The sequence below is a fragment of the Moschus berezovskii genome, chromosome 18 (assembly GCF_049115385.1).
Source record: "Moschus berezovskii isolate FMDL1 chromosome 18, NW_MosBer_1.0, whole genome shotgun sequence".
Lineage (NCBI taxonomy): Eukaryota > Metazoa > Chordata > Mammalia > Artiodactyla > Moschidae > Moschus > Moschus berezovskii.
In genome coordinates this window covers 45,673,826-45,798,292 of record NC_142477.1, presented here as the reverse complement: position 1 = coordinate 45,798,292, position 124,467 = coordinate 45,673,826, and the positions used below count along the sequence as shown (strand labels likewise).

At 41.3% G+C, this 124,467-nt stretch overlaps 4 protein-coding genes across 7 annotated transcripts; 3 read left to right on the top strand and 1 right to left on the bottom strand.

The window, feature by feature from the left end:
* Positions 1 to 4,694: 4,694 nt before the first annotated feature.
* On the top strand, positions 4,695 to 38,473 carry C18H5orf34 (chromosome 18 C5orf34 homolog). 4 transcript variants are annotated; one of them, XM_088827677.1, is made up of 14 exons: positions 4,695 to 5,170; positions 7,906 to 8,032; positions 9,104 to 9,337; positions 9,490 to 9,579; positions 12,476 to 13,119; positions 16,439 to 16,540; positions 19,891 to 20,014; positions 25,879 to 25,970; positions 27,128 to 27,197; positions 27,842 to 28,012; positions 28,445 to 28,539; positions 30,089 to 30,187; positions 33,255 to 33,295; positions 38,049 to 38,473. In XM_088827677.1, the coding sequence occupies exons 3-14, from the start codon at positions 9,143 to 9,145 to the stop codon at positions 38,240 to 38,242; spliced, it is 1,917 nt and encodes a 638-aa protein (XP_088683803.1). In that variant the 5' UTR covers positions 4,695 to 5,170; positions 7,906 to 8,032; positions 9,104 to 9,142; the 3' UTR covers positions 38,243 to 38,473. The 4 variants fall into 4 exon arrangements, with proteins under 4 accessions (XP_088683803.1, XP_088683802.1, XP_088683804.1 ...); XM_088827676.1 differs by having other exon boundaries at positions 4,695 to 5,319; XM_088827678.1 differs by lacking the exons at positions 4,695 to 5,170; positions 7,906 to 8,032 and having other exon boundaries at positions 8,058 to 9,337.
* Positions 38,474 to 40,616: 2,143 nt separating this feature from the next.
* TMEM267 (transmembrane protein 267) lies at positions 40,617 to 56,000 on the top strand. Its single transcript, XM_055422095.2, has 4 exons — positions 40,617 to 40,727; positions 42,255 to 42,379; positions 49,976 to 50,363; positions 53,474 to 56,000. Exons 3-4 carry the CDS (start codon positions 50,052 to 50,054, stop codon positions 53,807 to 53,809), a joined length of 648 nt encoding a protein of 215 aa, XP_055278070.1. The 5' UTR covers positions 40,617 to 40,727; positions 42,255 to 42,379; positions 49,976 to 50,051; the 3' UTR covers positions 53,810 to 56,000.
* Positions 56,001 to 67,356: 11,356 nt separating this feature from the next.
* Positions 67,357 to 70,172, bottom strand: LOC129553281 (centrosomal protein of 57 kDa-like). Its single transcript, XM_088827675.1, is given in 3 exon segments — positions 67,357 to 69,183; positions 69,186 to 69,756; positions 69,795 to 70,172. Coding segments are annotated over 3 exon segments (1,497 nt in total). The 5' UTR covers positions 69,840 to 70,172; the 3' UTR covers positions 67,357 to 68,302.
* A 4,844-nt stretch (positions 70,173 to 75,016) lies between these two features.
* On the top strand, positions 75,017 to 97,726 carry CCL28 (C-C motif chemokine ligand 28). Its single transcript, XM_055422096.2, has 4 exons — positions 75,017 to 75,133; positions 86,421 to 86,547; positions 89,826 to 90,023; positions 97,304 to 97,726. The coding sequence occupies exons 1-3, from the start codon at positions 75,064 to 75,066 to the stop codon at positions 90,016 to 90,018; spliced, it is 390 nt and encodes a 129-aa protein (XP_055278071.1). The 5' UTR covers positions 75,017 to 75,063; the 3' UTR covers positions 90,019 to 90,023; positions 97,304 to 97,726.
* The last annotated feature ends 26,741 nt before the right edge of the window (positions 97,727 to 124,467 follow it).

Sequence of the window (124,467 nt, the reverse complement as noted above, 5' to 3'; positions counted from 1 at the left end):
TAATCTTACTGTGTTTCTTCATTCTCTTGGTTAATTCAAACCCTCTCTACTCTGTCTGCCTCCTTATTCCCTGATGATTTGCTTCACAGGAGAAAAAGGTCACTGGAGAGATGTTCACAAATGCATCTGAATACACTTCATTCCTCCTCTTCCTCTATAGGAAGTATCCCTCCTATTATTAAAGAACAGTTTTTCAACATGTGCTAGAACTCCATGCCCTCTCACTCTCACAAATTCTGTTGTTACTTGGTCTGTATTTTTTAAAAAAAACATTTCTCCGTTGGCCCTTTGCACGAGTTTGAATATGCCATTCCTCTCATCAAAAGAAATCTGGCCCTCACATTTCTCCCCAGCAACAGTTCTGTCTCTGCTTCCTCATCAGACTTCCCAAGTGTTCTCCCTTTTTTTTTTTTTTGCCATTTTCTTACCTATTGGCTCTTCAAACCCACTATATATTCTGCCACTAGTATATACAACAGCCCTTATTACAGTCAACGATGATATCCATACCATTTAATAAACACTTAATTCTTTAGCTTGTTCTCTAGGCAATATCTGACACTGTCAACATCAAAACTGAAAACATCCCAAGTGGCGTTAATGTTAAAGAACCTGCCTGCCAATGCAGGAGACCCAGGAGATGTGAGTTCAATCCCTGGGTCGGGAAGATCCCCTGGATGAGGGCACGGGTAACTCACTCCAGTATTCTTCCCTGGAGAATTCCATGCACAGAGAGTGATGGGCTCTGGTCCATGTGGGTTGCAAAGACAGCTGAGCAACTAATACACACAGGCACCTAGAATATAACATCTTGCTTCCTCCATAGCTTTGTGCTGTTTCTCAGGGTTTGCTACTGGTGTTCCTCAAAACTCAATCCTAAGCATTCTTTTCTCATGTCACAATATCCTTGGACTAACATCTTCTCCCAAAGTTTCAATTAGAGGCTATCCCTTTCAAATAAATATGAAGGTCAATATCACTGCTGACCTCCATATTTATTTCTAATATCCTGATGCTAGACCTTTACTAACTTGTTTGCACTGGGAGGGCTCACAAAATTTATGTCATACTATACCCTGAACTTGAGCATGACTACTAGCGTGTAAGATGAGTGCAATTGTGCAGTAGTTTGAGCATTCTTTGACATTGCCTTTCTTTGGGTTTGGAATGAAGATTCACCTTTTCCAGTCCTGTGGCCACTGCTGAGTTTTCCAAATTTGCTGGCATATTGAGTGTAGCACTTTCACAGCATCATCTTTCAGGATTTGAAATAGCTCAATTGGAATTCCATCACCTCCACTAGCTTTGTTCGTAGTGATGCTCTCAGCAATATGTGAACCGCGAACTTCCAGATGTTCAGGTTTTAGAAAAAGCAGAGGCACCAGAGATCAAATTGCCAACATCCGCTGGATCATGGAGAAAGCAAGAGAGTTCCAGAAAAACATCTATTTCTGCCTCATGGACTATGCCAAAGCCTTTGACTGTGTGGATCACAATCAACTGTGGAACATTCTGAAAGAGATGGGAATACCAGACCACCTGACCTGCCTCTTGAGAAACCTGTATGCAGTTCAGGAAGCAACAGTTAGAACTGGACATGGAACAACAGACTGGTTCCAAATAGGAAAAGGAGTTATGTCAAGGTTGTATCTTGTCACCCTGCTTATTAAACTTATATGCAGAGTACATCATGAGGAACGCTGGGCTGGAAGAAGCACAAGCTGGAATCAAGATTGCTGGGAGAAATATCAATAACCTCAGATATGCAGATGATACCACCTTTATGGCAGAAAGTGAAGAGGAACTAAGAAGCCTCTTGATGAAAGTGAAAGAGGAGAGTGAAAAGGTTGGCTTGAGGCTCAACATTCAGAAAACAAAGATCATGGCATCTGGTCCCATCACTTCATGGGAAATAGATGGAAAAACAGTGGAAACAGTGTCAGACTTTATTTTTTTGGGCTCCAAAATCACTGCGGACGCTGATTGCAGCCATGAAATTAAAAGACGCTTGCTCCTTGGAAGGAAAGTTATGACCAACCTAGATAGCATATTCAAAAGCAGAGACATTACTTTGCCAACAAAGGTCCGTCTAGTCAAGGCTATGGTTTTTCCGGTGGTCATGTATGGATGTGAGAGTTGGACTGTGAAGAAAGCTGATCGCTGAAGAATTGATGCTTTTGAGCTGTGGTGCTGGAGAAGACTCTTGAGAGTCCCTTGGACTGCAAGGAGATCCAACCAGTCCATTCTAAAGGAGATCAATCCTGGGTGTTCATTAGAAGGACTGATGCTAAAGCTGAAACTGCAATACTTTGGCCACCTCATGCAACGAGTTGACTCACTGGAAAAGACTCTGATGCTGGGAGGGATTGGGGGCAGGAGGAGAAGGGGATGAAAGAGAATGAGATGGCTGGATAGCATCACCGACTCGATGGACATGAGTTTGAGTGAACTCTGGGAGTTGGTGATGGACAGGGAGGCCTGGCGTGCTGTGATTCATGGGGTCGCAAAGAGTGGGACATGACTGAGTGACTGAACTGAACTGATACCCTGAACTTATTCTAAACACCCACCTCTCATTGAGGGCACTGACACCTATCCACTTTCCCCAACCAGAAACCCCTGGAATTGTTTTAAGTCATCTCCAAGATTTAAGAGTTGATCTCCTAAATATTGGAACTGTGTTCTCCATTCTCACTGTCTAGTCGAGTCTGAACTGCCCTTGCCTCTGCTGTTGCTCTTTCAAAAGCCTTTTGAAAGAGCCACACATTGTTCTCATATCCTTCAATTCACTCTCCATTCAGCACTTGCAGGAATTTTTCTGAAATATTGAATTGGCAAAAAAAAAAAATTGCATGCAAAAAGCACCACAAAACCCCTCTGTAGTAGACAAAATTTATATATAGGAGGTTCTTACACAGTGGAAGGGGGAAAGATGGGGGTTTGATAGGACCTAAGTTCAGTTCAGTTGCTCAGTCGTGTCCCACTCTTTGCGGCCCCATGAATCACAGCATGCCAGGCCTCCCGGTCCATCACCAACTCCTGGAGTTCACTCAAACTCATGTCCATTGAGTCAGTGATGCCATCCAGCCATCTCATTCTCTGTCGTCCCCTTCTCCTCCCAGCCCCCAATCCTTCCCAGCATCAGAGTCTTTTCCAGTGAGTCAACTCTTCGCATGAGGTGGCCAAAGTATTGGAGTTTCAGCTTTAGCATCAGTCCTTCCAATGAACACCCAGGATTGATCTCCTTTAGAATGGACTGGTTGGATCTCCTTGCAGTCCAAGGGACTCTCAAGAGTCTTCTCCAGCACCACAGTTCAAAAGCATCAATTCTTCGGCGATCAGCTTTCTTCACAGTCCAACTCACATCCATACATTATCCACTGGAAAAACCATAGCCTTGACTAGACAGACCTAAGTTAGCAGTGTGTAATAAAACTGAGGCTACAGATCATGATTATCTGAGGTTATTACACCTGACAAAAGACAAGTCAATTTGCATATAAGACTTTTTAAAACGGAGATGAATTTAAGAAGTTATATTTCTCTCAGTCCCTTAGTGCTGCCACCTTTGTTTAAAGCCCTTGTAGTAGTTTACCACTGCTTTTAAGAGAAAGTCCATAATTCATAAACCCGAACTGTGTATCTCTATAATCCAGTTTCAAGCTTCTCTCCCCCAAGAAGAGTCTCTTTATCTTCTTTTTTTCTTTCCTGGAGAATCCCAGGGATGGGGGAGCCTGGTGGGCTGCCCTCTATGGGGTCGCACACGACTGCAGCGACTTAGCAGCAGCAGCAGCAGCAGCAAGCATCCTTAGAACAAACTGGCTTTCTTTCAACACTTTTAAGGGAGGGGCCAGATTTTTCCTTGGGCCTCAGGGCCTTAACATATGCCATAATCTCACCTTGAAACACTTTCCCCCTCTACTGTATTTAGCTAACACCTACTCTTTGGATTTCAGTGGAAATATTTCCTCAGCCTTGATTAAAGTTAAAGTTGCTCAGTGGTTTCCGACCCTGCGACCTCACAGACTATACATTGCCTGGAATTCTCCAGAATACCTGAGTGGGTAGCCATTCCCTTCTCCAGGGGATCTTCCCAACTCAGGAAGATTCTCGCATTGCAGGCAGATTCTTTACCAGCTGAGCCACCAGGGAACCGCGGTATAGGTCGCACACTATAAACTCTCACCAGGGCTTCCCTGGTGCCTCAGACGGTAAAGAATCCACCGGCAATGAAAGAGACTGGCTCGATCCCTGGGTGGGGAAGATCCTGTGGCGAAGGCAATGGCAACCCACACCAGTATTCTTGCCTGGACAATCTCACTGACAGAGGAGCCTGGAGCCCTACAGTCCATGGGTCGCAAAGAGTCGGACACGACTAAGCGACTCGCACACATAAACCTCTCACAGACCTCCGTATTTTATTTTAGGAACACTTACCAAACTTGTGATTGAGTTATCGTCTAGTTTCTTTCCAGTTAATCTCTAGCCCCCATTCCCGACCCTGGATCTCATTCCCTGCTTTATCCACGGAGCACGCCAAGGACACAGTAGACTCTCCTCAAATGTTTGTTTCAGTTACAATAAATATAGCAGACGCGTTCATTTGCTGCTGTAAACAAAAAATTTAAAGGTGCAAAGAAACAGGTGAACGATATTTTCTGACATCAAACTAGGAAAGCAGAGGTCTCTATCTTCGCTCAATTTTTTTAACCGCTCTATTGACGCATAATTGTTTAGATTATTTAAATAGTATCACTCCACTAAATTCCAAGTCTAGCTATCTCGGCTAGAGCATCAAAACGCTCGTCCTCAGCACCCTTATCACAACCAGGTCTGACCGGTTCCTTGGCGGGTGCCGGAAGTAAAAACCGGAGAGTAGCCGACCAACTTCCGGACTGAGAGCCCCGGCCCCTACTTCCGGTCCCGCCCTTCTGTGAGAGGGGCGGGCTCGGTTAGGCCAGGACTTCCGGTCTTCCTCGGTAAAACGGGCGGGTTTCCTAGGGTGCGGGAAGGTTTGAATTGCGACTGTTTGCCTTCGGGTCGTCTCCGCGGTGGCAGCTGCCGCGGTCCCCGGCTACTCGGACTTGACGAGAGACCGCCAGACCTCCTCCCTGTAGCCTTAACTCCTCTCGGTTATGACTGTTCTTTCATCGAGAAACATTGCTTGCTGGTAACTTGTCAAATTCAAGAAATCCTCCTTGAGAAGCGTCGTAGGCAGGAGCACAAGCTGCTACTCTTGAGTATCTTTTGACAAACCAAAGCACAAGGGCTGTTGATGGGCCTCGTTTCCATGCTTTAAAGCTCAGAACTGCTTGCTGTGTGAGTGGAAGACGTTGGTTGTTTGGATGAGGCTTTTTCTGTAGATACGGGTTTGATGCAGTTCCCATTAAGGTCGAGAACAAAATTTTTGGTCAAAGTAGACATGACGCTGGAAATGTAGATTGGAGCCAGATTATTATTATTAATGATGGCAGGAACTTAAGATATTCTCACTGTTTCTTGTATCTGCTTGATAATTTAAATAATCTAAGCAACAATTATACCAGAATAAGCTGTTGGAAAAAAAAATCTTGGCTTAAGATAGAAGCCTTTTTCCAGTTGGTATGAGAAAATATATTTTTTGACTGTGTATCTGCACCTGTTTTTTCTGAAATAGCAAGTGGACCTCGTTCGTATATAGGATACATATAACCTCAATTTAAATGTATTTAATGCTGTGAGTATTTATTGCCTGTTAACAAGTATGTAAACAAATGATGTCAAGTGGTTAGTGTGGTCTGGGTTGTGGAAAATTACCAATGAGGGGAATACTGGAAATGGATTGGAGAGGGGGAAAACTGGGAAAAGGTCCCAGACAGTTTACAGGACTGGAGGGAAAAGTTGACCAGAAATAGAAAAGAGCCAGATTTATGGAGAGACAAACAGAATCAACAGGACTTGTCACAAGGGTGTGAAGGGAAACATTAAGAAGTCAAATTGAGATACCATTGACTCAAATTGCAAATTCAGGAGGAGCAAGAATTTTAAAATTCACATATATTCTTATATATTACTTATGTATTTATGATTAAATAGTTATTGCTCCCTTATTACTATTGGCCAAGTATTGTTTTAGATGCCAGGGATACAAATGTGAATAAGAAAGATGAAGTCTCTGCTCTCCTTGAGTTTTTGTCCATGACCCTGGGATCAAACCCCGGGTCTCCTAAATTGCAGGCAGATTCTTTATCATATGAGCCACCAGGGAAGTCCCATGAAAAAAGACAAAAAGCAAGTACACAAATAGAACCCATTTTGATAGTAATAGATGTTACGAAGAAAAACGATGAAATGGATAAAAAGTCATGGTTGGGAACAACTTTTAACTGGTCAGTTTAGGCCTTTGAGGAAGTTAGATATTTGTGCTGAGATATTAACGGTGCCAAAGAGCCAGTCATGTAGAGTCAGGGAAAGGGCATACTAGGCAAAAGAATAGCGCAAAGGTTCTGAGATGCGTTGCTGCTGCTGCTAAGTCACTTCAGTCGTGTCCGACTCTGTGCGACCCCATAGACGGAAGCCCACCAGGCTCCCCCATCCCTGGGATTCTCCAGGCAAGAACACTGGAGTGGGCTGCCATTTCCTTCTCCATCTGAGATGCGTTACAGCTTCTTAAAAAAACATTTAAAAAGCCAATGTAGCTAAAGTGTCCTGAATAAGGAGAAAGTTAGGAGAAGACATTGAAGAAGTAGATAGGTGCAGATTGATGGCTTTTATAGGCTGTGGTTAAGAATCCGGATTTTATTCTAAGTGCAAATGTTGGGTTTAAGTCAGAAGGGGTTAAATCTCATTTTTATGTTACAGGGTCCTTCTAGCTACTGTTTGTAGGTTGGCCTTGAGGGAGTTAAGAATGAAAGTGAATTCGAGGGTATTAACAGAAGTCTTCCTTGAGTGGAAGTGATGTTGAGTTTGATTTATCTGTGGAACCAGGACATGGAGAGAGCTCCTTCAGGCTGCTGGATGCTCTGGACAGAGCTCAGGTAGATTTGGAAGTTCTCTAGAGAAAGAGAATGAATAAAGTTGTGTGAATTTCCTCAGGAGAGATCATGTTGTTTAATATTTATATATTGACATACTCTGCCAAAGATTGTAGGCTATATCATATGTAGCTAATTACATACAATGAAATGGGTAAGATTTTTTTTAAAAGCATAAAAGCCTTTTAAGGGTGGCCATAAGAGCAACATAAGTGTATCTAGTAAGAAGAGATAAAATGGGGACTAAGGTCAGGTGGAGTATCAGCTTTAGCATCTGAAACTCCAATACTTTGGCCACCTCATGCAAAGAGTTGACTCACTGGAAAAGACTCTGATGCTGGGAAGGATTGGGGGCGGGAGGAGAAGGGGACGACAGAGAATGAGATGGCTGGATGGCATCACCGACTCGATGGACATGAGTTTGAGTGAACTCCAGGAGTTGGTGATGGACAGGGAGGCCTGGCATGCTGTGATTCATGGGGTCGCAAAGAGTGGGACACGACTGAGCGACTGAACTGAACTGAACTGAAGGTCAGGTGGTGATGAATCCCTTGATTTAAGAGAATGGTGAAGAAGAGCAACGGTTAAACTATTAAGAAGAACAGACATAGAGGGGGTGGGGGGATCAAGGCACCACCACCCCTTTTACATAAAAGGCAGAAGAAGAGAGTTTGGTGCAAAGAAAGACAACACCGTCACATATTGGCTAATTTAGCAGGATGAAGACTGAAGTCATTGGGTGTAGGGAGATACTGGTGACCATTGTGAAACAATTTCAATAGTGAGGTGACAGAGAAAGCTGGATTGCAAGCACTGAAGATTGTTGGGAGAGAAAGTGGATGCTGGGACTTGCCTGGCAGTCCAGTGATTAAGACTCATGTTCCCAATGCAGGGGGCTTAGGTTGGATCCCTCGTCAGTGTACTGAGATCTCGCATGCCTCGAAGCTCGGCCAAAAAAAAAGACAAAGTTGACACTGAGTGAATACTTCACCTGAGAAGTTTATTGGTAGGAAACAGAGGTAAGCTGGGAAAGTGGTATCCATGGAAAGTTACTATTATTTTATTTTTTTTGGTCAGGTGAAACTTGATCACCTGGGTAACAGAAGGAGATAATGTCCTAGTAATAGGGGCTGTGGTTAGTTCTAGAAAGAATTGGGAAATCTGTTGAGCTCCTGCAAAGCAGCATTCACACTACTGGCACTGCTGCGTATGTTGTCTCATTTAATCCTCACAGCAATCCTGTTACTACCCCCATTTTACCAATAAGGAACCAACCAACCTGAGGTTTATAGCTGGGGACTGGTCGAGTGTGAATGGAACCCAACCCTTCCATTCCCCTTCCATCATACCTGTGTGGAAAGCATAGGTGAAAATACAGAGACATTTTAGAGGTGAAGAAGAGGAAATCGAATTCAGTGAACAAGACGAATCTAATTCACTAGCTGGTTAGTTAGCTTTCTGAGTTGTGACATGGAGCTACTTCCATAATGCCAGGCTAGTGGCAGGAATCCAGGTGTTACTTTCAACTATTTTATCGTTACTTTTGACCTGCCTTTTACATGTACTACAAATGATTTGCTACATTTTTCTTCTTTTTTTTTTTAAATATTTATTTATTTATTTGACTGCCCCAGGTCTTATTTGCAACATGTGGGATCTAGTTTCCTGACCAGGGATCAAACCTGGGACCCCTACATTGAGAGCATGGAGTCTTAACCACTGGAGCACCAGGAAGTCTCTGATTTGCTGTATTCTTTTTGCAAAGATGGAATTTGCTTGTTATTTGAAGTGAGATCCTGAGCATCCAATTTTCAGAAGTTAAACTTCAGAAGTAAAGCTACTAAAATGATAAGGGCAGTTATAACTTGGTAGGCTGTCTTCTCCCTCCCGATTATCTTCCCACACTACTGAGGTAAAGCCCTCAGGATTAATCAAGGCATTCAGGTCAGATCAGGGTAAGATCATCACTTTTTATCCAAAAAAGTAAGCTCAGTGGCAGTGTGTTTTGCTTATGTTCATCCGTTTATTTTGATAGAACTTTTGTATGTGAAGAGAATTATTGGTGCGACTGTATTTGCTATTTCCTTCAGCCTTTGCCTTGGAAGGACATTTTATCCACAGTCACAGGAATGGCGGCTGAAGTGCAAATGGTACTTTATGAAGATGATTTAGTGCAAGTGCAGTATATTGATGGTTCCAGATTGCAGCTTTCTCCCTGTGGCTCTGAATTTTTATTTGAAAAGGCACCTCCTGTTTCAGCACATCCTTTACAACAGCCAGAAAGAATTCGCCAAAGGACACACTTTGTTATTAGCGCTTACCGAGTAAGTAAAGATGACACAAAAACTACTCCTTTTCATACTAAAATATTGTTGAGGTGTCCAGAATATAGAAAATGGCTAATATTCTGGATTACTGTCATTCTAAATTGATTTTCAAATCATTTTAAAAAATTACTTTGTGTTTTTTTTTGTAGGAGCGGTTACAACGAGCCCTCGATTTTCGTAACTCTTTTGCTACCTATCCTTTTTTATCTGAAAGCATCATACCTTCTGAAATGAAAACGGTAACATTTTTTAAACCTCATTTTTAAAACAAATATTTGAGGACAAGTGATTACAAACAGGTAGTTTAATATTTAGGTTTTTTTCTTCATGACACCGAGCATAGACATGTTGCTATACAATGCATAGGCCTGTACATTTCAACAGACTGATATTTTCAACTGATATTTTGTTCCTGGAGACACAGAAGTTACATAGTGTATCTCTGTGCCTTTTTTTCCCTTTTCTCATTTTTGTATCAGAGGATTATACTCAGAACTTTATAGATTGGTGATTTCCTGATTCTCAAAGGTATCAAAATTAAGAAATTATGTGGCCATTTTCAGTAGCTTATGTGGAGATGATGTGTAGGAGAGATGTGTAATTACTTATGGGTATACACGTTTTATTCTTTTATTCTATTTTCAACTTTTAGGAGTAACAATAACCATCATTTCTTGAGGGGTTACTATGTGCCAAGTTCTAGGAATGATATAGAAAAATTTTAATAGCTTCAGTATGGCATGAGTATCTGCTAATCAAAATGGATGTTCAAACAATCAGAACAGGTATATTGACTACTACCAGCCCCTTTTTACAGATGAGAGAACTAAATCTCAGACTGTTTACCTAATTTGTCCATGAAATTTTTCTAAATGGCAAAGTCAGGATCTGAACCCAGTCAATCTGACTCTGAAGACTATGGCTCTTAGCCACTTTCTGCTGTAGACATGATGCTTGCCTGCCTGCTGAGTAATTTTCTATTACATTGTCTCATGGCAAAGGAGTCAAAAATTGTAAGCCAGTAACTTTGTTTACTCGGAGAAGGCAGTGGCAAGCCACTCCAGTACTCTTGCCTAGAAAACCCCATGGATGGAGCAGCCTGGTAGGCTGCAGTCCGTGGGGTCGCTAAGGGTCGGACACGACTGAGCGACTTCACTTTCACTTTTCACTTTCACACATTGGAGAAGGAAATGGCAACCAAGTCCAGTGTTCTTGCTTGGAGAATCCCAGGGACGGGGGAGCCTGGTGGGCTTCCATCTATGGGGTCACACAGAGTCGGACACGACTGAAGTGACTTAGCAGTAGCAGCAGCAACTTTGTTTACAGGGCCATTTTCCCACTGTATCTTTTGAGTAACAATTCACTGAAACTACATAGCTTGCTGCTGTTGCTGCATTAGATAGTCTAATTCTAGAAAAAACAATTGTCTTAACTGATCATCCTTATAAAGCAGCTTTGCCATCAATGAATACTGGCCTTACTTTTTTTTATATTTCTTTTAATTGAAGTATAGTTGATTTACAATATTGTGTTAGTCTCTGCTGTCTCTGCTGTACAGCAAAATAACTCAGTTTTACACATATGTACATTTTTTAAAATATTCTATTCCATTATGGTTTATCTCAGCAGATTGGCTATGGTTCCCTGTGCTATGCAGTATCCATTGTTTATCCATTCTAATGTAATACTTTGCATCTGCTGCTGCTGCTGCTGCTGCTAAGTCACTTCAGTCGTGTCCGACTCTGTGCGACCCCATAGACGGCAGCCCACCAGGCTCCCCCGTCCCTGGGATTCTCCAGGCAAGAACACTGGAGTGGGTTGCCATTTCCTTCTCCATATGTGAAAGTGAAAAGTGAAAGTGAAGTCGCTCAGTCATGTCTGACTTGTAGCGACCCCATGGACTTCAGCCTACCAGGCTCCTCCGTCCACGGGATTTTCTAGGCAAGAGTACCAACCTCAAATTACCAGTCAGTCCATCCCTCTCCACTCCCTCTCCAAGGCTGATCTCTGTGTCTGTGAGTCTGTTCTGTTTTGTAAGTAGGTTCATTTGTGCCACAGTTTAGATTCCACATGTAAGTGCTGTCATATGGTATTTGTCTTTCTGTGTCTGGCTTACTTCACTTAGTACGACAATCTCTAGTTGCATCCGTGTTGCTGCAAATGACGTGACTGCTACCCTTCATTTTAGCACACTAACATCTGTACACACAGACAGCATTGTAAATTTACAAGGCTTTCTTGACAATAGTTTTTGTAAGTTTTAAGGTTTTATATAAATGGAAGATGAAATATGTGATTTGGCAAGCATAAGTGATTAAAAGACTTATATGACACTCACTGTGTTTATCTTATATGAAAAGATGCAGCAGGCTCTGTTACCCATTACAAATCTGTTTGCTGTTGGTTTAGATCAGTTTACCTTTGAGCAATTTGATTTTTTTTTTAATGTTACCTTTTAAGGCACCTGGAATTTATTTTAGTGTGTGATGTACCTCTATAGGACAAGTACCTTGTACATGTATCCTATTTAGTCCATGTGATAATCGTTTGACATAGCATTTCCCAATGCTATTGAATAATTTCAGTACCATCTGTTAAATACTTAATTCTCCCTTTACCCCCTTGTTCTGAAAACATTGTGTTACCATATGCAACATTTTATGATATGGTTGAGTCTGTTTCTGTATTCTCTAAATTGTTCTGTTGATTTTTATGCTAGTTCCATACCATTTATGGTATGATTGCTTTTTCATACAGTTGTGCTGGTCTTCTCTCATTTATATTCTTTTTTCAGAATAGACTTTTTGGGAGGGGCTGCAAATCTATTTATCTCTGATGCATTGTACACTTTAAATCGGAATATGTTTGACATTAAAAATAATCAAGATGATTTTTCTTTTTCTTTTCTGTCCTGTTTGTCAGTGTGTGTGTGTGTGTTTTGTCTACTTTTCTGAGAGAGATAATAATATCAAATGTTCTCTGGAAAACCATATATAGACTGACATTTTTCATTATTTCTAAATGGTAAAGGACAAAACTTTTAAGAGCTTTCTTCTATAATATGTTAAGTATCAATTGATGGAAAACGTGAACTGTTAACAGAAAATACCGTTCCTTTTCTTCCCCTCGTCTCAGCGTATCTTGATTGATATCTCAGAAGTGAGATGGCCTGATCTTGACACTGGTGATGGCATGACGTGTATGCAGAATGGCACTGTGAGGATATCATCTTCAGATGGTCACGCATACCTTTGCCTGCCCAAATCCCAGCATGAATTTACAGTACATTTTTTGTGTAAAGTAAGCCAGAAGCCATACTCATCTATAGAAGTGTCCGAAAAAAATAATAAAGGCAAAAAGGACAAACAGGTTGAAAAAGCTGGCAAAATCTATACACATGGAAGTTTATCAGGACAGAGACTGAAGAATAAAGAAAATGAACTTTATCATCAGATCATGAAATCCAAGGAACCTTCAGAGAAGAGTTGTGTGAATGGAGCCCAAGGGAGGGAGGTGCCGTCTTCACCTCATACGAAAGACACATGTGTATACACATGGGTAAAGCAGTGCTGGTCTGTGGCCTCCTGTCCGGAGGAATGGAAATACCCTTTGTCTTTAGCACTTCATTTTCACAATAAAATCAGCAGTATGTCTGGAATGGATGCAGATATCACCCAGAAGAGAATGTTAACTTCTGATGTTTCTGAGGAAAGAGGAAAAGAAGTTTCTATTCTTCCCAGGGCCCTGTTACTGAGCTGTCCTGCCCCACACTTGCACAGGTAATGGAAGAATGACTTATTTATCCTAACACTTTTGTCAAAACCAGACCTCACCTAAGGATCATTTATCTATCTGAATCATCTGATAGATACCATGCATAAGGAAAGTTCAGTTGATCTTAAACTTTGCTTATAACAGATAGGAAATAATGTCCCTAGCTAATGTGCTACTTATATTTCTTCCTTTATATACTACACTAGGTACTTTGCTAAGCACGGAGACTGTGGAGGTGACTGAGGCCGAGTCTGTGCTCTCTAGGAGCTTAGAGTCTAGTAAGGACCCCTGTCACTGGGAATTTTGATAAAGTGCAGTAAGTGGTGGCACAGAATTCTGTGGCACCAGCTCTAAGACATGTCAGCTGCTGCTCAGTGGAACCTGTTACTTCTGTTGCTATAGCATGGACCTGACAAGTTTGTGATCATGGGTTCCTTGTTCATACATAGCCTCGGAGAATACCCTTGTCTTTGGTTAACTCAGTGTAAGTGTGTCTGGGCTTCCCAGGCAGCACTAATGGTAAAAATCCTGCCTACCAGTGAAGGTGACGTAAGAGATGTGGGGTCAATTCCTGGGTCAGGGAGATGCCCTGCAGGAGAGCATGGCAGCCTACTCCAGCATTCTTGCCTGGAGAATCCCGTGGACAGAGGAGCCTGGCAGGCTATGGTCCATAGGGTTACACAGAGTCGGACACACTGAAGTGACATAGCACATGTGCAACATGCGTGAATATGTCCATTTCAAAAGGGATAAACATGGAGAGACCTCTGGATGGCTAGGTACAAACCTTTTACCATCATTAAGAGATGAATAACCTAATGGTTACAGATTTTTAACATGAACTCTGTATAAGTAGTGTAGTAATAATGATAATAGCACAAACCACTACTTTGTGTGAGGTGCAGTTATACTTTACCTATTTCATCCTCATAGTCAACCCTTGAGGTAAGTACTATTATCACCCCCCACACTGTAGAGGAACTTGAGACATGGAAATGTTAACCCAACCAAAGTCTCACAGCTGGTGCTTGTAGAATTGGGATGTGATCTCAGGTCCTTTTCTGAGTACTTATTTGTTACTGAAAAACAAAATGCAGGACTTATTTTTAGGCTTGTCATGATTATCTAGTTAGAATTGGGAATTCCAGTGTTGTTAGTATACATGAAAAGAGATTAACGCTTCTAAATGAATAATTTCTCAATAACTTGATTATCCTTAAACACGACTGAATGGGCCTTCCATTATCTGGTCCATTCCTGGATCTGTAATCCTCACCACTCTTGCCCTTGCCCTCTCTATACTAAACTGAACTTTAATGTGTGTGTATGTTTGGCTGTGCTGGGTCTTAGCTGTGGCATGCTGAATCTTTTTAGTTGCAGCATATGAGATCTAGTTCCCTTACCAGGGATCGAACCCAGGTCCCTGAATTGGCAGCATGATGTCTTAGCCACTGCACTACCGGGGAAATCCCTAAACTGAACTTCTTGCCTTCCCTCAAATGCTTGCCCAAGCTTTCTTTTACCACTTTATTTTACTACCTGCTCTTTCCTGTGCCTGGAACACTCCCTTTCTCTCTCTAAGCTCACTAACTTATGCTCATTTCCAGGTCTTAGCATAAGCCTTATTTCTTAGACAGGACTAGACTGTATACAATACATGGTGGTGGTTTAGCCGCTAGGTCCTGTCTGACTCTTGTGACCCCATGGACTGTAGCCCGCCAGGCTCCTCTGCCCATGGGATTTCCCAGGCAGGAATACTGGAGCGGGTTTCCATTTCCTTCTCCAGGGGATCTTCCTGACCCAGGATTGAACCCACATCTCCTGTATAGCAGGCAGATTCTTTACCACTGAGTCACCAAAGAAGCCCAGAGTGTGTGTGTGCGCTCAGTTGTGTCTGACTCTTGGGACCATTTGTAGCCCACCAGGTTCCTTTGTCCATGGGATTTTCCAGGCAAGAATACTGGAGCAGGTTGCCATTTCCTCCTTCAGAGGATCTTCTCAACCCACGGATCAAACCCACGTCTCCTGGGTCTCTTGGATTGGAGGCAGATTCTTTACTGCTCAGCCATCAGGGAAGCCCATACAATCCACAGCATCCGGTGGTTCTCCTTTCTTGATGTTCAGTATCTACTGTTTAATATCTGTTCTGGATAAAATTCTCCACTGAGGGCAGGGACCATGTCTGCTCTCTTGAGTGTAATATCCAGTGTGTGTAGCACAGTATCTGGCCCACCATCAGTATTTCAGTAAATATTGTTTGAATCCTAAATTTTTAAGGTTAGTAAAACTTAACATATATTTATGCTGAGATTCAACAATGAGATTATTAAAAATACTAAGAAAATATGTGGAAAATAAGATTACAGTTGACTCTTGGACAACACAGATTTGAACTATGTTAGTCCACTTGTATGCAGATTTTTTTCAATAAATATAGTACCTGCATTTTAACTTTTTACATCTTTAAATTTCTAAATGTGGGGGAGAGTTTGTGTTTGATTAGAGATCACAGTTTGTGGAATCAGCAGAACTAGGGTTTGAGTCCTGATTTTAGCCAAAGTGTTTCAGCTTCCTGCCTGTGGGTGAGTCATTTATCAGCGCCTTTGTTTTTGAAACAGAGATAATAGTACTTGGTTTTCTACTGCACTGGTGTATTGCTGATCCCATTCACAGCACCAGTTGTCTTGCCGTTCACACTGTTTGCTGAACCCAGAGTGGGCAAGGCATGAGCTAAGAGGCTGTAGGAATGAACTGCAGACACGTTATTCTCCTGGCTGGCATAACACAGCGTCTCTCCTGGCTGATGCAGCAGCTGGAGTAGCAGCCATAACATAACCATAGTGTAGCCATAACGCAGGCATAACATAACCTCATATAAGATGACCATGATGCCACTCCAATGTAACCCTGATGCAGCAGCAGCCAGGGCTTTCATGGTGGAGCTCATACAGGCATACAGCACAGAGTAACCCGTGACCAAGCAAGTACCTCCTTATGTGCAGCATTATAAATGATCTCAGCTGTTACATAATCATTATTTACAAAACAGCACAAGAGCAAGAGGCCATGGAGCGAGAGAGCCTGACCACACCATCTTGGCTAATTTGCTCTTTCCCTACAACTGGGGTCAGTGCCCCCACCCCCATGTTATTCAAGGGTCAACTGTAGTTTTAAATTTCATTAATGTACTTTTGTATTTTTACTTTTTTTAAATCTAATATAAGCAAGATGTAAGTCTTACTACAGTAGCACTGTTTTGTTGACTTCTAAAGGTAATTCTATCAAGCAGCCAGAGTTAATAGTTTGGATTTTTGTCCTTCACAGGTGGAACTTTTCTGATTCACTTTCACAGAAACAGTTTGGTAAAGAAGAATATTCCTACCATGAACTAGTCAAAGTGGTTTGGTACAAGGGTGTTACCTATAGGTAAGCCTCTTCTGTTATATTTGGAACTATTTAGTGATATCACAGAGGGTATAGAGCTAGCCTCAGGGATGGACTCCCCCAAGAGGATACAGTTTTGCCAGGACCACCATTTTCCTGTGTTGGCCTTATGTTTTACAGGTCTCATAGTGCACCTAGGTATTTTGTGACTGACTCACACTAACCATAATCACAAGATTTTTGTGACAGCACCAAAGCCAGTGAGGGATTAGTTTTGCTTGAGAATGAAATGTTTTGCCAGTTATTTAAGATACCCCTTCTAAGAAAAGGGGACCTTGTCATCTTAGACATATCAGAGGGTTGCCTGTTGAGCATGGAACTAGGGAAGAAGTTCACTAGCCCAGGAGAGATTTTGGACATCATTCATGCAGCAAATATTCACTGACTGTCTCCTCTATATCTAAACTATTCTATAGAATTATCCCTGTTCTACCCCAAAGTATACCTCTAGTGACTGGAGTACTTAGTGTTGGCTAGATTCAGAGTTTCACTTCTGTAAATAATGCTAGAAGAAATTTGTGAAATATTTTCTCTTTTGGATTCTCCTTTTCCTGCATGAAAACCCACCCCCTTCTCTCTTTAAGAAAAAAAAAATTATTAAAATAATTTTATTGAAGTACAGTTGGTTTACAGTGTTATGTTAGTTGCAGGTGTACTGTAAAGTGATTCAGTATACATATGTATATATTCTTTTTTTCTTTTTCAGATTCTTTTCCCTTATAGTTTATTACAAAATATTGGGTGTAGTTCCCTGTGCTATACAGTAGGTCCCTGTTGGTCATCTAGTTTATTACAGTTCAGTTCAGTTCAGTTTAGTCCTAAACTCCTAATTTATCCACCCCCTTGATTCTTTCCCCTTTGGTAACCATAAATTTGTTTTCTATGTCTGTGGGTCTATTTCTGTTTCATAAATAAGTCCTTTTGTATCTTTTTTATCTTTTTTTTTCAGATTTCACATACAAGTGAAAAAAAATATGGTATTTGTCTTTCTCTGTCTGACTTATGTCACTTAGTATGATAATCTCTAGGTCCATCCATGTTGCTGCAAATGGCAGTATTTCATTCTTTTTTATGCCTGAGTAACATTCCATTTTATATACATAGATAGATAGGTAGATGGCATCTTTATCCATTCATCTGTAGATTGACTTTTAGGTTGCTTCCATGTTTTGGCTATGGCAATAATGTTGCACTGAACACTGGGGTGTGTTTATCTTTTTTCCTGGGACATGTGCCCAGGAGTGGGATTGTTGTATCATGGTAACTCTCCTTTTAGTTTCTGAAGAAACCACTATACTGTTCTCCATAATGGCTGCACCAATTTACATTTCCACCAACATTGTATAAGGGTTCCTTTTCTCCACATCCTTGCCAACATTTGTTATTTGTGGTCATTTTATAATGACCATTCTGACTGCTGTGAGGTAATACCTCGTTATAGTTTTGCATTTCTCTAATAATTAGCAATCTTGAGCATTTTTTCATGTGCCTCTTGGCCATCTGTATGTCTTCTTTGGAGAATGTCTACTTCGATCTTCTGCCCATTTTTGATTGAGTTATTTATTTTTTTGATATTGAGCTGCATGAACTGTTAGTATATTTTAGAAATTAATCCCTTGTCAGTAGCATCATTTTCAAATATTTTCTCCCAGTCCATAGGTTGTCTTTTCATTTTGTTTATGATTTCCTTTGCTCTGCAAAACCTTTTATGTTTAATTAGGTTTAGATAAATTTCATTTAGAGAAGTTAAGGAAACAATCCCATTTACCATCACATCAAAAAGAATAAACCTAGGAATAAACCTACCTAAAGAGACAAAAGACCTGTACTCTGAAAACTATAAGACACTGAATGAAAGAATTTGAAGATGACACAAACAGATGGGAAGATATACCATGTTCTTGGATTTAAAAAATCAATATTGTTAAAATGTCTATACTACCCAAGACAATCTACAGATTCATTGTAATCCCTATCAAATTAACACTGGCATTTTTTGTAGAACTAGAACAAATAATTTTAAAATTTGTATGGAAACACAAAAGACTCAAAATAGCCAAAACAATCTTGAGAAAGAAAAACAGAACTGGAGGAATCAGGTTTCCTGACTTCAGACTATACCACAAAGCTACAATAATCAAAGCAGTATGGTACTAACAAAAACAGACACATAGATCACTAGAACACATAGAAAGCCCAGAAATGAACTTAAGCATCTATGGTGAATTAATCTAATACAAAGAAGGCAAGACTATGCAATGGAAGAGACAGTCTCTTCAAGAAGTGGTGCTAGAAAACATGTAAAAGAATGAAATTAGAACGTTCTCTAACACCGTATACAAAATAACTCAAAATGGATTGAAAGACCTAAATGTAAGACCATATACTATAAAACTCCTAGAGGAAAATATAGGCAGAACATTCTTGATGTAAATCACAACAATATATTTTTGGATCCACCTGCTAGAGTAATGGAAATAAAAATAAACAAATGGGACCTCAACCCACCCACTTCTGATAATATATTCTTTATACATGTTTCAATAAATTGATTGAGTTTTTATACATTATATACCCAATACCTTTATTGTACCTGGCTGCTCCAGGTACAGTCAGTCACCTTCTTTTAGGGTGGCTGCATCTACACATAGCTAATCTCATTCCCGTGGTCATGTATGGATGTGAGAGTTGGACTGTGAAGAAAGCTGATCGCCAGAGAATTGATGCTTTTGAACTGTGGTGCTGGAGAAGACTCTTGAGAGTCCCTTGGACTGCAAGGAGATCCAACCAGTCCATTCTAAAGGAGATCAATCCTGGGTGTTCATTGGAAGGACTGATGCTAAAGCTGAAACTCCAATACTTCGGCCACCTCATGCGATGAGTTGACTCACTGGAAAAGAGTGATGCTGGGAGGAATTGGGGGCGGGAGGAGACGGGGACGACAGAGAATGAGATGGCTGGATGGCATCACCGACTCGATGGACATGAGTTTGAGTGAGCTCCGGGAGTTGGTGATGGACAGGGAGGCCTGGCGTGCTTTGATTCATGGGGTCGCAAAGAGTCGGACATGACTGAGCGACTGAACTGAACTGAACTGAATCTCATTCATCAGGTATTGATTCTACTAGTTTCATTATTACAGAATAATATTATTTTTAGGTTCTAGAGTTGTCATATGCAGTAGGCATTGCTTTGGTGACTTTACTGTGCCAGCCACTATGACTGTCAGTGGGATACCAGGATGATAAGACAAGATGCCTGACTTCTATAAATTGCCTTCATGTATGTTTTAATCTCAATAAAAAAAATTAATGATTATTTCTTTTCCCTAGACTTACCCATAAACATATGAACTCAGTAGAGATTTATCCTGGAGATGGATCTGTTTTCAAATCAGAAGGAGCTTATTTGGGGAACTATTTTACATATTATTCCATTCGAGAAGAATCAGAAGAGGTATGTTGACAATAAGATCAAGAAGATTTTTTTTTTCTCTTTTTGGCCACAGTGTGTGCATGGGAACTTCTGCAAACAGGGATTGAACCCATGCCCCCTGCAGTGGAAACAAGGGGTCTTAATCACTGGATCACCAAGGAGGTCCAAGAAGATTTTTGATAGATAGCTGTTTCCAAATAATCTGAATATATATATGGGAACTTCTTGCTACTACTTCTTAGTCTAGAGAATTAATATAATTTTACTACCAGTAATTCTTCTATCATAGACCTCATCAAATGGAAACACTGAAACTAGTGATATTTGAATCAGTATATTTCTTTGAGGGCTCCCCAGATGGCGCTAGTGGTAAAGAACCCATCTGCCAGTGCAAGAGACATAAGAGACACAGGTTCGATCCCTGGGTCAGGAAGATCCCCTGGAGAAAGAAATGGTAACCCACTCCATTATTCTTGCCTGGAGAATCCCATGGACAGAAGAGCCTGGTGGGCTGCAGTCCATGGGGTTGCAAAGAGTTGAACACAACTTAGGACAGACGGACAGATACTTCTTTGAATTAATATTTGCACATTAAGAAGCACATTGTTTTTTTCCCCCACCACAGGTATTTAAAACACTTCTTAACTCTTAAATCTTTATATACAATTAGAAAGTTGAACTGAATTGTTCTGTCATTGAAAACACAACATGATATATTTAATATATCAGGCCAAAATATAATCATGTGGAAATTTTGTTAGTAATCTAAATTTACTTGTTCCCAGTCTGACACTTGAAATCCACCCTTTTATAAGGGTCAACGTAGTATCACACAGCTTTGCTTTGCAGGATGGAATATATGTTTTCTGTCTCTTTTACAGAGTGGAATATTTGAGTGGTTAGATTGCTAGGGAGAAGACTTAAAACTTAAGCAGATTTTTTTTTTAACTGTGGAAAATTTCAAATATATACAAAAGTAGAAACACAAGTGTAACTGACTTTCATGACCCATTACCCGGTGTGTTCCATCTGTACTTCCCGCTGCCCCTTCTTCTCCCTGTTTATTTTTAAGTAAATACCTCAAATCATTTCATTCATAAATATTTTACTATATATTAGAGCAGATTCCCTCCTGAAGTCTATTTATAGGGAAGTATTTATTTATTCAGTAAATACTAATTGAATTTTCGAAGGCAGGATACTTCCAAGTACTGGGTAGAGACAAAAAGCTCCTGTCCTCAGTCAGTAGGCAGACGGGCAGGTGAGATGAAAGCATGACACACGAGATAATCAACAGGCAAATAGAATGGTACACATAAATATCTACCCTGCTGACTTCCATCTATTGGAGTTCAAAACACACAAGATAGATACAGAATATCTTCCTGGAGCTTCAGTTTTACTCAAAGGTATCATAGAGAAGGGGTGATAATTTTTATAATGAAGCAAATGTATCATGGAATAGCAGCATGTGTTTGGGGGATAAAACAGAACTTCCAGACAAGTCGTGCCTTTGTGGTGGACTGCTTTGGGTTCACATCTCAGACCCCCTGTGTACAACGCATTCACTCTTTCTCTGTCTACTTGAGTGAAAAGATCTAGAAACAGCTGGCTTTCCTTTTGGAGTAAAATTGTTTGTTCCTTACTTGAACACACACTCCAAAATAAATTCCAGATGGGTTAAAAGGCTAAGTGTAAGACCAAAAAAACCTAATAGAAAATGAGTAAAGGATAAGAAGGGCTTCCCCGGTGGCTCAGAGGTTAAAGCGTCTGCCTCCAATGCGGGAGACCCGGGTTCGATCCCTGGGTCGGGAAGATCCCCTGGAGAAGGAAACGGTAACCCACTCCAGTATTCTTGCCTGGAGAATCCCATGGACGGAGAAGCCTGGTAGGCTACAGTCCACGGGGTCGCATAGAGTCGGACACGACTGAGCGACGGAACGGAACGGAAAGGATAAGAATGGTTGTGCTGTGTAACCCATAGTATTTGAAAACATGTTCAACTTTACTACTTGCATCAAAGTAATGCAAATTAAGATAACAATGATATAGCATTTTTCACTCATCAAATTGTCAAAAGGTTGATAATACCTACTGCCAGCAAGGGTGTGTGGAAAGGGGTGCTCTCATCAATCAGTTTACAGCCTTCATGAGGGCCAACTTGATAATATTAAGTGAAATTGGCTAGAAATTCTTCTTAGACATCTATCCTAGAAAAATATTAGCACATATATACGGAGAAGCATGGCCAAAGATGTGAACTGTGGTCTTGTGTGTAGTAGCGGAACACTGGAAGCAATCTAAATGTTCATCAGTAGAAAAATAGTAAACTAAGCTATGGTTGGCAGATCGTGGGAATGCCACAAGGCAGTTTAAAGGAATGAGGAAGATGTAGATGCATAGAGAGACAGAAATTGAAAGATCTCCAAGATGCGGCTGAGTGAAAAAAAAGTTACATAAGGACATGTACAGGGAATTCCCTGGTGGTCCAGGGGTTAAGATTGTGCTTTCACTGCTGTGGACCAGGGTTTAATCCCTGGTGATCAGGGAACTAAGATCCCACAAGCCACGTAGAGTGACCAAAAAGAAAAAAAAAAGCATGTACAATAATATCTCTTGCATAAAGAACAAAAACCAAACTCTAAACCCAATTATATTACTGTGTATATAACACCTGTGTAAGTGCACAGATTAAGGTCTGGGCAGATAAAAACACCTGAAGTGGTTACTTTTGGTGAGGAGTCTGGGATTTGGTGAGGGAGAAGTCAGGAGGGACTTAAATTTTATATTTTTTAACTCTTTCCCTCTCCTCCTCCCAAAATATAGTAATGTATCATTGCTTATATAATTAAAAAATTAAAGAGGAAAGATTGACAGGGACTCACAATGTAAGTACTTCCATAGAGATAAAACCTTGGTGCTTTGTGACCACATAAGGAGGGGTACCTGACCAGTTTCCAAGGCTCCAGAAAAGCGTTCTGGAGGAAGTCTCTGCTAAGCTCGGGTTTATCATTCTAAAGGAGGAGTTATGCAGAAGAGGGCAGAGTTTAGGAGCATATAGCTAAGGGAACACTGTCTTTGCTTAGTTCTGGCTGGCTGGCTTCCTGTCATTAGAATTTCTATAAGTGTCACCTTAAGGAGGCTTTTCCTGACTGTCCAAATTAAAGAAGCTACTCCTAACACTCCCTATCAGGGTACCTTCCTCTTTTTTCTTCTTGGGGCATTTTGTACTTTGTGACCTTTTCATATTGATTGATACCCACCTAGAGGTAACCCTTGTCTTGTTCAATACACTATTTTGCTAGTGCATAGAACGGTAGATAAATGTCATTTGAGTGGAGGCTAGAGTCTGGGGGTGAGTATTGAGTATTGAAAGAAATGAAATGCTGTGGTAGGTTGTAGCAGACGAAAACAGAGGTAGGCTAGTAGGGGAAATGTCCAGAGAAGAGATTAGACCCTAAGGTGGGCCAGTTCATAAATGGGGCATTGCTTTCAGAGAGCCTCTGAAGGATTTAAGTAGGGAAGTGACATCCTGTTTTTGTTAGATGTTTTCAGAGGAAGATGAACTGAGGTGAGGAAGAGGTGGTGCACTTCAAGATATAGAACCAGTTAGAAGACATTTGTAGTAGTGCAGACAAGAAAGTGTGAGGGCCAGACAGTGGTCATGAGAAGGGAAAGATAAGAATGGACCCAAGAAATGTTAAGGACTGATGGGATATTGGGGACGAGGAGGGAGTTGAAAATAATGCCAAGTTATTGAATTAATCAATGAGTATGGGTACCAGGAACTAGATTAAATCAAAAACTTGTTAAACCTAAAGTGTATTGATGATGGCACTTTTTGGTCTTACCAAGAGATGTCCATAAAATATTTACATTCTATTATATCTCGTTCCCAACTTCATGATAGCAGTTGGAAGAAACTCATAATTATAAGATGTGTCTTTATTTCCGAGACGTTAAATTGTGAAAAATAAGCATTTTAGAATTGATGAAATAGAGCAGTGGGAAAGATAAGCACCTTCAAAGGACTCAGTATCCAACAGAGAAAAACATAAATAATTGAAGGGCGATAGATACCGTGCCTACCGTGTGACTTAGCACACTGTGTTAGTAGATACTGAGGTTGGGAAGATCCCTTGGAGGAGGGCATGGAAACCCACTCCAGTATTCTTTCCTGGAGAATCCCCATGGACAGAGGAGCCTGGCGGGCTGCAATCCAGGGGGTCACAAAGAGTCAGACATGGCTGAGCGACTAAGCACAGCACATACTGAAGTCAGCAAACAGATAAAGCCCCTGGCTTCACGGAGCTCCATTCTAGCCGGGCAGACCAACATTAAGTATAACACTATTGAAATTATTAATGAAAACCAAGAAGCAGGGGGAGAAAATGCAGATTTTGAAGTGAAGGTAATTTCACTTTTGACATGTTGAAGCTGAAATGTCTTTGTGATATCCAGTAGAGACTTAGATACTTGAGTCTATAGTCCAGGATAAACGAGGAGAGACTTTTTTGACTACCTACTATAGACTAAATTCTGTCCCAGGTGCTTTGTAAATGCATTATTTCATTAATTCTTGGGACAATCTGGATCATAGGTAGTATTCTGTTTCATAGGTTGTGGGCACTGAGGCTTACAAAAGTTTGTCTAACCTGCCCAGCACTGTAGTTTAGTGAGTGGCACACCTGTGAAATGAATCCAGCTCTGTCTGACTTCAAAGCCTATCTTCTCTCACTGGTAGTAAAGTATGAGCTACATTCTCCTGTGGTTTAGTTCAGATCTCTACTGCTACTTCGCCCTCCAGCATTAGGTTCATATCTCTCTCATGATTTTTTTGAGGAGTAAATGAGATAATCCTTTGCAAACTACATAGCATAGCACCCAGCACCTAGTATCTGTTTAATAAATGCTACTTGTTGCTGTTGTGATATTTATTTATTCAAAGGAATAACAAAAAACATTATTTTTCTAATTCAAGAAGTTGAGCCTGTAAATAATAATATTATCTTATTATCTTACCCAAACTAGCAATTGTTCTTCCATTAATAAAATACAACAAAATGGGAATGTCTCTGGTGGTCCAGTAGCTAAGACTCCGGTGCTCCCAGTGCAGTTTGATCCCTGGTCAGGGAACTAGATCACACATGCTGCAACTAAAGATCTGCCTGCAGCGACAAAGGCCTGGTTCAACCAAATAAATAATTTTTTTTAATGACAAAATGATATATTCATTCAATTAAAATAGTTCTGTAAGCTTATACAATAGCCTTTTGGGTATATCTAAAGAGAAAAGGGCACTTATATAGTAAGTGCCACCAGGGTGGCTCAGAGGTTAAAGCGTCTGCCTCCAATGCGGGAGACCCGGGTTTGATCCCTGGGTCGGGAAGATCCCCTGGAGAAGGAAACGGTAACCCACTCCAGTATTCTTGCCTGGAGAATCCCATGGACGGAGAAGCCTGGTAGGCTACAGTCCACGGGGTCGCAAAGAGTCGGACACGACTGAGCGACGGAACAGAACAAAAAGAGAAAAGGGCACTTATATAGTAGGTTTCCTATTAATGCACAGAGAAATTAGTTTGTTAATTTGAGTATAGCCAAGATTTAAATTGAGCAGTAAGTTATAGGCTATTAGACTGTAATTTTTATATAGGATGAGTTTTGATAGGAGGAATTTTAGACTTTAAAAAATTGGGAAAGTAGAAAAGCATCATAAAATACCTTTAAAATTTACCTTTTATGGGCTTTTGATTAAGTTAAAATAACTGCTTGCCTTGTCACTATGTAGATAAATATTTCAAGAAAAAAACAGCTAAGTAATAATGGCCAAATTTTATTATTGAGGTTTTTGGGTTTTTTTTTTTAAATCTTAAACTAATTTTCAGAGAGAAGAGAAAACTTATGCAGTAAATAACCTTCCTCCAGATCATCCAGGAAGTCCATTTTCTGTGAGTTCTCTAATTAAACAGGCAACCAGGTAAGTGCTTTCTATTCAACTGAATTCAGCATTGTATGTCTGAGAAACATGATGCATTTTCTAGTGCTTAGGATAAGGTTAAGAATTGATAGGTATAGGAGAAATGTCTAGTAAAATCTGTCAGCTTTTCTGGTCTCATCATTTATAAAATAAAGTGTTTGCAATGTCATTATAAGAGTGCTTCTGGCTTTGAATATGGAGAAACATCCATATGTGGTGAGCAACTGCTAGTAGGAAACATGTGCCTTTTCTCTGGGTCCTTGTGGCGTCATTATTGTTCCTTGGTATCAAGCTGAAGGTGTGAGGATACTGTTAAATTGTCATACTTCCTTATTGTCCTAGAAGTGATCTTGATTTCTGAGAGTGAACAGAAGACGAACTGTAGCTTGGTTCTCTGGCTTATGTGTTTTTTAATTAATTAATCAGTCTGTGGTGCCTAGAGGGATGAAAGTGGATTGTTCAACTAAATTGTTTTTATAGACTTATGTGTAAGCAACTTCCAAAGTAGATTTGAAGGAGCAGAATTGGTCATTTGATTTTCAGGGACAGTTGATTCACATCCCCACCACCCTTGCTGCTGCTGCTAAGTCACTTCAGTCGTGTCCGACTCTGTGTGACCCCATAGACGGAAGCCCACCAGGCTCCCCTGTCCCTGGGATTCTCCAGGCAAGAACACTGGAGTGGGTTGCCATTTCCTTCTCCAATGTGTGAAAGTGGAAAGTGAAAAGTGAAAGCGAAGTCGCTCAGTCCTGTCTGACCCTTAGCGACTCCATGGACTGCAGCCTACCAGGCTCTTCCATCCATGGGATTTTCTAGGCAAGAGTACTGGAGTGGCTTGCCATTGCCTTCTAGTCTATACCAAACTTTTCATGTGCTGTGCGTCTGTCATTCCTTAAAAAGAGCAAATTTTGAAAATTCTCACCATTTGAATTCTTTTCATTGCCAAAAATTAGAGGAATAACCTTAACTGTGTAAGATTAGCACAAAGAGAAGCAACAATAGTAGTTCCCTTTTAGGGGCTTAAGGAAGAAAAGAGGTCCAAACATATTTTTGTAGAAATGAGTTATTTGCCTCAAGTTGTATAGCAGTGAGAATGGGTTGCTAGAATTGGAAAACGACAATATTTGCAAATGTCTAAGTATTTTTCTTGTTCACAGAATTCTTCAGCACTGTGCCAAGATGAGGCTCTCTTTAAGCCATAACTATCGTATATGCTGCTGGAAAATGGTATCTTATTTTAAAAGCAAGATGTTTTTAATCATTTTGTTATTTGTGTATATACTTATAAGTTCAAATTACTTTCATCCAAGTCACGTGAGAAATTTGTTGTCACATTAATACTGGTTTATTAAAAAATCCACTTAATAAGCACTACAAAATTGGTCTGTTGTATTATGCTTTTACTGTATATAGTTTGTTTTTGTTTCTTCTTAGTAGAGGGGGAAGGGCGGGGGACTTGATTGGATTTGAAGTATGTAAAAACAGTTCTTTTAAAACATGTTACACTACTCTCATGTTCATAACTGTAAAAATAAGTTTTTTTTAATGGTGACTTGGAGAAAGTGATTCTCAGACCTTGATTTCTGTATTTATACTACTTTGATTATAAATTTCTATGTTGCTGTAGTTCCTATTCTTTGTCTATTTTCTATGTAAACTTTAGCAGAATGGTGACTTTCCAAAGGTACTAGAACTTAATCTGCTTATATGGACTCTTGGATAGCCACTTCCGGAAAAGTCAGAACATGCCTAAGGATTCTGCAATATTCAACTTCTGAATGAGAATCTGAAGTTGCCTCAGAGTTCATTTATCATCTCAGTCTTGTTAGTGCATAACTCTATTTCCTGCTGTTTTTATTTTCTGGTTTTAGGTACCTGGGATAAATGACAGCAGTGTACTGCCTTTGCTTTTGAGAGAATCGTTCATGCCCGGCGTGGGAAGATTTCTTGCATACTCAGATGACAAAGTACATGCTATCTTTTTAGATGGCATTACTTTAACCCTGAATTGGAATTTTGGCTCTTTTATTGAAAATAGACAGGTAATTATACTTCAGGCTGAAATTTCTTTTATCGTTTTTTTTTTTAATCTGTGGAAATAGTACAAAGAAAACATGATGTACTCTACACTATCTCAGTTTATTTTTTGAAGTATAAAATCTGTCAAGAGGCTTTACTAAGCTCATTGGATTTCCTGTCAAAAATCAAAGGTATGACAAATCTTCATTTTTATAAAGGTAACTTCATTATAGAGAAAAGGATTAGTATTTTTGTTCTTTTGATAATTACCTGTATAAGAGGGGTAGTTAAATAATATCCATATCCCTTGTAAAATATAACTTTTAAGTTAGTCAAAATAAAGTTTTAATGATTCATCTACTTCTTAATTGAAAATTAAGTAAGAAGGAGGTTTTGTTTTGCTTTTCAGTTCTAGAATAATAAATAATAATAATAATTCCTCCTTGTTTCTTCAGGTAAATCGAGGTCTCACCTTAGGCTGGTGTAAGTTAACTTTTCCTGATGGACAAAAGCAATTAATTCAAATTCAACATCCCAGACCATATGAAAGGTACTGAAAAGCAATTAAAAAGAATAACTTTGTGTTAGTAAATAACTTCCTTTTAGATGGAGGAGGCATTTATATTATTTAACTTAGTTTTAGACCAAGAGGAAGCATATAAACATTTAAATATTATATATATACTTTTAGTTTTTCCATGTGGCTTGAAGTGATTTCAGCAGGTTTCACAGTTTACAATTATATTGTCCTCTAGCATAACTAAATAGATCAGGTCAGCTTTAATCATTTCCATTTGTATTCTAGTGATTTTTCAAAATAAATATGTTATAACTGGCTTGCTATGGAGGTTGGACTGTGGTCAGCTGTGTTAATGAATTAACTAATTAATCCCCTAGTGTGTGCATGCTCAGTCGTGTCCGACTCTTTGCAACCCCATGGACTGTAACCCTCCAGACTCCTCTGTCCGTGGAATTTTCAAGACAAGAATACTGAAGTGGGTTGCTATATCCTACTCCTGAGGCTCTTCCCAACCCAGGGATCTAACCCATGTCTCCTGCATCTCCTGCATAGGCAGGTGGATTCTTAACCGCTGCGCCACCTGGGAAGCCCATTAATCCCCTAACCGATTTGAAATAAGGTTTACAGTCACAAATAGCAAAACTTACATATATTTTTATAAAGAGAAATAAACTAGCTGATGATTATTCTTAAAATGGAGAAGATTAGGGGTTCCATGGTGGTCCAGTGGCTAAGGCTCTGTGCTTCCAACACAGGGGACCTGGGTTTGTCAGGGAACTAGAACCCACATGCTGCAAACTAAGAGCAGATAAATAAATTAATTTTTTTTTAATGGAGAAGATTATTGAAATCAGCTTTTTCATGAGCGTGCTTTTTCTTTTTTGGCTTATGAAATTTGTTATAATAATCATTCTTCTTGTGATGTTCTTGACATGTTAGCAATTCTACTTGAAGATCCTCACAAAACAACTGCTGTTTTACCTCTTAATTTATTTTCCTGTTGGGATTTATTGCATTTTAATTTAAATGCTCCAACATTTATTGGTAGTTTGAATAATTTGCCTCAAAAGAGAAGCAAATTTGTATTTAGCAGGTATACTGTTTATTTCAGCCAATCGTTCCAGGTCATTCATTTTATTGAACTTGATACTTACTTTGTATATTCAGTGAGTTATATATAATTATGAATGTGCGTGTGTGTTAATAGGTGTGTTCTGGTTTAAATTTTAGAAAGAAAATGCTCACTTAGTCATATATGTAGAGATATTTTTGTGATAAAATTTAATGAAACTCATTTTATTTTAGAAACTAAAAGGAGAATTTAGGCATTTGAACTTTGAATTAAATCTAAGTGTTACCTTTGTTCTGATTCTTAAATCTCATTTTTATTAATCATGAATGTAAGTTATTTCTGATGAATGAGAAAAACTGGTCTTTTTCTTTTACCAATGAAAAAAAATTTTCAAATAGCCCTACTTTAGAATTTTTTCCCCAAATTAATAATTTTTATAATTTTTTGAAGATTTTTATAAACTACATTTTCATTTTTCAAACATCTCTCTTAATGTGTTCAATCTAGATATGTGACAACAGTAATATCATGGTGCAGAAGGCTGACCCAGATTAGTCAGCAAGAAACACCCATACATCCTTCATCTTCTGTTCCTGAAGAAAGCTGGTATTTATATTTATTTTAAACTTAATCTATGTATAAGAGCCAACTAATCCTCAGTAATTAAAATGTTAAATGGTAAACTGACTCTTCTTCCCAAGAAAACTTTCTCTTAGTTAAATATATTTAATCAGTATGATTTTTTTTTGATAGCTTAAATCTTGACAATAATTTATCTTTAATTGGATATCTCATTTATTACATTTCATCATAGTATGTTTCATCTAAAGATCAGAAAACTGCATTGAAAACTTCATATCAAAACAGGTGACTCTTTTAGTGTAAAAAATTCATCCTGGATACTTTATAGAAAACTTTAGAGGAGTTTTTTTTTTATATTTTAGTAATATTAAAGGAAATAAAATGTTGACTAACAAGCTTTCAGAAAAACTTGATTTTTAAATAATTTCTATTATATTAATGGTCTCCCTCAAATTAATTGACAAATCAACAAATAAAGCAAGATTTCAGTCCCTCCTGTGTGCCTTTCTGTGTGCAGAGGACTGGAACTGGGCTTTGAAGGAGTTAAGACATTTAGAGAGGAAGCAAGTGTAGAAATAAAAAAGGATATTTTGGCTTGTAGAGACAGTAAGAAGTTTTTGTGGAGCAGACACTTGTCTTTTGGGTGTAGTGTGACCTTGATGGATAGGAATAGATCTTATAAGGGGAATTCAGACTTCACAGAATTATAAGTTCCTACATGGGAAAAAAATGACAAGAAGAAAGAAACTGGGGAAAGTTAGTGTCACTGTGTGTATATTACAAAAGAAGGATACCAGGAAAAATTTAGGAAGCTTTAAATTTAAATAAGTTGTGGACTTGCCTGGCCATCCAGTAGTGGAAGACACCATGCTTCCCACTGCAGGGTGTGTGGGTTCAATCCCTGGTTGAAGAGGATCCCACATGCCATGTGGTATGGCCAAAAAATAAACTTAAGTTGTAAGGTACTTAGCGTAGTGTGGTGAAAAATATAAACATTAAGGTGATAACATTTTCCTGAGTTACTTGGAGAAAGAGCTACAATCAAATCAGTGGGTGTTATTTGAATATCCAGGTATCTTAAGGATTCAGCTTTGGTTCATCTCTTCAGCTATGTAGGAACAGAAAAGTTTCCTCAGTAGCTAGCAAAAAATATGGTTGGGAAGAAAGGGAAATTGTGCATGGCTATAAAATTGGTTACTTCATTATTGCTTAGCTGTCAAAATTTGTAAAATGTTAGCCTTTTTGTATGAAAGCTTAGAAGAGGGTAGCTGTCAAGACAAACAGAATTGAGCGGTTGAGAGAAGTACAGATTGGTGAAAGCAGCTATGGGTAGAAGCAGCGCAGAGCGGAGGGGAGACAAGAAATTGAGGACTGGGGAAGGGAAATACAGTGTGTGCAACAGCTCCATTCCCCTCGCAAAGCCTAAGACGACTGCACTGTGATTCTTGTTTTCTTATAAAAGTGAAAGGGTTGAAGGAAGAGAAGAGGTCACATAATAAACAACTACCTAAATTGTATTTCAGTATTTTTTTTCCAACTCAACTTCTATTATTAGCTTACTGGTTTCAACTTTTTAATAAGGATACTTGTCAAAAAATAGGAGATATCTCATAAGAAATTGGCTTATCGTATGACCAACAGCATTAAAGGTAGTTTGTGTTCTTGCTTACACCCAGAAAATGTTTCTCGTGTGTGAAAGGGTGGAGGGAGTGTGTGTTTTGCAATGAAGAGCCAGCAGGTTTTAGAGTAAGTCACATCCAAGTCTTTACTACAGATCCTTAAAATGATGATAGATCTCTCTTATTCTCCATCCATAGGCTGGAGTACAAAGAAAGAGTGCAGGTTGATAAGGTGCATGTGGTCCATTGTATATAATAAAGTCAGTAGAGCAGACAAGTCTTTATACCCTTTTGTGAACTGTGAAAAGACTTTTCTAGTGACTTGAATAGAGATGCTTTAGATGTGAATGTCCTCATTAATTTTGCAGAGAGCTCGTACAGTTACACTATTTTCTAGTTGTGTGCCAGTGCTCATGTTTCATCTAGCGATGAGGGAAAAGGCCACATACACATAAAAGGTTCTCCTGGATTTGTATGCATTCAGCCCTCTACCCAATACTGGTTGCCAGTGTCTGTTTCTATGGAACATGGTAAGAGTCAGTATTCATATGTTAACCCTTCAAGCCAAAGAGAAAAGAATGTTTAGTATACTTCATTTAAGAAAACGATGAAATGATTAGTCTATTCCAGAATAAATTTAATAGAAAATAATTATGTTTGGACACCTAATTCAATTGTATAAAAAGTTAGCTCTAGAGACCATCCATTCCCTAAAAGTTCCATATAAATGAGGTCTTACTATATATGTAAGATCCTTTCTCCAAAGAAACTATCTTGGTATGAAGATTAAAAAGTTAAATTGTTCAAGAAAAGGCATTACAAAGAAGTTTATGATTAATTAACATAATGGTATAGGAATTCAAAGGAGAGAGCATTTTTTTTCATAAAAGTGATGAGATTTTAGTAGGTTTTTAAAGTTTGAGTAAACCTTGTGGAAGAAAGTAGAAGGTATGCCAGATCAGTACTGAGTTATACCAGGAAGGCTCATTACCTTCCAACCTCTATACTGAATTCAGAAGTCCTCGGGATGGAGGATTTCTATTCACTTGCCTTACTCATGCTTGGGTGCATCCTCAGTCGCTCAGTTGTGTCTGACTCATTGCAACCCTATGGACTATAGCCCGCCAGGCTCCTTTGTCCATGGAATTTTCCAGGCAAGAATACTGGAGTGGGTTGCCATTTCCTCCTCCAGGGGATCTTCATGACCCAAGGATCGAATCCACAGCTTCTGCATTGGCAACCAGATTCTTTACCACTGCACTATCTGGGAAGCCCCCCTAACTCGTGAAAGACTATCCGTTGAGTCAGGGTGATCTGTGGCTAAATAAAGTCAATGTAAAGAGAATTCTTAATTTATAGGTTAAAAATTGTAATCTTTATGAAAAAAATTAACTATGCTTATTTGAAATATTGTGAATATAAGAGAATCAGACAACTGGCATTAACCTTTTTTTTTTTTTTTTTTGGCACAGGTCTGTGACTTCTGAACTTGAAAAGATACAGAAGTTTAATTGTATCCTTTGAGCATAATGTAATGCCCTGCGTAAGTTCTCTCTTTCCCTTGTAGGCTTAAGCTAGCCTATGGAGACTTTCACACTTATATAATTATGTTCTAACATTATAACTGAGAACTGTCTCTGACTTCTTTCTTTTGTAAAATCTGTATGATTTTTATTTACTATTATTTTTTTTTTAAATTTCAGCTTCTTTGAGGTATAATTGAAAAAACTGTAAGGTATTTAAATAGTACATCACAGTGACCTGACACACATACACACTGTGAAAGGATTACACTATCTTTTTAATTAACCCAAGCATCACTTATCTTCCACCTCTCTTTTTCATGGGGACAAAAGGGATGAGAACATATGATTTCCACCCTCTCAGCAAACTTCAGTCATACAGCACAATATTATCAACTACAGTCATCATGTTATACATTAGATCCTCAGACTTTATTCATCTTATAGCTGAAAGTTTATATGCTTTTACTAACTTCTCCCTCTTTCCCAACCACCCAGCCCCTGGCAACTACTACTCTGCATTCTGTTTCTATGAGTTTGACTTTTTAAAAAATTCTACATATGAGTGACACCATATAGTACTGATATTTGTCTTTCTCTACTTATTTCACTTAGCAAAATGCCTTCAAGGCCCATCCATGTTGTTGCAAATGTCAGGATTTCCTTCTTTCTCATGGCTGAATAGTATTCTATTGTGTATATATATGTGGGAATCATCTTTATCCATTCATCCAACAATGGACAACAATAGGTTGTTTCCATATTTTAACTACTATGAATAATGCTAAAGTGAACATAGGAGTGCAGATAGATCTCTCTTCAGTAGACTGTTTTCATTTCTTTTGGATATATATACCCAGAAGTGGGATTGCTAGATCATATGGTAGTTCTCTATAATTTTCTGAGGAAACTTCCATACTGTTTTCCACAGTAGCTGTACCAATTTATATTTCTACCAAAGTACACAATGGTTCTCTTTTCTCCACATCCTTACCAACACTCGTTATGTCTTTTATATATATATAAAAATATTATTTTTATTTTCTTTTTAAAAATGTCTATGTACTTGGCTGCATCTGGCCTTAGCTGCAGCATGTGGGATCTTCATTGCATCATGAGGATCTTTTGTTGTGGTATACTTTTCACTGTTGACTATATTCAGTTCAGTTCAGTCGCTCTTTGTCCGACTCTTTGCGACCCCATGAATCACAGCACACCAGGCCTCTGTTCATCACCAACTCCTGGAGTTCACTCAAACTCATGTCCATCGAGTAGGTGATGCCATCCAGCCACTCTGTCGTCCCCTTCTCCTCCTGCCTCCAATCCCTCCCAGCATCAGAGTCTTTTCCAGTGAGTCAACTCTTCGCATGAGGTGGCCAAAGTATTGCAGTTTCAGCTTTAGCATCAGTCCTTCCAATGAACACCCAGGACTGATCTCCTTTAGAATGGACTGGTTGAATCTCCTTGCAGTCCAAGGGTCTCTCAAGAGTCTTCTCCAGCACCACAGTTCAAAAGCATCAATTCTTTGGTGATCAGCTTTCTTAGTCCAACTATCACATCCATACATGACCACTGGAAAAACCATAACCTTGACTAGATGGACCTTGGTTAGCAAAGTAATGTCTCTGCTTTTTAATATGCTATCTAGGTTGGTCATAACTTTTCTTCCAAGGAGTAAGCGTCTTTAAATCTCATGGCTGCAATTAGCATCCCCAGTGATTTTGGAGCCCCCCAAAAATAAAGTCTGACACCGTTTCCACTGTTTCCCCATCTATTTCCCATGAAGTGATGGGACCAGATGCCATGATCTTAGTTTTCTGAATGTTGAGCTTTAAGCCAACTTTTTCACTCTCCCCTTTCACTTTTATCAAGAGGCTTTTTAGTTCCTCTTCACTTTCTGCCATAAGGGTGGTGTCATCTGCATATCTGAGGTTATTGGTATTTCTCCCGGCAATCTTGATTCTAGCTTGTGCTTCTTCCAGCCCAGCGTTCCTCATGATGTACTTTGCATATAAGTTAAATAAGCAGGGCGACAATATACAGCCTTGACGTACTCCTTTTCCTATTTGGAACCAGTCTGTTGTTCCATGTCCAGTTCTAACTGTTGTTTCCTGACCTGCATACAGGTTTCTCAAGAGGTAGGTCAGGTGGTCTGGTATTCCCATCTCTTGAAGAATTTTCCACAGTTTATTTTGATTCACACAGTCAAAGGCTTTGGCGTAGTCAATAAAGCAGAAATAGATGTTTTTCTGAAACTCTCTTGCTTTTTCCATGATCCAGCGGATGTTGGGCTAATCATATATGAGCTTTATTATGTTGAAGTATGTTGCCTCTATATCCAGTTTGTTGAGTGTTTTTCTGCATCTATTGAGATTATATGTCTTCTATCCTTCATTTTTCATGTGGTGTATTGTATTTTCATATGTTGAACCATCCCTGTATCCCTGGAAAAAATCCTGCCTGATCATGTGTATGACCATTTTAATATATTGTATTCAATTTGCTAATGTTTTGTTGAGGACTTTTGCATCTGTGTTCATCAGGGATATTGGCCTGTAATTTTCTTTTCTTGTAGTGTCTTTATCTGTTTCTGGTTATCAGTGTAATCCTGGCCTCATAAAATCAGTTTTGAAGTATTTTCTCCTCTTCTATTTTTTGGAAATGATTGGTATTCCTGTTTAAATAGTTAGTAGAATTCACCAATGAAAGCATCTGTGTTGGGAGGTGTTTGATTATTGACTCAGTTTCCTTACTAGCAGTTGGTCTGGATTCATTCTTGGTGGGTTGTATGTTTCTAGGAATCCATCCACTTATTTGAAGTTGTCCAATATGTTGGTCTATAATTGTTCATAGTATATTATGATCCTTTGTATTATATGGTATTGGTTGTAATTTTGAGTTCTCTTTTTTTCTTGATAAGTCTAGCTAAAGTTTTGTTCATTTTGTTTATCTTTGCAAAAAAAAAAAAAAGCCAGCTTTTTTCATTGATCTTCTGTTGTGTATAAGCTCCTTCCACGGAGACAGAAACAACCTAGAGTAGGCCAGAGAAGGAATATGGAGATATCGCCTGCCAGCCTTCCTCTTGGGGGGATCATACTCTGCCCCTAGGTGTGTGCTAAATTAGAAACTTATTAAAAATACATTTATTTGTATAAATTAATATAAAAATAAATAAATATAAATAAAAAAATATATTTGTTTATCTGTCTGGGTCTTAGTTGCAGCATGCAGAATCTTTGATCTTTTTTGCAGCATGTAGGATATTTAGCTGTGGCATGTGGGATCCTGTCAGTTCCTGACAAGGGATGGAACCCGGGCCCTCTGCATTGGGAGAGTGGTGTTTTAGCCACTGGACCACCAGGGAAGTCCTAGAAGCTTCTAAAGTAGCAGATAGGCTGCTTTTAGGGAAAGATTGGGAGATGAGTGTTTGTCTGCTCAGAGCTAGGAGTTTTAGGGGCCTGTCCCACACTTGGAAGTCTTAAAAAATTGAAGCATTAGATCTTGGGTCCAAATCCTTTACTCCTCAGGGTGAAGCTGGCAATTGTGAATCCCCCCTGTTGTGCTGAGGGTGGGGTTTATAGTGAAAGCCTGTCTCATTCTTACCCATTTCTTTCATTGTGGATGTTTTGTTCATTCAGTGTATAGCAGTCACTTGGGTAGTTCCTGCATTTCTGACAGTGAGAATTGCTCTGTATGTAGAGTAGATTCAGTGTTTGTGGGAGGAGGTGAGCTCAGGAACGTCCTGTTACCAGCTTAGACTGGATTCCTACTTCTTTTTCTTGTTAAACCTTTTGTTCTGTGCATTCCTACCCCACTCATCTAAATTTCTTTTATCCTCTTATTTTTCCATAATCCTCAGTCAGTCAGTTCAATTGCTCAGTCGTGTCCGATTCTTTGCGACCCCATGAGGCACGCCAGGCCTCCCTGTCCATCACCAACTCCCGAAGTTTACCCAAACTCATGTCAATCAAGTTGGTGATGCCATCCAGCCATCTCATCCTCTGTCATCCCCTTCTCCTCCTGCCCCCAATCCCTCCCAGCATCAGGGTCTTCGCAACTCTTCGCATGAGGTGGCCAAAGTATTGGAGTTTCAGCTTTAGCATCAGTCCTTCCAATGAACACCGTAATCCTATTCAAATAATAAAGTAGCTCTGAAATAGACACATTTATTTTCATCCTAGATGTTTTAAGCTATTTAAAAATACCCAGGAGATTGTTCATATTCCTCTCACCCCTACTTTGTTCCCTTTCATTCCCAAATCACTTCATCACTTAAAGAAATGTTGTTTAGTCACTAAGTCATGCTCAACTCTTTTATGACCCCATGAAATGTAGCCCCCTAGGCTCCTCTGTCCATGGGATTTCCCAGGCAAGAATACTGGAGTGGGTTGCCATTTCCTTCAGGGGATCTGCCCTACCCAGGGATCGAACCTTGGTCTCCTGCATTGCAGGCAGATTGTTAGCTACCTGGAAGCCCTTAAAGAAATGTTACTGAGATTTTAGGTCTTTTATTTCCTCCCTGTCACCAAACTTCCATCCAAATACAGACATACATACTGTCTTTTCCTTTCCCCTTATATTCTAACTAGTTTCTTCATCTATATAAGGGATAGACTTGATAAATTCTGAAGTCCCAACTCTATTATGAATCCAAGAGATCTTCCTCCCAATAGAAAAATAGTATTTTAATATGAAGGCTAGGTTTTCTGTATAGGGGGAAAGCTCCTTAACTAAGCAACTTAGTGTTATTGGAGAATAGTGGTGTCCTAAACCAGATTTCTAACAAGAAAAATGAACAGTCTTCGGAACGTTGTAAACCAAAATCTTCAGAAACCTTGCTAAAAGAAGTTAATGAAAAGAGTGTATCAGTGGCATTGAAAAAAACCTCTGAAATCCTTCAGGATATTGACAGTCTTCTATCAAACTCTAAATGGTGAAAAATGGAATTAGTACAATATATTATTAAACCTTGAGGATATTATTTCAAGTGACTGGTAGAATATTACTAGAAAGCTAAGAAATTATATATATATATACACATGACTTGTGTACCATGATTATATGAGAAATGATATCTAACTTTGAAGGTGTTTTATCTAACTTGTAAATTTTAAAATATATATTTGTATATTATTAATAAATAACCATTTAAAAAATTTGAACAATTTCTTATCTCAGATTTGAGAAGAAAATTTTATAAAACTGTAAAGTTGTTGCTGTTTTGTCTTGTGGAACATTCACTATTAAGACTTTTTAAAATTTTAATATGCAGAATTGTGTGCATTGGTCATTTGCTATTTAGTCTCTCTACTCCAAGTATTTTTCAGCAGATCTATGAAAAGAGAATCAGCTTTCAAAAAAAAACCTTAATGTGGGCAATTACTGCAAGCTAAGAATGGAGCACTTCAGCTAAGACTAAATTTTATCTGAATTTGTCTCATGTTTCCAAATATTTTCATTTATTTTGAACATCTCAAAAGATTTATGCTACAAAGTACATGAAACCAAAAGAGAAAAAAGGTCACCTGTCTATTGGGAAAGAACAAAACCATACTTCCAAAAAGACTTCAGGATTATACCAAATATAACAAGAAGTGTTCAAATTAACTTATGATTTTTTGAGAAGACCAGCCTCTTCACATAAAAGGGAAGAAGCAAGAGAGGAAACAAGAAAAACAGAGCGAAAAAAGCAGAGTGTAATAGGTGAGGAGATATAATGTCAGCAATGTGAGCCCAGTGCTTTCTTCAGTTTCTCTCAGACTGGGCTCCCTGCCACCTTCAAGTATCAGCACAAATATCCCTCAGAGGGGCTTCCCTCGTTTACTATTACATCACCATATTTATTCTTTGTGGTCTGTATCTTCCACTAGAATTTGAGCCCCAGAAAGTTACTTTATAGTCTTAACAAGCATAGTGCCCGGCATGTTGCAAACACTCGGTATATGTAAATGAATAGCCCCTTTGGGCAGTAGACTGACTACAGAAATAACTAAGCTCTGTTTTGGTCGCAGGAAACCATCTATGTCGTCTCCAGAAAGCCTCCACAATAGTAAGACACGTACCCATGCTGCCATCAGGGTAATGCCAAATTGTTATTGCATTCAGACAGAAAAAAACTGTCCTTAACATGACTAAAAGCACTGTGGTTAATCTATTCAGCGATAAATATGTTTAATAAGCTTTTAAGCTGTGCAGGTAAAATATGTATAATTTCCTCCCTCAGTTGAGACATTCCCATTAGCTCAGAACCTACAGTGTGTCAAACAATGAAAACTTCTATAGCAAAAACTGAGCCACACCTTAAGGTTCTGTGAGAGACCTAGAAGTTTGCTTGAGATGGAAGATTCCAATTTTCTACCATCTCCTTCAACTATATATTAGTATTGATACAATCCCACTGGTGCCCCTGCATTACATCCAACACTTGTTTTGAGAAAGTAGGTAAGAAGGAGAAAGAAATTTTCCTCTTTGAGTCCCCTCTTTTGGGCCAGTACTTCCTAGGGTCAAATGTCAAGCTAGATGTCTCCTTGGTGCTTGGAGCGCACCCACCACTCCCAAGGCAGGAAGTCGGGATGGGAGCTGGTCAGACCTACTAAACACCTGCACCTTGTCAGACCAGTTAATCAGGGTCAAGCTACCCTTTATGTTGTCTGTTTTTCGACTCGGGGGAATCAGCAGTCACGATTAAGCCTTCTAGCCTTGTCACTGACCACAAGGAGCGGCCCCCAAAGTCCACTGCACAAACGCAGAGTAATTATCAAGAACTCCCCAAGGGGGCGGTGGAGCGCCACAAAAGAGCTTCAGGCCTGCGAAGTCGCGCGGTCTCGCAGGAGTGAAAAGCTACGCTCGCCGTGAAGGATCCCTTGCAGGAAGTCGGAAACATCTCAATACATCCGGGACAGCCGGTGTCTCCCGGCTCAAGCGCCTAAGGCCACGCTGCCCACATTTGGTGAGGTTTAACTGTGTCCCCGCTTCCCGCCGCAGCTTGGGTGCGCTGTGGACAGCGCCGGCTAAGCCGGAAACGAATCCTCAGGTTCAAGATGGAAACCAACAAGGCACTTTTCACTTCCCACCCCACTGTCCCAAATGTCTCCTTTTGGGGAGCACGACTTTCGGGGTAACACGAGCTACCCACCCTCTCGGCTAACGAACACTCAAGAAGCGTTCCGGTTGGCGGGAAACGGACCCAGTATCCCGGCGTCCTCTCGGCTTCCTACCGGCGTAGGCGGGAGTGGGGCGCTGAGGCGGCCGCTCTGGCCTGCGACCGGCATGTCTATGGTACCGACGGGGGGTGGAGCGGGAACGGGGGGCGGGGCTGCCGCTCGCGTCGCAGGCTTGCTTCAGCAGGCGGAGCAGATGGTGGTTGCCTCTGGTCCTCCGCGAGGAGCAGACTGTATGGACGCCACGAAACTGCGTCCCGAGGTGGGAGGCCGGAAGCGGGGGCCACTTGAACCTGAAAGTCTAGAAGATCCAGGTTCCTGGTGGGGAAGGCGTGCCGGGGCGGTCAGGCGCATGGGAGCCGGGAGCAGGTGGAGTGTGCTCGACCGGCAGCGGCCGGGAGCCCTTCTTTGTCGCGCCTTCTAGGTCCCATAGGCGTCCAGCCCTCACCTAAGCTGCGCGCCCCTTGCGTTTCCTTGGGTCTGGGCGGGGTGCCGGCGCTCTTGCCTGAGTTGCCCATTGCCATCCTTACCGGGCTCGAGGGCCCTTAATGCGCCCCCAGCTCAAGTGCTTAGTCGCTCAGTCGTGTCCAGGCCTGTGCGACCCCACGGACGGTAGCCTGCCAGGCTCCTCTGTCCGTGGGATTCTCCAGACAGGAATACTGGAGTGTGTTGCCGTGTCCTTAAGAGCATCTTCCTGACCCAGAGACTGAACCTGGGTCTCGTGTCTCTTGCTTTAGCAGGCGAGTTCTTTACTGCCAGCGCCACCTGGGAAGCCCTGAAGGCCCCATAGTTGATGGTATTATACTGTAATGGAGATGGTGTGTGGTAGAGTTTGGCTGTTGCAGAAAGTGTCTCCTGCAAGCCATACAAATTTATGATCTGGGTAACTGGCTATTATGGCAGATACCATTACAAATAATATCACAGGCTGAGGATTGCTAACTTGCTTTCCCCTTATATTAGTATAATGAGATATTAAACACCTTGAGCCCATTAGCTTCATGCATGACAAGTTTAAAAGAAAATTACAATTTTCATAATGAACTTGCCCAATAAAACTGAATATGTAAAATAAGCATAAAGCTATTTTACAGTTTAAGAGGTTCTAGAGCCCATTCTATTTATGGGGGAGGAGCAGGAAGTGGGGAAACAGGAAGAAGGGAAATGAAAAATGGGACACTTGGGTGTTCTCAGTTCAGTCGTTTAATTGTGTCAGGCTCTGCGACCCCTTGGACCGCATCAGTCTTTGCGGCCCCATGATCTGAGCGTTCTAATCAGAGATAATACGAGGAAGTACACCTATTAAATTTCTCATACCCAGAATCTATTCTACGCATCTGCACCAATAGTTGCGGTGGAATAGATGTTCGAGTTGTGTGTTTCTGGGGCCATAATTATACCTTTCTTGAAAAGAGAAACTACTGTTTTAGCTATCTATGCTGCAAAACAAATTACCCCAAAGCTTAGAGGCTTAAAAGAGTAAACAGTTACTACCTCACTGTATCTTTGGGCCAGGACTTTTGGAAGAGACTTAGCTGGATGGTTCTGCTCAGGGTCTCAAAGTTGTAGTTCTAGATGTTGGCAGGGCTGCAGGCATCTGAAGGCTTGACGGGCTGAAGGATCTGCTTCTGAGTTTATTCAAGTGTGCTTTTTGTTCCTCTCTCATCAAGCAAGCTGTTTACACCTTCCATTTAAAATGCGATTTGCGCTACCCTATTATGTGTATCCGTTCCGTTCCTATTCATAAACTACTATATAGTTATTTTGTAAACAATTTTTTCTTTTTCAGAGCACTTTAAATTTGGATCATCATTTAAATACTTTTAAGTGATCTTTTTTTGTTTCATTTTGCTCATGACACTTCGTTAGCTACCTGATCATTTTAATATCTGAACTCATCAAGTAAAATAAATGGTGAGTAACATTTAAATATATTTATTGATGGTTGAAAATTGTTTAGTGAGTAAAAAAAGATGGATGTAATGAAATGGCCTTACAGAGACATCATGCAATTTGCAGTTAGGTGGATGATGACCTTTTATTTCTGTGTGCTTTCTGGAATGAGATTTGACAGTGAATCTGTAATTAAGTGCATATAGAAGCAAAGTTTGAGTGGCAGAAGAGCTGTTCTGTTAGGCCTCTGTGTATACTGGGCCCAGCCTACTTTTTCCTCGCACTCATCCACCTGACTGGCCTCCTTTGTCCTTAGGGCTAATTTACAGGCCACAACTTACTGAAGGAGGGGGATATTGTTTGATGCTGTGGCACCTCTCTGGCTTGGTCATTAATTCAAGCTTTGTGTGTCCCAGTTTCCATCCAGCTAAGTGGATAATGATGTTATCTTTGGTTCAAGGAATATTTTATAAACTTTATATATACTGAGCCTTTAAACACATTGACTTCTTTATCCATTCAGGTGTCAAATGCTTACTTTACAAAGTAGAAACAAATGATTCATGACTTACGGAGCTATAAATCTTAAGGTATATAGAAAGGATTCATGACCTTGGAGGTCTCTTTTGCATTTTGGTTGTATCTCTTGGTTGAAAATACCTTGAAATCACTATTTCCTAATCCTGGAAGAATTTGTAGACTATAACTCAGTATTTGTGCTTTGGAAAACAATTTTCATTTTTTAATTTTTGCAAATGACTAAGAATTTGAGGGGGTTTCCCTGGTGACTCAGTGGTAAAGAATCTGCTTGCCAATGCAGGAGACAAGAGTTCAATCACTGGATTGGGAAGATCCCCTGAAGAAGGAAATGGCAACCTACTCCAATATTCTTGCCCGGGAAATCCCATGGACAGAGGAGCCTGGTGGGCTATAGTCTGTGAGGGGGTCACAAAAGAGTCAGACACGACTAAGGGACTAAACAACAAAAGAATTTGAGGATTGTTTTAGGGTCCAATATCATTAACAAAATAGCTGTTCTCTACAAAGCAAGTATTCTTCACACTATTATTTAAATTAATTAAATAATTTGAATTAATTAAAATATTAATGGAACCTTCATAAATTTATTTCATCTTGAGATATAGAAATCTTTCATATAGACTTTTCATGTGCCAACCAATACATAAATGTGAATACATTATATTATACTATAAATTGGACTTATGAGATTTACATACCACTTCCAGGTGGCACTAGTGGTAAAGAACTTGCCTGCCATTTCAGGAGATGTAAGAGACACAGGTTCAGTCCGTGGGTTGGGAAGATACTCTGGAAAAGGGCATGGCAGTCCACTCCAGTATTCTCACCTAGAGAATCCCGTGGACAGAGGGGCCTGGCAGGCTACAGTCCGTAGGGTCACACAGAGTCGGACACGACTAAAGTGACAGCATGCATGCACGCATACAACTTTATTAATGTTTATTAATGTTGTATAGTCTAATATTTTTATTAACATTTATAATGCTATATATGTATTTCTACATTTTAAAAAATTACACTTTTATGAAGCTGAGTTTAGCATCGTGGTCTGAGTTTAATTAATTCTAACTATTCAGAGGAGTTTTATTGGTTTTATGTTCATGATAGATATTGAAAATTTGGGGGAACTCAAAGAAAGGAAAAAAATAATGATCACATATAAGCCCACCAGTTGAATGAACAGTCTCCCAGATTTTTTACACGTATGTACATATTTTTAACAAAAATGTAATATTTTATGTATTATTTTAGAGGATACCTTTAAAATTTTAGTATCTAATATGTCAATAAATTGGGAATAAGTATTTTTTTAATGACTGCGTAATAATATGGAATTTATTTCAGTAGTCCTGTATTTTGCACACCTAGTTTCTAACTTTTCCTTATAAACAATGCCATACTGAACATCCATGTGTAACTCTTTGTATATATCTAATTAGTTTCTTAGGATAATTTTGTAGAAATGGAAATGCTGAGTCAAAAGTGTTTGCTCATTTATTAATCATTTTTGGTACATATTGTCAAATTGTTTGAGAAAAGTTATGAGAATTTATACAACTGCTGACACTCTACTATAATAAAGTGATCATTTCCCTACCACCAACAGATCATTAGCAATCTTTTGTCAATCTTAGATTGAAATCTCATTGTTTTAAATTAAATTCAATTGATTACCAATAAAGTTGAAATATTTTAATACTTTTCTTGATATTTGTATTTCTTCCTTTTCCAAATTGCCTTTTCTTAGACATAGCCATGTTATTATTGAGATACTTATTTTTTTCTTTTAATCTTTTTTTCTTTTTTATTTGGCTACATCAGGTCTTAGTTGCACTCAGGGTCTTCATTGTGTCTTGTGGGGTCTTTCGTTGTGGCTCACAAACTCTAGTTGTGTGTGGTATGCGGGCTCCAAAGCACATGGGCTCAGTAGTTGTGGCACGTGTGCTTGGTTTCTCGGTGGCATATGGGATCTTAGTTCTCCTTGACCAGGGACTGCACCTGCATCCCATGCATTGCAAGGCGGATTCTTAACCCCTGGACCATCCCATCTTCTCATTAATCTTAAAAACTCTTTGTAAAGTAAGGCTTCTTATCTTTCTCCATCATAAATTTTCAAAATTTCCTTCATATATTAGTCTTTAACTGTACCATGCAGAAGTTTACATTTTTATAATAATCGTGTCTATCAGTATTTTTAAAATATTTTTGAGCTCCTCTCTAAAAGTCTAGCCAGCTGGATTATGTAGAAGTCTGTTTACAAATTCATGTAAATATCCCAAATTTGGTACCGAAAAGCTCTCTTGACCGTGGAAAATTTCCAGGCAGCTAGTCAGTCAAACTGATTCCCTTTCTTAATTTAACCAGAGAAATGGTCTGTATTATTAAATAACACTATAATCCATGTGAATGTGACATTTTGAAATCTAAAGTTGTTTAAACAACTCTGCCATATAAAACTGAGCATTGTACAGATGATCCAATCTCAGGTTTCACCCGATGGTTGACTTTTCAGTATTACTTAGCAATTAAAACCTTTTGTAACAGAACCCATTACCATTGCAGACTGGTCATTATCCTGCTCAGTATAGTATATTTTTGAGATTCCTCTTCTAACACATGTAGAAGGAGAAAAGAACCACTTTCTACTAGTTATGCTGAAAATGCCAAATACTATCTTTTCCAACCTCCCTTGCAGCTCGGGAATGGGCATGTGATGTAGGCCCAGCCAGTGCCCAACTCTGAATTTTGTATTGAGAGCAAAAAAACAGAACCCCAAGAATTTTTTTATAACGGCAGCAGATGAGGCAGAATTAGCAGCAATGCCAGTGATAATATCTGGTGATGGGTTAAGCCGTGTAAGCTGGGTTCAGGGACAGGGAGGTCTTCACTGCAGGTGTCTGGTGTCATGTGCACTGAGGTGCTTGAGCCATAGTTTGAAACTTGTTTCTTGAAACCTGGCAAGTCCAATATCCTTTCAATAAATGCTTTTTGCTTTTGTTGCCAGAGTGCTTTCTGTTCCATGTACTTCAGAAACCTAACTGACACAGGATCTGAGTTAAATAATAATTGTTCCTTACCAATTTGGAATGGTACATACATTTCCCCCTTCTGCAAACACACAGTTGATCTGTCTCAGATTTTGTGTTCACTTTTCAGTGTTCACTTTTCAGTGTTCACATCACTCTTCTTTTGCAAGTTTGCTTGCTAAGTCTATTCAGTCATGTCCTTGCAATCCAGTAGACTGCAGCCCGCCAGGCTCCTCTGTCCATGGAATTCTCCAGGCAGGAATACTGGAGTGGGTTGCCATTTCCTTCTCCAGGGGTACTTCCCAACCTAGGGATCAAACCTGCTTCTCTTATGTCTCCTGCATTGGCAGGTAGGTTCTTTACTACTAGCGCCACCTGGGATTGAATGCCAGTCTGAAAACAGTCTGTGAAGCTGCTCAAAGAAAATCCCTGTTATGATTTTGATTAGAGGTATGTTAAATTTATAGATTAATTTGAGGACAGTAATACCATCCATGTTGTCTTCTTACTCAGTAAAATGGTCTGGCTCTTGATATCAGTGAAGTTCCATCAAAGAAGCAAAACTACTTTGAATGCTAACGAATAAGAAAGACCCTCTGTAACTGTAGGGACTCGGAGAGCAGGCAGTTGCCTCTGAGTCTGTTTTTGGGCCTGAAGCATGTCAGCTAGACAGTTGGGAAAGGAAGGTGGATGTGGGTGAGAACAGGGACATTGCAATCTGCATTGGCCTCTCACTAGCTTTAGTTTTGATGCTGTGGGTGACCTGCAGGAGAGGCCCAGGACTTGGAGAATGTGAAGGAAGATACGGTGGGAGTTGAAGGAACTGCAGGCCTAGCCTGCCCACGCCAGCAAGGTGAGCTGACAGATCAGCAACAACACATGCAACCTCCACAGTGTGTCTAGCACCAACCTTCAGAGTTAAAAAATATGGCTGCTGCTTCACTTCTGCTTTCCAAGTTCCACGTACAGTCTCCTGTAACCGGCACGTACGAGGAAGGAGATTCTGGGAAGTGTACTTCCAGCTTAGCTGGAACATAGCACAAAGCCACAGAGCTCTACATAGCTGACTGACATAATACAGTTCTGTCATTTTCTTCACACGTGGTGCATTATCTGTTTAGTTTATCCTTGATATTTGAGTTTTTATTGCTGTTATGAATGTTCATTTTCCTGTACTTTCCCCTTAAGATTATTGCTGGTATATTAATAATTTATCTTGAATTAGCCACCTTTTGCAACTTAAATTCTAGGGTCTGAAATGGCCTGTGAGTCCCCCAGTGCTGGAACGAGAGAGGACCCCACTGACCCCCCCAGACACAGACAGCAGCAGGGCTGTTCATGGCCATAGTGGCCTCAAGAGGCACCAAATCAAATTGGAAGACACAGATTCGGAGAATTCCTCCTCAGAGAAGAAATTAAAAACATGATAAATACAAAGGAAAAACAAAAAGCTATGAAAAGTAGCTTTACAAAAATTTTAAATCCTGTTTAGTGAACACAGAGGAAAGGAAAAATAGTATTAAAGGCACGTAAAACCAGGGCCTGAAATTTTGTGTCTGATGCTGCTCCCTTCTATTCAACAACGGGTCTGATGTTTAGCTGGCCATTGGTCGTGCTGCGTTAAGAAAGGGAAAAAATGCAAGTGAGTCCTTTCTAGTAAGACTTAAGCATAGTGTACCTGTGCAGATTCTATTACAGTAAATCCTTATTGAGATGTTTGACTTGTTCTCGTGTGCGCACTGGCACGCGTGAGCTCAGTCTCAGACTTTCTTTCCATTCTCCATCAGAAAGGCTCTATGGGTCTGTGTGTTTTTGCCATCTCACCTCGTTTACATGCCATGGATGTTCTGGTTTTAATGATGAGTTGCTGCTAAATCAGACTGTGTTGCCAGTGAGTAGTGGATTTATGCTGAAAGAATGGAGACGAGTGGAAACAAGCCTTCAGCCCTCTGGCTGTGCTGGAAAGGAAAGCATGGTTCCTTTCTTAAAGAAATCTTGCATGTTTTCTCAGCAGCACTTCATTGAGCATTAAAGTAGATATACTAAAAGTGGAGCATTTTTCATGCTAATGAGAGGTTAGCACTTAAGATCAGATTCGAGAGAACATAGATCCCTGATCAAGTTCACTGGTTGCAAATTGAGCAATGGTGCAACACCATACTGTAGGGGGGCCGTAAAATATAACTAGTTGTGGGTAACACTTTAACAAGTTCCTAAGAGGAACTCAGAAGGCCAGCAGGCACTTCCTTGGCCCCACATGGTGGCGTCTCGGCCTGTGGAAAGAAAGGGAAAAGACAGCTCTCAAGAGCTTTGTGCTCAGACTACTAAAGTGGATGTTATAGGTGTGTTAATGAAGAAGTGTAGGGAAGAGCAGAGTGTGGTGCTGCATTCATTTAATTTAATCCGAAATGATCGATCAGAATTGGTGGGCCTGGGATCTTCCCTCCAGCCTGCAGTCCACAGAGGCTGTGGTGTTGTGACTGGATCTTGCAGAGTAGGCATCTCAGAGTAACAGATTCTTAATGAGTAGATCTCTCAAGAGGCAGAGAGTGTGGAGAGAGGAGTCACTGGCTTCTAGAGGAGACTTTGTTCATGAAGGTAGATAAAGATTGAGAGAGGAAAAGACAAGGATCTTTTCAGCATTTCCATAGTAGTTACAGTCACTTGGTTATTAATGAAGGCTTGTACAAGACAGGGGAACCTAGAATGACAGATAGCTTGTTGGCATGGATGTCATGAGAGGGCAGGAGAATACGGGGAAGAAATGAGGGAGAGAGAACTCTACAGCTTTCTTGAGCACAAAGGTGCTGGACAACTAGGAGCCCAGCACCATTGGCCTAGAGAGGTCCTAGCTTGTGACTGGTGTGGCCTCATGAATCCAGCATTCTTTTTAGGGATGGACATGTCCTACTGGAACTGGGACTAAGGGGAGGGAGCCTGTGGAGGATGAAGACGTGGACAAATTTAGTGACCAGGGGAAGGGGGGTTATTTATAAAGGAAGGTTGTTGATCTAAGCCGGAAGGAGGGATCATCTTGCTAAGCTTTGTGGAAAGAAAGATGTACCTGGTGTGTGTGCCATGACTTGGGTGTGAAAACACTGAGGAGGAGACAAAGGAGTGTGAATAGCAGTGGAGATGCTTACAATTGAACAACTGTAATCTCACCGGGGAGTGGGTCAGTGATTCTGTAACCAGTAGAATTACTTTAATCTGTAATCAGAACGGTTCTATGATTTGTCTTTGACAATACACAGATAATTGTAAATTCTTGTTTTATAAGCCCAAGTCATTTTACATTTGCTTTTCCAAAATTTATTATTAAATTGGAATTTTTTAATCCTTTATATACAAAATAAATAAATAAATAAACAGTTGTTCCTACAAGGCTAATCTGTTCTCTTTGGGCCATGTGGCTTATTATATATAAACTTAAGAAATACTATTTCTTTCAATACTGGAAAGTTTCTAAGACAGTATATCATAAAATGTTCTCACTGTACACACTCAAAGGTAACCATGTGAAGTAATGGATATGCTAACTGTATTATGACCATTTCACAATATATATGTATATTAATCATCACATTCTTCAGCTTAAACTTACACAGTGCTGTGTATCAGTTATATCTTAATAAAGCTGGGGGGGATGAAATTACAGATAACAGTTAAAGAAAAAAGGACTTTCCTGGTGGTACAGTGGATAAGAATCCACCTGCCAATGCAGGGGACTCTTCTGATCCCTGGTCCGGGAAGATTCTACATGCTGCAGAGCAACTAAGCCCAGGTGCCTAGAGCCTGAGTTCCACAAGAGTAGCCACCACAATGAGACACCCCTGCACCACATCTAGAGAGTAGCCCCCACTCACCACAACTAGAGAAAAGCCTGAGCACCAATGAAGACCCAGCACAGCCAAAAACAAGCAAACAGTTAAATGCCAATTTTGACAACTTGATTTTATACTTCTAGAATTATTGCTGGTATTTTTAAATTTATATATCATATGGCATCCCGTAGTCTTCATTAATATTTTTCTCTCCTTTCTATTTTTAGGATGACTGGGAATGTAAACAAGAACAAGCTATTTGTTTTGTGATGGCTTTTAGCATGTACTGACATACTGTTTGCAATGGCATCAGAGACTGAGAAGACGCATGCTTTACTCCAGTCGTGCAGCACTGAATCTCTTCTTTCCAGCCTTGGTCTGGGCTTATTCTGCACAGTAGCTGACAGACTTCTTCAGTTTCCCATAATTCAACAAAATGCCTGGCTTCGTGCACTTTCAGATAATTCAGTACACTGTGTGATTGGCATGTGGTCATGGGCAATAGTCATTGGAATCAGGAAGAAGACTGACTTTGGAGAAATCATTTTAGCTGGATTTTTAGCCTCTGTTATTGATGTAGACCACTTTTTGCTATCTGGATCCATGTCTTTAAAGGTAAGAAGAGAGGAGAGGCTTTTCTGGTCTTTGATTTCTTTGACGCCATGATATTGATATGTATATTATCAGTTTAGCTAGAGCTAGAGATTAACCTTATTTTAAAACAAGAAAGCCTATTCATCCAACTTTTTTGAATACCAAACACTTTCCTGAGGGTTCAGATATGTTACTGAACACATTATATCACATCACAAAGTGCCGTGGATGTGCCCAGAGCAAAGGTTCACTAATTGTAACTGAGGGGTTCCATTCTGACTTTATAGGAGAGGTTTTTAGCCAAGTCTTTTTTTTTTAATTGAAGTATAATTGATTTAGAATGTTGTGTTAATTTCTTCTGTACAACAAAGTGGTTCAGTTAAACATATATATACATTCTTTTTTAAAAAAATATTCTTTTCCATTATGGTTTATTGCAGAATACTGAATAGAGTTCCTTGTGCTATACAGTAGGACACTGTTGGTTATCCATTAGCCAAGTCTTGAAGGAGAGATTAGATTCTGTGCTGTGCTGTGCTCAGTTGCTTCAGTCGTGTCTGACTCTTTGCGACCTATGGACTATAGCCCGCCAGGCTCCTCTGTCCATGGGATTCTCCAGGCAAGAATACTGGAGTGGGTTGCCATGCCCTCCTCCAGGGGATCTTCCCAACCCAGGAGTCAAACCCATATCTCCGGCATCTTCTGCACTGCAGGCAATTTCTTTACCTGCTGAGCCACCTGGAAAGCCCATTAGCACACTAAGACCCCCTAAACCTTGTTCCCATGAGTTCATGGTATCAGAATGCAGAGAAGCAAACCTACAGATTTGTCTCCTGACTACCTTCATAAGGTATGTATCTGGTGTTATCAACTGCACACGGGCCTCCTGAATGCATGGTTTCTCCAGCCCTGCAGAGCCTCTCAAACTGCTTCTGTAAGTGACATATGCAGTAAGCAAGGGCACCAGTATAAAGACAAATGCTAATTGAATAATATCAGAGCAGCATTTCACATACTCCTGACAAGCACAGGATATGAAGTAAGTGAAGAACAGAACCAGGAAAAATCATGTCCTAGAGCAGGACTGGTCGGAATTTACCTATTTTTGCGTGCGAGCTAAGTCACTTCAGTCATATCCGACTCTGTGTGACCCTATGGACTGTGGCCCACCAGACTCCTCTGTCCATGGGGTTCTCCAGATAAGAATACTGGAGTGGGTTTAGCCATGCCCTCCTCCAGGGGATCTTCCCCACCCAGGGATGGAACCTGGATCTCTTAAGTCTCCTGTATTGTAGGTGGATCTCTTAAGTCTCCTGTATTGTAGGTGGGTTCTTTACCACTGGTGCAACCTGGGAAGCCCTATCGATTTTTACTTCTATGATTTTATGATACATCCTTCTTTTATTATTAATCTATGAGTAAAGGTTCTGCGTGAATATTTTAGAAATCAGGCAAGCAACAGAAATATCTTGTTTCCTCCTTGTGAGTGTGTGTTAGTCGCTCGGTTGTGTCCAACTATTTGCTACCCCATGGACTGTAGCCTTCCAGGCTCCTCTGTCCATAGGATTTTCCAGGCAGGAATACTGGAGTGGGTTGCCATTTCCTTCTCCAGGGGATCTTCCCAACCCAGGGATTGAACCTGGGTTTCCCGCCTTGCAGGCAGACTCTTTACCATCTGAACCACCAGGGAAGTTTCTTCCTTAGAAACTATTAATATAAATAGTTAATATCTGTCCACACATCCAGAGCATAACTACTGATCATCTCAACAGGAGGCTGTTGCTCTCCTCCAAGCAGTGACTACCATAGGCGCCCCCATCCCACCCTGTTATTGGGGAGCATGTTATGCTGTGGGTATAGAACTTAAAACCCTGGTTTGATTCCTGGGTCAAGAAGATCCCCTGGAGAAGGGATAGGCTACTCACTCCAGTAGCTCCCTGATAGCTCAGATGGTAAAGAATCCACCTGCAGTGCAGGAGACCTGGGTTCATTCCCTAGGTTGGGAAGATTCCCCTGGAGGAGGGCATGGCAACCCACTCCAATATTCTTGCCTGGAGAATCCCCATGGACAGAGGAGCCTGGCAGGCTGCAGTCCATGGTGTCACAGAGTTGGTCACGACTGAGCTGCTAAGCACAGCACAGCATAGAACTTAAAGGTGGAGACTAAAACGGCACAATGCAGAAATGTTTTATGTTTTAACAAAATAGAAATAGGCAACTAAAAGTATGGAGCAGGGAGAGGGAATAAGAATACAGAATAAATAAACTCTTTGATGTTTAGCAAGTTGTTATTGTTCAGTTGCTAAGTCATGTCTGACCCTGCGACACCATGGACTGCAGCATGCCAGGCCTCCCTGTCCTTCATCATCTCCAAGAGTTTCCCATGGATCATTCACGAATTAAGCCTGAAAAACTTGCAGTTGTTTAGATATTGATTACATTTTTACAATGGTTTAGAAATTCTATTGGTTTATACTCTTTCTAATGCTTTGTAAATAAATTTGAAAGTATTCAAGGCTAATATAAAATAGTTACAACAAAAATACTCCCCTTTTATGCATTTATTAATTGAAAAATGGGGTGGGGGAGAGGCAGGATAGGAGAAAGGGATTAAGAGGTACAAACTACTAAATATAAAATAATTAAATAACGTACAGAGCAGGAAATATAACCAATATTTTATAACAATGTTAAATGGAATATAACCAATAAAAATATTGTATAGCTATGTTGTATACCTGAAATTAATATAACATTGTAAATCAACTATATCTCACAGTTTTTTATGTATAATTGAAGAGTATTTTATTCAATTGTGAGACTTTCTCATTGCTCTTAGAGGCCCCAAGCAATTCTTTAAAACTCCAAATTTACTCTAAACATATATTTAGGATATAAATTGTATTATGACTTTCTGAGCACATAGTAGGAAACTTTAAAAAGTTAGTCACGTGTTCTTGAGATCTTGATTTCATTTTTAGTGCTAAGTGTATTTGGAAGTGACACAGAAAATGTTCCCTTTGCATTTCCAGTCGCCTGCAGGAAAACACATACTTATGATGTTAGGCAGCATCTATAAAGTGTTGTTTGCCAAGAAGCAGATGATACTAGCCACCGCTTTCTCCCCGCAGGCTGCTCTGAGTCTTCCACGGCGCCCTTTCCTTCACTGTTCTACTGTGATTCCCACTGTGGTTCTGACCCTAAAGTTTACAATGCACTTTTTCAAGCTCAAAGACTCATGGTGCTTTCTTCCCTGGATGTTATTTATATCCTGGACTTCCCACCACGTCCGAGATGGAATTCGCCATGGCTTGTGGATATGCCCATTTGGAAAAACTTCTCCTTTGCCATTTTGGCTTTATGTAATAATCACATCATCTCTCCCTCACCTCTGTTCATTCGTTATGTATTTCACAGGGACCAGACAAATGATGTCTTCAAAACATGGAATTCATATTGATGTGTGAGATAACCACATGGCAGTCTTTGAGAACCACTGGTTGAGACAATGACAACCAACATTAAAGTGAATTTAAAACACATATTAGGTACTTATATTAATTATTATAATTCCTAAATCCTCTTGCTCAGGAGGCATGTACATTCCTTAAAAAAAAAAGTATCTGTATTAGTTGTATTCCTTTCTTCTATAACACTGTAGTGCAATATCAGAGTTTCATTCACTCTGTGGTATATTTTATTATTTCTTTTCTTTATCTGGCTTTACTAATATTATTAGATTAACATCCAATTAAGTTTTCTGGAAATATGCCTTTAAGGTAATTCATTTCCTGATGAAAAACAGCTCAAATTTTATGATGGTTAATTTGTGGGATGTTAGCATTTTATTTGGATCCAAGTTTTCCTGAGATATTGAAACAGTAAAACGGGGAAAGTACATGAGATTATGAATAAGATGCATAATGAGTTTCAACGTTTCTTCATTTCATATATTTTGATCCTGACTCATTTGCCAAGTGCTTCAGTGAGTTGTGATTACTGGCAGAGACTGCTTTAGTGCACTTACAATATTCTTAAAAGACAATAGCATTAGACCTAGGTTATTGTTTCAGAAATAACTTTGGGAAAGTATTATAATGTGTTGGCTGTAGTAACATTCTACCAAAGTATTATTTTTCAGTATCTTTGCCCTCAAATCTCATTGTTGGAGTTTTAACTGTTTTGAAAAACATAACTAAATTTAACAAAATATTTGTTTAAAGTTAACATTAACAAAATATTGATACTTGACCCATCACCATAGAATTCACTAAAAAGGACCTAACCAATAATGTCATTTCAAATGTAAGCTCCTGAATGTGCCATTAAAATTGCTTCAGTTGCTATCAGTTTGTTTATATGCTATTCTAAAATACTATACCAGCTAAATCATTTTTTAAAAATTTGCCTGATACTGACAGACAATTTTTTTTTTTCCAAAAAAATAGTATTAAGAGATTGGCTTTTTCCTCTGTTCTTTAAGTTGATCTTCTGTTAAAAAAGATTAACCTTCATTGGAGAATGAAAATTGAATTGCTGTAAGTTTTACATTTGCAGTTCAATGTTACTTTGATGTAAGTCAGTGCCCCCAAAGCACCTGTTTTTGTTTTTGTAGCAGCTGGCACAGATGCTGTCTTCAGATTTTCTTACACGTTTGAGTTTGTAATGCTGGTGATTTTGTGCCTTAATCTCTGAGAAGTGATGAAGCAATGCCTTATCCAAAGCAGATTTTTCTTATTAAGTTAAACAGAGTTCTGCAAATTGTTATAAAGGGTCATGCTCTTTAGTTTTTCTTCTTGTTAACTGATTGGTTGCAATCTGTTATACTTTATAAAATAATTCACCCTTACAATCCGTTTTTGTCTTTCCAGAGCAATTACTGTGTCAATTTTGTTGGTTTAATAGTATGCATTATATAGTGGGGATAAATTGATTAAGGTAAAGATTTTTTTAAAAGCATATGATTTTAGAAATCCATGGAAATAAAGTTATCTTGTGTAATTTTTCTGACTGAATTACACAACTCTCCCTTTTTTCCCTTCTCTGTATTAAACAGATTAATATCATAAAAATATAGGGCCTTAAATAAGAATGTCACATGGGCATTTTGGGGGTTGTCCTAACTTCATTAGAGTGGGAACTCACTTTGACCATGTCTCCTTGCTTAAACAGTAACTTTAAATTTTAAGTGTGGGTTTATCTTTGTTCTTACCTCTACCATCAGAAACTTTTATTGTCCTGTAAGTGGTCTCTGAAAGCAGTGGTTGTAACCTGTAGAGAAATAGTGACCGAGTTCCCATGCCACCGTTTTGTTCCTTCTCTTAGTGGAAGAGCTTGTGTCAATACAGCTTATGGTGTATCTTCCTTGTACGTGTGTGTTTTCTCTATTCTCTGGACATTCTCCTTTCTTGTAATGTTTCTCTCTTGGCTGTATCACTGATCTGACCTCCCAGCCTACTGTTTTCTTGAGCCACTTCCGTTATACTGGCTACTCAGGAGAACTTCTACCAATAAACTGTTTTTTACTCATCCCAAGCCTACTTTCTTTTAGCAGTAGACTAAGAACTCCTGTCGGAGAAGGCAATGGCACCCCACTCCAGTACTCTTGCCTGGACAATCCCATGGACGGAGGAGCCTGGTAGGCTGCAGTCCATGGGGTCGTGAAGAGTCGGACATGACTGAGCGACTTCACTTTCACTTTTCACTTTCACACATTGGAGAAGGAAATGGCAACCCACTCCAGTGTTCTTGCCTGGAGAATCCCAGGGACAGGGGAGCCTGGTGGGCTGCCGCCTATGGGGTCGCACAGAATCGGACACGACTGAAGCGACTTAGCAGCAGCAGCAAGAGCCCCTGTAGTGTACGGGTTAAAACTCCCATTTATCCTCACTTCCCTTCTTTAACTTAGACCTCTCTTCTCCCAGGCAGCCTCTTCCCAATCAGGCACGTACTTCTTGGCTCTTTCTCTGCTGGCTGGTGGAACAATTACTTAGTTTTTTCCCGTTTTCCCAACTGAAGAGGAGAGGAATGGGGGCCGTTCTGGTACACGCTCACTAGTCACAGCTAAGCTTTATCCATCACAATTCTCAGTCTGCTTCATTTGATACCTCATTATGTCATTTGCTCCAAATCCTCCTCACCCACTCAAACTGCCTTCTTAAGACTCAGGCTTCACCTTCTTGGATGATATGAGCAACTGGATCACTGTTTTCCTTTTGTTTTAACCGTGATTTTATCCTCAGTCTTCAGATGACCCAGAAAGCTAGACTTCAGTGTCTCCTCTTCTGTGCCACTGACGCTCATCACCACATCACATCAGCCGTCCGCCAGGACAACAGGCCTCCGTGCCTCTTTTTCAGGGACACTGTGCATCTCTGAGATCTCCAACTTTGTTTCCTTTTTCTAGACCAGTTGTTCTCTAACATACAACAGGATCACCTATGACGCTTATTAAAACAGGGACTGCTTGAGACCCACCCCAGAATTTGCATTTCCAGAAAGTTCCCAGCAGCTCTTGCTGTTCAGGAACCATCCTTTAAGAGCCACTACTCCAGACCCATCCTGTTTCTTTAACTTCATTTTCCTCCCCTCCCTTCTCTTTAGTGATACCTTTAATTTTTTCTTAACTTTCCTTTATCAGCAGGTCCACTAGCCTGCTGCTGAAAGTGAAGTGAAAGTCACTCAGTCATGTCCGACTCTTTGTGACCCCCATGGACTGTACAGTCCATGAATTCTCCAGGCCAGAATACTCTGGAGCATGTAGCTGCTGGGTACATTTAATTCTGTCCTGGCTCCTACCTGTGCAATGCTGTAAGTTACTATTTCAACACCCTAATACTCCAGACTTCCTTGTATACTATCCAGTTAGTCAACCCAGAATAATCCTTAGTCTGCTTTCCCCAGTTCTTTCTCCTTAAGATCAAACATCTTTAAAGTATGGAACCATGCTGACTTGGCCTACTACAGTTCATGCCCGCTAACTTCCACTGGGTACTTAGTACTTTTCTCACTGCCGAACAATTTTTTTCCCAAAATATTGTACTGGACAAACCAAGGCTCAGAATATCTGTCCGTGTTAGATGCAACCACAAGTCAGGCTCAAAGCATTCCACTGATCTGAGAAACTCTTGTTAATAATCAGTCTCCACAGTTACTTTGCACTTTGCGTAAATCCAAGGTATTTACGACTCCCTTGGCATTTTTTTACTTCCCAGGAATCATGATAATAACCAAAGGGTTTCTGAAGCATTTTACCCTTTTGACTGACCTTTCAAGGAGTTATTTAGTTTACATACCCAGCAGCACCAATTAATGCTGCTTCAAGGTCTGGATAGCATTCAAATCCCAGCAGCTCCAAGGCTGAATAGGCGAGAAATGTCAGATAAGGGCCCTAACACTGCAGTCTTCTTCAGACATCTGTGTGAGCTCACCAAGAAGGCGCCCATCTGAATTCACATGTCCCTACTCATTCAGTAGTCATGTGACTTAATTTAAGCACTGTCCAGGTTCTCAGATCAGCAGTATTGACACCATGCTCGTGAAGTGGAAGTCAGAGGAAATTTCCATAAATATCTAGGTGATGATAAAGTGTAAAGTGTGGTATAAGGGTTATGTAACAGACCATACACAGGGGTGATATAAAGCATTCATAAGAAGTCCTATCAGGACCACAATGCATGCTGCAGACGCCCTGCTTTTGGAAAGCCATGTGCAAATACCATAGTTCCCTCTTCCTGGACCTCCATGGCTGTTTGCCCAGTTGATAACAATAGTCTCTCAGTGTTAGGCCTGTCCCATGGCCAGCAAATACTGTGTCGTTTCTCTAGATTCTAAACAGATTGGCACAGGGCTGCTCTTGGTCAATATGGCCTCACAAAGTGTTGCATAAGTCCCAGGCCAATCCTTCTGGGAAGGGCTCTGCCACATTTCTTTTTTAAAATGTATTTTAATTAATTAATTCAGCTATGCCATGTCTTTTTTTTTAAGTTGTGGCATGCAAACTCTTAGTTGTAGCATGTGGAATCTAGTTCCCTGACCAGGGATTGAACCCAGGCCCCTTTCATTGGGAGTTCAGAGTCTTAACCACTTATGGATCCCCAGGTGAGTTATGGCTCTGCCATTTCTAGCGTGTGAAACAGAGCAAACCACTCTGCAAACCGTATGTTCCTATCTTGACAGATCAACCCTAGTGATATGGGATTAAATAACCCCAAAGATCTCTGAAAGGGTAATATATTACAGAAGAGTGAGAAGAAAGTAGAGATGGAAAGCTTGCCTGTCTGGCCTGCTTATGATATGTGTAGCCTGTATTACTTTTCTCTTGCTGCTATAACAAATTACCGTTAACTCAGTGGCTTAAAACAGACAAATGTATTACTTTACAATTGTGTATGTCAGAAACCCCATATGGTCTCACTGGGCTGCAACCCAGACATTGGCTTGGATGCCTTCCACCTGGAGGCTCCAAGGGAGGAGCAGCTCGCTTGCCTCCTTCAGCTTCTAGACGCCACCTGCACTCCTTGGCTCGTGGCGCCACCTGTCTTCAAAGCCAGCAATGACAGGTCAGGTTCCTTTACACGTTGCACCTCTCTGCTCCTCCGTCCATGGTCATGTCTCCCTCTGACCACAGCTGCGGAAGATTCTCCGATCTAAGGGCCCAAGGGATTAGATTGCATCTATCTAAATAATCCAGGCTAAGCTCCTCACCAAGGTTCTTCATCACATTATGAAGTCTCTTTTGCTGCCTAAGGTAACACTCACAGGTTCCAGGGATTAGGACGTAGAGATCTTCGGGGCCATTATTCTGCTTGCCCTTTGAACCGAGCCATGGTGTCTTTGAACAAGTCATTTGTCCTTTTAAAAAATCAGCGACAGGCCAGGTGTTTTCCAAGACCCCCTTTCTGCTCTTTTTTTTTTTTTTAATTCCGCATCTCATTATTTATTATGTTTTGGCTGTGCTGGGTCTTCCTTGCTGTGTGGGCTTTTCTCTAGTTGCAGCGATCAGGGGGCTACTCTCTAGTTGCAGTACGCAGGCTTCTCATTGCAGTGGCTTCTCTTGTGGAGCACAGGCTGTAGGCACTAAGGCTTTAGTAGTTGTGGCTCCTGGGCTCTAGAGCACAGGCTTGAGAGTTGTGGCCCATAAGCTTAGCTGCTCCATGGCATTTGGGATCTTCCTGGACCAGGGATCACATCTGTGTCTCCTGCACTGGCAGGTAGATTCTTTACCCTGAGCCACCAGGGAAACCCTGCTCTTACTTTCCATACTCCTCATCTCCTGTCCTAGTCATGGGTATCCTCAGTTTCTGGGGGAAATGACCTCCAACTTGCCTTGTCTGAGTTAAATTTAACCTAGGGATAATAATGTCCTTTTTCCCCCCAGCTAGTAACACCTCTGATTGTTATTTCTCTTTATTTTTTCCATGTAGAACTACCAAATCTTCATACAAACGCTTTCTCTATTCTCTGTGAAAAAAAAACTGTTTAATTCATAAAAGTCTTGGCCAGTTAAACATTCATCATTCTTCTGGGTGAAAATGAACACTGTACCAGCCCTCACATAACACTGGTTCAGTCAGCCGTGGAACAAATGTTTAATGTGTCCCTGCTGTATTGCAGGCCTTGCATTAAAAGCTAATCTTCTAATGGTGAAAATGACACTATCTCTATATTAAAAGAACAGCAAGGCTAGTAGCGGGGGATGCAGGAGACAGGACATTTCGGTGCAGCATGGTAAGTGCTGCTGTGAGCAAGCTCAGGGCCTCTTTTGTCCCACTAGGGAAGAAAGGGGAGTTCCCTGAAACTAAAAAAAAGCAGGAAGGCCCCAGTGAAGGTGAGAGTGAGGTGATGAGAGAGGGGTGGAAGATCCCCAAAGCCCGAGGAAACAGTGTTCACAAAAGCCTGGAGAGACTGCAGATTGTAGATAATTTCAGCATTGCTGGAGCAGGGTGTTTGAGGTGGGAGGGTGGTGAGGGTTGATGGCAGTCAGCTGAAAACCTTGTTTACCTGTTAAGGAGCTGGAATTTATCCTGAGGGCAACGTGGAAGCATTGAAATGTTTAAGCCTGAAGTTGGCATAATCAGCTTTGCCTTTTTCTCTTGGAGTCTCTTAACTAGGAGCTCGATCCAAGAGCACCTATGTTTTAACAGCTGTCACATAATCACGTGGCCTTTCCATGAAGAACTTCGGAGGTAGAGGCATTGCAGCAGGAAGAAGCCTATGTACTCAGTGCCACTTGCCTCTGAATCTGGCTACTCATAATCTAAGAATAAAACACTAGAAATACTATGTAAGCAAAATGACCCCTACCTTAAGCAGACCAGGGATGTGGTCCCTCCCCAGTTGATTGCAGCCCTGTGGTTCAGGTCTGAGCTCTCTGCATGGACCACTGGATTCTCTGCAGTGCCTAGAATGAACCGTGCTCCAGTCACCTTTGTGCACTTTTTCTTCCTTTTCCTTCCCCACTTAAGTGTCAGAGTAACTCTTACTCTCCCTTCAAGACTCACCTCAATTGTGTCCTGTAGGTGCGAGTAGGTGCCTGCGTGTGTATGCTTAGTTGTGTCCAACTCTGTGCCACCCCTTGGACTGTAGCCCACCAGGCTCCTCTGTCCATGGGATTCTCCAAGCAAGAATACTGGAGTGGGTTGCCATGCCCTCCTCCAGGGGACCTTCCGGACCCAGGGATCAGAACCCATATTATCTTGCGTCATCCTGCATGGGCAGGCAAATTCTTTACCACTGTGTCACCTGGGAAGCCCTATGTCCTGTCGGTAAATCATTTTAAGTCCTCTCAACCCAGCCTCCAAGGTCGAGCAAGGCCTCCACTTCAGTGAAGCGTTCTGCCTTCTTCTGTTTCGTGGTTATTACACTATGCTCTCCTATCCTTATTCAGCTGCTTAAGCCCTCCCCCACCCACCACCACTACAAAGGCTAGACGAGAAGCCTTGTAATTACACAGATCTGGGGACTTCCTGGTGGTGCAGTGGTTAAGACTCTGCCTTGCACACTGAACCAACGCAGGGAGTGCGGGTTCAATCCCTGGTGGGGGAACTAAGATCCCACATGCCACAGGGTGTGGCCAAAAAGAACAAAAGATAATCTAGATCTGGATACGCACCATTTATAATCAATGCAGGATACTGGGCAAGGCGACCACTACCTTTTAGTATAGTGAAAATGAAAAGAAAGTGAATTGGTTCAGTCGTGTCCGACTCTGTGTGTCCCCATGCTTCTCTGTCCATGGGATTCTCCAGGCAAGTATACTGGAGTGGATTGCCATTTCATTTTCCAGGGGATCTTCCTGACCCAAGGATCCAACCCAGCTCTCCCACAATGCAGGCGGCTGCTTTACCGTCTGAACCACCAGGGAAGCCCTTAGTATAGTAGTCCCCGGATATTAATTAACAAGAAACCAGTTCAAAGATATGTCGGTGAAAGGGATAGGATTTTCTCGTCTCACCAGAAGTTCACATGGGAATTAATGGTTCTGAACCTACCATAACCCTGCACAGTTTCTCCCTCACACTTACCTTTCGCTGGGCAACAGTAACTGGACAGAGAGGGAAACGATAGGCATGCAGACTCTGCAAGTCGCAAGGCACTGGTGAGAGAGTTGATTATTTCCATCCGGAGATGACATCACCTGGGTGGAGGACACTGAAATGGCAGAGCTGAGGGGAGAAGGCTGCTGGGGTGGGAAACGATGCCCACCTGAGGATGCCCTCCCAAGGTCCAGGGAAAAGTCCTTGCTTGCCCCTGAAAAAGAATGGCTCAAAGGATATGTGTTCACTGTGCACAAAAATATCAGGAAGTCTCAGAAAAATTGACAGATGAGGTACTCAAGGTCCCCAGACTTTCTTGGCTTACAGTTGATGTTCTTAATGTTGCAGTAATTTTTTAAACATACCGCTAGGCCAAAAGAAACACCAAACAGTTCCTGTTATTTGGTTAGATCCAAATGACTTAATAGTAGTAGTTGTGTCATGGCTGAGAGTTGTCCTTGAGTGTCTCTTGGTGATTCAACATATCCCACACCATCCCATAGAGTTAGTTTCAGCATCTGGCTGGGCCTTGCACGCACTTTGGGGACTACATTACCAAGGCAACAGCCTCCTTTTTGAGGACCTGGGTCCTCTGAAGCATCCATTCCGGACAGGACAAAGATCATCAAGCCCTGAAAGGCTGGTGGTTTTGATTTTCCCCACTTCAGAGTAACCAAGGTCTTGCCCCAAGGAACAGAATAGGATGGAGCCTATCCTGGGAATTAACATTGAAACTGTTGGTTTTCTTTCTCTCTCCCTCTACCATCAAGGACTCCTTGAGGGCAAAGACACGGTCTGCATCTCTCCCTTTTTCCCTAGAGCCGTGACCAACTTAGCGTTGGGACTCAGTACAGATTGTGTATTTTTACAAATGGAAGGTTCATGGCAGCCCTGCATTGAGCAGGTCACTTGGTGACATTTTCCCACCAGCATTTGCTCACTCTGTGTCTCCATGTCACATTTTGGTAATTTTTGCAATATTTCAAACTTTTTCATCATTATATGTTATGGTGGCCTGTGATCAGTGATCTTTGTTGTTACTACAACTCCCTGAATGCTCCGATGATGGTTAGCATTTTTTAGCAACAAAGTATTTCAAAATTAAGGTATGCACATTGTTTTTCTAGATATAATGCTATTGCACACTTAGCAGACTATAGTATAGTTTAAACATAACTTTTATATGCACCAGGAAACCAAAGAATTGGCTTGACTCACTCTATTGTTATATTTGCTCTATTGTAGAGTCTGGAACCAAACCCTCAGTATCTCCAAGGCATGCCTGTACATTTTTGTTGATTGAATGGTTTTATCTGTTTCACCTTCCACTGTTTTCTTAGTAGATAAGCATTGACATGTCTTGGCTGTAACTCAAGGTTCCTTCCTGAAATGTCAACCCAAAAAGAAGGAAAATGTAATTAAAAGTTTCAAAGTCAGCACCAAAGACCTGATGGGAGCTTAAAATTTCTTCTGTTCTCCACCCTAAGGAAGACGTAAGGGGAAAGATGATTGAGGAGTCCAAACACAGGAAAAAGAAAGATGGACATTACTTTGATGTTTTTATTATTTAAAATTGTGGGGTCTTTTTGATGCTTTTAAAGAATTACTAAATTATTGGGATGGTTTGGGTACAAGCTAGCTATGAGACAGAGGAATACATTAATCTCCCTGTTAGAGGCAGTTGACAGCAATATCTCAGGTTTTCATGCTCTTCCGGAACCTTCCCACTTTCCATTGAGAGGGACAGTCTGTTTCTGCTTCTTTCATCCTGTGTAGAACTTCGTGGCTGCCCCAGCTAATGGAATGCAGTGAAAACGAACCTGCAGACAAGTCGTAAAAGGCTATACAGCTTCCATCCGGTTCAGTCTCTCACTCGTGGGATACTTGCCTTGGAAGCCAGCCTCCAGGCTGTGGGAAAGACAAGACAGTCACGTGGAGAGGCCCATGCAGACAGCAGCCAGGTCCCCAGCTGACAGCCAGCCTCAGCTGCCACGTAACAGGAGCGAGCCCTCTGGAGCACTCAGGCTCCCAGCCTCCAAATTTCTCCAGACTATGCCGAGTGGAGCAGATATCAGCCATCCTTTTCCTGAAATGCAGATTAAGGAACAAACAAAATGCTGGGGTGGGCTTTTGTTTATTTGTTTTGCAGCTCCATACTACCTATAGGAATCTTAGTACCCCAGCCAGGAATCCGACCTGTGCCCCTTGCAGCTGGAAGCATGAATTCCACCAGGGAGTTCCCCAATACTGTGGTTGTTTAAGCCACCAGCGTTGGCATATTTGTTATGCAGCCTCAACCCAAAAATATTTTTTACCATTGTATTTGAAAAATGTGGGACTTCCCGGGTAGCTCAGTGGTAAAGAATCTGTCTGCCAGTGCAGGAGACTCAGGTTCGATCCCTGAGTTGAAAATGGCAGCTCACTCCAGTATTCTTGCCTGGAACATCCCATGGATAGAAGAGCCTGGTGGGCTACAGTTGATGGGGTCGCAAAGTGTTGGACACGATTGAGTGACTAAATAACGACATTTGAAAAAATGTATACATGGTGTAGTAAGGAACACAGAACTCTAAACATTGAATGCCTGGGTTCCAATGCTAGCTCCAATATTTACTACTCTCAACCTTGGGTAAATTACTTAACCTCATGCCTGTTTCCTTATCTGTAAAGTGGAGGTAATAAGAGTCCCTGCTTCATAGGGATGACGCTAATTATTTAGGGGACCTAGTATGTGCAAAGTGTTTGGAACTGTGCCCACTGTGAAATAAGCTCTAAATGAGGATTAGATTAGCAGTGGCCACAGGACTAGAAAATGTCAGTTTTCATTCCAATTCCAAAGAAAAGCAATGCCAAAGAATGTTCAAACTACTGCACAATTTCACTCATTTCACATGCTAGCAAGATAAGGCTCCAAATTTTTCAAGCTAAGCTTCAGCAGTACATGAACTGAGAACTTCCAGATGTACAAGCTGGATTCAGAAAAGGCAGAGGAACCAGAGAGCAAATTGCCAACACCTGTTCCTTCACAGAAAAGGCAAGGGAATTCCAGAAAAACGTCTATTTCTGCTTCACTGACTATGCTAAAGCCTTTGACTGTTTGGATCACAACAAACTATAGAAAATTCTTAAACAGATGGGAATACTAGACTACCTTACCTGCTTCCTGAGAAACCTGTATTCAGGTCAAGAAACAATAATTAGAACGGATATGGAAGAACAAACTGGTTCAAAATTGGGAAAGGAGTATGTCAAGTCTGTATATTGTCATTCTGCTTATTTAACGTATATGCAGAGTACATCATGCAAAATGCCAGACTGCATGAATCCCAAGCTGGTATTGTGACTGTCAGGAGAAATAGCAACAACTTCAGATACACAGATGCTACCACTCTAACGGTAGAAAGTGAAGAGAAAATAAAGGGCCTCTTGATGAAAGTGAGAGGAGAGTGCAGAAGCTGACTTAAAACTCAACATTCATGAAACTAAGATCATGGCATCCAGTCCCATCACTTCATGGCAAATAGATGGGCAAAAAGTGGAAACAGCAGCAGATTTTATTTTCTTGGGCTCCAAAATCACTGCAAACAGTGACTGCAGCCACGAAATTAAAAGACACTTGCTCCTTGGAAGGAAAGCTATGACAAACTTAGACAGAATAATAAAAAGCAGAGATACCACTTTGCCAACAAAGATTCGTATAGTCAAAGCTATGATTTTTTTCCAGTAGTTACGTACGAATGTGAGAGTTGGACCATAAAGAGGGCTGAGCACCGAAAAATTGATGCTTTCGATTTGTGGTGCTGGAGAAGACTCTTCAGAGTCCCTTGGACAGCAAAGAGATCCAACCAGTCAATCTTAAAGGAAGTCAACCCTGAATGTTCATTGAAAGGACTGATGCTGAAGCTGAAGCTCCAATTCTTTGGCCACCTGATGCGAAGAGCCAGCTCATTGGAAAAGACCCTGATTCTGGGAAAGGCAAAAGGAGAAGAATTACAGAGGATAAGATGGTTGGATGGCATCACCAGCTTGATGGACATGAGTTTGAGCAAGCTCTGGGAGATAATAAAGGACTGGGAAGCCTGGAGTCCTGCAGTCCATGGGGTCATAAAGAGACAGACATGACTTAGCAACTGAACAAGGATTAGATATTGCTGTGGTGGTGATAATGGTTTTATAGTTGGTAATCTTGGTGTGTTCGACAGAATTCTAAGACTCCAGTGACTCTGGCTTTCTGGAATCCTGTCATTTGCTTCTAGTCAACTATGGCAAAGACAAAGAAACTTTGCAGATGTGCAGTCCCTAAAACTAACTTTAAGTGAATCAAAAGGGAGATTCTTCTAGATGGACCTCACCTAATGAGGTGAGCTCTTTAAAAGAGAATCTAGAGATCAGACCCTCTTATTGGCCTTGAAGAAGCCAGCCACAAGGAGTGTAACAACCATGAGGAAATGAGCCAACTACCACGTGAATGTGGAAAGGAAGTGCAGCCTCAGGAGGAAGTACGGCCCCTGCTCACATATTGATGGGAGGCAGAAGCTGAGCAGAAGATCCAGGTAGGAAGTCATACCTGACTCCTGACCCATGGAAACTGTGAGCCAATAAACAGATGTTGTCTTCAGCAAACTAAGTTTGTGCTAATGTTGCTCAGCAATTTAAAAAATATATATATTATATATATATATAATATATAACCACTGGTCCAGTAGTTAAGACTCCTTGCTTCAACAGCAGAGGGTATGGGTTCAACCCCTGGTTGGGAAGCTAAGATCCCACATGCTGTGCAGCACAGCCAAAAATAAGTAAGATTTAAAATAAACTAAAAAAAAAAAAAACAAATATAATTAGTAAAAACTCAAACCATAAAAAAGTACATACAATGAAAAGTAGATTTCTCTACCATCGTAGACATTCACCTTCCTCAGAAGCAACCACTAGGAAGAACTTGGCCCTCCTCATTCCAGAAATTTTCTATGCATGTGAAAATGTCTGCATGCATCTGTATTTCATTCATACACATACTAGATATTATAGATGTAGATATATAATATTCTTGAAGCCTAGGCCAAGGGCATATGTGTTATCACAGAAATCTGCATTCTTTAGAAACAGTATAAAACATCTTGCAGTTTAAATGGCTTTTAGGAGCACCAGGCTAAGTCCTCTTAAGTGTTAGGTGGCTTCATGATTTACACTCTGTAATTAAATGTGCGATGGGGTTGAGCATCAGTTTGCCAAAGCAAACAGGAAAGACTATTTTCCACTGCTTTGCAGGGTTTTTTCCTTTCACTTACAGACCCGAAGTCTTTTCTTACAATACGTTATCTTTACTGTTGCAGTAGTCCATTGTGTGGTGTGCCATAATTTATTTTTCTAATACCCTATTGATATGACTGATAGGCGTGCAGGTTGTCTTTAATATTTTGCTATTAAAAATGCTACGATGAGATTCTTTTTTTTTTTTCCTTAAAAAAGCTGCTTTATTGATTTCAGTGGCAAATTTATAAAGTTAACATGTCTTGAACTATTCAAAACTATGATTCACATTATTAACGACGACAGTCACATGTGTACAGTTAATACTGCACTCATACTGTACACAAAATTAAATCAAGGGATTTTAAGATTAAAAACCATAATGCCTCGAAATGAATAGCATGATTACAAACAAGTATTATCTAAAAATACATATGTATATACTTTACAACACCTCCCTTTCTCTCTTCATTCCAAAACCTCATTTACGTCATTAACAATTTGTTTATAGTTTTAAAAATGCTTTTGTGATTTTCACATTTAACTGATTTAAAATGAATGCATCTTTAAAAATTGTAATGGTGAATTAACATCAATGCAAGTGTATTTAATAGTGACCAATGTCTGTAATGTCAAAAAGCAAAATAAAGCAATCCTCTTAAATATGTATAAATATTTAAATATAGAAAATCTCCATCAGTAGTCGAAATGGAGCATATTTAATGGTTGTATTGAAAAGCAAAAGCAGGTGATTCATGCCAGGGAACATTTAAAAATGAGACTTTTCAAATACACCCTGCCTATGGGATAGCCTCATACTTCGATAATTTAAACCTAATTTTACTTATATAACTATTAAAAAAAATCACACCCACAAGTAAAAAATTGGTAATTTGTTTACAAAGTGCAATATCTCAGTACAGCAAATTCATCTCAAACAAAGAAACAGAGTATGTGTGGCTTCTTGGCCTTTAAAAACTACCCCCAGTTTCTGTTTAGATGGCTTAACATTTAGTTGTGATATGTGGCACAAGAAGCCTGTGTAATGAAGCTTGGGTCCCTAAATGCCTGCTATTAATTAATTCCAACATAAGAGTATGAGACCTGGAAAGTCAATATCTGATTGATGAGGTACAAATTATGTGAATAAAATTTATGACCTGGTACCAGTCAGTAATCCCAACACAAACTATTGCTTTGTAATGAATTCTGTATGGATTGCATATCTTTCAATAACTGAAGATTTTTCCTGCTTTTTTCTCCAGGTCTCGGTTTGGCAAAGTCCTTCTTATTTGTGGTCCCCGTGGTTGTAGAACGGCTGCTGCTGTTTCCTTCCTCATCAAGAGTCTTTTTGGTGGCTTTTAATTCCTTCTTCTGCTTCTCCAACTTTTGTTTCTCCAACTGGGCTTGATATTTTCGAACTTTAGTTATTTGATTGGCCTTTGCCTCCATCCTTCCCACTAATGCCTCCAGTTCACACTCTAGGTTGTCTTTCAGTTCAACAGTTGGTGATTCTTGGATAAGTTTTGCAAGCTGCTGGTGATCAAAGCTCATTTGCCCAAATTCATCTTGTAAAGTCTGCAGGACTTCAGACAGCTCTTCATTAACACTGCTAGAGGAGGGAGGTGTTGCTGACTTCTTGCTCTTCCCATTTCGTGAAGACGCTTGTTTTGCCAAAGGAATACTGCTGACTACTCGATCGTTGCACAAGACTTTACTGTGCTGCTTCATTAGATGCAAGACATGCTGAACGTTGGCTACCACCGCGTGGCTGGGGCTGGTGGACTTTCCAGCTACAAATGGCATATCACCCAAGCATAATCGATAATGCGGCTGTACAGCAAAATAGTTCCTAGAACCCTTCTTTTCTGGTGGTTTTGACTTCTTTTTTTTAGTTCTTTTTGTACTAGGAACACATGAAGTTGCCTTATCTTCACAGATAAGTCTATTTACTTCTAGACCAGTCTGCAACTGGGCTGCCTTAGCTTGCATTCGTTTCCTTTCTTGTTCTTCCTGACGGAGTTTTGCTTCCAACTCTTGCATTTTTTTTCTGCAAGGGCCTGCATTGTGGTAAGCTTGTTATACTCCTGTTCAAGAAGGTCCAATTTTTCAAGTTGGTTTTGAACATGCGTTTGATCATGTTGTCGTTCTCTTTCCAGGGATACCTGTTTCTCTAATACAGATGTCCTCTCCATTTCTGCATGCTTTATCATGTTCCGCATGTATTCCAATTGTTTTTCTAAAAGATTACATTTATTTTCTGCAGCTAACAACTGAGATGTCAGTTCTTGATTGTGCTTTGATTCCTCATTCTTTGAATTCTCCCTTTCTTGTATCTGTTCATCCAATACTTTCTTATATTCAATTGTTTCTTTAGACAAGGTTTTCACACTTTCTTCTGCCTGAATCCTTTCAAGTTCTAAACGTCGAATTTTATCTTGAAGATTCTTCAGAGCAGAAAATATAGCTCTGCTGTTGCTTTCTGGATAGGCAAATGTAGGCTTATTTGGGGAGCGTCGCATATCACTGTTAAGGAAAGGCTTATCGGGTGGATATACTACATATGGAGATGAGGAATGGCGAACCATACTTCCGTTAGACTTTGATGGTTCTGCTAAGATGTTCTATAGCCAGACATTCTGGAATGTGAAGTCAAGTGGGCCGAGAACTGAGAAGCCGAAGTCTCAGAGACCGATGCTGCCGCCATCTTCCAGCCCGCCCAGGGGACCTCCGCAGCCCCGGCACGCTCCGGGTTCGCGTGGCTGTTCTTCAAGATTCGAGGGCCGCCCGCCAGCGGCGACCCTGAGCCGAACCCCTGGTGGAAGGGGCTAGGGTGCTGGTGCCGGGTCTGGAAACCCTGCCACACTACGATGAGATTCTTATGCGTCCATCTTTGCGTACTTGTGGTCTGTATCGTAGAATAAACTCTGATAGTGTAAATCTTATGTCAAAGAATATCTTCATATTAAATTGATAAGTATTACCAAATTAATGTCCTAAGACTTTGCACCAAATTACACTCCTAACCACTGGTGATAAATACTAGCTAACACACTTTGATCTTTGCCACTTTCATAGGTGAAAAAACGTATCTCACTTTACTTTCTTTTTGCTTAAGTAGTTTTAAATGTTGAATAATGCTGAGTAATGTTTATAAGCCTTATTTCTATCAACTACCTGTTCATATCCACAGCCAAATTTTCCATTAAGTCACTGGCCTCTTCCTTATTGATACTCAAGATCTCTTTACATAATAGCCCTTTGTCTGTTGTCTTACAAATGTCACAACCCCCACCCCCGCCACATGCACCTTTATGCCACTTGTCTTTTACAGAGTTTTATTTTTCTGTGAAAGAAATTTCACTCTTTATACAGTAAAATTTTTCATTCTTCTTATTTTTGAGTCTTATTTTATGAGTCATGCTTAGAAAGTCATTTGCTGCTCCATTTTTTTTAAAGTTCGTATTTCCATTGGATATCTTTATGTTTTAACTATTTACATTAAATACATAGTACATCTGGAATCTAAAGCTTTGGCTTTATCTTTTCCACATGGAGATGTCTGGATGGCATCACCGACTCGATGGACATGAGTTTGAGTGAACTCCGGGAGTTGGTGATGGACAGGGAGGCCTGGCGTGCTGTGATTCATGGGGTCGCAGAGTGGGACACGACTGAGCAACTGAACTGAACTGAACCAGTTACTGCAAACATTTCATTGAATAATTCAGTTTTTCCTGAAGTAAAATGCTATCTTTACTAGGTATTAAATTCATACAACATTATATTTTCTGGATTTATGCACTGGTGTCTTGTGTCTTTACAATCTCTTTTGTTTTATTTACTTTTGGTTGTGCTGGGTCTTCGTTGCTGCATGGACTTTTCTCTATGCAGAAAAGAGAGTGGGGGCCACTCTCTAGCTGTGGTGCCTTCTCCTGTGGAGCACAGGCTCTAGGCAGGTGTGTTTCAGTAGCTGTGGCACATGGGCTCAGGAGTTTTGGCTCCCGGGCTCTAGAACACAGGCTCAGGAGTTGTGGTACACGGGCTTAGTTGCCACACAGCATGTGGGATTGTCCTGAACCAGGGATGGAACCTGAGTCTTCTGCATTGGCAGGCAGATTCTTTACCGCTGAGCCATAAGGGAAGCCCTTACTATAACTCTTTTAATGATAGTCGATTTACGATATATTTCAATACCCAGAAAGACTAGTCATCACTCACAGTTCTTTTTCAGGTTTTCTGGAGGACATTCTGTTTTTATTAGAGTTACTATTCTGCTCTGATTCCCAATTTATTGACTGATCTTAGGCAAGTGATTATATTTCTATATGTCAACATCATAAAAAACTGATGATATTGGACTGAATCTGGATTATTTATGTATATGGAAAGCATGAATGTTAAAAAAGAAAAGTTATAAGTTTAAGTCCGGAACAGAAACTACAGTGTTAACCAGGAATAAGGATTCAGTGAGAGGGAAATTCCCTCCTGAGGCTCTCGGGTCATATAGTTTCCACTTACTCCTGCATTCGCATTCTCTGCTCTGTTTACTTTGGCATACCTGACGCCCAACGCTGGCACACTTTTAGTTAGAGCACAAGTCAGAAACTGCAGCACTGAAAGAGACCCAGCCCGGCACTCCTAAAAGCCGTCTCAGCTGAAAGATGTTCTGTCTGATTTCTAAAGAACACAGATTTCTGAAATATCTCATACTCACTCTCTCAGTCACCCATCCTTGACCCTTGTTGAAGTCTACAAATTCCCTGGTGGGTGAAATAAATAAATATATATATAGGCTTCCCTTGTGGCTCAGACAGTAAAGAATCTGTCTGCAGTGTGGGAGACACATTCAATCCCTGGGTCAGGAAGATCTCCTGGAGACAGGAAGGCTACCCACTCCAGTATTCTTGCCTGGAGAATTCCATGGACAGAGGAGCCTGGTAGGCTACAGTCCATTGGGTTACAAAGAGTCAGATACAACTGAGTGACACACACACACACATATAGATTTATTTGTTTATTTTTGACTAAGTTCCTGTGGGGGGGGCTTTCTCCAGTTGCAGTGCAAGGCTTCACACTGCGGTGGCTTCTCGCATTGGGGACGTGGCTCTAGGCATGCAGGCTTCTGTAGTTGTGGCACATGGGCCCGGTAATTGTGGTGCATTAGGCTGAGTTGCCCTGAGGCACGTGGAAACTTCTTGGATCAGGGATTGATCCCATGTCTCCTTCACTGGCAGGTGGATTCCTAACCACTGGACCACCAGAGAAGTCCTCAAATATATTTTAAGAACTAACCATCCTCCATGCTTTAAGGAAAACTCAATGCATAATTTTTCTTTTCTGTATGGTATAGAAAAACAATTCCTTCTGAGAAATGACCATTTGAAATATTGTTACTAGTTGGACTACAGATACTCAGAAGAGGCCACAAGTACTAACTGTGGACTTCTGTGACTGCATTGGCAAGATTTTGCCCATGTAATGAAGGCTTATTCAAATAATCCAATTTCTTATTCATTCAACACAAAGCCTCTAGTATTTGCTGCGCACTGAGTGAGGCTCTGGGGGTGTAATGACGACAGGATACGGGCCGGGTCCTCACTGAGTCCCAGTCAGTGGAGGACAGAGGCACACACGTCTCTACAACAGTGTGAGAACTGCCGTGCTGGAGAAGACTCTTGAGAGCCCCTTGGACTGCAAGCAGATCCCACCAGTCCATCCTAAAGGAGATCAGTCCTGGGTGTTCATTGGAAGGACTGATGCTGAGGCTGAAACTCCAATACTTTGGCCACTTCATGCAAAGAGTTGACTCACTGGAAAAGACTCTGATGCTGGGAGGGATTGGGGGCGGGAGGAGACAGGGATGACAGAGGATGAGATGGCTGGATGGCATCACCGACTCTGTGGACATGAATTTGAGTGAACTCCGGGAGTTGGTGTTGGACAGGGAGGCCTGGCACGCTGTGATTCATGGGGTCGCAAAGAGTCAGACACGACTGAGTGACTGAACTGAACTGAAACGAAAAGTGAAAGTGAAGTCGCTCAGTCGTGTCCAACTCTTTGCGACCCCATGGACTGTAGCCTACCAGGCTCCTCCGTCTGTGGGATTCTCCAGGCAAGAGTACTGGAGTGGGTTGCCGTTTCCTTCTCCAAAGCTGGCAATATATTTTAAAAATGTGCATACTCTTTGAGAAGTTCTGTTTCTAAGAATTTAAGAAAATTTTGAGATGAGTGAACCAAGTACATAGAACTGATTATCGCAGCATTTCCATAACAGGAATAAACACCAGAAAATGACCACAACCGTAAGATTGTTGCTTAAATGTGTGTCTGAACCCGCTCTTGAAGCTCCTTCCCAATGGGTTCTGGCCCATGTCTGCCTGGTAAATACCCTTTGACACAGAGACACAGGCACCCAATAATCACAGCTTGTACCGTGTTCTCTCCAGACAGAAATTCCATCATTCAGTTTTGCCCTTACTCCAGTCAAACTGATCTGCTGATAGATGTCAGGTTTGCTTTATAACACCAGGTTTAATATATCCAAATACCATTTTGGCATGTAATCAACGCAAAGTTATTGACAACATATTTTATGTTTCTTTGTACCAAATCTTTGAACTCGAGTGTGTATTTTATGGGAGTTCCCTGGTGGCTCAGATGGCAAAGAATCTGCCTAGAATGCAAAAGACCTGGTTTGATCCCTGGGTCTGGAAGATCCCCTGGAGAAGGGAATGGCAACCCACTCCAGCAATCTTACCTGGAGAATCCCATGGACAGAGGAGCCTGGTGGGCTGTAGTCCATACGGTCACCAAAAGTCGGACACAACTGAGCCACTAACACTTTGTGTGTATTTTTTACAGTTGTAGCCTGTGTGAATTTGGACTAGCGTATTTCAAATTCAGGGGGCCCAGGTTCGATCCCTAGTCAGGGATCTAGATTTCATTTGCCACAACTAAAAGTTTGTATGCTGCAACTAAAAGATCCTGCAACAACTGAGACCCAGCACAGCCAAATAAATAAATTTTTTTAATTAAAAAAGGGGGCCTACTGCATGACACAGTGCAGTCAGAGGAAGCACAGCAGGACTTCAGAGATCATCCAGTGGATTTCTTATTTACACAAAGGTTAAGAACATTTGCTGAATTTATACAACCAGTTAGTAGAAAAGGTGGGAGTAGAACCCAACACTCTCGGTTTACCCTATAGTGTTATTCACAAAGCTGATTAGTGACAAAGCTGGACTAAACCTCCCCCCCATACCTCCTCCTGGCTGCTCTCACCTGTGCTGGGGCTCTTTTTATTTTTAACCAAGCATAGCCCCCCTACCTGTCATATTACCTTTCTCCTAAATAAGCTAACAGCCTCACTGGAAATACGTTGGCTGCCAACCAAGAGCAAAGTGGAGTTGAATTTTCCCATCTTTCCACCAGATAATGCTTTTTATGACTTGCCACCTTTGTCCCCAGAAGCTCAGTTTCAACAAGCGACTTAAAATCCCTGATTCCTTTATGCAGCGGTTCTCAATAGAAGTGTTCTTCAGAATCACCTATGGAGCTTTTCTTAAGACTCAAATTACTGGGCCTCTGCTCCAAAATCCTGATTTATAACTCTGTGCAGGAATTCATGTAGGCAGGTATTTTTTAATTGTCCCCCAATTCTGGTGCACACCTCCAAACTCACAAGAACCTCACCAGATGGCAGATCACCACTGACATCGCCTGACCCCCAGGTGGTGGAAAACAGCTCTGGTCCTGAGAAAGAGCCCAGTTTCAAGGAAAGAAACATGAGAAAGGGTACCCTGGCACCTCCCAGGGCGGGGCTTTCTGGCTTGCTTTCCTCCACGTTCTTTCTCTGCACCCAAGGGCACTTTTAGCCTCATTTCCTGATCTTACAGTCTCGCCTCTGCTGTGGTTGCGCTCTGGGGCAGATGGGAATGCAGCAGACAGGACTCGCCCTCCTGGCTTTGGCTGCCTGTGTGGCTTTTCGCCCCTCGGAAGGTGAGTGGGGGGTCCGGCTATCTCAGCCTCCAATGGAAGGAGGGGGGCTGCCTTCCAAGATGGAGCTGGAAGGAGTGAGGTACCCCCAGCAGTTAGGGCAGGAATTTCCAGTTATCTACATGAGAATGGCATGCATTTCAATCCGTCATCTCCAAGAGGCAATTTCAGAAAGGAACCTCATTTGAACAGGAATATCAGTAATTTGCCACCTGTGCAATTTTGAGCAGTGCTTCCTTTTTTTGGTGGTACTATCTTAGAAAATCCCCCAACAGAGGCTGAAGGAGAGCCTATTAAAGGCTGTCTTCAGCTATCTCCCCCTCACTCTACCTGCTAAACTGAATACAAGTCTGCACATTCCTGGAAGAAAGATAGACTTGACCTCTGGCTTAGGGTTTGTCAAGTTGCAAGCTTTCAGACCAAAGTCAGCCCCGTGGATACTGAAAACCAGAACTTCAGTCTGATCTTACAAAAGGGACTGAGGATAAAGGAGATTGAACCATACAAATTACATCAGAGAGAACTTCTATTTTGAGTTGCTGGCATCTATATGAAGATTATAACTGAGTTTGGACTGGAGGCAATCTTTTACTGTATTTCAATTCAGTTCAGTTCAGTCGCTCAGTAGTGTCTCTTTGCGACCCCATGAATCACAGCACGCCAGTCCTCCCTGTCCATCACCAACTCCCGGAGTTCATTCAAACTCATGTTCATCGAGTGAGTGATGCCATCCAGCCATCTCATTCTCTGTCCTCCCCTTCTCCTCCCACCCCCAATCCTTCCTAGCATCAGAGTCTTTTCCAGGAAACCCTAAATATAGGTATTTAATACTTGATGATTTGACTCTTTTCCACTGTCTTCTTTTCTGAAACTTTACCCTGAATAGATTCTCTAAATTCAGAACAGAGGTAAAATGTAAATCTAATTGACAGGTTTCACATACACATAGTTGTGTGTACACACATACAAACTGAATTTTAGGGCTTCTCCTGAAAAATCAGGTCTGGCAACACTGGTTCCACTTTCTCTGTCAAGAATGAATAGAGCATACTATCCCTTTGCCATTCACCGGAAACTATCACAACATTGCTTGTTAACTGGCTATACCCCAATACAATATAAAAAGCTAAAAAAAAAAAACCAAAAACAAAAAACTGCTAAAGCAGACTAGCCTCTGCCCTTCTCTGGACAGAGAGAAGGACATCCTATTAACTGCTTGGCTATTAACATCCTATTAACTGCTTGGCTCCTGTAGGCATTTGCTTAGGGACTCCCAATATAGTACCCCAATGTGCAGAGCTTTACTAATGAGCACAGTTCTTCATCTCTATCCTTCTATTTTATCAAGGCAAAAAGTTTTTCATTTTATGTTTCTGTAAATTTTTCAAAAAATTTCACCATTGAGATTTTAGGACTCAGATCTATAACAACAGTCTACCAGCTAAGGCTTCATTCCTAGTATTGGCAATGTGATTTTTTTTCACATGAAGCTTTGAAATAAAAGTGTGTATGTCTCCCCCATCAGCTTCTTGGCCTGTTTCTAGCCTTTCCTGTGACAGAGGCAGCAGCAGCACTCCTCCAGGAGCGGAGGGAGGGAAGGGCAGGCGGAGGGGGCAGAGTGATGAGGAAAGCCCTGCCAGACCCAAGGCCAAGGTCTGTTTGGGAATTAGTTCTGGCAAAGAGGGTGGGACAACAAAACACCGAGGTGTTTGAAAAGGAACAGTTGATAATGATAAGAAAGAGCTGAGGAGATGTGACTGTAATGTTCTGAGTTAGTCTCGAGGCTTCTCCTAAGTGTGAGTGTGTTAGTCACTCAGTTATGTCCGACTCTTTGCAACCCCGTGGACAGTAGCCCACCAGGTTTCTCCATCCATGTGATTTTCCAGGCAAGAATACTGGAGTTTGTTGCCATTTCCCTTCTCCAGGGGATCTTCCATCTGACCCAGGGATTGAACCTGGGTCTCCCGCGTTGCAGGCAGGCTCTTTACCATCTGAGCCACCAGGGAAGCCCACGGGAGTTTGGGTCAAAGGAAAATCACATTGTCTGAGAAGCTTCAAGTTTCTGCCATTTAGGAATAAGTGATGTACCTTCCTTTTTTTGGTGGGACATGTATTAATATTGTTAACCTTAAAAATGCATCCCAATATATATTGTTGTTCAGTTGCTAACTAGTGTCCAACTCTGCAACCTCATGAACTGTAGCATGCCAGCTTTCCCTGTCCTTCACCATCTCCTGGAGCTTGCTCAAACTCATGTCCATTGAGTCGGTGATGCCATTCAACCATCTCATCCTCTGTTGTCCCCTTCTCCTCCCACCTTCAATCTTTCCCAGCATCAGGGTCTCTTCCAATGACTCAGTTCATTGCATCAAATGGCCAAAGTATTGGCGCTTCAGTTTCAGCATCAGTCCTTCTGGTGAATATTCAGGATTGATTTTCTTTAGGACTGACTGGTTGGATCTCCTTGCAGTCCAAAGGATTCTCAAAAGTCTTCTCCAACACCACAGTTCAAAAGCATCAATTCTTAGGCACTCACCTTCTTTGTGGTCCAACTCTCACATCCATACATGACCACTAGAAAAATCACAGCTTTGACTAGACATACCTTTGTTGACAAAATGATGTCTCTGCTTTTTAATACGCTGTCTAGTTTTTTCATAGCTTTTCTTCCAAGGAGCAAGCATCTTTTAATTTCATGACTGCAGTCACTGTCCAGTGCTTTCTGTAGGAAGCTTCCATTCAAGGGTCTGTGTGTCTCAAGTGCCCTGTGGAGGTTATAAGGAATGCAGGCTAGGAGGAAGGTCAGGATGGGAGGGAGGGAGGTGAACACTGACTATGGCTATTGTCTCGGGCTTGGGTAAATAAGGAAGTGGCCTGTGCCAGTCTGAGACTTGGAAAATATGTTTTGTTTTGTAAGACATTAAATGTTCCATTATCTTAATGGTGCCTACAGTGGCCATCTTGATGTGATGGCTTAGTAACTGGCATTCCCCAAATGTTCTGTATAAATCAGGAAGCGGTTGACTTACCCATAATTAAAAGCCTTGGATTCTACCCAAATATAGGGCAATACTCCACCCCCAATGACGTGACTGCCAATTCCCAGAAATCAATTCTGACTCCATAAAAATGTCTATTATTCATGGCCAAAAGCCAGATTCTTAAAAGCCACAATTCAGGTTTTGTGGGTCTTACTGTTTTTATTTTACATTAAAGACTAAATGTCCACTTTGTCCAGCAGATACAAGTTGGGGATTTTGCTTCATTGAGTCCCAAATTGGCTTTTTTCAAGTTTCTTCTGATAATCAGCCTTCTCAGAGTAGGATGACTTCTGATTAGAGATACTTGCTAGGGACTTGCTGCTTAAATCCTGAAAGAAAACTTTATCTTTTGTTTGTTTCAGTTATAGCAGATTCACTACAGAAGGTTGCCAAGAATATACATCTATGCTTGTAAACTGGGACTCTCCATTTCACCAGGAGTGGTCCCCAAGAGGCCAGACATGACATGCCCAGTAAATCTGCCCTTTGGTTTCTCTTCAAGTTTGCCCTTCAGTGTGTTTTGTTCTGTTTTTAATTTTATTTTATTTTAATTGGAGGATAATTGCTTTATAATATTGTGATGGTTTCTGCCATACAACAGCATAAATCAACCATAGGCATACATATGTCTCCTCCCTCTTAAACTTCCCTCATATTTGTTTTTTTTTTTAATGTTCTTTTCTATGTCTAGAGAAGCAGAGTGACTTCTTCTAATACAGTAGCAACTGTCTCAAATTTCAGCCATATATGGACTTGTTTAAAGAAAAAAATTCTCTTTATTCTTAATGATGACATTTAAATTATTTTACTACATCACTTGATGTATAAACATAAACCAGGCATAGACCCCATATACATATGTGTATATATATATATATATTTATATGATATATTTGTTGTTGTTCAGTCACCAAGTTGTGTCCGACTTTCATTCATTCCCTGTTACACAAACGTTATCTCAGGGCTCCCAGAAGTATCTGGGAGGACTTTATTTGGACACAACAGTTTCATGCATCATGGCTTAGTGAGTCCTTCTTGCCTATGTGGTGCAGCAGTGGACACCTTTGTTTGTAGGTATTCGAAGTATGATATGGCTCCATTAAAGTATGAAATTCACTAGAAGGGGAAGTGTGTCCCCAACCAACTATAATTGGAACATTTAACTGCTGTCATTCTGTGTTTTTTTTTTCACTTTAAAAAATTTTATACCTATTGCCATTTTAAAATTGTACTTGTAGACTTGAGACACTGACAGAAGCCAAGTGAATCTTTCTTGTCATTTTCAGCTATGTCCTGGGAATATTTCTCTACCAATGGCATGTACCTTTGCTCTGTTTCCATTCTACTGTGTTCTCTAAAGTGTTATTTGTATTGGTGTTTTCCAAACTGCATTTCTAATAAGCTCCCAAGGGACACCATACCATAGCTCTGAGAACCACACTTTGAGTAGCCACACATCTAAGTAAGAGAGCAAGCTGGGCCACCTCTCTACAGCAACAGAATCCTTAAAGCTCAGAATCGAATTGTTATATCACGAATTTTCAGTGTTTTACTGTTGGTCTTAAAAAGTCTTGAGTGAGGAAATGTTTAAAGCCTTCTCTTATGACCAAAATTGGATCACAGACATAAAGTCAAATCAGAGACAGACATTTGTAGCAAATTAACCATTCAACTCTCTGACACTTAATCCTGGAAACAATGATGACAGTCCCAAACCAACAGGAACATTGGCAGTAACACTATAATAAAAGATAATGCTTTTAATGAGATACTAATAACATCATCTTTAAAATATTAAATATAATACAAATGATTTATCATATTGAATTAACCCCTAATTACTTGAGGGTGGGAGGATGGTATGTTTTTAAAAAAGCACTGTGCAGTTTTAGGACACTTGGGACATAAGACCTTGACCAAAAACTTATTTTTTAAAAAAGGAAAAGCACTAATGCCAGGCACTGTGCTATGTGGTGTGGGCATGAAGATATGCTAAGGGAGTTCACAGTCAAAAGGCGTAGTCATATAAACCCTAAATTTTACACATATATAAACTATATGAAGCCAGAAAAGCACATGGTACCATAAGACCTCAGATCCATGGGGGGAAAGGGCAAGACTGGGAGTAAGGAGGCAACTGGGATGCTCAGTAGTTCAAACTGATGAGGTCTGGAACTTGGGCAGTGATAACAGGGACGAAAAGGAGGGAGACAAATCTGAGAAATGTCCAGGGAGTAAAATTTACAGGTGTTTGTGACTGGCTGTGGATTGCAGGAAGAGGGAATGACACACAAGTTTCTGGCTTTGGTAACGGTAAATGATGGTTAAATGAGATGCGGAGCCCGACGAGGAGAGTATTCGTTTGCATTTGAACCCAAGCGATGTCCTGTAAAAGGAGACTGTCAAAACAAACAAAAAACCCCAAACCTGACACAATCTCAACAACAGTGGAAGATTTTTTTTAACCTACGTGCATCAGAAACGGGTATATCGAGCAACCAAAAAAACTAACGGAGGTGGGAAAGAGACGCCCGACACATCTGCCTTCCCCTTCAGCTCCAGGCAGGGCTGCCCGGGACGCGAAAACGCGTCCCCCGGAGCTGCGGGCAGAGGCGGCGAAGTCCCGGCGGAGGGCGCGGGTGCTTGCGGTTCCCGGCGATCGCGGCGGAGGGCCAGGCTCGCGCTGCCGGGCGTCCGTGGGCCTGTGAGTAGCCTCGCCCGGCGCAGGACGCCTTCTCCTCCAGGCGCAGTCCTTGTTATCCTTGACCGGGGCTCCGCTCCGAGTGCGCTCCCTGTGCCCGGGCACCAAACGCGGGCTGAGACGGAAAGCCGCCCAGCAGGTTGCGCAGGCGCAGAGGCCAGAAGAGCGGCCAAACGTGGCCCAGACAAGCTGCAAGCGCCTCCCGCTGCCCGGGGCTGTCGCTCCGCACTCCTTCTCCCCTTCCCTGCGCTGGGGCCTCCGCTCCAGCACCGAGCCTCCCGACCCGTGGCGCCCTCGCCTACAGATGCGTGTGCTGGGACAGCCGTCAAGGCTGGGACACCGTTCTGCTTGTGTCTTTTTCCCATTTTTTGTTTTAGTTTTTCCTCTGATTTTCCTTTTCTAGGGACATGAGTGGAACACTTGTCAACTAAAGAAAATGCACAACGTGAGAGTTCCCAGTTAAGTTTAATGTGGGACAATATGAGGATTGTACCCTGGGAGACAGCACCTCAGATGGCTCTGAGAAACTGTTCAAAGAGGTAGGGGGAAAGAGAGTATGTATGTGGGTTTGGTAAAGGCGGACTACATGCAATCAAGTACATAGTTTTTGTAGAAAGTTTCTGCTGGGCTCCTGCAACTTCTGCTAGACATGAGAAACAATCATCACCATGAAAAATTTTAGTGCTTTTCTAGACCCAAGGATCTACAAGAAATGCACTCATAAAACAGCTCCTGAGAATATCTATCTGAAGACCTGTGCTGCCAGTTTCCTTGAACAGAGTGCCTCATTTCTGCTCTCCACCCTGAACTCCTTCAGGGGGTGTTGGAGGTCAGCAGCTGCAGCCCAACAGGATTTAATCCTTGTAGAGGTAGATGGCAACCCATGGCAGGTGCCAATTTGTGGTTGACATTCAATTATTTTATCCTGTTTGTGTTTTAAATAAATGCACTTATGTTAGACTTAGCTCTGTCCCACCCATTATAATAAATGCCATTTCCATTATTTTCCAGAATTCATATTTTGTGATTCGCATTTAGCCTATGAGTTGAATGTATTTTTTTTAGTTTCTAAGCAAATGGTATTTGTAAATTTATAAATAAATTATCTTTATTATTTAGATCAAAGTTTTTAAACAGTTACTTTAAACAGGAGCTGCCTATTCAAAACACTGTATAGTGGAAAGAGAACACTTAACTACAGATAATGGTGTAATGTTGGGGAGAGGAAAAAACAGCTTTCCTTCTATCCTTTCTAGGACCCCTATAACAAAAGACAGATTAATAAGAAAAAAGCATACAAGTTTATTTAATGGGTGCCTTCACAAGGAAATGAAGACTCAGAGAAGCAGTTTGAGTTATGGCTTTTATATAAAGTTGGACAAAGTGGTAATTTGTGAAAATGTGAGAAAACAGAGGAACTTGAACTAAGGCAGTTAAGCATTGGAAAGCGACGAGGAAGATAAGGGTTAGTTTAACAAAGCTTGTACAGATTTTCCTTGGCTGCAACTTCATGTCTCATGGAGAGACCGTCTCATTTCACCCAGAAGGTTGGAAAATGCTAAAAATTTCTTTCTTCCCCAGGTGCAGGAAGAGTCCCTTTCACTTGCAAGTTTTGTATCTTGCTTTTAGGAAGGTCAGAGTGCCCTTTTTGCATCTGCTGTTTTTCTGACTTTAACTTAAAATAATCAACTTGCCAGAATGGAATACTTTGGGGTCACATGTTCTGAATTCTTTCAGGGACAAAATATTAAAAATCGTAGATGAAATGGACAATTTCTTAGAAAGCTATCAAAATTTATTGAAGTTATAGAAAATCTTTTACCAAACAGTGAAAGAATAGGCAATTCTTGTCTTACACAAACTTTTCCAAGTAATAGAAAAATAGAGAAAGCTAACTGATGCATTGTTGGTGATTAATGTAATGTTAACACTCAAAACATTCAAGGATGACTTCAGGGGATTAAAATATAGACTAATCTTGTTTATGAGCATAGATGCAAAAGTATAAAAATGCAAAGATAAAAATGTTTTTAGAGTTATATTAATTATTGAAGTCAGAGGACATTCCTGACGGTTCTTTTTTGGGGGCTGCGCAGGGTCTTCATTTCTGTGTGCAGGCAGCTCTGATGAGCCCGGGCTGCTCTCTAGTTGCAGAGTGCTGGCCTCTCGTGTGGAGCATGGCTCCAAGGTTCTGGAGTACTGACTCAGTAGTTGTGGCGCCTGGGCTTCGATGCTCTATGGCAACATGGGATTTTCCCATAACCAGGGATCGAACCAAACCGGTGTCCCCTGCATTGCAAGACAGATTCTTAATCACCGGACCATTAGGGAAGCACAGATTGTTCTTTAGAAATGGAAATATTTTGACAGGAAGCTGCATGAGAAAACCTCTGAAGGGGTGATGTTATCTACAAGAGTCTTACCTTCTCCCTAGTCCTAAACCATCCCACAAGCTTCACTGCCTAACTTGTGTACTCTTCAAAGGATTCTGTCTTTCTTGGCTTATTGTATTTCCAGGTGCCTCACAAGGGCACCAGTCACATCTATGAACACCAAATATGCTTGCCTGCCTCTCGTCTTTTGATAGTTAATCTGATAGGTTAAGTGATCTCCAGGTGAGCCCATCCTACCTTTATATCTGAGAAATGTCATCCAGTTTATTAAGTACATATAGGTCCCGGGTGCTTTTCTGGGTTAAAACTGTGCTTTTAATTGATGTCAGCATTCAGATAACTTGAATTCTTAAACACATAAGTTCACCTATGATTCTTAATTCCCACATAGCTTTTGAAAGTCCATTTCAGATTTTATAGTTGCCTGGGTCCAACTGGGGCTGCCCTGGTGGCTCAATGCTAAAGAATCTGCCTACAATGTGGGAGGCCCACGTTCAATCCCTGGGTTAGGCAGACTCCCTGGAGAAGGGAATGGCTATCCACTCCAGTATTCTTGCCTGGAGAATCCCATGGATAGAGGAGCCTGGTGGGCTATATCCATCGGGTCACAAAGAGTCAGTGACAACTAATAGAGAGTTCTGTGTAATAGTAACTCTTCATTTTTCTACTCCCAGGGTCTAACGTAGTGATTCAATATAAAAGAACTTGTAGACATAGCTATAGATAGTATTTCGTTTATAAGAATTCACATAATAATTCTTATGTAGTAAGATGGGTGAATGAATGGATAGTTACATGAATAAGCCCAAAACCTTGTTTGGGGGTTTAAAACAACTTTACTTGGAGAATAGCAGCACAGTGTTGCTAAAGAAAGGAACTATTACTTTCAGGAAATCAATGCATTAATAAATGTGAAGAGAACCAGTGTTCTGTTCTCCCATTGCCCTTTAAAAAAAAAAAATTGAAATAGGGAATTCCTTGGCAGTCCAGTGGTTAGGATTAAGTGCTTTACTGTCATGGGCCTTGCTTCACAGTTCAGAGTGGCCAAGAAAAAATGGCATTTAATGTAGAGAGTTCACCAGTGGCCTAGTGGTTAGGATTCAGGGTTTTCACTGCCTTGGTCGGGGTTCAGTTCCTGGTGGGAGAACTGAGATCCTGAAAGCTATAAGGCACAGCCCAAACAAAAACAAAATGAACAAAGAAAGTGTACAATTCAGTGATTTTTAGTATATTCACAGAATTGTACAACTATTACTGCTATCTGATTTCAGCCTGTTTCATCACCCCTTAAAGAGACTTTGCATCTGTTAGCAGTCATTCCCAATTCCCTCTTACCCCGACCTGTGGCAAACACTAATCTGCTTTATGTCTTTTTGGATTTGTCTATGGACATTTCATATACATGGGATCATACCACATATTACTTTTTAAACCTGGTTTCTTTCACTAATAATTTCTTCTTATCCCAAGATCAGAGACCTCTGTGGCTTAGAGCTGACGCCACTGAGGGGTTTTAATCATTTCTTTTAATCCTAATTTAGGTGCTAACTTCTGTCTGTTACTATAAGACTGCCACCTGCAGCCACTGTTGACCGTAATTTCTAACTTTAAAAAATGTATTACCCACTTGGAGGAATGGGGAGCATAGAATACTGTGTGCAGGTAGCATGGAGGAATTTGCAGATACACATTTTAGTAGGGGACTAGGTTTCCTTTCATATTTGTGTTGCCGTTTTCTCCTTTTACCTGGGTCACATAGGCTTCTCCTAACTTGACTTCCTGCTCTAATCACACCCCACTTATCCCTGCTTGCTCATCACTGCAAGACAAATTTTTCTAAAACCCTTCTCTTTTCTTGATCTTTCGTGGACTCCATTTCAAAAAAGATAAACCTCCTTAGACTAACATTCAAGGCGTCAATGGTGTGATGTCAGTCTATCTTTTGAACCATATCCCTCATCAATCAGCTTCCCAGTAGCTTAGTTCAGACAAAGAGGTCTATTTTTCTGTATTCCTTAAGTGTGCCCTATGCTTTCCTGTCTCAGAACTCTTAACCATGTACTTCATTTAGCCTGGACAAGTCTTTTCCATTTTTTGGCCATCCCTCCAAATCCTCAAAGATTCAGTTAAGTCCTTCCTGGGCAGTTAATTTCAAACCTGCTCCAGGGGCCCATGTGGTTGGTCCCCTCTGAGTTTTGGGGACACTCTATCAATCTTGCTTCTTTAAGCAAGTCTGGTTGCAACCCCACTGCCCTCATCTTCCCTTGCCTTATGTCTTTGCTTGTGCTTAGTTTTTTCTCCCCCAAATACAGTGTGAGTTCTGGAAAGCAGAGGCGTGTCCTGCTCTGTGGTCTGCATACACAAAGCCCCCAGTAAGTGATTGCCCCTCGTTCAAGCAGATTAACATTCTGTTTCTCTGGAGTCTCCGAGATAAAGCCAGGCCAGTGTTCTGTAGATGGGGGAAAAGTGGAAACAGTGGCAGATTTTATTTTCTTAGGCTCCCAAATCACTGCAGATGGTTACTGCAGCCACAAAATTAAAAGATGCTTGCTCCTTAGAAGAAGAGCTATGACAAACCTAGACAGCATATGAAAAAGTAGAGACACTGCTTTGCCAACAAAGGTCCATATAGTCAAAACTATAGTTTTTCCTATGGTAAAACCATAGGAAAAGCTATGGTAGTGATGAATAGATGTGAGAGTTGGACCATAAAGAAGGCTGAGCACTGAAGAACAGATGCTTTCAAATTGTGGTGCTGGAGAAGACTCTTGAGAGTCCCTTGGACCGCAAGGAGATCCAACCAGTCAATCCTAAAGGAAATCAGTCCTGACTATTCATTGGAAGGACTGATGCTGAAGCTGAAACTCCAATACTTTGGCCACCTGATGCTAAGAACTAACTTATTGGAAAAGACCCTGATGCTGGGAAAGATTGAAGGTGGGAGGAGAAGGGGACAACAGAGGATGAGGTGGCTGGATGACATCACTGACTCAATGGATGTGAGTTTGAACAAACTCTGAGAGATGGTGAAGGATAGGGAAGCCTGGCATGCTGCAGTCAATGGTGGTCACAAAGAGTTGGACCTGAGTTAGCGACTGAACACCATGTATTCTATAAACCATACGATTTCACATTTCTTTCTTTTCTTCTTTTAGCCATACTTCCCATTGCCTCCAGCTGCTGCACCGAGGTTTCACATCATATTTCCAGAAGGCTTCTGGAAAGAGTGACGACGTGTCGCATCCAAAGAGCTGACGGGGATTGTGACTTGGCTGCTGTCATGTGAGTGCTCTTTGGCAGGAGGGATAAACCTGCAGAATGACCATTTCTCCACCAGTGAACCATGGGTTGGGGAGACTCTGCCTGCTACCCAACATGCAGATCATTATTTGAACAAGAGAGGGGAGGGAGGTGTGAATGCACACTCTCTCACTACCAGGTTGTCCAGAGCCCCACATTAGCCCTCTGCACCCTGCACTGCAGTGATGCAGTGAAGGTGAAATGCTTTTAGTCACCAGACAATGTGCATGACTTTCCTCAGCCAAACGAGGGCCATTCCAAGTGGAAAAAGATTAAAATGAATAAAACAAATGAAAACAGAAGGTGATTCTCTATAGGAACAGAAATGTTACAGGTCTTCACTTCAACAGTAGAAAATATGATCAAAAACATTTTAAAAAGGACTCAATTTCAATTAAAGGGAAACTATGAAGCCAATCATTTGAATCTAAAAATACTTCATTCAAGTACAGTTTTATAAATTGACACCTCTCTGCTGACAAGACAGCTGAAAGATATAGAGTGGTTACGACTTGGTCTCAAGTAAGATGAAATTGGACTATGTCTTATTTTGTAATCATAAGTTACATGATTACATGATAAGTCATCTCTCTTGTGTTTCCTTACATTCGACATAAAAAGTTAAATGTTCTCTATTTCCAAATTGTTTTACTACAGAACATGTTTTTACTTATCCAAAATGTAGTCCCTTAACTATGTGGTTTTTTAAAACGTTTTCCAATTTTTAGTGCCCCAAGTCTTTCTAATTTTAGTTTAGTGTGTTTAGTGGTATCTCATCTCAGTTTTAATTTGCTCTTCTTGAACATTAGTTCCCTTGACTTTGAATATGTATAAAGTCTTTAAGGTTTGAGATAAGTGTTTTAGATGCAGAAATCATTGCAAGCATTGAAATTGCAATTCCAAAATAGTATGCATTGTTAATCTCAGTTAACTAATACAACTTAACTCACAGTGAACACACTAAATTTATTTCATTGTCCTTTTCTGTCTAGAAATAGGTCCTTTCTTTTCACACCCTTTACACAATCACTGTAATATCTGATGTCTGAGACAGCAGTTTGTTTGTCTAAAATTTTTCTACAGTGACTTCATTAAAGAGTTTCTAGTTCTTTTTACACATAAACAAAACACAAAGCTGTGTATCTTGGGAAGAGGGCTGAGTTTTCTTGAATCATATAGACATTATCCATTAGGAAGAAAACTTAGGATTACTGAATAAAGTTGTTTGGGAGGCTTGAGTATTTTTGCAAATATGGTTGTTGAAAGGCTGTTGTGCTTAGAGAAATGGGCAAAGAAATAAATTTTAGGGATAAATTATAGTTATAATCTATGGCAGGGCCTTCCTTCAAAATCCACTGGACCATCACTAGCTTCTCTTATGTGTAAAAAAAAAAAAAAAAAAATCAAGAGCTCAGCCCAGTGGTTTCTCAGCATCAAACTCTTCACCTAGAAATTCACAACTGAGTGGCTCAGTGCCCACCAGAATATTATGGAGGTGGAGGAGGGCAGGGAGTGTGAAAAAGGCTACCGCCTTATCCTGATGGAGACACATGTGATGCAAGTGTAGGTTTAAGCAGTCTTTAAACTTAAGGGTTTTAAAACATCAGCACATCTTGGGTTGGGGCACTATGTTCTGGCAGCTGATTTTTCTGCTTGTTTTACATTGAGGGTTTGAGGCCCCACTGAGCAGGCCTTTGAAATCCCACATGGCAGGTGTTGCTTGTGTTCCTGTGCTTTTCTCCTCCCTGGACCCTCTGTCTGCATTCCCCCATCCAGGTCTCTCCTGTAGCCCCAGAGCCAATGCCCCTGCCTGGGGCTCCTCACTCCCCATGCAATGCTGGCTTTGAGTCCTAGTTCTCTCCCTTGAAGTCGATGGGCTTATCTGGCTGTCAGTGGGGGTCCTTCTCCCCTGAGTGTCTGCTCGGATTCTTGCTGACACCACAAGGTAAGGAGAGAATTTAGTCCTTTGGAAAGGGTAGGAACTTCGGCTCTTTCTTGTTTGTTGTTTTGTTCATTCTCCATATTGGTACTATAGTCAAGTTTTCTTCTGTAGTAGCTTAAGGCAAGCCAATGGGTCATAGGGAGAATTAGCTTTTCTTTTGAAGACCTCTCAATCTAATACACTTAGAGAATGTGTTATCCTCCTATTAAGATGCCTCACTTCTTTTAAGTTAATAAGCACACATGCTGACTTTATTATGCTCAAGTGCATTCAAGCCTTTCCCAACTTTTCCTCCCATTTCAGAAGTCCCCACATTAGCTGATGCTTCCTCTTGGGTCATCCGGAGAAACGGCAGCCTTGTCTCTATCCCCACCTGTTTTTTTTCCCCAAGACAAGTGTGAGGGGTTTCCATTTATCCAGATACAGAAATATTGTATATGTATAGCCAGCAGGATTTGCAACAATTCATAAAAGCTGGATGGCATCTGATGGGGAATTAAAAGCCATGTCTTTTGTAACAAGAAATTATTCGAGTTACCAGAAATTGTGAATGGTGTTCTAGGATTCTCCTACGCCATTGTCAACATTTCATAATAGAAAAATTAAAACGAGAACAAATTCTGAGACATGGTATAAATCTATATTATAGTAAGATTGTTTTGTTGAAACAAAACCAGATTGTCCTTATTTTGAACAATTTTCACTTCATATCTATGCTGCGAACAAGGCCTTTTCAAGATACTTCCAGACTATTCTTCCTTCGAGGAACATAACACCACAGAAAAAGAACAGAGTCTGAAACAACTACTCAGGTAAAAGATGGAGAAAACTAAGTGCCAGAAGACAGGTAACTGGGGGCCTCAGAGACTGAAAGAAAAGAAGAGGCATTTAGCTGAGAGGAGCTAGGAAAACCTCATGGTGGAGGATGTGTTTAAGGTGGGCGATGAGGAAGCCGTTGGTTTTTTTGTTGGGTGCTTGGAGTCAGACAGAGAATCGTCTTCACATGGTTTATCTCCCTCCATCTCTCCCTTCTTCCACTTTCCTCCTCTTCTTTCCCCCTCCTCCAACCTCTCCCCATCTCCCTTTCTCCTCCCCCTCCAATTCCTTCTCCTGCTCCTTTTAATGTTTTCTTTGGATGTCTGAGGAACCACAGGCAGTGCTGTAGTAAAGATTCATCCTTGTGGTCCTCAGCTTTAGGATTCAGTCTGTGTCCAGACATACACTGTCCCAAAGCGGGAACTGCCTACAAGTTCACTAAGTTTTTACTTACTTGTACCGTCTATCAGTGATTTTTATTTTTTCCTTCCCTTCTTGGCAGCCTTCATGTCAAGCGCAGAAGAGTCTGTGTCAGCCCGCACAATCACGTTATTAAGCAGTGGATGAAAGAACAAGCAGCCAAGAAAGAGGCTAAAGGCAACATTTGCCATAAGAAGAGACACCACGGGAGGAGGAACAGTAAAGGGGAACATCAGGAAAGGCAGGAAACACATGGCCATAAAACGCCCTATTAGAGAAGGTACAGATGAAGCTACACAGATGAGTCCTGAGAAAACTTGGCCGTGGCTGGTTATAGAAATATCATGTGAATGTTCCTTATTGGGAGCCAACAGGGCAAAACAAAATATATTTTTCAAGGGGATAATTATATAGATGCAAATATAGCCAATAATATACTCAACTGAAAAAATGAAGGGAAAAGAGAATACTTATCTTCACACAATATTTGAGGAGCAGCATACAGATCTAATTTCTCCAACTTTTTTACTATGACGTTTTCCAAATCTGCAAAGAAGTTGAAAGAGTGGTCCTGCGAACATCTGCATGCCTTTACCTAGATTAATCCTTGTTGATATTCTGCCATATTTGTTTTTTCTCTCTCTTCTCTCCTTGTACATGTATATATAAAACGTTGTATATACAAAGTTATAAATTTTTTCCTGAACCATTTTGAAAACAAGTTACAAACATCATGACACTTCACTCCTAAATTTTTTTTACTGTTTCAACTTGACATCCGTCAAGAATAAAGACATTTTCTATAAAATTGTGCCATCAGCTTTATACCTAAAAAGGCAACAGTTTAATCATCTATATGATATAATATATATGTTCATATTCCACAATCATATATATGTTTACATTCTAATATATGAATGTATATATGAAATATGAACATATATATTCGACCCAGGGATTGAACCCAGGTTTCCTGCATTGCAGACAGATTCTTTACCATCTTGGGAAGATCCCCTAGAGGAGGCCATGACAATCCACTCCAGTATTGTTGCCTGGAGAATCCCATGGACAGAGAAGCCTGGCGGGTTACAGTCCATGGGGTCACAAAGATTCTACTGAGTAACTAACAACTTTACTTTTCAGGATCACATTCAGATTTAGCATTTTTGGTAAGAATTCTTCCTATGTGACTTTGCATATTTCCTTTTTTTTTTTTTTTTGCATATTTCCTAGTGCACTATTTAGAGTTTGTGAACAGTGAAGTTCATTTTTTACACCTAAGACTTTGGATTGACCAATTCTGACGCTAAAAAAAAAAGAAAAGCCTGGTTTGCTCTGGGAGCCACCTGCCTCCTACAGTCAATTGTTGGAGCAGACTAGTCAGGGGTCCAGAGATGGGTCCTGTGTGAGATGATTTCACAGTTTCCTAAACAAGGAGTCTACATCCTTTCATTCCTAACACACCTTTACCATGCCTTGTGGGTCGATCCCCAAGGCTCTGCTGATCTTTTGGCTTCCTTGCTCACAGAGGCTGTAGAATAAGAGGTAGTTTTCGTAAACAGCCACCAGATGGCAGGAGCAGAGCGTGCACTCAGCCAAGTGTCAGGAGTCTGGCTCTCCCTGGGGGCCACCCCTAGGTAGTGGCGCTGCCAGGGTGACACGGAGGTGCTGAACGTGACGTAGCCTAAAACTATCACCAAACGACAGTCCGTCTAATATTCCTCATGAGCACTAACTTATCATCGGTGAGCTTTGTATTGATATTTCTAATTTTTGAATGAGGAAACCAGAGGCCTATGGGGTAAAATGACTTCCCCTAGGGCACATGGTAAGTGGCAGGGACAAGCCTTGTCCCCAGGTCTCCAGGTCTCCTGTCCTCCCATCAGTCCCTGCAATGGACCCTAGAAAGTGTGCACCTACCTGAGGTGGGCATAGGGGGAGGAATGCAGGTACAGGTCTGTGCATCCGGTGCTCCAAAAGGGCCAGGCATGCCTGCGGACAGTTTCACCTGGCTCTAGAATGAAGACATGTTGCCCTGGCCTTGGTGGTCCTGATCCAAAAACCATCTTCATAAATTAGAAAGTGCCCCAACCCGATTTATTGAGTTAAGCACAGTGAAGAAATTTTACTGAGTTAAGGCAGTGAAGGAAATTGCACACTGTTCATGGCCTTTGTTTTGCGAAATCTCCCTCACTAGTGTCTTCTTTTCAACTTAAAGACAGATTTTGTCCAAAAATACAGGCTTTTTTCCCACTCAATTCCATCATGATTTTTAATATGATAATACGATAAAACGGGTAATCCTGAGGAAAATGATTCCTAAATAGCTTAGTCTGTTCCACCTGCTTTAATAAAATACCACAGACTAAGGGACTTGTAGGCAGCAAACATTCATTTCTCACAGTTCTGGAGGTGGGGAAGTCCAGGATGGTAGTGTGGCAGACTCCTGACTCCTCCCTCTCCGTGTCCACACGTGGTGGAGAGGACTGGGAGCTCTCTGGACCCTCTGTTACAGGGCAGGAATCCCAAAGACACCACCTACTAATACCATCCTCTTTGGGGATTAAGATTTCAACATAGGAGGTTTTTTTTATTTAAGTCTCTCAGTCGTGTCTGTCTCGTTGTGACCCCATGGACTACAGCATGACAGGCCTCCCTGTCCATCACCATCTCCCAGAGTTTATTCAAACTCATGTCCGTCGAGTCGGCGATGCCATCCAACCATCTCATTCTCTGTCGTCCCCTTCTCCTCCCGTCTTCAATCTTTCCCGACATCAGATCTTTTCCAGTGAGTCAGTTCTTCGCATCAGGTGGCCAGAGTAGTGGGGTTTCAGCTTTAGCATCAATCCTTCCAATGAATATTCAGAACTGATTTCCTTTAGGATTAACTGGTTTGATCTCCTTGCAGTCCAAGGGACTCCCAAGAGTCTTCTCCAACACCACAGTTCAAAAGCATCAATTCTTTGGCACTCAGCTTTCTTTTTAGTCCCACTCTCACATCCATACGTGACCACTGGAAAAACCATAGCTTTGACTAGATGGACCTTTGTTGGCAAAGTAATGTCTCTGCTTTTTAATATGCTATCTAGGTTACATTAAATTTAAAATAATAATTTGAGAGTAACTTAAAAGTCAATTAATTGATCTAATTAATTAATCATAACATAGGGAATAATACTATTAATAAATAATGAACATTAATGAAAAGCTAAGATGAAAACATTGGTGTCTAATCCTCTCAATCAACTTGAACTATTTTAAGTTTTGTTTCCCTTCCAGTCCAGGTCCAGAATTCTACATACTTTTTTGTAGCTATAAGGACAGTAAGTTTTATGCTATATTTTAAAATTTTGATTTTACTGCAATGCAAATAAATGAAACTTTCTATAAGGAAGAATAGCTTCTTAAAGAAATTCCATTTGACAGGGTATCATATGGGCTTATTAAAATATTACTGTGTCACCGATACTGCACTATGAGTAGATCACCTAGGTTAACCCTCTAAGGTTTCTTTAGATTACATTTCTATTAAAGCAATGCAAGTGTGTAGTAAAAAATTTTAAAAGTGCAGCAGAATTTATCATGAACAATAACATCCTCTTTCTCTGTCCTCCCTCTTCCCAGATCTGCTTCTTTGATGCGACTTCTTTTAAACTTTTTAAGTTTTGTTCTTCTGGTGGTGTGCAGGAGGAAAACCTTTTCTTCCACCTTCTTATTTTTCCTGACTGTGTCTGAAAATTCAACTGACAAACACAGATTAATGGGAGAAAAGTCTATACCTTTATTTAGTATACATTTTGTGTGACATGGGAACCTTCAAAAGGAAATAAAAACCCAAAAAAGCAAGCCCGAGTAGTTTTATGCTGAGTTTGATGGCAAATGGGTGGTCATTCATTGGAATAAATGTGATAGATTAAAGAACATGAATGCCGTGTAGCCAGCTTGGGGAAAGTTAGCAAGACCTGTTTGTTGAGAGTGTCGCTCAGTGGTGTCCGATTCCGACCCTTTGTGACCACATGGACTGTAGCCTACCAGGCTCCTCCATCCATGGGATTTTCCAGATAAGAGAACTGGAGTGAGTTGTCATTTCCTTCTCCAGGGGATCTTCCCAACCCAGGAGTCAAGCCCGGGTCTCCCGCATTGCAGGCAGACGCTGTACCATCTGAGCTACCAGGAAGACCTGTTTGTTAGGATTCTTCTTTATGTCCTTTTATCTTCAGAGATAAGGCTGCTCATCTCTTGCACGTATAGGGAGGATAACTGTCACCTGAGGGTTTTATGATCTGTTTCAGGGAGGAAAGATGGAGGAAGGTCAGAAAGATCATGCTTCTGCTATTTTCTTGAACTCCTTCAGCTTAAAATATTTAATATTTAAGGTGCCATGTTTTGGGATAGTGTGTTCTGAACCCCATCAGTGCATCCTATTTCCCTTTCTTTCTCCCTCCTCATCTTGATAGTTTTATCACTGTTATTTTTCCTTATCTTTATAGTTTGAGTAGTATACCCACCTTCCTTCATTAGTCCATTAATTCTAGAATTTCAGTCTCCTCTTTATATAAAATGTAAATACCCTATTTTCCTTTTCTTTTTCTCCTATCCTTCCATCTTGTGTCACATCACCTAAATTTTTACATTTAATGTAACTATAATTCTGTACTAAAATAATAATCACCTTTCATCTTTCTTGCTTTCAGAAAGAGTCTCTCTTGAGAGCTTGTTTGGAGGTTCTAGCAGGGGAGCGCAGCTACTCGTATACCCTTGACCTTAGACCGGTCCTCCTCTAGCGGGGATGGTCGTCCTCTTCGACCGAGCGCGCAGCTTCGGGAGGGACGCACATGGAGCGGTGAGGGAGAAAGGGGACACCCGCCTAGCCAGCCAGATCAGCCGAATCAACCCTGGCGATCAATGGGGTGACAGATTTGCCTGTCTTTTGTACAGTGATCATTTACTGCTGCTGCTGCTAAGTCACTTCAGTCGTGTCCGACTCTCTGTGACCCCATAGACGGCAGCCCACCAGGCTCCCCCGTCCCTGGGATTCTCCACTAGTGTATTAAAATTTTATGTAAAATACAAAAAAAAAAAAAAAAGAAAGAGTCTCTCAACTCTAGCACTACTGACATCTTTGGCTGCTAATTCTTTACTATGGTGACTGTCCCATACTCTATAGGTGAATTAGCAGTATCTCTGACCTCTGTCCACTACATGGCATTCAAAGCTGTCTCCAGATTTTGCCAAATACGTCCTAGGAGGGGGGAGTAAATTTACTCTCAACTCCAGTTGGGAATCACTAACCTAGAATCTAAGATAGGTTCTAAAATTGAAAACTCTGTAGCTGGAGATTTTCTAAAATGACCCCCATAATTCCCTGCCCTGGTATACACACACCTTCCAAACACTAACCTAGGCATTGCACTTTTTAAGGTAACAAATCAGTTGATTGGAAGATAGGGAGATTATCTGGTGGGAATGACTTAATCACAGGAGCCCTATAAGACTGAGTCTAGAGGTTTGAGACAGGGTAGTCAGTTTCAAAACATGAGAAGGATTCAATATGCCGTGATTGGCTTTAAAGACAGGAGAAAGGCCAAGTCCCAGGGAATGTGGGTGGCCTGCAGTTACTAAAAGGGGGCCCAAGCTGACAGCAAAGAAATAGAGACCTCAGTCCTATAACTACAGAAACTTCCCCTGGTGACTACTCAGATGGTAAAGAATCCTCCTGCACTGCAGGAGATCTGGGTTTAATCCCAGGGTTGAGAAGATCCCCTGGAGAAGGGAATGGCAACCCATTCCAGAATCCTTGCCTGGGAAATCCCATGGAGAGGAGCCTTACTGACCCCATGTAACAGTCCATGGGGTTACAAGAGCCGGACATGACTTGGTGACTAAACCGTCACCACCACCACCTACAAGGAGCCTCATTCAGCCAGGAACAAGAATGAGGTTGCAGCAGATCCTCCCACAGAGCCTCCAGAGGGAATGCAATTCAGTCAGTATCTTGATTTCAGCCTTCTGCGACCCTAAGCAGAGAATCCAGCCACACCACCCGTCTGGACTTCTGGCATACAGACTCTGAGCTACTAAATGCGTGTGGTTTCACATATGATAATATACATGTTTCGATGTGAAACGAATCGCCTGTCCAGGTTTGATGCATGATACAGGATGCTCGGGGCTGGTGCACTGGGATGACCCAAAGGGATGATATGGGGAGGGAAGTGGGGGGAGGTTCAAAGTGGGGAACACATGTTCACCCGGGGCGGATTCATGTCAATGTATGGCAAAACCACTACAATACTGTAAAGTAAATAGCCTCCAATTAAATTTTTTAAAAAATAAAATAAATAATAATAATAAATGGGTGTGGTTTAAGTGGGCTTCCCTGGTAACTCAGCTGGTAAAGAATCCACCTGCAATGCAGGAGACCCCGGTTCAATTCCTGGATTGGAAGACACTCTGGAGAAGGGATAGTCGACTCGCTCCAGTATTCTTGCTTGGAGAATCCCATGAACAGAGGAGCCCGGCAGGCTACAGTCTGTAGTGTCACAAAGAGTCTGACACGACTGAGCTACTTTCACTTCACTTCTTTTAAGTGGTTAAGTTCATAGAACTTTCTTAATGCAACAATAAGAAGCTAGCACAACCAATGAGTGGCTCTTTTACCCTCCTGCCTACGTAAGTATTGTTTGCTTGCCAGGTCAAGTTGTGTGCTAGAGTTTAATATCCTTCTCAAAAAATGAACCCTGCATAATTCACTATTCAGGCAACTTGAGCCTGATAAAACACAACTTTCTACATTATTTGTGTGCTTTAGATATTTGATTTCTTTCTCAGGTTTGGCCAGGCCTCCCTATGAGCTCTGGATTTTTACAATATCCATGAACAAATAGAACTCTGACACATTTCATAATCTATATAACCGATCTGATGCTCTTTTGACAATTGTAGCAATTTTCTTCTTTTTTTATTTTTGTAAAAGCAGGTTTTCCCTGTAGTAAATGTAAGAGAGGAGAAGGCAATGGCACCCCACTCCAGTACTCTTGCCTGGAAAATCCCATGGATGGATTCCAAGTTCATCGTATTCTCTCCCCAGTACTATGACTATGCTCTGTCTTTTAATTCACTGACAGGTAATTGGATCAATTGACATACTGTAGTCTCTCCATCTTGTTGCTATTCTATTGCTGCAGAAACTACCGAAACAATAAACATCCCCTTCCTTCATCCAGGGATTAGCACATAGTAGGCACTCAATAAATATGTACTCAAAAAACATATGTAGGCAACTGACCTCTTGTTTGGCCAATTACAGTGAAAATAAGACACCACGAGAGTCCTGCATTCCTGTAATGACCAGCCTCTACTGAAGAGTGAGAGGGATACTAAGGGTTAAATGCTGCAAGGTCCTGGCCTGGGAGATGACAATAACTCGACCCAGTGTGACTGGGCTCCATTGTTTTCAAGATTTCTACATGTCAGAATTTGTTTGTCTTCTCTATAGCTCTGACATCAGCCTGTCCATAAAATGAACTTTATCTCCATTTCTGTTTATCTTTCTCCCAGGTCATAATTATCTGCATCAGTGAAGTACAGAACCTTCTCTGCAGGAGGAAGTACGGCAGAAGAAACGGTTCTGACAGGTTGACTTTGCTGAACCCAGACCACACTGAAGTCAAACTGTACAATCCACAAGAAAAGCTAGGTTTAGGAGGAAGTGGGGGTCTTGGGGATTATAAAAGGTGAAGAAAAGAGGTGACTTCCTATTTGAGTCTCAGCTTTCAGAGTTACCCTGGACTCACCAAAATGGCTAAAATTAAAATGAAGAAGATGCCAAATGTTGGGACTCATGAGTGCTGGTGGGGATATAAATTAATAACATCACTTTGGAAAACTGTCTAGTAATATCCACTAAAGCTAGATACCTACCCTATGACCCAGAAATTCTATGCTTAAGCAATATCCAGTAAAATAAATATGTTCACCAAAACCCAGACGTAAGAATATTCATAGCAACAAATGAGAACTAAGTGCTCATCCGCAATAGAATGTAACATTAATGAACGTTACATTCATTAATGGAAAGGATGTGGAGAAAAAGGAACCCCCTACACTGTTGTTGAAAATGTAAATTGGTGCAGTCATTGTGGAAAACAGAATGGAGGTTCCTTAAAAAATTAAAAGAGAGAAGGAAATAGGAACCCACTCCAGTATTCTTGCTTGGAAAATTCCATAGATAGAGGAGTCTGGCCAGCTACAGGCCATGGGTTTGCAAGAGCTGGACATGACTCAGCGATTAAACAACTATGGAGTTTCCTTTAAAAATTAAAATTAAATATCCCAAGAGTTACTAAACGATCTAACATTGGACTTCCAAGGTAGCACAATGTAAAGAATCTGCCTGCCAATGGAGGAGTTGCAGGAGATACCGGTTCGACCTCTGGGTTGGGAAGATCCCCTGGAGGAAGAACTGGCAACCCACTCCAGTATTCTTCCCTGGAAGATTCCATGGATAGAGAGACACACTCCCCAGACAGAGTGTAGGCCATCTCAGAACACCCTTGACTGAGCCTGTTGAGAGAGTCTGAAGCACAAGACTGAGCTCAGCTGTATCTGGATTACTGACCCACAGATACTGTCAGATAATAGAGGTGTCAAGCAATATATGTCAAGCCATAAATTCTGAGGCAATTGGTTATGCAGCAGTAGATAATGAATATAAAAGAGATAATGTAATCAGAGAAAATGGTAACAAATCCTAAAGTATTTTTAAAATGTTTATTCTTTTACCTATTTGGTTGCATCCTGGGTCTTAGTTGCAGCACGCAGGATCTTTAGTTGCAGCTATCAGATTCTCAGATGCAGCATGTGGGATCTAGTTCTCTGACCAGGGATCAAACCCAGGCCCCCTGCATTGCGAGCATGGAATCTTAGCCACTGGACCACCAGGGAAGTCTCATTCTTCTTCTTTTTTGTTTTTTCTTTAATTTTTGGCTGCACCCTGATGCATGTGGCACCTTAGTTCCTCAACCAGGCATCAAACCTGGACTGCCAGGGAAGTCCAACAAATTCTACAATTAAAGAACACACACTGAGGATTAGGAATCAGGTGAGGTAGTTTCTTTTAAACACTTTAATAGAAAATATGGTCGAAAGCTACAGTGAGAGAAATTGATATAAAGGGCCGAGAGAAACTGAGGAAAAGGGAATTGCTTAACTTCCTGGCAGAAACCTAAGTGACAGGATATCTGAAGCCAAATGGACTGAAGATTATGGAATGTTTAGATTTGAAAAACTGCTATTATCTTGAGACGTCAGGAAAGACACTGAGGAATAAGAGGAATTGTTTCTTATTTAATAATTTGAGAAGATCTCATTTCTGACTATATAAAAGCCAAATACTCAAATCAAATATCTTTTATTGATATTGACATGGTGTCATACATCTGAACATAAAAATCCCAATAATTACTTAATTTTTTTTTTTTAATCAGATTCAGCCTAAATTCTGCTGATTTAGGATTCTGATCAAGAAGCCTTATCCATGGCAGTTCCCCAGGAAGTTCAAAGCCCAAATCAGAGAGTAAAATGTTTTTTTCAAAAAAATACACTTACAAGAAAGAAAGGTCTAATGGGGAGGGGGATAATAGTTAGTATACACAATAATAATAGTAATTAGTACAGGAATTCGAGTGGCCTGAGAACTAGTTATTTGAAGAAAACTTCTAGACAAGACCATTTTGTTCAACCACGAAATGCCATGAGACCAGTTCACAGAATTTTGACTTTGTGCCTTTAAGTAGTTGTTTTGTTGTTGTTTGGTTTTGGCCCATGTGGGATCTTAGCTTCTCCACCAGGGATTGAAGCCACATCCCCTTCACTGTAAGCACAGTGTCTTAACCACTAGATGCCCGGGGAAGTCCCTGGATGGCTGTATTTAGTTCACAGGAGTGAGTGTGCCCATTTTCTCCCCTCCTCCAACCCCAAATTATAAATATCTTCCATCCAAAATAGAACATTCCCCTTAGCTAAGGGTGACAGTAAATAGGCTGTTTAGGAATCATTGTTAGTTGGCATTCTGGTTCAGACGCTGAAACAAAAGTAGTCCAAACTAGACAGAAGTTTACTTCTCTCTCCTTGCTTAGCACTCCAGGGGTAAAAAAGCCTTCATTCTGAGGTTGAAACGGTGGCTCCACGGTGTCATTTGCCTTGTTTCTCTGTTGTCCTCTCGTCCACGGGTGAGCCTGTCCCCTGGTTCACCACCATGAGTTGGGGCCACCCCCAGGCTGCAGTAATTTTGCTAGGTCTGTCATAAGAAAGTAGTGTAAACGGGATGACCTAAATAACAGGAATTGATTTTCTCACTGTTCTGGAGATTAGAAGTCTGAAATCAAGGTGTCGGTATTCTTGGGTGTTTCTGAGGTCTGTGAGGGCAGGGAGCGGCTCCTGGCAACTCCCTTGGCTGCAGACGGTCCTCTCCTCCCTGTGTCTTTTCCCGTCATCTTTACTCTGCGTGTGCCTATCTCTGTGCCCAAACTCCCCGTTTATAAGGACACCAGTTATATTGCATTAGGGCCCACCCCAGTGACCTTAATTAATTACATCTACAACAACCCTATTTCTAAATAAGGTCACATTCTGGAGTACTGAGGAAGAGGGGCTAGGACTTTAGCTAAGAATTTGGCAGGGGGAAAACAATCAACCCAGAAGAGTGAGGATGAGTGAGCTGGGAGTGAGGGGGGAAATGCTCTTTTCTCTTAAGGGCATGACCTAGAGGTTAAATACCATACTCCCTGGAATCCATTGCCGGGAGTTCACTACACAAACACCCAACTTAAAAAAAAAAAAAAAAGGAAGGGCTTCCCTGGTGGTTTAGTGGTAAAGAATCCACCTGCCAATGCAAGAGACACAGGTTTGATCCCTGAGCTGGGAAGAAGCCCCATGCTATGGAGCAGCAAAGCCTGTGCCCCACAACCACCAAGCCTGAGCTCTAAAACCTGGAAGCCACGGCTACCGAGCCCGTGCCCTATAGCTTGTGCTCCACAGCAAGAGGAGCTACCGCAGTGAGAAACCTGTGTACCACAATTAGAGAGTAGCCCCTGCTCGCCTCAACTAGAGAAAAGCCTGCATTAGCAGCAAAGACCCAGCACAGCCAAAAATAAATAAATACAATTATTTTTTTAAAAAGAAAAAGGACATACGTTCCTCGCTGGTGCCCCACTAAAACTATTATTAGGGGAAGAGTGGGAAGATGGATGTTAGGGTGACCAGTAGCTTTAAACACATTATAGTTTGCAAAAATCTTAGGAAGCAGAGAGCTAACTTATGCCTCCAAACTGCACTGATAATTAGTCTTTATTTTGAATACTACCTATCATACCAAAAATGATATATTTAGTTCTCACAATAACTCTGAAAATTTTATATTTCCCCCCTCCCCCGTGTATTTCAAAAGAGGAAATCCAGGCTCAGAGAGATTAAGCAACTTGCCCAAAGCTGAACCTATTAAATACTGAAGCCGGGAATTTAGTTGAGGATTCTGTCTAGTGCTGGAGCCTGATACATTTCACCACACCCGCCGTATCCCGAACCCTGGCCAGCAGATCTCAGCATGCTGGTCTCACTGATAACAACTCAACTTCTGCTCATTTCAGCCTTGGTTCTGAATGGGGACTTGAAGATTTGTATGGAAGACATCAGAAATGCCCATTTCTAAACTTTATGAGTTAGCAAAGTGATGGGCAACCAAAATTTCATATAGAGAACACAATGCCAAAAATATATATTACATATATTTATAATCATAAATATATTATATATATATATATGAAACACCCTACACAATACACGTGCATGATAGGCATACACACACACACACACACTTTGTTTTTGTGGAAAACTACTGCTGAGACAGGAAGCGGGCAGGGCACAACCTTTAGAAGAATGACAGCTGTTGAGGATGTGACATAAACTCGTTAAACCAACTAGGTCCAAGGTAGTGAATGAACTGACTTTCACTAGACTTCGAGCCTCAGTATATGCCCATCATAATAGCTAAAGAGCATACCCACAGGGTGCCGTGACAGTTCCAAGGTTGACCATAAAATGCCAAAAAGTGGACTGGGCCCATTTCTCAGAAATCCCCATCCCCTTCCTCAAAATAGCTTGAATACTCCTCCAACTCATTAGCCTATGAAATTATCCAGCCCTATCAAAACTGACAACCCTATACCTGGAGTCTCTTACTTTCCGAGATGGCCCACACCCTGTCTATGGAGTGTGTATCTCCCTGAATAAACATTATTTCTCTTTACTATGGCTCAATCTTGAGTTCTCTCCTGCATGAAATCAAGAAGCCACACTTGGCGGCCGTCCCAGGGACTCACCTGAGACGTGGGACGTGAGCCTCCTCTGGTGCCCCACTTTCTTTCCTGCAATACCATGCTTTCTTTCTTGACTCCTTACCTCTACCCGCAAGGCATCACTTTGCTCAGTTGTTGCCCGAGTTAAAAAATAATCAAATATGATCTCTTAGATATGGAACCTAAAAAAATCTGAACTTGTAGAAACAGAGCAAATTGCTGGTTGCCAGAGGCAGAAGAGGGGCAGTGGGCAAAATGGGTGAAGGTGAGCAAAAGCTACAAGCTTCCAATTATAAGATAAATAAGTCCTGGGGATGTAATACATAGCAAGGTGAATATAGTGAACAATACTTTATTGTCTATTTGAAATTTGCTGAGAAAGTATATCCTGAAAGTTCTCCTCACAAGATAAAAGAAATTGTAACTATGTGTAATGATGCCTGTTAATCATTTGCAGCATATATGTGGGTCAAACCGTCATCTTTGTACACCTAAAACTAATATAACATTTTTTGTTGATTATATCATAGTAAACAAAACCCACAATGTTTATTTAAAAAATGAAGCCTATAAGTAAGAATTCTCTGGAGTTGAGCAAAGATGAAGACAGATAAAACAGTGCTGTTTTGGTTTCAGTGATCTCAGCCCATTTCTTTTTAGGCAGACAGAAACTCACCTTGGGATAATGATATGCTAGTCTCAATGGTTCTGCAGAGGGTTTCCTGAGTGGCTTTCATTTGCTGCGTGAATGTAAGATCAGTGGGCGTAGGCAAAGGTCACAATAAGGGCTCTCTCTCCCCTTTATTGGATTTCCCAGATGGCCCTAGTGGTAAAGAACCTGCCTGCCAATGCAGGAGACATAAAAGACACAGGTTCGATTCCTGGGTGGGGAAGATCCCCTGGAGGAGGGCACTGCAACCCACTCCAGTCTTCTTGCCTGGAGAATCCCATGGACAGAGGAGTCTGGTGGGTTACAGTACATGGGGTCGCACAGAATGGGACATGACTGAAGGGACTTAGTAGGCGTGCACTTCCCTTTATGGCTTAGCAGCAGTTTCTTCCACTGATCCGTGTAAAATTCTGGGGAATGAGTATACAATTTGCAGAAGGAGACCAGAGGAAACCTACACTCTTAATAAATGCTGGAATGGGAGTTAATGTCAAGGTAATTTCTCAAGGTCTGCTGGCAGACAAATCACCAGTTGCCACTAAGGGATCATCTGAGCCACAGGATTCTTCTCCGCTGATGACTCAGGCTTGATACCAAGGGCTCCATGTTTGGGTACAAAGTATATCCTTTTTATTTCAGTGTGTAGTTGACAATCAAAGCTCTCAGGGCCTGGCCACTTTGGCATAGTATTTGTGCCCATGTGTGACCCAGGAGAGTCGCAACTGTGGAGCCAAGCATACAGTATCTCCCTACGCTGGTCTGTGGTTTAGTTCAGTAAGGCCATCATCCTCTGGACCATAGTATTGAGAATACTATTCCAGTCTCATGAGACTGGAAGCCTGGTCTAGCGTGTTCCCAGTTAAGTCCTTGGTGTCTGGTGCAGTGACTGGTACATAGCAGATGCTTGGTGAGTAGTTGAGCGTAAAATATACTAATAAAGGACCCAGAATCCATTGACAACACCCTAGCAGCCACACCAACTGTAGATGCTAGTCTCTCTCCCTGGTGTTTGGAAAGCAGGCATGCCTTGTTTGAATTGAATTCTCAGACTATTCAAATAGAAGAGACGAGAAGGAATAAAGGTAAACTGATTTGCAATCAGTTGATTGGAAGCATAAAAGAAATGTGACTGCATTTACATTCCAATCCAGTGGAGCAAGTTTTGCTGGCTGCATAAGATATTATTTCAGATATCTAAATCTTATAGATCACAGGTGACCAATTGCAAGGCTCTGATTCCCTTAAGGACAGATATGAACAAGGTTTATTTCAACAGGGTGCAACCTATCATATTAAATAAATGAGACAAGTAGGGAGCAGGACATAACCTTTAAAGGAATGACTTAGCCTAAGAACACAACATCAACTCATTAGAACAAACTAGATGGTGGACAAGTCAACTTCCACTAGATCTTGAGCCTCATATATCCTCACTGTAACACCTCAACACACTATGACAGCTCTGAGGCCACCATAAAGGGCCAAAAATGTGTGGGGACCAATTCCCAGAAATCCCCATTCCTTCTCCAAAGTGAAAAGTGAAAGTTTTAGTTGCTCAGTGGTGTCCGACTCTTTGTGACTCCATGAACTGTAGCCCACCAGTCTCCTCTTCCATGGGATTCTCCAGGTAAGAATACTGGAGTGGAGAGCCATTACCTTCTCCAGGGGATCTTCCTGACCCAAGGACTGAACCTGGGTCTCCCGCATTGCAGGCAGATTCTTTACCATCTGAGCCACCTTAGCCATAATAATCCTCTTGCCTGAATAATTGTCCCACTTATAAGCCTATGAAATTACCTAGATCTATAAAAATTGACAGCCCCCTACCCTGGGGTCTCTTGCCTTCTGAGATGGCGCACACTCTCTGAAGTGCATATCTCCCTGAATAAGCCTTCTTTCCCTTTACTATGGCTCAGTCTTGAGTTCTTTTCTGCATGAAGCCAAGAACCCACACTTGGTGGAAGTCCCAGGGACTCACCTGAGACCTGGGACACAACCATCCTCTACAGCCACACTCTCTTTCCTGCAACATAAATGCATCAATTTTTGTTGTTATTGTTAGAAACAGCTCCATGATCCAAATGGGCTCAAGTTACTTTCCAGCGGTTAAAGTGGAAACTTGACATTTCTAGTTCCCCAAACCCAATCTCAAAATCAGGACAATTCCCCCATCTTTCAGACTGAGAAATCAGAGAGATTGAAGGTAGAGCAGATATTATGTTATTTGGAGCTAGTATACTCATGATGAGAGCTATGTAAATAATTCAAATAGATATTAGTTTTAATAATCATACATGAGTTTTGTGGTGTTAGTAATTGCTCTTTTAAAAACATACAGGACCACCAGGGAAGTCTCCAGGACAGTTTTTTTTTACCTAAAGAAACTTATACAGAAAAACCTGGATAAAATGAATATAATTTTTTTAAAAGCTAAGGCTGACATTTGTTTTTGCTTGTTTGTCTGTATAGAATTATGTAGTAGAAAAAGCACTGGGTTGTTTCGGTCAGACACACCTGAATAGTCACTGGAAGGACTGATGCTGAAGCTGAAGCTCCAATACGTTGGCCACCTGATGTGAAGAGATGACTCATTGGAAAAGACCCTGATGTTGGAGAAGATTGAAGGCATGAGGAGAAGGGGTCAACAGTATATGAGATGGTTGGATGGCATCCCTGACTCAATGGACACGAGTTTGAGCAAATTCCAGGAGCTAGTGAAGGACAGGGAAGTCTGGCTTATTGCAGTTCATGGGGTTGCAAATAATCGGACATGTGACTGAACAACAACAACACAGAATGTTGGTTTGTTTATTTACAAATGGAGATGGTAAAACTAGCCTCTAAACATTGCTGTTGTGGAGTCACAGAAGGCGATGTGATAACAGAAGAATAATCTATCTCTGAGAAGGATTGTATGTTGTGAGAAATTCTAAGCCACCATGGCTGCCTTAGAAGATGGAGAGGACCACCATCCATGAGCAGCCTCTAGAAGCTGGAAAGGCAAGAAAGGAAATGAATATTTCTCTGGAGTCTCCAGAAGAAATGTGGACCTGCAGACACCTGGAATTTTGCCTAGTGAGACTGACTTCAGACTTCGGTTTGATAATAAATTTCTGTTAACAATTGGTATGAGGGTTTATTTTATTTATTTATTTTTTTACAGTTCATAACTTTTATAAATAAAATAAATTAAATGTACAGTGAATAAGTTCTCTAAAATATTTCAATATTTCTGCAGGTTTAGTAACATCGTAAAATACATTTCAACTAAAATTCACGAATCTAAAAAGTTGTTAGGCATTTTTAGGCGTTTTAAGATGGAAATGAAGACCAATGTTACATCGTAATATGCCAATTACAAATAGTACTTCAAATAGCAAATACTACAGTTTGTCCCAAACTTTAAAAACTATTCATGAACTCAACACTGAACTATTGATGGCTATGAGAATTGTTTCCTAGCCTTTTTGAAAATTTCAACCCATTTATGTTTAAGGTAATTATTGATAAGTACGATCCCGTAGCCATTTTCTTTATTGCTTTGTGTTCAAGTTTATACACTCTTTCTGTGTATCCTGTCTATAGAAGATCCTTTAGCATTTGTTGGAGAGCTGGTTTTGTGATGCTGAATTCCCTCAGCTTTTGCTTGTCTGTAAAGCTTTTGATTTCTCCTTCATATTTGAATGAGATCCTTGCTGGGTATAGTAATCTGGGCTGTAGGGTATTTTCTTTCATCACTTTAAGTATGTCTTGCCACTCCCTTCTGGCCTGAAGAGTTTCTGTTGAAAGATCAGCTGTTATCCTTAGGGGAATCCCCTTATGTGTTATTTGCTGCTTTTCCCTTGCTGCTTTTAATATTTGTTCTTTGTGTTTGATCTTTGTTAATTTGATTAATATGTGTCTTGGAGTATTTCGCCTTGGGTTTATCCTGTTGGGGACTCTCTGGGTTTCTTGGACTTGGGTGATTATTTCTTTCCCCATTTTAGGGAAGTTTTCAACTATTATCTCCTCAAGTATTCTCTCATGGTCTTTCTTTTTGTCTTCTTCTTCTGGGACTCCTATGATTTGAATGTTGGAGCGTTTAACATTGTCCCAGAGGTCTCTAATATTGTCCTCATTTCTTTTAATTCGTTTTTCTTTTTTCCTCTCTGTTTCATTTATTTCTACAGTTCTATCTTCTATCTTGCTTATCCTGTCTTCTGCCTCTGTTATTCTACTGTTTGTTCTCTCCAGAGTGTTTTTGATCTCATCTATTGCATTATTCATTGTATATTGACTCTTTTTTATTTCCTCTAAGTCCTTATTAAACCTTTCTTCCATCTTCTCAATCCTTTTCTCCAGGTTATTTATCTGTAACTCCATTTTGCTTTCAAGATTTTGAATCATTTTCACCATCAAAATTTGAAATTCTTTATCAGGTAAATTCCCTATATCTTCTTCTTTTGTTTGTGTTGGTGGGCAATTATCTTGTTCCTTTACTTGCTGGGTATTTCTCTGCCTCTTTATCTTGCTTATATTGCTTTGCTTGGGGTGGCCTTTCCCTCTTCTTGCAGTTTGTGGAGTTCTCTTTATTACGTAGTTTCTTCGCTGTGTGTGGGGTTGGACGGGTGGCTTGTCTGGGTTCCCTGGTTAGGGAAGCATGTGTCGGTGTTCTGGTGGGTGGAGCTGGATTTCTTCTCTCTCCTTTAGAAGACAATGGGCTGCTTTTCTGGGAGCCTGATGTCCTCTGCCAGTATTCAGAAGTTGTTTTGTGGACTTTACTCCGCATTCAAATGTTCTTTTGATGAATTTGTGGGGGAGAAAGTGGTCTTGCCATCTTATCCCTCCGCCATCTTGTTCCTTCCTCCCCAGAACACTGGATTCTTATATTCCACTTGGTCGTGGAGTATCTCTTCCCAGCTGCTCCAGCAAGGCGCAGCCGCTGTACCTTACCTTGGACGAGGGGTATCTCCTTAAGGCCGCGCCTCCTGCTTTAAATGTAGATCAGCTCCTCTCGGCCCTCCGGTGCCCAAGCAGCCACCGCCTCCTGAACGTGGTACAGCTCCTCTCGGCCACCGCCCTAACCCTGGGTGCGGGGTAGCTCATCTCAGCCACGATTCTGCACGTGGTCGGTTCCGCCGGAGCCGGGCGTCTCCCGCGCCTGCGCCGCTGGAGCCGGGCGTCTCCCCGGTATGAGGGTTTAATGTAAAGCACTGTGCTGGCTACATAAGAGGCACTCAGGAACTATTTGTTCATTTCTTTTTTGAAATTAATTAATGAATGAATTTGGCTGCCTCTGGTCTGGTCTTAGTTGCAGCATGAGGGATCTTTCCAGGATCTTTTGTTGTGGGCCGCACGTTCCCCAGTTGCGGCTCATGGGCTCAGTTGACCTGAGGCTGTGAGATCTTATTTCCCTCAGCAGGGTGTCGAACCCACGTTCCCTGTATTGCAAGGCAGATTCTTAACCACTGAACCACCAGGGAAGCCCCTATTTGTTCTTTTTTGAGAAGACAGCATTCTGGTTAAAGTGAGAAAAACCTTTGAGGGTGAAGGCATTCTCTCCAACTTGACTTTCATTTTCTGACCCCTAGCACTTGAGCATTATAACCTGACCTCAATCATGACATGAAGAATTGCAGAAAAATCTGTCATGTGCAGGCTTCCCTGGTGGCTCAGTGGTAAACAATCCACCTGCCAAGCAGGAGACTTGGGTTTGATCCCTGTGTGGGGAAGATCCCCTGAAGGAGGGCATGGTAACCCAGTCCGGTATTCTTGCCTGGAGAATCCCACGGACAGAGGAGCCTGGCGGGCTACAGTACATAGGGTCGCAAAGACTCAGATACGACTTGGCGACTAAACAGCAACAGTCTTGTGCTTTAGCAAAAATAAATAAAGGGAGAACAGTGTCTTCATAAGGCCTGAGTGGTGATGTGGGAGCTGTTACTAATAGAACAGAGAATGTGCCTCTTAGGGCAGCAACCTCACATGCGTCATTGTAGCGAGGCAGGAACAAGGCAGCAGAAACAAGGTCAGAGCAAAAGTGCACAAGTCGCCTGTCCCTGAGCACAGGTGAGAAATACCTTTATGCTCTGAGGATCACACTGAAGATAGGTCAAATCTGACCATCTTGTTGGTGGGATTACAAAATATTCTAATTGGGCATCAGAATAATGTGTCCTGGCCTTTTAGTCACATGCATTGTTTGTTTTATACCAAGGAAATTAGCTTCTGTTTCATTTATTTGAATTGGACTGGGCAGATCCGAAAATGTCATAGCTTACTTCCCCCAACCTTGTCTTCCCCACCTCTGCCCCTTGGCCCTTTCTTTATCTGGATCTGAGACCTGAGTGGAAGCAAGTTGGAGCACACAAGAGAAAAGGATAGTATAGTGGTCTCCTGTATCCTTTTGCCTGGGAGTGGGACTGAGGGGTGTGGATTGGGTCCAAGACTCCTATGAGTACCAAAATTCATGGGTTCTCAAGTCCTTTATATAAAATGCTGTAGTATTTGCATATGACCTACACACATCCTCCCATAGACATTAAATAATACATAGATTACTTATGCTGCTGCTGTTGCTGCTGCTGCTAAGTCACTTCAGTCGTGTCCGACTCTGTGCGACCCTATAGACAGCAGCCCACCAGGCTCCACCATCCCTGGGATTCTCCAGGCAAGAACACTGGAGTGGGTTGCCATTTCCTTCTCCAATGCATGGAAGTGAAAAGTGAAAGTGAAGTCGCTCAGTCATTTCCGACTCTTAGCGACCCCATGGACTGCAGCCTACCAGGCTCCTCCGTCCATGGGATTTTCCAGGCAAGAGTACTGGAGTGGGGTGCCATTGCCTTCTCCTATTATGTAAATGCTATTAAATAGTTGCCAGTGTATGGCAAATTCAAGTTTTGCTCTTTAAACTTTCTGGAATTATTTTTGCAAATATTTCTGATCCTCAAAATATTGGTTGAATCTTCAGGTACAGAAATTATGGAGACAAAAGGCCAACTCTAGCTATAGCTCTTTGAGATAAGGACAAGATTTTGGGATGTTCACAGTGTTCTTGTCTTTGTTTTTGGTTTCCATCTGTTTCTATTTGCCACCGAGACTATTTCCTCAAGGCCAGAGATGGAGATCAGCGACAGTGACTCTTAACCCCTTTCCTGTATCCACATAAGATGTGATGTGGAAGAAATGGTGCCAGAACTGGAGTCCACGTGGATCATCCATGGAATATTGAATTACTAGTCCCAATTCTTACTCTTTCCTGCAGACATGACCTTTGCCTGGTGATGTTGCAACTCATCTCACAAAAGCAGAGTGTGTTCCCTTCCCCTTGACCTTGGACTTGATTCCATGATTTACCTTGGTAGGTTAGCAAATGTACTCAATGTACATGGGTTTGGGTAAATTATGGGAGTTGGTGATGGACAGGGAGGCCTGGTGTGCTGCGATTCATGGGGTCGCAAAGAGTCAGACACGACTGAGCGACTGAAATGAACTGAACTGAACTGAGAAGCTTAAAAAGTGCTTTGAGGGCAGGGCCAGCCCTCTGTCACTGAATAAGAATCCTCCACTTTGGATAGCTTTTCCCTCGATTCTAGGTCCCAGGCTAAAAACACATAGAGAAAAGATATGAGCTGGCCAGACCCAGAGTTGAGCAGAGCTGTTCTGCTGAACCCAGCCTGAATCAGTTAATCATTGACTAACACTGAGACATTTGAGTAAATAGATTATTGCTGTTTGAGATGATTTCTTTTCAGTGCTAGTTGACTTATCAGTTCAGTTCAGTTCAGTCGCTCAGCCATGTCCAACTCTTTGTGACCCCATGAATTGCAGCACACCAGGCCTCCCTGTTCATCACCAACTCCCAGAGTCCACGCAAATCCATGTCCATGTCCATCTCATCCTCTGTCATCCGCCTCAATCTTTCTCAGCATCAGGGTCTTCTCCAATTAGTCAGCTCTTTGCAGCAGGTGGCCAAAGTATTGGAGCCTCAGCTTCAACATCAGTCCTTCCAATGAATATTCAGGACTGATCTCCTTTAGGATGGACTGGTTGGTTTTCCTTGTAGTCCAAGGGACTCTCAAGAGTCTTCTCCAACACCACAGTTCAAAAGCATCAATTCTTCGGTGATCAGCTTTCTTTATAGTCCAACTCTCACATCCATACATGACCACTGGAAAAACCATAGCCTTGACTAGACGGACCTTTGTTGGCAAAGTAATGTCTCTGCTCTTTAATATGCTGTCTAGGTTGGTCATAACTTTCCTTCCAAGGAGTAAGCGTCTTTTAATTTCATGGCTGCAGTTACCATATGCAGTGATTTTGGAGCCCAGAAAAATAGTTAGCTACCGTTTCCACTGTTTCCCCATCTATTTGCCATGAAGTGATGGGACCAGATGCCATGATCTTAGTTTCCTGAATGTTGAGCTTCAAGCCAATCTTTTCACTCTCCTCTTTCACTTTCATCAAGAGGCTCTTTAGTTCTTCTTCACTTTGTACCATTGTTATTGTTCAGTCCCTCAGTCATGTCTGACTCTTTGTGACCCCATGGACTGCAGCACACCAGGCTTCCCTGTCCTTCACTATCTCCCAGAGTTTGCTCAGATTTATGTTTGGTAATGCCATCCAACAATCTCATCCTCGGTCACCACCTTCTCCTCCTGCCTTCAATCTTTCCCAGCATCGGGGTCTTTTCCAGTGAGTCAGCCCTTTACATCAAAATGGCCAAAAGATTGGAACTTCAGTTCCAGCATCAATCCATCCAATGAATATTCAGGGTTAATTTCCTTTAGGATTGACTGGTTTGATCTCATATTTCCGTGGAAAGGAGGTAGAGAGCAAGGGGTACTCTTTTCATGGAGATTCATAGGAATATGTCACAGGGAAAATGCTGCTACATCAAAGAATGGAGTAGAAGAAAATGTGTGATGGGGCAAGAGTGACAAAGAGGTTATGAGAATAACAAGATTAATCTGGTGGATAAGAGAAAATAAAACCAGAAGAGTATTATTATGAAACCAAAGCTGGTACTAATGCATATATATGGAATTTAGAAAGATGGAAATGATAACCCTGTATACGAGACAGCAAAAGAGACACAGATGTATAGAACAGTCTTTGGGACTCTGAGGGAGAGGGGGAGGGTGGGATGATTTGGGAGAATGGCATTGAAACATGTATGTTGTCATATGTGAAACGAATCACCAGTTCAGGGTCGATGCTGATACAGGATGCTTGGGGCTGGTGCACGGGGATGACCCAGAGGGAGGATAAAGGGAGGAGGGAGGTGGGAGAGGGGTTCAGGAAGGGGAACTCATGTACACCTGGGGAGGATTCATGTCAATGTATGGCAAAACCAACCAATATAATATTGTAAAATAATTAGCCTCCAATAAAAAATAAATAAATAATAATAATAAAAAGAAACCAAATCTGGATCTTCTCACCAGCAGAACAGGAGAATGGCTCTCAAGTGGCCTTGGCATGTAGCGAGTTGAAACAGATTGTGGTTGGGTTGTAGTGGTTAGCACACCATATCCTAGCCTCTATACCAGTGGTCAGTGACAAGCCCTGGCTCTCTGGCTTTGCAGAAAAGAATTCCCACAAAGACTGAAAGGAGTGAAACAAATAAAGTGCTTATTAGGAGGGAAAAGAGTATGGTACGTGTGAAAAGACACATGGATGGACTCAGAGAGAGGGTCTGCACTCTGGTGGCAGTTTCAAACACTTACAAGGGGCATTTCTCTGGTCAATCATTCTTATTTATCTGATTCAGAGTCCATATTTGTTGTATCACAGGATCCTTCCATGTATGCCCACACTTTTCTTAGCCAAGATGAATTCTACTGAAGAGGCCTAAGAGTGGTTATCATCACTTAGCATCATTCCCCTTTTGACCTCCAAGGAGCTTTTCTGCACATGTGTAGTTGGGGTGATCTCCTGACTTCAAGAATGAGAAATATGTTGAGATATTTCAAAAATGAGAACTATCTATTGATGCTTTCAAATTGTGGTGTTGGAGAAAACTCTTGAGAGTCCCCTGGACTACAAGGAGATCAAGCCAGTCAATCCTAAAGGAAATCAACCCTGAAATATTCATTGAAAGGACTGTCGCTGAAGCTGAAACTCCCATACTTTGGCCACCTGATGAGAAGAGCCAACTCATTGGAAAAGACCCTGGAGAAGATTGAGGGCAGGAGGAGAAATGGTTGACAGAGGATGAGATTACTAGATAGCATCACTGACTCAATGGACATGAATTTAAGCAAACTCTGGGAGATAGTGGAGGACAGAGGAGGCCAGCATGCTATAGTCCGTAGGGTCGCAAGGAGTCGGACATGACTTAGTGATTGAACAACAACACAACAATCTTCTATCTGGGCCAGACTCAGCCTCTTCCCTCGATCATCTTGCTATTTTCATCTTTGAGTATCAGTCCACAGAGAATGAACTCCAACTGTTTGCCCTGGGGCTCATCTATCTCCTGCCTCAACTTCATGGTTGGAGATAGAAATGGCAACCCTTTTCAGTGTTCTTGCCTGGAGAATCCCAGGGATGGCGGAGCCTGGTGGGCTGCCGTCTATGGGGTCACACAGAATCGGACATGACTGAAGTGACTTTGCAGCAGCAGCAGCAACTACATGGTGGAGTAACTTGACAAAAATGAGCCAGGTGATCAAGGTCAACATCAACAGAGATAAGTCATGGAGAATTAATTCTCTGGGGGTCAGGTCTCTGTGCTTCCACTGTAGGGGGCATGGATTTAATTTCTGGTCAGGGGACTAAGATCCTCCATGAAGTGCCAAAATAAAAACAAAAACAGTGGTCAGTCATGTTGATATTAAGAAACCTTGATATGATCTGATGAGAATAGCACCTTGATCTCTGGTCTTCTTCCAAAATATCCCATAACCCTAGTCTAACCTTGGGAAAAAACATCAGACAAATCCCAGTTGAGGAACATTCTACAAAATAATTGACTAGCCTTCCCAAACCTATCGAAAACAGGGAAAGTCTGAGGAGTAAGAGAGCTGAATGAAGGTGGTCAAAAGGTACAAACTCCTAGTTTTAAGATAAGTTCTGAGGATGAAATGCACAACATGGTGATTCTAGTTAGTGCTGCTGTTTTATATGTTAGAAATTTTCAAGGAAAGTAAATCCCAAAAATTCTCATGATGAGGAAAAAAACACTTTCTTCTTTTTTGGTGTCTGTATGAGATGATGGATGTTAACTAACTTATTGTGATAACCATTTCATAATAAATATACATATGTATATGTAAGTCAAGTCATTATATTGTACACCTTAAACTATACAGTGCTATATCTCAATTATATCTCAATAAAAGTGAAAGAAAAAAAATACTCAAGGGCATCCCCAGTGGCTCAGTGGCAAAGAATCTGCCTGTCAATGCAGGAGACATGGGTTTGATCCCTGATCTGGGAAGATCCCACATGCTGAGGAGAAACTAAGCCCGTGAACCACAACCACTGAGCCCATGTTCTAGAGCCCAGGAGCCACAACTACTGAACCCACATGCCACAACTACTGAAGCCAGCGCGCCCTAGAGCGCTGTGCTCTGCAGCAAGAGAAGCGAGAGCCCAGGAGCCACAACTACTGAACCCACTTGCCCCAACTACTGAAGCCAGCGCGCCCTAGAGCGCTGTGCTCTGCAGCAAGAGAAGCTAGAGCACGAGAAAAAGAGAGCATCCCCTGCTTGTCGAAACTAGAGAAAAGCCCAAGCAGCAACAAAGACCCAACACAGACATAAATAAATACAATTTTAAAAAATTCTTGAAAGCGAAGCAACAACAGCAAAACTATAACAGAGAAAGTCTGAGAAACTGTCGCAGCCCAAACTGTCACAACCACTTAATATAATGTGGTATCCCGGTTAGGATCAAAAACAGAAAAGGATCATTAAATAAAAGCTAAAGAATATAAATTAATTAATGATAATGTATTGGTATTGGTTCATTAGTTGTGATAAATGTATCATATGTAGAACATTAACAATAGGGAACTCTGAATGTGGAGTACAGGGGAGCTTTTTTGTATGACGTTTACAACTTTTCAATAAATGTAAAATTAATCTAAAAAATATATTTTAAAAATTAGAAAAGTAGATCTTCTTAACCAAATTCTCACTTTCTCCAAAAGTCTCTTTAGCTTTGATTTCACTTATTCATGTCTCTTCCCTCTCATTCCTCAAGTCCTGGAAATTCTAGTTTGCCTGCCTGTCTTTCAAATGGTGCCCTCAATTTCTCTTCTCGCCCTGCATTTGTTCCCATGTCACCTGCTGTCATCCTAACACCTGACCAGGTTTCTAGTTCCCAGACTGGTGGGTGTGAGTGGCATGATGCCCCAGGCTTGACAAGACATGGCAGGTCAAACTGCCAACTTACAATCACGTCAACAACTCAAATTTTGTCACCTCAAATAGCTTATCTTTCTTCTCGGACCAAAAACATCTGCTTTAAGGAGTTGTGAAAACAAGAAAGCATCCTAATTTTAGGCATTTAAAAAATTTTAGAATTTAAGAACATGGCAGGAACTCTGAATATCATCTGGCCCCAAACTCTCATTTTAAAGATGAAGAGAGTGAGGGCCAGAAAAAATAAGGTTGACAAGGGTAAGCACAAAGATGGGTTTCCAGATTCAGATATCATATGTGCAGTTCATGACACAAAACTCATAGAAAAATAATGACCCAGATCAACTACATTCATATCAGAATATAGTTATCAAGGATCTGCTTTGGACAAAGAGGTAATAGAAACATAAGCTAGAGCAGAAGGTATCCTCAAGGAGCTTCCAATATAGGGATGGGTGGGAAAGAACAGTAGCATGGGGGTAACTGTAATGTAAGCAAGAGTATACACATGAAGTAAGAGGTATAAGGTAGTAAGGAGGGAGGAATGGCATCCAGTTAAGCATATCAAGAAAGGATTCATGGAGGCGATATCATTCATGGTGGACTTTGAAGGATGGCTGAGATTCTGATGGGTGGACATGGTGGTGGGGGAGACATTCTAGGCAGAAGAAGGGTACAAGCCAAGTCAGAAATGTAGGATAGTACAGTCTGCATTGGTGGTATAGATGCTAAGTTGTGTCCGACTCCTGCGACACCATGAACTGTAGCCTGCCATGCTCCTCTGTCCATGGAATTTCCCAGGCAAGAATACTGGAACGGGTTGCCATTTCCTTCTCCAGATTCTTTGATCTCAACCAGGGATCGAACCCGGGTCTCCTGCATTGCAGGCAGATTCTTTACTAACTTAGCTGTGAGGGAAGCAGGAGAAAATCCACTGGCTAGGGGAAAAAATTCTGCAAATGGCCAGGATAATGTCACAGAGAGTTTTGAATGCCTGTGACTTAGGTCTTTGAATGCCTTTGACTTTGGTATTTAATTCTGCAAGTGATGAAAGTGACAGTGAAATTCTCTCAGTCGTGTCTGACTCTTTGTGACCCCATGGACTATACAGTACATGGAATTCTTCAGGCCAGAATACTAGAGTGGGTAGCCTTTCCCTTCTCCAGGGGATCTTCCTGACCCAAGAATCGAACTGGGGTCTCCTGCATTGCAGGTGAATTCTTTACCAACTGAGCTATCAGGGAAGGCCTGTAAGTGATGAGGAGTGCCTGATTTGTGCTTCTGGTAGGGAAGAGGAGGCCCTTTATCTGGCTCGGGTTGGTGCTTTCACTGCAGAGTGGTAAGAAGGTCAGAGGCACACTTACCCCTGGTGTGGAAGCAGAGCATAAAATGGACTGGGGGAGGGAATGCCCCTTGAATGAGGCGGGAACACATCGGGGAACCATAGTATCTTATGAGAATATGGGGCTTAAGTAGAACAACACAAGCATAGCCAGGGAAATGTGTGAGCCAGGAGAAATGGGACATGTATCAGAGTCAGAGTGGACAGAACTTACAGCCAATTTAAGAATTAGGGAGGCCAGGAGATTTTCTGAGCAGTGAGCTTTGGAATAAGATGATGGGAAGAATGGGAGGTTCAGGAAACTATAAGAGGCTCATTTATTGTTGTTGTTTAGTAACTAAGTCTTGTGCCTCATGGTCTGTAGCCCACCAGGCTCCTCTGTCCATTCTTCTTTAAAAATTTCTGGCTTCACCCCATGGCATATGGGACCTGGTTCCCTGACCAGGGATTGAACTTGTGCCCCCTTCATTGAAAGATGGAGTTTTAACCACCAGACTGCTGGCGAAGTCCCTGGACTATTCATTTGCTCATGCTGGGCATCAAGGGGTTATAGAAGGAAATTAAATTGATATAACTGAAAATTCCAAAGTGAGTGCTAGAATAAGATGCAGCTTTTCAAGGGAAATACTAAAGCACTGGTTTCAGAATTCCAAAAGCATTCAAGCCATAGTAAGGGTGTGATGGCCAGTTTTATGTGTCAGCTTAGGCTGCAGTCCACAGTTATTCAATCTAACACGAATCTAGGTGTTGCTGAGAGGGTACTTTGTAGATGTAATTAAATTCCAAAGTCAATTGACTTTTAGGGTAATTATCTGGTTGGGTCTGATTCAATTAGCTTAAAGGCTTGAACAGCACAGGTGGGGATTCTTGAAGAATCCCCTTGCAGAACAGCTTCAGCTCCTGCCAGGGAGTGGCAGCCTGCCCTCCCAGGAGGCCTACCCTAAGGATTGGCCTCTACAACCACGTGAAGTCAATGCCTTGGAATTAGTCTGATAGTATACATCTCCTATTATTTCTCTATCTCTGGTTGAACCCTGACAAAGGGTATTGATGAGTTGACAGAGGAGGACTTAAGAAAGAATACAGTGAGAACAATTTCTTTGGAGGGAGGGAGGTAGGTATGCTTGATTTCCTTCCCTCAAGTTAGGTGGGGCTTCAGTGGGACCACTGAGATTGGTAAAAGAATCCTCCTGCCAATGCAGAAGACTCAGGTTCAATCCCTGGTCTGGGAAGATACCCTGGAGAAGGATATGGCAACCCACTCCAGTATTCTTGCCTGGGAAATCCTGTGGACAGAGGAGCCTGCTGCAGTCCATGGGGCCTCAGAGAGTTGGATGCAATTGAGAACACACACACACAAATGATAGACACTTCACACAAAATATGCAAGAAGTATCACAATATTTTTCTGATATTCTTCGTAGTTAAGAAACCAGGCCCCAGGGAAAGTTACCCTGAATTTTTAAAGCAGTTAAGAGTGTCAGAAAATATAATTGACTTGATATCACCACAAAATACAATCAAATTAATATCAAGGTATGTCAGTTAGGTATTTGCTGCCTCTTGGCTCCAAATGCACCATTTTTGTTTGTTCTTTTTTTTTTTTTTAATTGGAGGCTAATTATTTTACATTATTTTATTGGTTTTGCCATACATTGACATGAATCTGCCCCGGGTATACATATGTTTGAAAACAGTTCTGGTACCTTTAGATACTTTTCCTTTGCCAGCTGGCATGATGTTAAGCTTTGTCATCAGAGAAAGTGCTAGAAAGACACTGGAGGAGGAAAAAGGTTTTTTACTTTCTGATTCTGTATGTGACTCTCAAGGACACAGTGCCTGGGGTGATGGGAGGTGTGTGGGGTGGGGTGCATGGGGGGCTGGGGTGCATGGGGGGTGGTTGGGGGCGTGGGGAGTAGGGTGCATGGGAGGTGGTGAGGGTGGGGGTTGGGTGCATGGGGGATGGTGGACGGTGTGAGAGGGTGGGGTGAATGGGGGTGGCCCCCCCAGAGGCCAGTAACTGTTCCTCTCCCCTATACTGGCTCTCCAAAACTACAAAACTGAGGAGTTTTGTAGCCCAGTGCCTCAGGTGAGCCCTAACTACTTCCCCACCACTCCAGACAGTTAATTTCCAGCAAATTATTAAAGGACCCGGCACCACAGCAATTTCTCTGCCCTTCCATGAACCACAGCCAAGGTCTCTCCAACAGAATGTGGGGATCACAGCCTGGGAGAGCAGGGCTTCCCCTTCTGTGCTCTCTCTCAGCTCTGAGGGTGGTGGCTGCTCCTTCTCTCTGCTATTCCTGCATGCTTTCAAGTTCCCTTTCCTTCTGAACTAGCCCATCCTCTCAGACCAGAAAGGGAGGTCAGCCAGTCAGCACTACAGCCAGAGTCATGCCAGTCGGGAAGTGATCATCCATACACTTTTGGATTTCACTCTTGGAAAACGCATGGCCCAGCCACTATCAGATCTCCACTTCTTTGCACCACTAGCTCCAGACTGAAGTCCCAGGTGGATGCATCTGACGGATGCCTTTCTCCCTAACTCTTAGGTGCTCTGGAAAAGTGATTAGCTGCTGTTCTCATCTGATTGTGGGGGGAAGACATAAAGAAACATTCATGGGGAATTAATTCCCTAACTATAGGAAAGAAGTCCACATGCTAAGAAGTCAGGAGGAAAGAATGACAAATGTGCACTGTCCTTTTCGGCATTAGTGCAGATAACGAACTATTTTTGGGTTGGCATGGATTAAAATAGGTCACGCTTAAACCCACAGTTTTGTTTTCTGTATTTGCTTCACGATCAGCAGAGAGATGAAACACAAAGCATGACTTTTCAAAAAATATGTATATACAGTGAATATACATTACTGTGTGTAAAATAGATCCCTAGTGGGAAGCTGCTGTGTAACACAGGGAGTGCAGCCCGGTGCTCTGTGATGGCCTAATGGGGTGAAATGGAGGGGTCGGTGGGAGGAAGGTTCGAGAAGGAGGGGATATATGTGTACTTATGGCTGATTCACCAACACATTGTAAAGCGATTATCCTCCAATTAAAAATAAAATTTTAAAAATACACAGTGAATTTTATTTTATACTTACTTATTTTTGGCCTCAAGCCTTGTGGGATCCTAGTTCCCCAACAGGGATTGAACCCAGGGCCACAGCATTGAATGTGCCAAATCCTAACAACTGGACTGCCAGAGAACGCCCCACAAAGTGTGACTTTTAAAGAATTAAAGTCCATAAGATAAAAAGTTAATACAGCAATAAATGTTTACCTTCCAATTGCAAATCAAGAAAATATGTAAAACAAGAAATATTAATAGTTCTCATGTTTATTATACCATACATTTTTATTAGTTTTGAAACTGGACATATTCAATATGTGAGGACAGTGCTTTAACATTCTATTCTCAGTTCAGAAAGTAAGCCTCAAGCCAGTATTAAAAAATGGCCAACAAGCTCTCATTTTATTTTTTTTTCTGTCTTTTTCAGAAGTACTCAGATTTGGTAATCATGTTGATAACTGTTCTGGGCATATTGCTCCGTAATTATCCCAATTATCCTAACAGTTGCTACAACTGGGGACTCATTTTCAGAGTAAGATTATAAGAGAATATAAGCAGTATTTGAAAATAACTTCTGCAGAATAACATTTCATCTGCTAGGCCGGCAGCTGTGAGAGTTTAGTGCTCCATACGCTTTTCCCAAAGAAAAGAAACACATCCTTCCTGGACAGGACACACCCATGTGCATCAAAGATACTTTCAAAAAAGTGATTTTTAAACATCTGTGAATTGGCATTTCATATTCTTGTTTACGGTCTTCCTTGGTGGTGCTAGTGGTAAAGAACCCACCTGCCAATGCAGGAGACATAAGAGACATGGGTTTGATCCCCAGATTGGGAAGATGCCCTGGAGGAAGACATGCCAACCCACTCTAGTATTCTTGCCTGGAGAATCCCAGGGACAGAGGAAACTGGCGGGCTACGGTCCGTGGGACCGCAGAGAGTTGAATGCAACTGAAGCGACTTAGCACACAGGCACACACATTCTTGATTACATGTAATACTTTATTTTTCTGTGCTTTTCTACGCAGCCATATTTAGAATTGGCATTCTGACTATAATACACATCAGAATTTTGCGTACTGAGTTTACTCCTGTGCCTTTTATCAGAAGTTGGCTTCTGAGCCCGCAGGACCAAGTGCCAAGTCCTTGAGTATGTACTGCTTCTAAAAGAAATGAAAACTGGGCTTGTGTGGCCTCTAGAGAAGCTGCTCACCTTCCCTGTTTCCGATGTCTACCACCTTGCTCTGTCCTTGGCCACAACTGTGCTTTGTGTGTGTGTAGTGGGGAGTGGTACACAGAACAGTGGAAAGAGGGTGAGTTTTGGCACAGAATACTTAGATTTGGATCATAACTTTGTCGTTTACTGTGGGCAAACTACTTTAACTGTCTGCAGCTCAGTTCTTCACTTGCAAATTGGGAATAATATCTGCTTACAGGTTGGTGGGTAAGATAATGTACCTAAGCTGCCTATTACAATGCCTAGAAAATAGTAGATTCTTAATAAATGATAGCTAGTATTTAAATGTTTTCAAGTGATTGGCAAGTAACTCCTAGAATCACAGTGAGAGAGGAATATGCCACTGAACTCATTTTTTCTGCCCAGATTTGCAAAGAGGAAAAGCCCACACACAGGAGGATTTTTATGCTGCTGACTGTAATTTTCACATTTCTCCCTATTCTCAAGTTCCACTGTTACTTTTAAGATAAATTTTTCTCTTCCGGTTAAATGTGTGGTTCCAAGTCTGGCTAATTCTTTTTAGTTCTTCAAAATTCACCTCAATCAGACTTGCCTTCTGTCCATTCTCCAAACAGGCAGAGTTTATTTCTATCTCAGAACCTTTGTACTGGCTGTTGTTCTTCCAATATCCAGAGCTTCTTCTCATCATTGATTTCCTGGATCAGCTGTCCCAGGAATGAATTTTTTTCCTAACTTCCTCAGGTATCACCATTCTCCTCCCAGCCAATCAGCTTCTATCTTATTATCCTGGTTTATTTTCTTAATAATATGCAATGTGGAAATATTACATCCTATTATGGATTTATTTATACATATTTACCTGGTGCCCCTGCATGTTTGAGATAGTGATTTATAATCAGAAATAAATTTTTGGTCTTCATCCTGTTTCTGGCACAGAGTTCCTAAAACCCTTGGAATTTCCTATGTCATAAGAGTGATAGAGGTATCTTGCTATTCAATCACAAACCTCTTTCAACCCATACCTGAGTTTATATTAATAAAGTGAATTTTTAAAAAGCATCTAAGGCTGTGACTGGTTGCCAAGGGAACAACCAGGTGATTAGAAGGTTGGAACTTTCAGAACTTACCCCCAACACTTCTGGGGAAGGAAGAGGGGCTGGGTAATGAATTCAGTTAATAATAGCCAATGATTTAATCAACCATGCCTTAAAAACAAAGTCTCTAGAAAGCCCCCAAAGGACAAGGTTTGGAGGACTTCTAGATTGGTGAACAAGAACATAGCCACATGTTGGGAGGCTGGCCCACTCCAAACTCCATGGAGACAGATGCTTCTGTACGTGGGACCCTCCTGGACCTCACCCTGTGCATCTCCTCATCTGGCTGTTGGTGAGTATCCTTTACTAACCTTTGTAATAAGCTAGTAATCCAGTAAATAAACTGTTCTCCAGAGTTCCATGAGACACTCAAGCAAATTAACTGAACCTGAGGATGCAGAATGGGAATTTCTGATTCATAGCTGGCAAGTCAGAAACACAGCTAACCACCTAAACATGTGATTGGGTCTGAAGTGGTTTGGGGTGGGGGGCAGTCTTGTGGGACTGGGCCCTTAACCTGTAGAACTGAGTTAAACTGTGGGGCACCTAGCTGGTGTTGAAGACTTGCTTAATGTGTAGAAAACCCAGGTCTGGTTTCAGAAGTGAAGCTGTGTTATAGCAGAGTGTTGAGAGTGGAGGAAACACACAAGACTGTGTTTTCTTTAGTGTACACTCAGTGGCTCAGTTGTGTCTGATTCTTTCTCGACCTCCTGGAGACCACTAGGCTCCTCTGTCCATTTCCTTCTCCAGGAGATGTTCCCGACCCAGGGATCAAAATGGAGTTTCCTGCATCTCCCTCATTGGAAGGTAGATTCTTTATCACTGAGCCACATAGGAAGCCCATGCATTTTCTTTAGTCCACTCCACTAGAAAATAAGCCCTCTGGGAACAAGGACTTGTTCTGTCTTGTTTCCAACTGCTAACCTTATAAGGATGGAAATCTCGAGCAAGGAAGGAGACTTTCAGAGAAAAATGCCAGCTCCAAGGAAGGCATTCTTGAAAGATGGAGACCACGAAAATAATAAAAGACATCAACTGACTTCTTGAATCAAATTATCCTTGAAACAAAACCAACCTCCTGGATTTTTAATGTGAACCAATTGATTAGGCTAGTTCCTGTTGGTTTCTATTCTTTGCAACCAGAACAGTGACTCATACACCAAGTGGAACCTCCAAATCAGATGAACCAGCCTCCAATTAGGGTTTAAAAGGAATGAACCGTCATAAAGCTGCAAGCCTGGCTGGCAGAATCCTGTGATTGCTGGGCCTCTGTGTAGCCCCAGGGATCCACACCCACACATCAGAAGTGTGGGTGCTCGAGTGGAACAGCTTCCAGCTGAAGACTCCCCCACATTGGCAGATACCCTTCCTGCCTATCTTCAGTCCTTTGTTCCATCCTCCTGATGAACAGAATCCAATTTTTAGGGGAGGCTAAAGCCAAATAGGAAAAGGAGTACGTCAAGGCTGTATATTGTCACCTTGCTTATTTAACTTCTATGCAGAGTACATCATGAGCAATGCTGGGCTGGAAGAAGCCCAAGCTGGAATCAAGATTGCTGGGAGAAACATCAATAACCTCAGATATGCAGATGACACTACCCTTATGGCACAAGGTGAAGAGGAACTCAAAAGCCTCTTGATGAAAGTGAAAAAGGAGAGTGAAAAGGTTGGCTTGAAGCTCAACATTCAGAAAACTAAGATCATGGCATCTGGTCCCATCACTTCATGGGAAATAGATGGGGAAACAGTGGAAACAGTGTCAGACTTTATTTTTTGGGGCTCCAAAATCACTGCAGATGCTGATTGCAGCCATGAAATTAAAAGACGCTTGCTCCTTGGAAGGAAAGTTATGACCAACCTTGATAGTATATTAAAAAGCAGAGACATTACTTTGCCAACCAAGGTCCGTCTAGTCAAGGCTATGGTTTTTCCCGTGGTCATGTATGGATGTGAGAGTTGGACTGTGAAGAAAGCTGATCGCCGAAGAATTGATGCTTTTGAACTGTGGTGCTGGAGAAGACTCTTGAGAGTCCCTTGTACTGCAAGGAGATCCAACCAGTCCATTCTAAAGGAGATCAATCCTGGGTGTTCATTGGAAGGACTGATGCTAAAGCTGAAACTGCAATACTTTGGCCACCTCATGTGACGAGTTGACTCACTGGAAAAGACTCTGATGCTGGGAAAGGTTGGGGGTGGGAGGAGACGGGGACGACCGAGAATGAGATGACTGGATGGCATCACCGACTCTGTGGACATGAGTTTGAGTGAACTCTGGGAGTTGGTGATGGACAGGGAGGCCTGGCATGCTGTGATTCATGGGGTCGCGGAGAGTCGGACACGACTGAGTGACTGAACTGAACTGAACTGAAAGCTAATTATGATCGTTGTATTCCCCCATAATGCTTGATTTTTGTCAACCACCCCAAACCTGGATTTAACCTGGGGTAGGGGACAGAGTGGATAGAGGAAGACCTACCCTCCCTTCCTCCACAGGGCAGGAAGAAATTAGCTTCTTTCTAAAACACTGGACTCCTTACAGGGCTGATGACTCTGACCTCCCCCTCTCCCTACCCTCACCACCCACCTTTTTTTAGACTGTGAAGGTAAAGCAGGTGGTGGTTGATTTTAGAAAGGTTTTCCTT

Bases quoted from the DNA above. Each gene is read 5' to 3' on its own strand.
- C18H5orf34 (XM_088827677.1), top strand. From the start codon at position 9,143: ATGGCGGCTGAAGTGCAAATGGTACTTTATGAAGATGATTTAGTGCAA. The intron at 13,120-16,438 runs GTAATGGAAGAA...TGTCCTTCACAG, and splicing joins CCTGCCCCACACTTGCACAG to GTGGAACTTTTCTGATTCAC. The intron at 28,013-28,444 runs GTAATTATACTT...TTGTTTCTTCAG, and splicing joins CTTTTATTGAAAATAGACAG to GTAAATCGAGGTCTCACCTT.
- TMEM267 (XM_055422095.2), top strand. From the start codon at position 50,052: ATGGCATCAGAGACTGAGAAGACGCATGCTTTACTCCAGTCGTGCAGC. The intron at 50,364-53,473 runs GTAAGAAGAGAG...TTCTCCCCGCAG, and splicing joins CTGGATCCATGTCTTTAAAG to GCTGCTCTGAGTCTTCCACG.
- CCL28 (XM_055422096.2), top strand. From the start codon at position 75,064: ATGGGAATGCAGCAGACAGGACTCGCCCTCCTGGCTTTGGCTGCCTGT. The intron at 75,134-86,420 runs GTGAGTGGGGGG...TTCTTCTTTTAG, and splicing joins GGCTTTTCGCCCCTCGGAAG to CCATACTTCCCATTGCCTCC. The intron at 86,548-89,825 runs GTGAGTGCTCTT...CCTTCTTGGCAG, and splicing joins TGTGACTTGGCTGCTGTCAT to CCTTCATGTCAAGCGCAGAA.